The sequence below is a fragment of the Rhea americana genome, unplaced genomic scaffold (assembly GCF_003343005.1).
Source record: "Rhea americana isolate MKP2758 unplaced genomic scaffold, rheAme1 scaffold_17, whole genome shotgun sequence".
Taxonomy (NCBI): Eukaryota; Metazoa; Chordata; class Aves; order Rheiformes; family Rheidae; genus Rhea; species Rhea americana.
In genome coordinates this window covers 3410956-3555134 of record NW_028185816.1, presented here as the reverse complement: position 1 = coordinate 3555134, position 144179 = coordinate 3410956, and positions in this window count along the sequence as shown.

Sequence of the window (144179 nt, the reverse complement as noted above, 5' to 3'; positions counted from 1 at the left end):
TCACCCTCACAGTGAAGAAATTCCCCCTCACGGTCAGGCGGAACTTCCTGTGCTTCAGTTTCTGCCCATTGCCTCTTGTCCTGTCACATGGGAAAACTGAAAAGTTTATCCCTGTCCCCTTGACATCCTTCCTTCGGGTACTTGTACGCACTGATAAGATCCCCCCTCAGGCTTCTCTTCCCCAGGCTGAAGAGGCCCAGCTCTCACAGCCGTTCCTCATAGGCAGGTGCTCCAGCCCTCTGATCATCTTTGTAGCCCTACGCTGGACTCTCTGCACCAGCTCTATGTCTCTCTTGTACTGGGGAGCCCAGAACTGGACACAGTACTTGAGATGAGGCCTCCCCAGGGCTGAGTAGAGGCGCAGGATCACCTCTCTCCACCTGCTGGCAACAGTCTTCCTAAAGCACCCCAGGAGACCATTGGCCTTCTTGGCCACAAGGGCACATTGCTGACTCATGGTCCACCTGTCATCCACCAGCACTCCCAAGTCCTTCTCTGCAGAGATGCTCTCCAGAAGGTCAGCCCCCAGCCTGTACTGGTGCCTATTTGTCCCTAGGTGCAGAACTCTGAACTTGCTCTTGTTGAACCTCATGAGGTTCCTCTCCTCCGAACTCTCTAGCCTGGCCAGGTCTCTCTGAATGGCAGCACAGCCCTCAGGTGTGTCAGCCACTCCTCCCAGCTTGGTATCATCAGCAAACTTGCTGAGAGGTCACTCAGTCCCCTCATCCAGGTCTTTGATGAAAAAGTTGAACAGGATGGGACCCAATATTGAGCCCTGGGGAACTCCACTAGCCACAGGCCTCCAACTAGACTCCACACCACTGATGACAACCCTCTGAGCTCTGCCTTTCAGCCAGTTCTCAATCCACCTCACTGTCCACTCGTCTAACCCACGCTTCCTGAGCTTATCTAGGAGGATGTTATGGGAGACAGTGTCAAAAGCCTTGCTGAAGTCAAGGTACACAACGTCCACTGCTCTCCCCTCATCTCCCCAGCCAGTCATTCCATCATAGAAGGCTATCAGATTGGTTAAGCAGGATTTACCCTTGGTGAATCCATGCTGGCTACTCCTGATCACCTTCTTCTCCTCCATATGTCTGGAGATGACATCCAGAATGAGCTGTTCCATCACCTTTCCGGGGATGGAGGTGAGGCTGACTGGCCTATAGTTGCCTGGATCCTCCTCCTTGCTCTTCCTGAAGACCGGAGTGATACTGGCTTTCTTCCAGTCCTCAGGCAACTCTCCAGTTCTCCAGGACCTTTCAAAGATGATGGAGAGTGGCCTAGCAACAACATCTGCCAGCTCCCTCAGTCCCCATGGGTGCATCCCATCCGGGCCCATGGATTTGTGGATGTCTAGCCTGCCCAGAAGGTCTCTAATCCTGTCCTCCTCAACCAAAGGAAAGTCTTCCCTTCTCCAGACTCTCTCTCTCACGTCCAGGCTGCAGGATTCCTGAGGGCTGCCCTTAGCAGTGAAGACTGAAGCAAAGAAGGGCATTCAGTAACTGCCTTCTCTGTATCCCTCGTCACCAGGGCCCCCGCACCATTCAGTAGTGGGCTCACATTTTCCCTAGTCCTCCTCTTTCTGCTGATGTATTTGAAGAAGCCTTTCCTGTTGTCCTTGACATCCCTTGCCAGACTCAATTCCAGCTCGGCCTTAGCCTTGCTCGCAGCAACTCTACATACTCTGACTGCATTCCTGTAATTCTCCCAAGTAGTCTGTCCCCTCTTCCACATTCTGTGTACTTTCTTCTTCTGTCTGAATTTGGCCAGGAGCTCCTTGCTCACCCATGCAGGTCTCCTACCCCTTTTGCTGCACTTCTTACTCATAGGGATGCACTGCTCTTGAGCTTGGAGGAAGTGATGTTTGAATATTAGCCAATATTCAAATATTCAGCTAATTTCCACCCTAAACTGCAAAGCCCACTGAATTTTGTAGACGACATGTTATTTGTCAAATAAACATTATAGGTCACAAAATAATATCTTCATTCAGTAGTACTTTATTCTTGAAGAGATATATACTGCATGATTGATGGTGTCAAAGCAGTATCTGTAACTGCCATTGGTTTTATGTTTGTTTTAAACTCTTATACTTGAGAAGAAGGTGGCAGANCCCTTGACACCCTCCCTTCAGGTACTTGTACACACTGACAAGATCCCCCCTCAGTCTTCTCTTCCCCAGGCTGAAGAGGCCCAGCTCTCGCAGCCTTTCCTCATAGGGCAGGTGCTCCAGCCCTCTGATCATCTTTGTAGTCCTTTGCTGGACTCTCTCCAGTAGTTTCATGTCTCTCTTGTACTGGGGAGCCCAGAACTGGACACAGTACTCGAGATGAGACCTCCCCAGGGCTGCGTAGAGGGGCAGGATCACCTCCCTCCACCTGCTGGCAACAGTCTTCCTAAAGCACCCCAGGAGACCATTGGCCTTCTTGGCCACAAGGGCACATTGCTGACTCATGGGCAACCTGTCATCCACCAGCACTCCCAAGTCCTTCTCCGCAGAGCTGCTCTCCAGCACGTCAGCCCCCAGCTTGTACTGGTGCCTAGGGTTATTTTTCCCGAGGTGCAGAACTCTGCACTTGCCCTTGTTGAACCTCGTGAGGTTCCTCTCCGAACTCTCCTGCCTGTCCAGATCTCTCTGAATGGCAGCACAGCCCTCAGGTGTGCCAGCCTCTCCTCCCAGCTTGGTATCATCAGCAAACTTGTTAAGGATGCACTCAGTCCCCTCATCCAGGTCATTGATGAAAAAGTTGAACAGGATGGGACCCAGTATTGAGCCCTGGGGAACTCCACTAGCCACAGGCCTCCAGCTAGACTCCACGCCACTGATGACAACCCTCTGAGCTCTGCCTTTCAGCCAGTTCTCCATTCACCTCACTGTCCACTTGTCTAACCCACACTTCCAGAGCTTCTCTAGGAGGATGTTATGGAAGAACATGTCAGAAGCCTTGCTGAAGTCAAGGTACACAATGTCCACTGCTCTCTCCTCCTCTACCCAGCCAGTCATTCCATCATAGAAGGCTATCAGATTGTTTAAGCAGGATTTGCCCTTGGTGAATCCATGCTGGCTACTCCTGATCACCGTCTTATCCTGATCACGTCCTCCTCCATATGTCTGGAGATGACATCCAGAATGAGCTGTTCCATCACCCTTCCGGGGATGGAGGTGAGGCTGACTGGCCTATAGTTGCCTGGATCCTCCTTCTTGCCCTTCTTGAAGACTGGAGTGACACTGGCTTTCTTCTAGTCCTCAGGCACTTCTCCAGTTCTCCAGGACCTTTCAAAGATGATGGAGAGTGGCCTGGCGACAACATCCATCAGCTCCCTCAGTCCCCGTGGGTGCATCCCATCCGGGCCCATGGATTTGTGGATGTCTAGCCTGCCCAGAAGGTCTCTAATCCTGTCCTCCTCAACCAAAGGAAAGTCTTCCATTCTCCAGATTTTCTCCCTCACGTCCAGGCTGCAGGATTCATGAGGGCTGCCCTTAGCAGTGAAGACTGAAGCAAAGAAGGGCATTCAGTAATTCTGCCTTCTCTGTATCCCTCATCACCAGGGCCCCCGCACCATTCAGTAGTGGGCCCACATTTTCCCTAGTCCTCCTCTTTCTGCTGATGTATTTGAAGAAGCCCTTCCTGTTGTCCTTAACATCCCTTGCCAAACTCAATTCCAACAGGGCCTTAGCCTTGCTTGCAGCATCTCTACATACTCTGACAGCATTCCTATAATTCTCCCAAGTAGCCTGTCCCCCTCTTCCACATTCTGTGTACTTTCTTCTTCTGTCTGAATTTGGCCAGGAGCTCCTTGCTCACCCATGCAGGTCTCCTGCCCCTTTTGCTGCACTTCTTACTCATAGGGATGCACTGCTCTTGAGCTTGAAGAGATGTATACTGCATGATTGATGGTGTCAAAGCAGTATCTGTAACTGCCATTGGTTTTATGTTTGTTTTAAACTCTTATACTTGAGAAGAAGGTGGCAGAGCTGAGGATAGCAATTACAGATGAATAAATAAAATAAATGCAACACAGGAAATATTTCCCTTTCCATTATGAAATTTCAGCCTAATATTCTGTCACTTAAGCCACATAAATTAAAGGCCAGTGGGTACTCAGCAAGACTATGGGATCCTTAGAGGACTACATGCCCACACATTCTCTTCCAACARAACTAGACTAATTAATCTTTTTTATTAATCTCTTTCAGTACCATGCATCAGTCACTCTTTACTCTAATGAAAGGTGATAAAAGGTGTTTCTGGGAACTTCGCCGTTCCTAAACAGTATTTCTTAAATTAATGGGTATYGAAATAATCATACGCAAATTGCCATTGATACAGAACTGCTCGAATTTGGCCAATTCCCTATGAAGCTTGTGTAGAATTAGGATTTCATCAAATTAATGTAAAATGTTTAATTTCAAAAGGATGTACTTCTGCTTTAATACTAATCATAGAAACATGTAATTCAGAACTTCTCATAAGAAAGAGCCCTATAACTTTTGCTAAAMTTTCCATCGTTCGCCATCTATAAAATTTTAGAAAATGAGGCTAAAYACAAATATGCTTTGTTGTAATGTTGACTGAATTTTTTCCTTCCAGACTAGTAGTAGAGCAAGTCTGATTCTGCTCTGGTGACACATCACTTTAATTAAGACTGTCCCACTTTAAGATTTGCTCCTTAATTGCCTTTCACACCACTGTAGCTACCTTTCCAAGAGGATAATTTGCAGCACCAAATTTCCMAAATTAACCATGTTATAAGTAGCATCTTTGTTTCTAGTCTGATGTTTTCAGTCTGATGTTTCTAGTCTCCTGTTCTTTGCCTCCCTGTCTCAGACTATTACAAGGCCAAAGAATTCTTCAGTTATTTTGACTTTATTTTTCTTTCGGAGCAAGCAGTTTGGAGTATGGCCAAGTTCTCGAAGACTGATTAGGAAACTAGAGAGATGTCAAAAGTGACTGAAGGGGAGTACCTATATTTCATTTTAAAGAGATTTTCTAACAGATTCATATGGAAATTTTTATTTAAAAAATAATAAAAATTAGGAGATAAACCTAAATCATATTTAAAATAWYCTTTTTTTCTTTCTTTTTATGACCACTATTTGTAAGTTTTGTCATAAGATTGATGACAGAGAGAGATGGAAGGAGAGGCATTTGCAGGTGTTCATGGTAACTTTCCCTACGGTTTTCTTTAAGCTTTGAACTCAAGACAAGTAGTGTTAAGTTTAATTCTCAATCTCGTATTGAACTTTAAAGAGAAAGGCACTTAGATTTTGGATTCAAATTCTGAAAAATGTTCTCTTCATCAGCTTACATTAATCTCACAGCTTGAAACAGTGCATTCTTCTAGACACAGCTAAGCAACTGCCATTGCTGGAAGTGTCTGGATATTTGCCAGGAACTTAATATACAGACATGTCAGGAAAGTTGAAGAGGAGACAGCACTATGGTTGTGGTACATAATCTGTGGTGTATTGAAGAAGTGAAAATGATAAAAGGCACGTCTGTGGGGAAAAAAAGAGGAAAAAGGCTTTGTCTTCCCTTTTGGGATGGCTCAGCCTGTTAGCAGCCTCCTCTGCTTCACAATCACAACCAAGTTTCCATGCTCTGTTAATTATAATAATGGCATTGTTTAAATATCTTCAGATTGCTTCTCTGGAAAATATCATCTAGATTTTTACTTTAAAATCAATATTATATTCATTATGTATCTATTTCACCAATGTAAAAGGCACTTAATATTTCTGAAATGACTAATTTGTCTGAACTGTAATATGTTTTTGTTAGTAGTTTTTCTTTGAGGTCTAAATTGTGTCATTCCTTTGGGACAGCCATTACTCTAATCTACACAGAGAATTTCCACTGACATCAATGAAAGATATAGCTGTGGATTTACGACAGAATAAGAGCCTTAGCATGAATATTGTTCATTTGGGACAAGGTTGGTCATAGCTTTTAGTATTCTTGSGTTGTGGAAGTGGCTTCTTAATGATATAAGTAATGTCAGCCTGTTGAAGCTTTTAAGATCTAACTTCTTTCACGGTTTGGAATTCCTGAAAGAAGCACACCAAGAAAATTATATAAAACTCCCCCTTRGTTCCCCACTTACATCTCTCAACCAAATCTCAGGCTTCATCATAAGAGTTTCATTCTTAACAGTCAGATAATTTCTTAGTCATTTCACTATGCTGAGGAAGAAACAGAAAAAGAAATGTTGATTCTTTCCTCACTCCATAAATCTTTGTGCTAGTTTCCTCCAGGTAACAAACATGTAGAAGGATGAAATATTCATAGAATAGTGGATAACTTGTTAACAAACTTTCCATGATGGACTCTTATGTTTAYTGTATTGTTCAATAGCTGCAGAAATAACGGTTTTCTACCTTTTATGTGACTCTTAATGGAAAAAGAGGTTTTGCCGTTGAAGGACAGATTAGTTCTTAYTTTTACGCAGGCACACAAAATAAGACGTGAATAGCAAATAGATAAGATAACTCATCACTTGCAGTCACCGTTTGCCTCCGTGATTCTCCAAACTTGCACAGTAAACTTAGAGATGAAAGAATAGGAAGAAAATTAGAAGAGTAGAGATAAAGAATAGAGAAAAAGTCTAAGATATCCCCATTTCCCTCATATTTTACCCCTCAAGTATAAACATACAGAACAAAAAGAAGGAAGAGAAAACTCGTTACTGATTTTCTTCTGTTCTGCATCTGTATTCTAGCTTCCTGTAGAAACTATCCCAAATTGAGAACAGAGGGACTAAACATTCCTGAAAGGATTTATCCTAGCAGCCATGATTCAAAAAAAAAAAAAAAAAAAAAAAAAAAAAAAAAAAAAAAAAAAAAAAAAAAAAAANAAAAAAAAAAAAAAAAAAAAAAAAAAAAAAAAAAAAAAAAAAAAAAAAAAAAAAAAAAAAAAAAAAAAAAAAAAAAAAAAAAGAAAGAAAGAAAAAAAAAAATGCACACATTAAATGAATCTATTGACTATGTGTGTGTATAGGTCTGTCTCTATGTATGTGTGAACATATTTATAAGCTGTACCATTTGATCCCAAAACATATTGAAGAACCTAACCTCCTCGATATATTCTTATGCTTCAAAGGATTTGTTAAATTTCAAAGGATTTGTTAAATTATGATCATGGTAAACAACTAGTCCATTCATTATCTTCTACCATTTTCCTCCTTTTCAAGCTAAGAAAATAAAAAATAATATTGAGGATTATGTAATTCTGATTCAGCTTTGTCCTTCAATTTGTTATCTTAGTGAAGATTTTGAGGGAGTTCTCAAATAGTCTGTTTCTGTGATTATTTGCTGAACTGCAGTTTTCTGGGTCAAATGCCAACACCATAGAGTACATATTAAAAACTCTCAGCTAATATGAACTAGTATAATTATATAATGTGGCCAAATTCTTTAATTACTGCAAATTTGCGAAAAAAATCTTTGATAAATATTAAAAAGCAGTATAGTGCCTTATTCACCCTTGCTGACTGTCGAAATCAGAAACTACAGCTTAGAATATGAATAAATTATTTTCCCAGACTAGGTTTTTTTATATGACTTCCTAACTTTAAATTAATCCCATTTTAGAATTATCCAAGCAATCTGACAATAAGCATTCCTTTCTATCGCTTACTAGTCTTTTTAAAAAACAGATGGATTAATTGAAAATGTACTCCTCTCGCAAAAGGCTAATTAATTATTCCCAATAGYCAATTTGCCATATTTTTGTGTTTAACAGTGCTACACAAAAGCCCTAATCAAGCCAGAATATATGGACTCTTCACTATTCCTTTTATTATGAGTTCCACCAGCCAGTCTGATCTATTTTAAACATGCGGCACATTAAATGTTTGTCACTATTTTAGATAGTAAGTAGGGCAAGATATTTTCTGAAGAAATTATTATTTACTGTGCATGGGGGTGRGTTTTTCATTCCTTGATATATTCCACAGTGCAGAGACATTAGATTTTCCAACCCTGTGGGGTATGGCATAGGGATTTACATCTCTTTAGAAGTGACAGCAGCTGTCAAGAGCAGTGATCCCCAGTTGACAGTGACAGCTGGCAAAGGTCACTGAAGAGTTAAAAATGAATAAAAGGTAACAAAACATGAAAACAGAAGAAGTTTCAGGAGAGAATCATATTTCAAGAAGTAACCTTCCATTTATCAAAACTCGTCCTTAATATTGCAATCTGATGGGCAACACTCAAAGCAACTTCCTAAAATAAAACTGACTAAGGAAAATATAAAATACAAATAGAAATAATCTGGTATTGAAAGCTAAGGGAAAGAGGTTTTCATACTTGTCACAATTTGAAATTATTCAGCTTYGATATGTTGTTACCAGTACAAACAAAAAACCCAAAGTATTACCAGCAGAACACCAGTTGTTTCTGTTATTTTTCTCAGTATTTTTGCAAATTCACCAGAATGACTGACCAAGCATGATTTCCCTGAGGGATTCAGTTATGCTTGACAAATGAGAAAATATATGATTTTATATATACACTGTTGACACACAAGTTCATTTTCTTATTTTCATTTACATTCTCATTTGCTGGATTTCAAGTYGGTAATACCTCTTCAAATGTGGGGTAATAATAGATTTTATGGAATGGGAAAAAAAAATAACCAATATTTTTCTTCTGGCCAACTGCTATAGCAGAAACTTGCATAAAGATAGAACAAATACAAAAATAYGCTTTTAAATCAAATAATTTTGCCACAAAAATACCAATGTAAATAATATCAGAGAAATGAATTTTCTTCAATGTACTTTTTTAGTCTACTATTCTACCAAATGAGTGACAAAATGAACTATCACWGTTGCACCTCAAAGAAAGGTTTGAATCAGTTTACATGAATAATGCAAGATATTTATGAGAGAAATTTTTTAAATAGCCAAAATATTCTCCTCATTCTACTGAAAATTTAYCATAAATAGAAGAAAATACTTATTATAAGGATAAAAGCATGTAAAACTGGCTTGTTACATTGAAAATACTCTTAATAGTCTAACTCACAAATCACTTAAAGACTATTTAAAATGCATTAATAAGGCATAAATAGCACTGAATTGTGGCTAACTGCAGATCGGAGATTAGCTGATTTACAAGACTAAATTACAGCATACTATATTACAGTACATGCTAGGAAGTAAGTACCACAAATAATGTTGAAGTTCAAAAGTACAATCACAATAATATATATGTATATTGTCAGATTTCAAACCTTCTTAGTAGGTATAGACATATTTTGACTCAAGTCGACATATTTCATATTCTCTCCCAAATAAAGAGACTGCAAGAAGTCCAATCTATTGTGAAAAGCCCTATTTTCTACACCTTTCTTCATYTTCACAGTTCTTTTCCAAATCCCTCTAAATATTGCTCTCTCATTTTTGGTGTGTGGAATCAGAGATGAAATTCTAATAACATTCTTGTTACTATCAGGATAATTCAGGTATAATATTGCCTTCTCATTTCCAAAGGATATTCCCATGGTTGTGTAAGGATTATAGATGCTCTTTTTAGTATCACTTTGGAAAACATATTCTGATTGCTCCTGACAGATTCATTGTGGTCTTCATTTCCATGATTGTGGTCTTCATTTTCTTGTGCTACAGCTGCCTATATGAAGCATTGTTTTTCAATGTATTCACTGTTTGAATGTATTTCCCTAACTGGTATTAGCAAAATAAACAATTTTGTGCTGCCTGGAGCTCATGAAGAAAGGAAAAGGAAACAGACTCAGGTCCACAATATCTATTTCCAGAAAGGATTAGTGCCATAGCCATGCATCCTAACTAATCTCCTTCCCCACAGTGAATAAACTAAGCAATTTTGAGAAAGAATCAATTTGCCCCGAGAATTTCAAAAAAGTCCGATGTTTTTGTAATAAGTTTTTTATAAAATCATAATCAAAAACTTCCTTCCAGCTTCCCCTTTCCATCATTATTGTTTCTGCACCATTACTGCGGCATATYAAAACTTCACGGAGAAACAAATTTTCTCCAGCAAATAACTACAGGGTTTGACCAAAATTTTAAGTTTGATGAGTCTCTCTGAATTACAGGCAAAATTTCCACAAACAGCATGGATTCTTTCAAAGTGTCTCAAGGTCAAGATTAACACAGAAAATCTATTCAGAATCAAGGTACTCGAACTGGTTTCAGGAAACACCTATCAAACAGCTGAGATTCAGACTTATCCTAAAACAGGGCATTCATTTGGTGGATTTCCATAGAAATATTTCTTGGTTTGCAGATGTCCCAGCCAAGGGAAAATCTGAAGATGATGTTTTTAGGAAAGGAACCCTGGGACCCAGCTGTTGCTAGTCATAGTGTTTAGAAATCAGATAGCTGTGTCTTAGCTTTCAAACTTTTTACCATAAAAGCAGGATGTCAAAGTCCTTGGATTCTCAACACCAATTGCAGTCCTAGCTTCAGGATTCCAGGCAGCTAACAACATCAAAACTCATAATAATCCTTTTGTTCATTGCAGCAGATTTGGGAGGATATTTATTTAAAAAAAAAAATGTATTGGGGTTCCATAATAACATTTTTCCTGTATTATAGTAAACCTGAAAATAAACAAGTCAACCCTGCAAATCCCAGTGTTCTCAACCAGCCAGCTCTGTTCTCAGCCAGCTTTTTAATCAGCATTTAAAGAATAAGATGATTTCTACATRTCATATCGTAGGGTATATATTTCAGTCCTTAAATTGTGGCTCTTTTTAATTTATTCCAGTTATATCTAGCACAGATCAGACATCTCAGTTCAATACAGCAGCCTTATCTGCATCATGTTGGGGGTTTTAAAATGTCTTACAATATGTAATAATATCATTTCTTAGATTTCTCCTATTCCTGGTAAATTACCTTAAAGACCATAGATTTTATTCCAGTGATACCCTTAAGAAGATTTAGTGTAACAGTCTGGAAGTCTAATGGATGTCTAATGATTATGATTATATTTATTTTAGATTTCATCTAGGTTTATTTTTAGAAATAATAATCACATTTACTTCAAGTAGCAGAATTCCTGGTTCAGATATTTCTTACTAAGTTAAAAGTAGGCTAACAGAAGGTAGCACGCAGCTAGTGTCAGAAGAGTGACATGTTCACAAAAAAAAAAAAAAAAAAAAAGCAATGAGTTTTTCTAGTCTAGCCTTTTCTTAAAGAGAGACAAACTATTTCCTTCTCCTAGGAAGTACTGACCATGCTGCGTACACAATATATAAGACGCACAATGTGCTGTTAGATATGGTGACAGCAAGGACAGTTGGTTTAAATTTGGGTTTTCAGAAACCTGATCCAAATCCCCAAATATGCCACAGCCAGAATGGCCCCGGAACAGTGGCCGACCCCTTTTTACTTACCCAAGTCCAGAGCTGCCCCAGTGGTGAAAGGTGGAGGATGAATCCCAGATGCAAATATGTTATTACTGCTGTGTTATAATGTTTTTGTTAAGAAGAATGTAAGCAAAACCAGTGAAATGACCCTTGCTATCTTCAAGTCTCTGGTCAGAAAAATAGCACTCACAGGAACCGGTTATAACAGAGCAGTAGCACCTTGATTTAGTTCTTTTCTCCTGCCCTTTTCCAAGTGAAACTTTCACAGAGTATGTTCAGGACACGAATAAGGGCTCCTCCTAATATAACGCTCTGTGAGATCCTTATACCTCATGGATTCCACTCTCACTTCTGGAAGTGCTTATCCAAGTAAAAGCTTCAATGTCCTAAGTCCCGAGCACCCAGAACTCTCAGTGAAGGCATAAGAAGTCCTAAAGCTCAGRCTGCCTCAGCATCTCACCTGTCCCCCATGCACCCGGCCCAGCAGTTTTGATGCTCTCAGCAGGAAATACTCTCKTTGATCAGCCAAATACTTCCTTAAGCCTCACAGAAGGTTTTCCTGGGGTCTTCCCAGTCATTTAGTTTTACTGCCATGTTTTAGTACATATTTATATCATATTTAATATTTATAGTGGAAGTGGAGATACTCCAGTGGTACTTTACACAAATGCAGTGGTCCACAGTTGCAGTAACTGATACAGGCATCAAAACTTACTAAGTACTAATTCTTTACAAAAGGCTTTTACAGACTTTCCTATTTTAACAAAAAATAAATGATTAATTGATGATGCTGTAAAACAGAAAACTGGAAAAAAAACAAGTAGTGACCYGAAGTGACCAGTGAATGACGTTATCATCGTAGGGCAGTGTAGCAATCATACAGAAAGAAAACATCAAGAACAAAATTCTGCCTTTGTGTGTGTTCTATAAAGCATAAAAGCGCGTGTGCAGCCCCTGCTAGCCATAGCGGGGCGGCACACAGCCCTTCTTTCTCATGTTGTTCATGAGTGTAAACCACCTCCATTTGCTTAAGGGAAACATATGCACGATATACAATACATACTTTTGGTCACTTCAGTACAGCCTGTCTAGAAAATCTTGCCTCGCGCCCACAGTACTCGTGCGCAAACATACCTGTGTGCAAAGTAACACTAACCAGATACATTTCCTGGGGCGGCAGATTTCTTAGGGGAGACAGAACATAATACAAATATAATCCGTTTTGCATAAGCCAGGTTAAAAGTAGTACCGTTATGCATCTTAGGTTCCTGGAAAAATGGAATTTAGCTAAGGCAAGGGGGAGCAACCTCACAGCAAAACCTGTTTATTATCGTGCAGCTGTTCAGGATAAGTAGTAGTTTCCAAGATTTGGCTTTGTATGAGTAGATGTAATGCCATTTGTAAGTTATTAAAATTATCTGTACAAACAATCTCCTGTACTGTGTATTTATGGGAACTATTTTCCATTAAAAAAACACTGTATGATTTCCTAGAATGCTGTAAATATAACAAACTTCACATAGTACAGCTTTCTTTTAAGCTGTCTCCTATTTAACACCAACAGTTTGTTCTGGGAGATGTTACCCTAGGGACTACTAGTACTTTTAGGAAAACAAAGATAAATCCATACTTCAATACTTCTGCAAACAGAATGTAATGAGCCTTTCATGTTGTAATCCGTTATACATAATTGAGTCTGTTCATGCAGATGGGTGAAACATTTCCTGATAATTGTGCTATTTGGTATTCACACCAAGTAGTCATTACACCACTCAAATCAGAAACATATATTAAACTGATTATACTGGGAAGCTAGTGCTGCAATTAATTTTCTACATCATGATCTGAATCTAGAAAATAATCTTAAGGGAATTTTCAATATTTCCAAGAACATTAGGGGTCAAGACTTTAATGGGAAGCAATGCATTTTTCCTACTATCTATTTCCTATACTTCAAAACAAGTTGTGCCACACTAGAAGAGTTCAGTGAAGAGAGCAGATGGTAAATAATGAAAGATGCTCCCTTTCAACCTTTGCACGCTAGTGCAAAGTCTCAATTTTAAACACTTCAGAGAGGGCAAGGCGCTACAGCAGCTGCTACTGAGCCCAGGAGCTTTATTATACCCCTGAAAAGGAACGAGTTGAAGTCATCTGAGGATGCTTCCCTAAGCTGCGTGAGCAGAGCTCTTCCAGGAATGGTACTAACAAAATAAGTGTCTGATATTAGGTGTCTGCTATTTCTCCAGTGCAGCCAGGGTGAAATATGTTCAATATATTTTATTCCTGGTTTAAGAATTCTTYGTCTTTTACACTGTCATTAATATCGCTTAACTGAGGCTAAATAAAAATTCATTACACTGCCTATCTTTAATACATGTTCTACGTAACAGAAAATTATTTTAGAAGAACTAAGCCTTTAAACTACCACGTTTATCCTTCATACATACGAAGCATGTTATTTTTCAATAGATTTTTTCTGTAATTTAACCATTGCATATAAAACAATTAACTTTGTCTGGAATGAGAATACATATTCTTTCATAAAAGAAGTGAAATAAAAAAGACTGTAAGACACCTGTAAATTTCAGATTTCTCTATGATTCTTCCAAATATCAAAGTTGCTATGGCTACTGTCCATACACAAAGATTTAAAGCATTTCCATTTAAATAAACCTCAGCATTAGTGTATGTAGCCCTCACTCTGAAAATGAGGTTGCCAAGGGATTACAGTATGCTATTCCCAGAGAAAATCAGATAATAATTCTACATGTTATATGTTGAAAATTATAATCTACTACAAAATATGCAGGGTTAATAACAAAAAAAAATCTTTCCTTAATGAGACAGAACTGCATAAAGAAAGGGGTTTTGTTACTGATTATGAAACAGCATACGTTTTAACACTGCATTATTAAATCCATAAAGCAATACAAGTATTGCTTTTTAAGGGCATGAAGCATACTCCTTCAGTATTTTCTGTTGATAAATTACCCGAGGTAAGTTCATTTTCGCTACTGAGTGCATCAGTGTCATTCTTAGCCATCTGACCGTTGGCATCAGTCTCTCCACCGACTGCAGCACACCGTGCATCAGTCCTTGCTCCCTCRCTCCTGCTTGCTAGTGCCACCAGTTATATTCCTTTTATAACTAGTTCCTGTTCTTGCAACTGGATCTCCACAGACCTCTAGGACCAAAGAGAATCCCACTGAAGTCATTTCTACAAATAAATGCCTCTTCTACAGTTTACCTATTTTCATTCATTATTCAGAAGCTGAAATTTGGGGTATATAAGAACAATATAATCTCCTCTGTCTCTTGACTGGATTAACACAGTTTTTCAAAGAAAAAAAAGACTGAAAACAACTGCTATCTGCTGGAGTGAAAGGATTATTCTATAAATAGTCACAAAGATTTTTTTTCCTTTGTATTAAAATAGTCTCTCAATATGTAACATGAACTTATTTCTTCAAACATTCCTGAGCCAATACATCATTAAAATATCTTTAGAAAGAAAGCATACCAAAAAATAATCAATTCTAAATTGAGCAAACATTAAGAAATGTTCTGGCAGGTATCCCCTTAGGGTAATTACAGAATGATTAACATTTAATTATCCTTCTGGGTTATAAATGGAGAGCTCCTTAAAAAATGGAGAGTTCTTTAAGAAATGTAGTGTGCTTATGTATACAGACATGCATGATACTCATCAATATTACAAATCTATTTTTTCAATATATAGCTGCTGATAATATGCATTATTCACAAAATTAGAACAATGTTCACTGGAATCCCTGAGACAAAGGAGACATACGATTACCACGTAATACATTTTTCTTTTCAGAATAGAAAGCCAAATCAGATTATTTTAGATAATACTCTGAAACCAGGAAAAAACTTGTATTATATTGTATTAAAACTTGAAATTGAATAGCCTCAAAGAAAGATCTGAAATTCTCTGATACAGAAAAAAAGTAATCAGTAGTTTTCAGTTTGCTGTCTTTCCTTCCAGGGATCCAAAGACTATCGGTAGGATCTACAAAAAGTAATCAATAAAACCATACATATAATATGTATGCTTAGATCTTCCACCAGGAAAATTTTTACAGGCATTCAACAACTAGCAGAATATTGCCTTCCCTTTGAAGGAACAAAAAGTTTGTCAAAAGAATTTTAAGAAGTGGAGAAACAATTTTGAATTATGCAGATTCCTTCCTTTCCAATGCAAAACTAGGGTTTATTTCTCTGCAGAGGTTATGAACAGCGCGGAAACGATGGCTGGATACAGAAGCCTTCAATCTACAAGCTGTGTGCTAGGGAATATAAAGTGGGCCTTGGTCCAAAACTAGAAGGTGACAGATTCCTGCTATGAAACAAGGAAATCGCTGAAGGGAAGTGATTGTTAACCCGAGTTCCAACACAAATGTCTAGGCAACAGCAGCTCTGAGGAGGATGTTACATTATCCAGAGAAGGTGGAAGAAAAATGCTGCTTACATATGTGAACTTCAACTATAATTTGTCTGCTTGTCATACTTTAATCCTTGATATTGTGGATATTAGAAGTAAACAAAGCTATAAATTTATTTCTAGTAAATATACACACCTTCTACTGTTTAGACATTGCATTGAAATCTGTAAACTACGAGGGTTAAAGCTATCAGCTGGCCTCAGTTTGCAGAGATACATCCTTCTCAYATACACATTTTTCTGCTGTACAACAGGAAACATAGCATTAGATGAGCTAGTTCACATTCTGCTACRCAGTGCAAGTTTTTACCTACGGCGTGTTTTTCTATTTCTTTTCTCTAAACATAACTGAATGAATTATAGTGCTAACTCCACGTTCACTTGAATGGGAGGATCCAACCAGTGGAAGTATTGCATCCATTTCTGCACACAACCTTGACCATACATGTTTCCTGGCAGAGTCAAGATTAATGAGTCACATTTTTAGAAGAAAGCCACTTTGGCTTTTTGGCTTTCACTTTTTCATGAGGTAGCATTCTATCTTTGTACCATCATTTTCATCCTATGAATTAATCATAAAGAATTATCAATACAAATGCTTTCAATGATTTGCTACTCTGGATATCATTACAATAACCCATGATTATTTTAAGTCATAAAGAAAATACCTCTGCACTGCAGTTGTATTCAATTAAAAAAAAAAAAGAAGAAGAAGAAGAAGAAGAAGATGAAGAAAGAAAAACAAAAAAGAAACTAGGGAACAACTCCAGTGAAGACAATTTGAGAAGTTACGTATTTCATAGTAAGAAAATGTAAGAACTGTTTTGGTGCTTCAGTGTTCATAAAGCAAACTAAAATTAGAAACTGAGCTTTTTAATGACTGACTGATGTCACAAATGCATGTAATTTTGACAGGGCATACATCTTTGTCTTGCATTACTGGTATTTTTCTGCAGTATTCCAGTATCTTACCAAATTTTGGAATTCTAAGAAGAAATGGATTTCCAGTCTCTTCTGTGGGTATGCAGTTCGCAAAAATGAGAAAATATCATTGGGATGGAGATGTCTTTCTATCACAGCTCTGACTCTTTTGAGAACTGACTTGTTTAATGTTAAAAAAGCATCTATAGCAATTATTCTGACTCTAGATTGCTTTGTACATTCTTTATACAAGATTAAATATTGCGTTAAATTCTCAGCAATGAAAGGTAGTTAGTAGAGCCCAGAAGTTAGAATTCGGGAGTTATAGCAACTGCCCAATTCCCCTTGAAGGGGATAACTGAGCTCCTCACTTGCATGTCATAATGCTGCCCAAAGCAGTGTCTAAATATCTTTTTTTATTCTGTAAGAATCCTGAACAAGCACAGAGGCCGCAAGACCCTATCGACAGTGGTTTGCTGCATTCTCTCCCATTTGCATTACTTTTCAGATACTGTAAGCATCATAATTATGGTTATATTATAGCCTTAAATTACTTACTAAAACATTTATTATTTGTGTATTAAATATATTTTTTGTTGTAAGGCATTTTAGTCAATATTGACTAGAAATTGTCAGATGAAATGGACATTGAAATACTCCATTAGTTCTATGATAAAATATTCCAGGCTATTTTTATTTCATTTTCTACTCTAATAGGTTAGAAATAATTGGGCCATACTGTAACATGTGCTCTGCTCTGTTCAGTTTTTTATATATTCTAGAACCTACCCCCTGAAATCACAGCATACATAAATGCCTTCATTTTTAAAAGTACTTTGATTGTGAAGACACTAAGACCATGATGAACATAACGAAAGTAGTGAAACCCAGATATTGTAGCTCAATGGATCATCAGCTGCATTCTCAACCGCAACCGGATAACTTAGCACTGAATTTCTATTTACACGTATGTCACAAAAAGTACTTTTACTCCTTAGTTCTGTCACAAAAAGAACTACGTATTGTGGCAGTGTCCACTCTACTGGTTATAGTGTCCACTCTACTGTCTATAGAAGSAAAAGTAGAGGGTGAGTGGCTGCATGATTGGAGAATGCAGACTAATATATGGCAAGTCTGACCTGATTCTGGTAAGATCATTCATCTTAAGGAAGCAGAGATGCAGTAACAGGTGCTGAGTAGAAAGGTTATAGTGGGGAAAGTATTAAATCATTTTCTGTAGAAGCACAAACTGCTGTGGGGTTTGTCTGAAAATCTTGGCATCTTATAGTTAGATTGGTTCCAAAATGAATCATAAAGTTCAGTCAAATTACCGCTGTCCACCACCACTTCTCACTAAACATCAGCACTTCAGTGGCTGCTCTGAGTGTGACTCAAATATTGAGTGAACTTAATACCTCTTCCAAGGCAAGAAACATTGTTTTTCAGCAGTTTCTGTTGAATTTGTAGGCAGAGAAAGTCCTTTTTATACTGCAACTGAAGAATCTCCTGTGAAAAAACACAGGAGAACTAAAGGAAAAGAAAATACATTCTCTTTTCACAGATGGATATCCAATACATCTAATACATGGACAGTCTGAAGGTAAATTAAATGACAAAGAATGACATCTTTTAAGGGTAGCAATTTCTGCCTAGATGGTTAGCCAAATCAGTACACTTGACAAATGACTATAGTTAGATATCTGTATTTATATGCTGGCATTATGCATAGATTAAAGAATCTCAGAAAACTTACTTTGACAATTTGTTGCCTACAGTTTCAAATGGTTGGTCAGAAAACATTACAGTCAAAYTCAATGCACTAGAGTTTGTTCCTACACTACTATCTCATACAGCAGTGATAAGAGGTACACACTGCACCCTTTCAACACAGAGAAGCAAGCAAGCCATTTAGAAACAGTCTTGGGCAACAGTCCCATATTACAAGTTTTCAGACTATAGTGAGGGGATTGTATTAACAAGTGAACCTCTTCTGATAGATCGTACATTAAGTTTCACCAGCCAGGAAGGACAGAGTGTCTGTAATATCCCCGAAGCAGGGGGTGATACTGTAGACACAAGCATGCTTCCACAGGTGTCTAACAGAACTCCCAGGAACTTCAAGGTGAGCAGTTTGCCACGACCTCTTCATTACATCATCATATGATTATGTCTCTGAATCACAAAGCACYACTTAATGTCTTATCTATATTGATCTATATAGATAGCTAGAACTATCTATCTGTAAAGATATCTATATATCTGTGTTGACCTATGCTTACCAATATSTCAGGCAGGCAGGGTATCTTCTATACACTCACTGATTCATCAGTTGGATTTCCCTCCTTCCCTGACAGTTCAATAGATAAGGGAGGAAAATACAGTCTAATCATAAGACAAAAAAGACATAGAATGACWGAAATCTTTATCTGCATCAGGCAATGAAACTGGAGAAGACAGTTGCATCTTTTACTACAGTAATACCTAACTCACGTGGTTGCAAAAAGTCTTTGTGTTTACAAGRCACTTGTTAATCCTTGAATGACAGACATGATATAAATGTTATTCAACATCATTTGAATTATTGGTAACTCGGTATCCACCAGTCATAAAATAAAGACTTAGTTGCTCTGAGTTCTGATCAATATGCTAGAAAAAACAGTAGCTGAGGGCACAGAGAGAAAAATAGCAAAAACACACGAAGAAAAAGATTTGTTTCTAAAACTAGACAWTGCATCTTTTATTACAAAACTTTTGGATGCAAATATTATGAGACTTTTATTAACTGATACTGAAGATAAGTTTCACAGATGATCTCTATTCCTGTTGAGCATCTTTTAAAACCATAACAAGTACATTTACCACTCATACTAACCAGCCTCTTAGCAGCTTCTGCAAAGAGATCAAAGAATGAGCTGGCAGTGGAAATGGGATTGTCAAATCCGGTGCTTGGACCCGTTCTTTTCATTTTAGGAAAGATGGATGAGAAAACTGGCAATGCACGCTATATCTGAATCAGTGCCGAACAGCCCTATCCATCTAGCAAAACAGATCAGAAATTAGAGTAAGAAACAAAAACCTAAGGACAAGATTTAAGTAACAGATTTGTACATGAATGTCACACTATGTGGYATCATACACTGCTAAGTATGAGACATATTCCTTACCTTTGTAGAGCCTACCTAGTTAACAGTGTCCCATATAGATGAGGATTTCATAGTCTTTGATTTTAGGAGAGAATGATAATCACTTTATTACAGATATTTGGGGCAGAAGACAATAGAAGGATTTTGGTCTCATATTTCTTTTTCTTATGAAGYGATACCCTTCCTGTTGAAGACAGCAGAGCTGACACATCGTAAGGCTCAAGCTGACCAGAGGCAAGGAGGAAGGCAAAGAGAGAGAGAGTGAGCCTACTACATTTTTTTCTTCACTGAGCAATCAGATAAATACCAGTACTTGCAGCTAGAAAAGAAGAAATAGTTATTTCTGGAACTACTCTAAAACAGATAAAAACTTTAACCACCTATTGGTAGTGAACTTCTAGAATCTCCTGCCAGAGAAAATGACAGGAAGTTGTGGAGGCAGACAGTAACAGCAAGTGCAAAAAAAGAGAACTAGATAAATTCATGTCCAAAACACCCATAAATGGATATTAAAAGGATTAGTCAGAGATGTACCCTTAAATATGCCTAATACAACAACGTCAGATGCTGGAGAACAGAACACAGAAAGGACCCAGGTTCACATGGTCACTGTAAATAGCACCTCCTTTCACCACTGTCAGCAAGAGAATAGTGGCCTAGAAGGACCACCAATCTGACCCACTGGAACATCACTTTCATTCCTATGTTCTTCTTTATGGATCTGAAAGCAATTCAGAACTTGGCCCATAAGTCATTAAACTATCCTTGAAACAGCTATCAGGAAAAACTACACAATCAGATTCTCCCAATATCAAGCAAATATGTATTTTTCTTGCTTTAAAACAAGGATTTTTTTTGTTTTTATCAGATCCAATCCTTTCATCTGATCCAATCATTATTGGATCCATATTTGTGTGTATGTGTGTGTGTTTGTGTGTGTGTGTATGCACTCTGTTTGTTTCGATGTAAAAGGATAGAATCAGATACTAATTGATTTGATTCCATCTTGGACTCTGTAGATTTCATGAAGTATCTAAAGACAGTACCAGACATGTTTTCCATGTGAACACCTCTATTTTCCTATGCAAAAGTAGTCAAAGACAGRCTAGACCACCTGGACAGCATAACTAAGTACCAGATGTTTATTAAAGGTTATCTTTTCACAAAAGGTATTTAAAAAGAGATTGCATAGTCTATGGAAATACTAAATTACATGAAATTTCCTACTTAATAAAGTTCGACTGTTCTAGTGGTGGCTGCTGTTTCGTGCTTACCACCCAATCTGCTGTACRTTTGCCTGGCGTTATCTGGGCTTARCTACCTTACAGTTACTACTTGCACATATTTAAGCTTCTTTCCTCTATTAGAATTCAGGAGATAAATGCTAAAATAATTCAAAAAGGTACAAGAGACCATGGAGATGCTGGTGGAAGCCTTAGGTGGTGTGATGAAAAGGACTGTAAGAAGTATAAATTAATATAATTTAGTATTCATTAAGACTGGTTTATATGATATGTTAGACATCAATTACAATCAAAAAGCAGGATGAGCACTGAGAGGTTGGTCACTTATACTTTAGAAAAATTCGTGCCTAGTATCTTACATTTTAAAATTTCASAGATAAAAATGATACGTTAGGAGCTACTAATACAATATGGAAATGCAATGATGAAGCATTCTAAGTTTGAGGCAAATTTGTTCTTTCATTTAGTTTTCACTCTTAAAATCTTGGACTGATATCTGAAGACAAAATCTCGGTTTCTGTAGTGATGTCTAACTGCTAGGTGCTAACAGAATTTCTGATCCAGATCCTGTAAGTCACATCCCAAACCCATGGGAGGACAACAGCAGTCATGCACTAAAATCCCTTCCTTCCTCCTGTTCCTATAGTCTAAACGAAAGAAACCCAGGCAACAGACCAGAAAGACCACTATGACTGGGAAATTGAGATCATGGGCATGCCTCTACCACACACTATGGATGCTGCCTGCATCTATTCAGTGCTGGAAGGTTGCAAAAGGGTAGAAACAACAATTTTAGGAGCTTTACTTAAATATTATTCTCACATTTCATGTGGGCTCCCTTCCTAGAACAACCCTTCACTACTTGTTAAGTAAACCTCCCACTAAAGCACATGGAAATTAGAGTAAAAATGCAGATGCTCAAATAATTGCAGGAATTAACAGGCTCCTTATATGCTCTGCTATTATATCTGACACAGCAAGGCTACAAGCTAAGGAGTATGTTCAGAATGCCTAAAATACAGACAAAGCAAAAGGAGATAGATATGCATCCTCAATTTCTGTTTACATTAGGCTGAAGGAATGCATTTTTTTTCATTAACACTCTCCGCAGATTGCTATCACTAAATAGGTTAACACAGTCATTCATGGTTTAGAGTATTTGATTCCATAAACTGAAAGTCAGTAATTCACCCTGATTTGATTTCTGACTCCGTCTGATGAATTACCTTACTGCAGTGCCTGATCTATAAATAAACATAACATCTGTTTGAATGTCTGGTCTGAAAGTCTGGCTAAATAAATAAATYTACAGAAATTCTCAGAGTTGCTAAGGCACTTTCCATTGCTTCCGTCCTTTCCCCTCTCCTGCCATGCACATATATATTCCCCTACTCATCCAGTGGGAAGTTTTTAGCATTGTTTGCTCCATTTMGATTTCTCAAAGGTTATTTCAGAGATTTGAAGGCATGCCCTCAGCAGGGCCAGCTGAGAGGGCTATTGGTGGTGGTGGTAACTATTGCTCTGTAATATAAAGCTCAGAAAGTTAAGTTACTACTTCTTCAAAAAGACTGTTAGTACTGTTTTTCAATGTTTTTCCATGTTTGGTAAAAGCATTAATAAATTTAAAAGAAAAATAGTAGGCATATAAGAAAAAAAAATTATGCTTAGTTCTTTGGCAACAGCAAAGAAATTAAAAACATAGATTTGGCAGGCTCTCCTTGTCTTGTTAGACCCTGCCTTCTGACATTTCCTTTTTCCAGTTCTCCTCTTTGCAYTTTAAATGGGAAGAATCTCACAATTTGAAAGAGCAACTATTGGGTTTCAACATGGGTTGCTCACATTCTCCTCAATAAGATATGGTACTTAATCAGACTAAATGTCTTCATGGAGGAGAGAGTGGCAACTGAAAAGCTGCCTGATCCCAGCTGTCAACTTCTATGAGGTATTGCAGCATCACATTTTGATAGAGAAATTTCTATTTTAAGATCTTGATTTATATTCTAGGTCTCCTACACAGAGCAAAAAGCTTTTCTGAAATAATATATTGCTTTAGTATTTCAAGAAAAGATATYTGACCAGCCCTAAAATCAATATCTGGAGTCAAAGTTATGCATGGTTTTAATTTTAACCTGAGAATTTGAATGGAAAGTCATCCATACAGATATAGAGAGTATACGTAAATGAATAACTTACTCAGAAGTACACTGAAATGAACTTAAAGGAAAAAAACCTTGAACATCAGGTGGTCATTTTTATCATCTGCCATAAATCAGAGCAGATCCTTTGATGAGGAATTCATTTAGTTCAAATTTCAGGAGACAAAAATATTTATGCGCAGCAACTTAGTCTTTTGGTTGTTGATGTTTTATTGGACTAACAAGATCTCTTGAAGTGCAGCCCAGATGCCAAGGTAGTATAAATTCTTTCCTTCTTTTACTTTCTGAAAGAACTGAAAATGGAACATTTCAGTAACATCCGATCAACAGCTGATGTTTCTTAGTATCCTCTGCACRCATTTAACCTTATACTGCTTTTGATCTATGAAACAGATGAAAAAATTATCATCTTCACTGTTGAATCACATCATGTTACATTTTTCCTGATTTTTTATGTATGATTTATAATTTTCCTATTTCATCAGGCCAAATCATAGATCTTCAGGACAGAAATGAGAGACACCACTGYCTGAACTTCCTAACTTTCATAGCTGGTTGAGATGACACCAAAAGCATWTTGTTCTTCTGGTCTAGATTAATTCTGTCTATGAGTTAACACTCCAGAATTCTCAAGATCAGCAACAGTAGCTAKGTGTACACTGCAGCAAAAAAGGTGGAGGAAGAGACAGAAATTTAATTAAAAGGTTGGCAGAGAGATGCTGGTAGTGAATAATATGAGAATCCCAGTATCATAGCTTCTTGGGCTGGCTACACTCTCACAGATTAAGCTGGTAAAAGATTTCTTTTTCACATTAAAAATTTTGAGGAAGGCTAGATAAATAACTTTGAAACATACTTTGAAAACTTCCAAGTGCCACTAAATTAAAATAATTTTTGTATTTGTGTACTACACACACATTTAAAATAATGATTTTCCATGGAACACTCATTGCTCAAATCCCCAGTTWTTCATCCAGGCTATGGTGTGAGATAAAATATTTTTAATCATGTTGGTTTAGGCATTGCTAAGAAAATAGAAAACTCATGAAAATTCTTTGAAAAATTAATTAACAAAGCTTAATACTTACTCCCTGATCCTCTCTCTTTTTTTTTTTCCCCACTTTCATTAATAGGTACTGAAAGCATAGATTACAAATACCGAGGAGTGTTAGAAAGTGATAAGACTACCTAGGTTTCTCTCAAAATATAAATCAAGAACTCATTTCCTCTTTAGAAATTTTACTTTACAGATTTACAGAAAAAATTGCATGCACATTTTCCCTCCTTATTGGGAAACAGTATGTAACCTTGACATCGGCTCCACAGACCTACTCCAACTGTTAAACTTAAAAAAAGCTAATGAGGGAAGAACTATTTATAGCTTAGCCTTTGGCAGCATGAATTCTAGGCAATTTCTGAATCAAGCTTTATAACTTCAGAAGTAAAAAAAAATAAAAAAAATCCCTAAAGCCAAAAGGGATAAAAAAAGAAAGATCTCTTTTTTTCTATGAAAGCACTGGTATTTATGTTCCTATTGGTCTCCTCTGTCATTTTAACAGCAGCCTTCATAYTTTACATTGAAGGCCTTTGATGAACTTTACCAATGGTAATGAATAAGCCTTAATATTTCTGTGAAGTAGTAAGACAGTGTCCTCAAATTTAAGATGAAGAAAAGGAGATGTATACATAGAAAGGATTTATGATCCAGTTGTCAAAGGTATTGAGCCACTGAGTCAGAATGCAAGTAATTTTTAAATCACCTAAGAACAAGTGGCTGAACAGGCTCAGTGACCCTAAGACAACCCTAGGAGAAAGACCACCCCAGGAAGACATGATGCTGTCTACTCCAGAAACTACTGCCATAATCAAAGGGGATGCTGCCCCATTTTGGGAGACATTTCCACACATTTACATTCTTGGAATATCATTCTAGTTCTTGTAAACTCATTCTTTCTTAAGGAGAACTGATCCAYGGGGTAAAAAAATGAACCAGTTATTCCTGTGATGCTTATATGGCAGGACTATAGGTCAGGAAACAGATAGTAGGCAGAGTCAGAGCTATTTTTGCATTTATTTACAATTATTTTTATTTATCCATTGTACGTTTTTTCAGGCATTGTGTGATGTGACAACAAGGAGGTGCGCGATAAAGTGGATGCAGACAAGTTTTATTTCTTTTCTACCACCTGAGTGACACAAAAGGGAGCATATACTCTGATCTCTGTATTTTAAGAACTTTGGGACACACTGCTTATCCTGTTCACATGTTGAAAATTCTCTACAYATGAAAACAAATGACTTCTCTCTCCACCAATATTCACTTAAGTTTAAAGCTAAACAGAAATAAAATGTGATAAGATTCAGCTTCTGACTATGTTAAGACAGTCTATGTTATTGCAGTTTCTTTCTTATGGTTAAAAAAAAGCCTGTGTGATTCTCATTGTGGAGATTATAACGCGGTARGTGGTAATCCCCACTGGACAGTCTGGTTCTAAAATAAGAAACATCTTTCTATTTCATGCTACTTGTRTTGGACTGATTTAGCCTATTCGTGGGCTTATGCACAAAGTTTAATCCTCAGAATTTTCCAAACAAACAGTCCAAAATAATCTTGYGCACTATCGATTTTTTTCAAATGATACTGAAGGGATTATTTTAACCTTAAYACACTTCTCACAAAACACTGCAGAAGTCAGACAACATGTTCTGATAATAAAAAGGTTAGACTGGGAAGACACCAAGATGTAGTTTTAAGAGGACCATCCTGCACTTTCCTTCAAGGAGAGAGATAAGGAAAGGCAGGAAGATGAACTGAACATATGCTGCCAGCTAGCAACATCTCCAGGCGAGGGCAAAACATCACTGAGGCCAACAGGAATGGAAAGGAAGCATTATTGAAAGACCACCTTCTCTGGACAGAGTTCGTACAGGAAGTCAACAATTTCTGCACAATCCTTACAATGTCAGAAGTTCTTGTCTTACATGACGTTCTTACATCCACATAACATCTGAAATTTTCTGCCCATTAACAGATTCCATCTGTCTGGAATTTCTGATTTTTAGATATTCGGTCATGTTTGTTCAGATAATACTTACTCTGTTTATCTCTGAAACAATCAGCCCARCTTCTAGGGTCACAAACTGCTGTCCTTATAAACAAGACAAGGGTGAAGAAAACAAGAAGGGTTTGTCCACCGAAGTCTGTGTGGTTACGTGGCAGAGAACGGAGTGATTGCTACATGCTGGTAGAAGGCATTTGTTTTCTTTATATATTCAAAAAGCTGAAGTTCAAGTTAGGTCTGTGTGTATAGGCAGTAATCCATCTTATTTCTTTAGGAATAGAGAGAAACTTTAATTAAGACGATAAACATATTAAATTAGCTTCAGCTAGCTGTCAGTCTTTTCCTACTTGGCCAAATATAAGAATTTAGAGGCATAACTGGTATTCCCTCCCATTAAGTCTGTCCATGTTGCATCAGATCTTGGCTACAGGCATGTAAATATCACTAACTAGCTAGCGAGTATCAATAACAGTTCAGCATGCTGCTTGTTGCAGGCTGCACAAATGTTATTGGAAAGTGAGTAATATTTTCAGACTTTCAGCTCTTAAGTCAAACTCAGAATTGGTAATATGTGGTATGAGCATGTCTGTAGGGTACAAGACTTTTACATGAAAAATATGTAATTGAGAAAAATATTGCTTTCCTCCCAGGCATTCCAAGAAAAATCTGCAGTTCCAACAGGAAATATATTTCTGTTTATGCCATTTCATTACATCCTAGCCAACTGATCTGCTTTAGGCAGTTATTCCTCTCAATTAAAGAACAACAGTAATGACAGTCGCATATCACAGTCAGAAATCTAATTAGTCCTGCTAAAATGAAGGGTGAATTCAGACGTATTTTTGATAAAACGCTACTAAGAGCTATATTTAGATCTTTGYCTCAACATGTATCTCTTCTGCCTTCTTCACACTATTGCACAGTAGACAGTAAATAAGTCATTCACATACCCAATAATACTACCCAATAATATCCAATAATATTAACATAAGCAAAGCTTAACCACCAATTAGCCTGCAACACTTACACACTTRACATGTTCCAGTCAGTGCCAACAGCATTACCAACAGACTTTGAGTAGGTCCTGCTGAAATTGGTTTGATTACTATAGGGAAAGTGTAACAGAGACTCCTGCTACCCCTTCTCTGAGCATACTCACCTGCCACTGGAGGGAAATTTTCCTGTCTGTGTCTCTGCCTTTCTCTGCCCTTTAGTTTTCCCAAGATAACTCTGAAGTTGATGAATGCCATATGCTATCAGCTATGTGCTAATAAAGATTTGTGCCTGTCTCAACTTCCTTTGTGTGTCTTTGTCCTAACCTTTTTCATTAATACTGTCTTTCTCTTCTAAGGTTTGCAAACAAACATAATTAAACAGAATTCTTCCATTTCAAAATTGGTTCCCACGGAGTTTAACATGTCCCAAGCACATGGAACCTGGCATACCCTCCCCCCCCCACACACACACACACACACTAACTAAATGCCCTTGCACATTATGAACTGGTGGTATTTCTCTCCATGTTCAGAAGTTTCTATTTAGCATAGTATGTTTGTGATATCTTATTCAGTTTTTCAAATACTAGAGGAAAATTTCCCCTTTGTAGAATTAGGAAGTCYTTTTAGGGGAGAGATATTGTTCTTTAAGAGCTTTTAATCAACGCTTCTTAGAGATGGAAAAGCAAGAAAATTAGTTACTCGAATGTTTAAGAGGCTGATAAAAAACAGCAAGATCTAACAGTGTTTGAAACTTCTGAAGTACAGTTCCTAGCTGAAGTACTCCCCTAAGCAGCACTTTAGTCTTGTATTTCCCTGTCAGTACATTGCATCATTTATAGATGACATCAATCACTGGCTCTGACAGACTGCATTCAGTGGACGTACTTAGGAGCTACAGACTGTTTTTGGAAGAAGAAAGATGGAAATGGAACAATGGAGAGTGGGATCATCCCTGGAACATCTGAGTGAGTATGCACAGGAAGTCTATTCGCCCTGGTCTCTATGATTCCATGGTTAACTTGTCCATGGTCCATACAGTCTATATGATTCTGTGGTTAACTTCCACGGTACATTGTCACTGATAAGGTGCTATGGATGTTTTATGATATATATTGCTGAAAAATAAAGAATAKCAACTTTTATCACCATCAGAATTATCTCCCTCATGTATTTGCATTTTCTCCTCTTGTCTGTCTATCCCCGTATAAGCAAATTCCAGCTAAGCATCTGTGGTTTTTACATTTTCGGATGTGTTCCCTTTATCCTAGTCCATTATAGCAGCAGTGTTTTTAAGGACTGTAGTCTAGAAGTACAAGAAAAGCAAGTCTGGTAGAAAAAGAGATCTTTGCCACAGTTTCAGAGGAAATTAACAGGAGCAACATACTGTTGGGCACAGCCTCTGCAGATATGCAAAGGCTTTTGTGCCCCAAAACTTGCCTTTTTTCCAACTCTTACAGGTAACATAATAAAAGATATTATTTGCCTCTACAAATCTGGCTTCTCTTAATCTAGAGAAACAACACACATACTATAAGGCTTAGAAGACTGCCTGCTTCTCAGAGGTAGATTCCTGAGCATACCAAGACGTACCAATAATACTTAACAGCTGTTTCATCAGAGACAAAGCTACTAGGTTTTTTACCTAGTTTTTTCAGGTCTGGTGCTGAATAAAATTTTTCTATGTCTAGAAATACATATTAGGAGAGACTGTGAAATCTTCTATCTCAATAAATGTGATATATGACCCACGTTGATAGAATAGTTCTGTTTGCTTAACACAATTGTCTAATTTAAAAAGAGCTGCAAGACCATATGGGAAGGAGGACAAAAAAAAAGAGTTGATTCATGAAAGGTGAATTTAACTTTTTCCATCTCTTTTACAAAACTCACCATCTGAAAAACATTAATACCATAACTGAATCTGTGTTGGCTTTATCCTCCTATTAAATACCTGCTAAAAGATTTGCTGTCTAGGATTAATGCTTTTTGAGCTGAAGAAAATCTCACTGTGCTGATTGACTATGCTGGCTGAGATTTTGCTGATGATTAAGGTACTGTTTGAAATAAATGAAGACAACATCTGCAAATGAGCTCATCAATAAAATGATTTAAAATACAAACTTAGGGAAAAGTATTTTAAAATAATATATATATTAAACTTACTGAAATGTGATAACCTTTCACTATAYAGATATTTAAGAAATTTTTTTTCTTAAAGTCTAGACCTGTTACAAGCTGCAGCCGAACAATTTCTAAACACCTTCTTATATGCTACCTTGATATCTCACTTGATAAGTTTGACTCCTCTTCACAGAGATGAGCCAGAGTTCAAGCCAGCTGTGTCCACGTTGCCTGCAGGGCTAGAACCGGAGCATAAGCCAGTCTCTCTCTCCTGCAGCTCTCTCCTGCACAGTGCCTGCATTTCACTCTCCAGAAGAACAGGTAGACAATTTCAAACTCAAATCAGAGTGCCAGCCAACATGTGAACAATGAATAATCAGAAGTTGGGCTTGAATATTAGTTCAAATCCTGTGCCAATATAAGGATACCTGTTTAGACCATAATAATTACAATTTAATGGCAGTTGCAGAAATGCCTTGTGATCCAGTGTCTTTCTATTGAAAAGTCACTTCAGTAGCTCTGACTAAAATATTGGGCCACAAAGTGTAACAAAACCAAAGAGTCTTAGCCCTTCCAGGGAATAATTTTCTGATTCTTAGATTAGCACCATTTCATACTCCTCTAGGAGCTACAATCTTCCCTTTATTACAAGGAAAATGTATCTTCCTACTTGCAAAAAAAACTGCAGTCTAAGCCAGAGAGTGGTATAGTTCTGTGCCGTTCCACCTATTCTAGACCATATTTGATACCCTTTTCAGGCTCAAAACTAAATATGGATAACACTCATATGCTAATTCTTCAAGAGGTTGGGTTTTGCTTCTGTTGATACTGCTCCCCCACAGCCAGTGACCCCTGTTAGGGGGTTAAAAGCAGCTTTGAAGGGTCTTCAAGTCAAACAGCATCCCTTTGCTAGGGTGCTCTCAGAGACACAATTCAGTCGCTGAACCTCCCCCTGCATTAACCTTCTTACCYTTCCCATGCCTCGTATCACCAGCAACAGCTACAATAACAACCACCTCTGCCCTGATCAGCACCTCTTTCTCAGTCTCTAGGTACTCTTTGAGCTCTCAGACACACATCATTTTTCTCTGTCTGGCTGATAATCTACGTTTTAACATTCTTGCATTACAAAATACCTTGTATCTTACCTGCCTGGGATGTCAAGCTCCCAAAACCTTTCCTTGCAGGAATAGGAAAGATGACAGGAGAGGAATGAAAGTAAGTTCACACTTGAGGACAGTCTAACCTATGACACTGTRTAACAATATGTTAACTCATTCGCTACATCACCTTGTTTACTGATTACTCTTGTTTCCAGATGAAAGGAAACCTTATGGTACACAGCATCTGAATGTGCTGAAGAAGAAAAGTTCAGTCCTGTCAACCAGTTCCTGCTCTGGTCCCCCATACCCCCTGGTGCATCCAGCAGACATTCACAAATACTAAAATTTAGGAAGTTAATTACTTTCTTTAATGTGAGTGCCAGTACCAAACTGTGATAATGTCTGTAAAAGTAAAAAATGTGCTTCTCTCATTTGACTGGTGTGATTAAAGCATACAAAATATTCACGCCAGAATTGAATCGCATTACACTTAACTCTCTAGTTCAAGTGATCAGCATTGACTTGACACAAGTTTTGAGGTCTATGGTTCTATCTCTGAATATAGAGAACTCTGCCAGCATGTCCCACCTTACTACAGAATTTCAAGAAAATATACCACTAGCATATTTAATATTTCATATCTGTWTTTCAGATACCTAAGGACCAAAAAATAATAAAGTGCAAGGGTCACAWGCTTGGCCACGGCTAACTAGCAAATCTCTATTGATTTATTTTGAGCTGTGCCAATTCATACATGCTAAGAATCTAGTTTCAGGTCATTATTAAAAATAATATTGATGACAGAGGAAACAACAGTCAACTGATGTTCTRTAATAGCCAGCCCACAAGCAGGCTGAAAAACAGCATTTGTTCGGTAACAGCTTACAGTGGGTTTATGATAAAAGTTTCTCCTATTCAACACGCTGGAGTTTTCCACATCGTTGCAGTATACAAGCAACATGCAGTCAACATTGTCCATAGTACTTAGCTATCTGAACATGTTGTGGGAAAATCCTTCATCAGAAGATTCAGTAGAGTAAGAAGTCCGYGATGATAAGCAAACAAACTTAAGAGAAGGAACATAGTCCTACTTTCGTTTGTAAATATTAGTTTACTAGATAAAAACATACTATCCCAAGGATTAATTTTGCTAATTCTTCTACAATATCCAGAAAAATGATTTCACTGATTATATGAAGTAGGAAGCAGAGAGGACCATATAGCAGTATTTTTCCAAACTCTTTGCTTAACTTTGACTGTGCCCATCTACGTCCCTTTGATCATATCACCAGAAGATACCTTAGGGTCTGAACTGCAGATTTCTCTTACACAGTCAAGCACAAGAAGGCGGCTTCATTCACACTTTGCTTGTCTAATTTTAGATCTCACATAGACCCTAGTTTCCGGATACTGTAATCCATGAACTGCTTAAGGACCTCAGCTATTCTGGTATAAATTCGCCTGCTCAAAAGCTATAGAAACATAGACTCAGTGGAGCAGCAGTTAAAACTGGACCGGTAATTCAGTATCACAGTGACTCTATAACTTCTCTTCTTTGTAAACACACATCAACACTTGCCTCAGTGCTGCATTCTAAGACAATATCAATTAAAAGAGCAAATATAAAGGAGGAAAGAAAATGATTGTGTGTAAAAAGTTGGGACATGAATAAAGCATGTTTATTTTACAACAAAACCAAATACGTGCTCCCTCAAATTGCATTTTTGCAATATATTCTAATCATATTGACATAATTCTGCACAAATATATTTGTCTCATGAAAACCATAAAAACTGCAAAAAAATCCCACCTACAGATAATTATCTCTCATTCACAACATTATTATGAGAGGCTACCTAGTTTATCAATATTTTTTCTGAAAAATCAGTCCCCTGAAATTTCAATATCTGCATGTTTTAAATTACTAATTAACTCCATTCAGGCATTTTGGAGACATATACTAATAAGCATTCTGATTACTCACAGTAATAAAAGTAGAAAGAATATACCTCACAGGAAAGTAGCACAGATTTGATATTTTATTTTTCTCCTACTGTTTCAATATTTTAAAAGTACTGTAGTAAGTTGCTATGGCCAGCCTTCGATTTTTAGATTTTGCTATCCAAATGTTTTCTTAACATTGGCTTAATACACTTGTATAAAAGAAAAACCCTCGTAGTTATTTAAATGTGAGAGCAGGAAAGTGCTTGCATACTTCAGACCTGAGTACTAGACTTGTCACTGTTTCAGTTTCTCAGATTGTAACGGGTACCATCTTCACCTCGGCCCTCTCCAGTGTTATATATCCAGCTCAAATCTGATCATTTCTTTCCACATAACATCTCTAAGATCAGCCTTTCCTCTCAGTTCATATTGCTGAATCTGAAAAACAGACCACCATTTTTCATCTTGATCTCTACTGCATCTTACTCTCTCACCTTGATGCATGCCACTTTGACCATTTTCAGTATATGCACTTTTATACTACTAAATTGATTTTCTTGGCTGTGCAGCCAYGTTATGACTATTCTCTCTTTCAGTCTATCATCAACTCTGGCTCCAAACTGGAGTTTTATTTTTAACGTGCTTAGTGGCTTCTAGAATAGTATAGCCTGTGGTATGAGTATGTGCTGTTCAGTGATTTCCATCTCTATTCAAGATAGCTGCCATAATCTGTTAGTCCAATTTTTTTTCATACCCGTCACACTTTCTTCCATCTTTCTCTCTAAATATGTGRTGAAGTCAACTACAAAAATAGCAAAATAATTTTGCCTCTTCAAATTCATCATTGAGTGTCATATTTGCCATGATGCCTATCAATCTTGAGAAATACCATCTTCAGACATGGGCCTCTGGGACCCAGGTTTTTTCCCCCAAGGCTGAATGGRCTTTCATATCCAGTACTGAAAGTCTGCAGGTACGATGTAAGACACCTGTAATGGGCATTATATGCACTYTTCATGCGTGCCTGTAAGACTTTATCACAGGAGCATTAGGTTCAATTGCACACATGCAATTCACGCAGTGTACAGATTTTCTGTGTACCTACATACATCCGGCACATATGACTCACGAAGCTTTGCTGAGAAGGTGCAGAAGCAACACCCAAGTCCTCTGTCTCGTTTAGAGTAGTTCTCAGCAGCTGTTGTGTTACTACTGCTGTTTACTGTACAGAAGATGAGCACTTCACTGTTAACGTGCTCTCCAATGCTCTGTTCCACTTCTTTGTTGCACCCACCCACCAACATAAACGTTCATCATAGGCTTTCCATGGCAGGAAATGCATTGTGATTTTCAAACTTCAAACCTCCCATTTGCCATYATATATTACAAACTACTGAAATGTAGAATCTGAAGGTTTTCTCACAGTATAGTAAATTAACAGATTAGAATGGGTTTAAAATTATATTACCAAATTACTTAATGTTTTTCTCACTTTTTAAACAAATACAAAAGTTTTGCTCTGTGGGTTAGATACTTAATGCTTTGCAAGCTGGATTTCAGAAATCTGAATAAAAAAAGAGCAAAAAGGTATATATCCATGTATCCTAGCACCTGAGTGCTAACACCTTGCACTTTACGGTCATTTCAAAATGTTAGGAAGAGCTTGTTAGCTTTATGCCAGCTTAAGCAGTTGGCATTAAATCTTGTTGATGGTGGGTAGATCTTTAGTTTTTGAAGTGTTTGTTCAGTACTGACATTGGATTATATTAATAGCAGAAATAAGAACAAAATACAAATTATTCCATTCCCCCCTGCTTCACATAATCAGGCTGACAATTTTGAAAGTTTCCTTTATGATTGCCAATCAGATGAATATTAAACATGAATTGAACTACTTGATAGGTGGAACTGTATTTATCTCCTATCAAATACTTCACTAGAAAAATAAAAGAGTAGAAAAGAAATTCTGAGGACRAAGCAAATAGCTTGAATTAACTAAAAATAAACAGAATGGTATGTTGGTACAGAGAAAATATCTGTAAAATACTAATGGTGATTTCCAGTACAAATAGATTGACAGTATACAGTCACGTTACATGAATGCCATCGGCACATTTAGCAAGATTTCCCTATGTTTCTCCTAGATTTTCTTCTTTCTGAAGTAAATGAGTGTGCAGTCCTGTATTGATAAGGGGAGGGAAGTAAAGGGCACTTGTGACCTAGCTCCTTTTGCTCTCTTAGAACAAAAAGGCTGGTAGTCTAAAGACCACAGATAGCAACCATATGRCCTGTGCTCAGTCCTCAGTAGCTAAAAGTCAGATTCTGTGATTCAAATATTGTGTATAGATTGGCAAATGGTAACATGTCCTTAATCCAAAGGTTTTAACCACACTATTTTGTGGCTTTCTCTTACTATCTCAGAGAATAATAGCCCCCAAACCCTATCCATCTACATATACATTAAATATATCTATTGGATATATTTCTGTGGAAAGGAGGGGAGAAATTGTCTGAGGTGGAAGCCACAAATATTTCAACACATAAGATAAACAAGATTAACCTTTTCTTAACAATTTAGGACAACGGCTATATCCAAGCCATATGAGTAGCAAAATACTTTATCATAAAATCAAGTAAGTCTAGGAAGTGCCTGCAGACTGAAGAACCATTTTTGGAACTTGACTTTGTAGCCATTGTAATAGTAAACAGTATTTCCAGAAAAGAGGGCTGAGTTCCACTTCACAAACATTCAAGGGTATGTGGTTTAAATCTGTGTTACTGTGATTTCATCTAATGCTGGCCTGCAACTATGTGATTTATTAAAAGTTGCCGCAAATGCAGAAACAACCATTTTTCTTTGTTTGACAGTAAGAATCTGTTTTGTCACCACGGACCTGAAATGCAGATCTGTTAACTGTACCTGTCCAGGTTATCTCTAATTTCCATAGTTGCTTGCTGTTTTCTAAGAGGACTATGCAGAAAATTAACTTACAGCATCTCTCTGTGTTGGGTGGGAACATGGCTTTAAAATGACTTTACACTAAGATTCTGTATTCGTGCAAAAACAATAGCTTTCATATACTAGAATATGAAAGATTGGGGTAGGGTTAAAAGTCCTTAATCAAGATTGTGGAACCATTCTGCTATGAAGGAAAAGTTCAACTTTGCTATTTTTTTTTCCCTCCCCAAAAACCTTTTAATCTAAATTAAATTATGCAAATAATTATATAAGACAGATGGAAAGGTTAATGCATGTATCATTAGGTCTTTATAAATTATTTCTAATACGCCTACATACTCTGGCTCTTTAAAAAATTTAACTTGTCTAGTTTTATTTACAGCCTGTACTAATTTTTTTGTGGTATAKTCTATGATTTACAAACTTTTACTTCAATAAAATACAATGTTTGTAATCCTAGACTTTCTATATGTTGTCTTCATAATTTTGACTTTTTACTTTCYGTACTAAAATATTTTGTCTACCTTTAGACAATTTTTTATTCCAGATACATTTATTCATTTAATATTTTTCTCTTCCTATTGGTATCACATACTCTATTATTATGTATCTTACTTATGTTGTTCTACTCCTGTCTTTAAAGTAGTGTATAATATTCCAAACTTCTTCCTGARGGACATAGAGCAGATGAATGACGTGGAGTCAATGGAAAGCTTTTTCTAGTAGTTATTTGAAGATCTGACCCAGGCCTCAAACTGATTTCAGTGAGAGTTAGGTACTTGATATCTTGCTAGATGCACGTGATAGCTGGTAACATACCACTGCTATGATAGGACATCTTCAATGACTTGAGTCTTACAGCAAACAGATTAGCTTCTCTCTTCACTTACTAGGCCAGAGGCCAAATCTCCATTATCTCCATTTTGACCTAGTGGTCTGGTTCAGAATTTCCTTATCTGAAGCTTGCATTTTGGACAAAAAAAGAGGATGCGTATGAGACAAATCAGTACAAACTGACTGCACAATTAAGACTTTCATCATACAAATAGTTACACTCTAGAGACTTCTGAGTAATACCAAATGATTTCAGAGGGATTACTAGCACACATACGGCTGAACTCAAGGATAATGTAATGTTTGTAGAATCAGTGACTAATTCACACTAATTAAAATTTGACCCAGATCTACAGTATCTAGGTCAAATGAAATAACTGCTATCTGAAGGCTATTCCTTGACATGTAGTGTCATGGTAATGATTTGTGATGCGGATGTCTCTGTACTAAGAAATACAGTCTGACTGAACGTCCTGCAGGACAAGTCAACATGGACTACTAAATCCACACATTCTCTAACATGCTTTGCATTTAAAAGCAAAAAAAAGGAGAAACCTCCAGTTCATATTTAACTTGAAATTCAAGGGCCAAAGCTATTGTCTACTTAGGGGATCTGGTCAGAGCTCTAGACACAAACTTTGCATACCATTGCACGCTAGATATAGCCATGATTCAAKTCATGTCATAGACAAAGCTCTGGACTGGGAATCACTGCCTACTACAGAGGCAAGGCAGCTCATCGAAAGCATTTCCTGGCAGTCTCTGCTCACAGCTCCTCCTGAGCTCCAAATTCAGCAAAAGCCCTGCTTTTCACAGAAACARAATCCTCCCCCCTATGATAGAATGATGAGACATGTAAGTACTGAGATATTTTAAGGATATACATAGCCTCACTGATTTCAACTGGCATACCAACAAAGAAACCTTTACTTGTCAATTATGAACCTAATTTCTAAGGGTGATTTACATTCCTTAGGAAGTTACATATATATACACATCAGTACGTATATCCCTAGAGATACAGGTCCAGTGGAAAAGATGGACATCATCAACTCAACAAAGTTGCAAGATCACAAAGTTGAGAATTTTCTTGTTTGTAAGTAAACATTTCAGACTAATTGGAGAACAAAGAAAAAGGGGCAATGAACATTTTGGCATTAGTATGATGTATGTAAGATGATATTTCCTATAAGCATACCAAGCAAATAAACGTTGCAATCAATATAGGTATGTCTTTGGAAACTGCTCTATTGAAAAGCATAGAGAAAACTACAGTCAATAAAGCTGCATCACTGGGTCCCATTCTGTCCTATCAGGAAACACACRTTCTGAGCCATCCTATTTACTGGGATGCATATGGCTGAGAACATCTGGTACGCACCACGAGAACTGCACTTCCTACACACTTAACTTAGGAGAGGCTTTTTATTCTTAATTAAAGGGATTCAACAGAAATGTAGGAATAAAAATTCTTTCTAAGCACTTGCAGGCAACAGTGTATAATCTGTTTATCATCATAAAAATATACTGTTAACACAGTATCCAAACAGCAATGAATTTACTTAGGAATCCTGTGTAATGGTTTTCATTAACTATATGTTTGTCCTTATATCCCAGTACTGACTTTGTCTCTAAGGGATCGTATTCCTAAGAAACACATCTCAGAAATAGCAAATAYGGAAGTTTTTATCAATTTTGTGATAACTTAATCCACAGTACATGTAYTTTATATGTAGTCAAATTCAAATGATTACAATCGTTTTTAAAAGGCACATGCCAAAATTTTCCATACCTAAACAATTCTTGTGGGTTTTTTATTCCTGTCTTTCTTGCTTCTAATTTGTACTTCTTGTATGCACTTTTAAAACTGCTTTAGKGTTTATTTTCTTTTTTAAAAAGGAAGGAGTTGTAGTAAGATAAGTAGGTCCTAAAAAGCCAAAAAGATCACCTCTGAAGCCTATTCTAAGGAAAAGGCCAATGTGCCTTTATCACCACTGGCTGTTACGTGACTCTSAGGCCAAATCCCTCTTCCTAGGTCAACTTGTATGAAGTAACAGCTTCTAAGGGAAGTTGGATACAATCTACCAACTTTATGTCAGCCTTTATCTCATCTTTATTTTTCTTCTGCCAAGAATTCTTAGGGGTTAAATCTTGAGATTATTTTTCATTTTGACATTAAAGCATTGAAAGTTCACAATGGAAAACCCTGTTCTTATTCTCATCTGTTAAAAACAGAATACTGTATGTACCAGAACATAAAATACAATCAGTTGGAATCATGTTTGCCTTTAATACTTATGATCAGTTCAACCTTTTTTTTTTTTTTCCATTTAAAAATGATTGTTAGAGGCTCACAATTTCTCCAGATATATGCATTACTAAATATGAGGTCAGAAATGATTTCAAGCAACTCTCTGAATATTTCCTACACTATGTCATACATCATCGAAGTTGCACAAAATTGTGCCGTTTCATGACAACAACTTAAAATAGAAAAAAGCCAAAATTAATAGAAAAAATATTCTTGGTATTCCTGATAGAAACTAATATTTGGATTAATAACTGCTCATTAAAAAATGTATGTAACTTCTGTGATCCATRTAGGTATGCAATTTATGTAATCTGCCAAGGAGTTACAGTTAATTGACACTTTGTCACTGGTTCCCTTTCTGTAYAGACTGTTACTCCCTCTGGGCCTCATCATTTGGGGTTTGGTTAAAATCTGCATATAATATCATAGTTATATTGGGCCAACCATAAATAGCATCTTGGGAGCTAGCACTCTTGATCCTTTCAGTTTGGAATGCCTGCAGATCTGCTATGCTCTTTTTGTGTACAATCATTTCTAGAAAACAGAGAGAGAAAAAAAAGAAACTAGTACTAATGTTTGGAAAAAGCACTCATGTTTATCCTTTAGACCGTAAGCAACTACTGCAGACAAGGCAATACGGTTCTTACAATACACATGTATGCTACCACAAGGCGGGCAAGAGAGGATCGGATACCAGTGGAGAAGRACACTCAGAATTCATGAAGGACTAGAGAGGATAGATTTAATAGAGGGACTTACGCTCCAAACTGCACGCAGAGCCCAGGGTCCACGTGGAGGGGTCGCTGATGGGAGCTGCTGGATGCACAGATCAGACACCCAGGTAGGACTCAACTCRTTGTATCCTAAGGGTCCCTTAAACATACTCRAACAATTTCCTTACCTGAGCCATGCTAAGCATGAGAAACTACTGCCTGAGAAGCAGCTAGGTAACGTTGACAGAACGGAATACGCGTGTCTAGCCCTGACAGGCATTCAGTCAGTGTGCAGAGAGCACGCTCTGGGGCCGCTGGCACGTACTCTGCCAGTCACTGACTCCTCATTAGATCTTCTGCAGGTGTTCTCACTACAACATATGTGCAATATGTATAAGAAAAAAGGTCTATTCCAAATATTTTATATGTCCATGGCTTTACATTACCAATTAACAAGTAAAGGTAACATTTCTTTTACTCTTGCATGATGACAAGGGCAAAGTTTAGATGCTCATCTAAAAAATAAAACCAAAGAAATCCGCATTATTTTATCTAGGAGACTTCATTGTACATTTGTCCTGTACWCAGGGAATTATTTTATAAGGGACTTGCATAATTACAGAATGAACTCAGAAAGCTACTGTTCTCTTATAGTAACCTTCATGTCTAGCAGAAACATTTGAGAGTTCTTTTGGGGCAGAATATTATGTGCCACTTGTAAAAGAAAAAAAATTATTTTGTTTGGTCTGGCTGGCAAATAGCCAGATGGTCATCTATTATGAGTGAAATACAAGATATTTTGTACTTCCTTGTTCTTTCATGGAAACTTAACATTTTGAAAATACACATCACTGATACAGGAGCCCAACCATGCATACTATCATCTAATTTCACATCACATAAATTGACTTGTGATTCCTGAACACTCAGTGTAGACTGTGAAAAATCAGTTTCATCTCTATAAATCATGCTACAGATTTTCAATCAATTTTGACTCATAAATATGACTTTAACTCATTTTTATCCCATAACACAATAATACTAAAACTGTATTCGTGTCACTTTTTTCCATTCTTTTTATCTGGAATCATATCTTTTCTCCTCATGCTTCCTTTACTTTTCCAAAACTGAGTATCTTTTCTCGAGTGCTGAAAACATTGCAATAATGACACAGTTCAGAAATTTTTATGATACAGAGCAAGTAATACTCACTGACAACAAATGACCACTATTCCCTACTGTGGAATTCTTTCAATGGGAAACTGGGTATTAAGCTGTACCACAAAAATTCAAGCAACTAAAAGGTTATTAAAGATCACAATTCCAGTTTCTGTTCTGCCAGCTTTGCAGGTGGTMTGATTACAGGCTACAGAGTCAGTCTCCATCTGTCCCACTAAATTTATGTGAAAACAGAGACCATTTCTAATACAAGAGCCTGTGAAAAAGGTACAGGATGTAGGGTTTTTTTCTAACAAGTTAGTTAAGGAACTCCAGCGTGATTTGTTAATTGGCTTAAGTCCTCATTCTGACTCAGAGAAGTAATGCATCATTAGTTTTTACTCAACCAGAAAAAAAAAAAAACACCAAAAACTTGCATAAGTTCTGCTTTCATCTTTTGCACGATCTACAATTTCTTTCTATCTCCAAGTGTTCTAAAARAGTAGATAGCTGATCTGTAAGATCCTCTCTAAATATACGCTTGAGATACAATTGTAACTCTAGTAAGCAGATTCAGAGTTTGACCTAATATTCATATTTTGGTCAGTGGAAAGAACAGCTATCTCTTTTATCATCAGTGCATAATAAGGGGAAAATAATGCTTTTTGGAATCACAGGTGAAAAACTTTTGCTGCACTCATCTATTTTCAGCTCCATTAGCAGTATGTCTTACACTATTTTATTATTTGCCAGTTGTTCATTACATTGATACAATTTCCAGAAGTTCCACAGGAACTGAAAATTAGATTTTAGAGTCTGACGTTGAATAATGTGTCTAATGAGTGAACAGAAGCTCTGGAATGAATAGTGATTTTCTTAGGCAAGTTTTGCAGRTGGAAGTAACTTCTGTAATAAACATTGTCCTGCTTGTGTACTTAGGCCATCGCAGCTATAGTAATAGTGTATGGTGATTGGAAGATTTTTATTTTATTTTTACATTGGTTATCTGAAATGATTCAGAGGTCTTTGCATCCCAGGTGTCTCCTTCAGATGGACAGAGATACTTCCATAAAACCATTTACTGATGCTAGAAGGATTAAGATCTCCATGGGTTGCAAGCTAGATCTGGCTGACCTGTGTTTGGTGGTGGGGTCCACAGGAAGGGCAAGAGTGGTGATTCTTGCCCATTCTCCTGCTTCCATGATTCTGAGGCYAAGTAAGAGAGAGATTTGGAGAGGCTCGTGCACCTAGCAGTGTGCTCCACTGGGCACGTACTTGCATAGGTAGTGGGAATGGCACTCCAGTTCATAATCTTGTGTAACAGTCTAATGTGTCTCTCATTCARTTCACAGTCATGTAGTGGGCTGTGAATGATACTGAGTGCAGAGTGTACCTGTTCCTGTTCTCCTGTTTCTGCTACGGGTTTAGAACATCAGACAATAAGCGCAATCTTCCAGTGCGTTGCCTGAAATCATAAGCACTCGACTCTGACTCCAAAGTACAATTTTAACCCCTGAAGGTCAGCTGGATACACAGTCTTTCCCCACATCATACCCTTTAATGAGAGCAGGAGGTGTGACTGTGGTAGAAGCTTGATGGTGTATCTGCCCTGCAAGGTGATTCTCCAGTCAGGAATAACTTTTTGTGAAGTCTGTCACAAGCAGACTGTCAGAGAGCAAGATTATCTTGTCTATCAGTTAGTTGTTATGACTCACATGCACAGAATTAGGTTTGAGTGAGAGCTATACTTCCGTTCTCCAAGGCAGAGAAAGCACTGGCTTTCACTATATTGCATTATATTGCACTATATTGCACAATATTCTTTTCCCTCAGCCGGTGTGGGGATAGTTTCTACTACCTTATCATTTTTTCATGTAAATAGGTGACATAAATTCCCAGGTCTGCCATTTAGTATGCATCCTGAGCATATAGTTAAGAAAAAATAACAAATCATATTTTAAATTATATAGAATTTATACTTTTTCATATGCAATTCATAGAAGGATCTGCAGTTCCTACTGAGGAAAAAGAAACCTACTGTTGAAAACTATATTATAGATTTCAAAAGGCTGTAGATGGCATCTGAGAACTGGAGAGCAAATCAAACCACTGGGCTATAATGCAGGTAGAATACAAATGGTAAGAGTACATGTTTTTAAATCATCTCTTACTAAATGATGATTATTTCTTGTGAGCAAGTAAAATGATTACAGCAGCAGCATGCTGACATCCAACTAACAGCAGAAACTGGCACTGAAATGCATTTATTGCTGTCAAAGTGATAATAAGTACTGTACCTCTTTGTCAGTTCTTCAGCAATTCCTGAGGTGAGCGAATGGCTGCAGGCAGGGTCAGAAATCTCCTGCAAAAAGCAAGTTGTAGTCAGCACCTCATCAGGAATCTGGCCAGCTCATTCATTCAAACTGCGTTGATACTGTATGCTGTTGAAAGACTTATTTCAAACTTTGGTTTCCTTAGTTACATTTTTCAGAAGCAAATGGACAAAAGTCTATATATTTTATTGAATATGGTAACCTTTCACATTTTTCAARCTGCAAGTTAGTAGGTATTATTTCCTGCCATATCTTTAAGAATAATACTGTAATAAGAAGCTTTTACAAAAGTAGGAAAAATTTTGTTGAAAKAGTTCATGTTTTGAATATCTTTGGGAGAAGTGTTTTCTTTAATTAAAGAAAAAGTTACTTACCTGTCTTTTTGAAAATTTTTAGAAGTGCYAAGAGGTTATCTTGGCTAGGTAAACAAGAATGGGAAAAAGAATATTTTAGTGGAGTAATTCACAGCATTGAATCYCTCTAGCTTATCTATTTCCACTTTTAATAATTTACATTGCAAGGAAAGTGAAGTTTGTTACATAACATTTGTAAAAGTTATCAGCAATATCCAGGTGCAAAATGATGCAAAAATTCAGCCTAGTGGCAACACTATAATGTCACTGAACAATACTGAACAGGTTTAAAAAAGTGTTGTCCTTTTATTCAAAATGCTGCATCACTGCACAGAAAGCAAAATGTGAACAAGAGAAAGAGTCACTAGTTATTAAGGTATTCTAATAGAAGTGAGGGACTCTGCATATTAATCTCAGCTTCTCTGAGAAAAACACTGTGTGGCCTCAGGCAAAGTAACTTCTGCAGTTCAGTTTTCCCGTTACAAAAGCTAGGAGAGAGATGTGGGAAAACTACTTTATTTTTCAAGTCACTCAGATACTGAGAAGATCTGTGTCACATATATGTAAAGAACATCTAGTTGCTCAACACTGTGGAAATGAAGGGTTCAGAATGACAGACTGAACCAACTCACCTGCTGAGGGAACGTAACAAAAATATATATTTTAGGTATCTACAAGAAAGAGCTTGGACAAAGGGAAAGAGCAASAGAGCGAGAACTGGAGAGGTAAAGCACTGAATCCCACAAAGGCATAGATTCATTGAAAAATTTCTATTCCAATTCACAAAACAAAATGAAATTAAGAAGAATGAAAGATACTATTTGTGTTATTAATGCATTCCTGTACCTACTGCTGTCATTAAGACATTTGATTGAAGAAACAGGTAAGTTAGAAAAGAAAGAACTGTGTCATGGAACTGGCACCCAGTTTTAAAATTCCCAGTTTTCTCTGTGTGCGTGCACATGCATTCAGATGGAGTAGTGTAACTCTGCTGGAACTACATTCCTTTTCCCCAGAGCTGTGAAAATTATGAATAAAATGTGGGAAATTATTTTCTCCCGCATACACTCATTTTGCATTAACGTATAAGGCTATATATACACACAAGAATTCTGCTGAAATCCTTTTGGCACACACGAAGATAGATGTCAGAGCAAGACACAAGCTGTTCTGAGGTATTGGAAGTTGTCTGATAGGCCTGCAGATATAACAGGGTAAGAATCAAAAACAAAAAATATACTGTGGGAAAAAAAGGTATGTTTACTATCATATTTTTCCTTCACTTTCTGTTGTACAACATAAGCCTAGCTATTTATCACTTCAGTTCTCCTGTATAACATAATGCAGGATATAAATAGGATATAAATCTATTCACTGTCATCACCTGACATTATTTTAACCCTTACCAAACTTCCGCAGAATCAGCGGTAATGTTCCATATTGCATAGTGTACCTTGCTATATCTAAAGGTGGCCTCSCTCAGTACAGCACTAGGCTTAACCTGCTTGCTATTTGAAACTTATGTTTTCACAGCTCCTAAACATCTTTTCACACTCCTGTTTTTTCAGTCTTAACCAATRTAATGTAACTTGCTACTGTTAAAAGACCAAAAACTGGTCTCATTAAGCACTTCTGTTTTTCTTTTTTCCCCAAGACAGACATGCTCTAATTAACTACTTGTCTTAGCTATTCTCAAGACATTAGGCTAGTCCAGACAGTCTGAGTGGAAATTAAATAGGGTGAGATCTGAGCAAAATGGCAACATCAGTCATGCCTGCCACCCTATGCCAGCTGCATACAGAACAAGTGGAAAGATTTTCTGGTCCTATCAGACAAAACTTTAGCATGGTGTACAAACTGCCATATATTTATGTCCTGTGATGCACCTTCTGCTTTTCATTCTGGTCAAAAGTACAAAAGAATCTTACTGTTGCTGTGAGAAGGTTTATGAGGATTATTTCTTTTCCATAGGGGAATCCTGAAGGAAATAACAGCTTGTTCCATGCTAACTCTTTCTGGTCTTTCAGCACAGGGAGCACGGAAGTGAGGGCAGGTGTCCGGTAGGAGGTCCTAACTATAAATAAAGTCACATAGATTTCTTTAATCCATCCTTCAGGCCCATTTCAGGATTAGAATAGGAGATAAACAGCTTTGCATCAAATGAAGTGAGGCTGAAGCCCTCTCTTATCCGACAGTTTTCACTGAATGCATGTATTGCCAGAGGTTAACGATTCTATCTACGGTATAGTAGTTTTGACGAATTAATCAATATTGTATGATTTGAAGGATGGGCCAATTCATACATACATTTTGACAGTTTTGAAACAAATTATTCTTTCCTCCTGAAAGTTATGCTACGCTTGAATTCAGAATACTCGTGCCATTGAATATCTGGAAATACCTGGAAGTAGTCACCTTAGGGGATTTTTCCTCAATCAGAAAGGAAGATGCTAAATTTGACAAGGACACATTTGCCATCCACAGAGAACATGTTTGCCTCAAATGAAGCTAAAATCCTAAAGGAATACAGCAGCAAGCATCAGGGGTGTTGACTCAGTTACTACTGTTTTGTACAGTTTAGGACGAGAGCTCTCTGGCACTGACCTRTGTCCCCTGGGTTTGCCGTACATGACAGCAGTGAGCATGCTGGTGAGCATGCAAAGTGGGGAAAGGAGTGACTCCAGGAGGAGGAGGAAAAGGAAGAGGAGGAGAAAGAAAAAAAAAAAGAGGCTGATCTGTGTCTTAATTTTCTTCATTATCATAGTAAAACACTGGCACTTGCCTGCCAGAAGAAAGATGCTTTAATGTTTCAGCCTCAAGCTTCCAAGAGTGTCATATAAATTGCAGAAGAAAAGTAAAATAATTCCATCTACACCTACCACAGGTTTGTTGTATCTTTTCCTAAAATAGCTGAGGAATATTGCACCACAACGTGTTTTAATCTGCTAATGTCAGGTACTCTTACAAGCATTTTCAAGCTTATAAAACAATTCTAAGATTAGCACATAGAGTGAAAAGTATTAAACAGTTTCTCATTCTTCTTTAAAAAAAAGGAACCAGTAAGAGAAAAAGAAAAAAATCTGTCAAGAACTATCTAAAAATGACAGCAATATTTATTTAGTCCACCCTAGCAGGAGTCTTTCTGCCAGCCATGAATTCATTTCTTATTTCTTTCATTCTTATTTCATAAATATGTAATGATTACTTACTTCTAAGCTTGTAAAACTTGCCAAGAGCCATATTTACAATAATAGGGTTTCTCATCTTTCTCTGTATAGGTGTCAAGATGCACAGAATTTCTCACTTTGTAGAGACAAGCAATTTATTGCAATTTATACTCAAAATCAACACATGTATTTCTTGTCCTGGTGCTTAGACAACCTTATCAAACATATAGCATACCTTTGCGCTCATGCTAGTACAGTCTCAAAAACACCTCTCACCTTTTTCTCTTCTTCATTCAGTGACTGCAAAGACCTGTTAGAATTAGCCTAGTTCTGACAAGTTCAATTGGAAAGTGATTCTAGCAAACTTTACTTTTTGCATTTTCCTACATTATTTGCCCCATTGACTGGGTTCCARAATAAATCATCTGCTGATTAGAAAGTCTTTGAAGCCCTTTAAATTCACTACTGAACATTACCCATACAGATAATAGTGAAATGCTAGTTTCAAGAACCAGTAGGTTATGCATCCACATTCTCTTGTAGAAAGACAGCTATTTTGATATTGATATTAGCCCATACATTAATCATAAGATCAATTTTCATTATTGCCCTGTCTTACATGGCAGAGAAGAATCAGCAGGATTGAAGATATCACCAAATAAATATTTTCAGAATAGAAACAGGARATAGAAAATTTTGACAGAAGCTGTTGTGGGATACCAAAGACCAAAACCCAAAGGAACCTGCATTTGTTTTTTCACTTTCCTTAAAATCGTTGCTTTAGCCATAAAGGAACATAACAAGAGAATGTGAATTATTGGACTTTTTCTCTATGTCTTCCATTATAATGGTTCTTTGATGCCAGTTTGWCTGCAAATCTACAGTGGCATGCAACTTTGAAGCGATAGTCAGTGTCCAAAACCTATTATACAGATTCATACAATAAATTAGTTATATGGAGAAGTTTCATTGGCACCATGCAGACTAAGTAATCTAACAGCTATCCATCTCTTTCCAAAATGACTGTTTACTTCAGAATCACAATGTAATAAGGTGACTTCCTTTGAATGTTGATATACCTCATTAACATCTGCTGATCGCTCAATGTATATAATTGCACAAGTCATTCAGTACTATAAGCAGCCCTTTAACTTTTGGTTGAGTAATAAAATATAGTGCTTTGTTTCTTAATTCATCTCCTAAAAAGAGACTATTTTAATATCATATTTGTTTATGTACAAAGGCAAAGAGATATGCAACACAGATATTTTAAAGACCTCCAATCAACCAAAATAGTCCATTTGAATAACTTCTTTTTATAACTTTTGTCCTAGATAACCTTGCCAGAAGTTCTGTTTAATGTTTGCATGAATTACAGTAAAATTGCCATTCATTCTAGTGGAGTTTTCATGTACTGATGTGTCCCAGTTACTGTAAAACAGCAYATGTAATTCTGCAGAGATCTCCCTTGTTATATGTTTTTTTATTACACTCAATAACTCTTTTCGCCCTCTGGGAGATATTTCTCTCCCTGCTTCACAGCAAATGTTCATAGTGGCTGGTTGTACATCAATCAGACAGCCTTAGTAGCTTTCATTATATGAAAGTGCAGGTTTTTATTTATTTAATAGGTATTGCTTAGATATTTCTAGTCATTAAAATGTCTTGAACAAAAGATTCCCAAAGAGCCTTTATGAAGACACTTCTTTTTACTATCATTTCCAGAGGTTCCTAGGCAGAGACATCCAGTGCCTCTGTGTACGCCAGAGCAAGGAGARTTGGCACATTCCCCCAGTTGCTGCAGCACCCTACAAGGGTACTTTTTCCCCAAGCTGCAAAAGCTCTGAAACAACATGACAGTACGGCCCTCAGAAGTTGGCARAAATTGCCATAATTAACCTCTTATTTGCATTTGAAAATGTTCTTTTGAATGTCACCCCCATAAGGCTTAATGAAGACTGGGTATTATATACAGTATTCAGAAACAGTWAGTCTCCTTTCACTGGCACAAAGGCCTGAGTCACTGTTCCTCACAAGAGTCCAAACCCACCACGATCTACTCATGTCATAGACTTTGCTTTCTGAATACCACACATTTCTCACTCTTCTGTTCATCACGCCTTTGAGCAAGAGCTCATAGAACACAACTAGAATCCTTCCATTAGAGAAAGGCTTTTCTTAGTGAGCAGTGTATTTTACAATGGGATCTCCTACCGAGGTAAGATGCTAAACCAACCTTTTCTTTTGTCAGCATCAAATTCTTTTTGGAAAGGCAGAACAAAAAAATATTTTAAGAGGAGACTTCCCCTGCCCACTCCCCTTTGCATTAGCAACAGTGTAATAATGCCAAGATTAAAGCCCTGAGGGAAGACCAGTGGAACTGACTGGGAACCAGGGCTGGCAAGAATAGCTATACTGAGGCGAGTATCTTTAAAGTGAAAGTCAGAGGCAGCAAAACATTCCTAGAGGGAGCCTGATCAGTCCTTGCTTCTATCTTGTGKTTTTTCCTGTAAAATATTAGACATAACTTTGTTTTTTTAAATTCCTACTTGCTCCCAGCTATTGCTTACCCCACTCATTCATTTTATCTTGCTTTTACAATAATTGTAAGAGTCAAAAATCAGGATCATGCCTATTTAAGAATTTGTACAACATCTAGCATAACTGGTACTGCTGCTGTGCTAATGCTAAAATTTTACATTAACGACAATACCACGTGCTTTAGATGTCCAGCCATAGCATAAACTCCCAACAGAAATTACACAAAGAAAAACATGTATCACACAATTTGCCGAAGCTTAGGTACTTAAGTTCAAAAAAGAAAATACCCAAGCTTGCTGATGTTGTAAGACAGAGAATAAATTCACCATACATTACTGTCTGTTCTTACTCATTCTTAGCTCTGTAAACACAGGAAACCTCCCTTGCTTATCCACAGGTGAACTTCTTACTACAGGTTAGCATTCCCTGCTACAGTATCATAGTCATTTCCTAGAAGTTCCTATGGAATCATTCCTTAAAGCAGAAATACCTTGTATTAACAAGGTAAGAGACRCTTTAGGAGGAAAGAGCTGTACCACATGAGAAGAGCTGTAGATAAAGATCACTGCAGAAAGTGTATTCTTTTTTTCTGCCCTAATATTCTCAAACAAGTCTGCCAGAGTGCTTGCGCGTGCTTGTTATTTATTTTGCTTCATGGTAACCACACTGGTATTACTACGGCCARTTCAAGGAAATTGTTTCAGTGATGGGTGGGACCCACTGTGATGGGACCATAATTCAGCACACTATCAAGCAAAACAGGGGGCTCATTTTCTAAGAAATTTACCTACATAATTTGTGGAGATGACAGATTACTGAAATGCTAGTGGAGCACTTTGGTTTTTTAGATGGTGGGGAGGGGAGATAAGCAAGAAAGAAATTTTAATGATCAATACCCAAATAAAATTAACTGTAAACTAGGTTACCTAGTCTTGACTAAAGACATTCCATGCTGCTCATTGCTTATTCAAGTTGTATTCTCTCACAGTTAAGAGGTACACTTATCTCCAGTGTGTGTATTCTCTACACATGTAAATTTATCTACAGACATACACAGACATACACAAAAGCTCCCTTGAAGTGGCCCATTTCTAAACTTCCCTCCAAAGGCAAAATCCAGTCCAAATAATAATAATTGAGATATGGACAGTTTAGAGGGGAGAGCTGAAAAAAATCCAATTAAATATACCTCTAATAAGAATGCAGTTCCACAGAAAAATCCCCAAAGAAAATAGCCACTCAATCTATTAACAGGATTTTCATGTTGTTGTCTCTCCATGCTCTCTTAGGGGKATGGGAGAGGGAAGAAGCAACAAAAGGAATGGGAGTGTTCAACTAAAATAAAAATATAACAGAAAATTTTACTAAATTTGTACATTCTATCTTCTAAATTATGTATTTTACTTTWTAACAATTACTATTTTTAGTTGAAATGTGTATGTATCAAACAAAGGATGTTATCTTTTATAGCCCAACTTAACAAAGTAAACCATATTATGAGTTTGYATTTAAATCTAAAGCTAACAGAGATAACAGAGTAATATAGTTATCCCCATATACACTGCAATAGCAACAAACAGAAAGTGAYGGGTAAGAGTTTCAAGTTGGCCATTTCATTCATTCATTGTTCTTCACTGGACAAGACTAGGCAGCTCAGAAGCCAGTATTTTCCATCAAAAGTATTTCAAGACTAACTGATTTCACCCTCACCAGTTTTATTCTTTACTGCTTCCCTTTGCAATTTCTTATTAATTTATCAAATGTGTGGGACACAAAYGGTTCTATCTATTAATATTATTTAAAAATTTATGAAATGGACTGTTTTCTATTTAAGCACCAGAAGTAAGACGGAAAGGCTTCATAGCCAACATCTTGGCTATCAGTTTGCTTTCTAAAAGCTTAGTCTCTGGTACAAGGGGGAAAATGCTAGCACACAAAGTGGAAGGTCAGAGTCAAATCTCTCAATGAGCTGAACCTCAAGAGCAGGCTATAGACAGAGTTTATGAACACAAATCTAAAATATCGATCCTATCTCTTGCTTCTAAGAAGGATATRAACTCTGAAAGCACCACAATTTTTGACATTCTTTTTTTTCTAAAAGCATCTAAAGTTTTGCTTCTTGATTTGCTCAGAACTTAGTCTCAACAAGGCTGGTAAGCTTGGGCTATATCTCATACTCAAATTTCACTGGTGTCCAGACACYGCAGATAGCTGGTCAGAAGCAGTCAGACTCGTATCCACCTCTCCCTATGCTACCACTAGACCTGCTCAGCAAGTCCTGCAGCCATACTGGCACAACACTGCACCTACACGAATCACACTTTCTCTCACGGTTCACTGCTGCGGTCACCTTCCAAACCACAGCTGGCTTCTGTCTGACTGGGTCAGAGCCCCTGGTCCTCGGCTTCTWCTGAAAAAACTGAGCGCACGCACGYRTGCCGTTGGCAAACGCAGCACTGCACCACCTTCTCTTAAGGCACAAAGGGGGAAGCGGTTCTCCTTCCCAGCGAGCCAGGCCGTCATGGCTGCTGGATCCAGAAGACCTGGGTTCATTCCTTTCTGTGCCTGATAGGGGTGAAAAACAGGCCTTCTCCCTCCCTGGGCAATGCCTGACTATCACGCTGAAGGTATCACTCAACACCCTTCCTAGCTCAGCTACCCTATGCGGCAGAGAAACACAAAAGAGTCACTGGGCAGGGACCACAGTTTGTTAAGCTAGTTAGGGAMCTAGGCTGTGGAGAGGGAGTCCCGAGTGCACGTGCCAGTGTAAACCCCTGCCCATGCCTGGGTAAAACACCTGAGGCCAAGAAAGATCGTTGTTCTGCTTTGCTTTGTTACTTTCCACAGAGCTTTGAAACACCTCCTACATTTCTCGCTTCCCAGATGGTTATGATTTCACTAAGTTTCAATAAAAACAGTGATTTTACACCACTGTACTTCCTTCAAAGAGTATATGACTATACATATATGTATACCTCTATATGTGTATACATACACACACATGCACTTACCTTTTATATATATATATATATATATAATTCCTGAACGATGTGTACATATTTGTAAACGTATTTGTCTCTAAAGAACCTCAGACCAACTTTAATAAATCTTTCTTTCCCTACTTTTAAACTTTTCTTTCTGGTCAAAATAACTAATGTTTATTGTTACTTACCTGCTAGTACCGAGTTTGTTCAGTCACATGGACTAGACCTTGAAATAGTCTAAACTGGACTAACTGCATGGGATTCTAGAGAACTGGACCAGTATTTTGTCTGTCTTAAGTGGATTGCTCTTACTATTGTTAAAATATATTTATGTCTTGCAAAGATCACGCACATACACTTTAAATATTTGTTTCTGCAGAGGCTTTCTGGTTCCAAACCAATGACTTCCTAATCTTCAGAGTAGCAGGTGTGCCAGTTGTGTTACGTACTGTATCCTGTAACCACCTCCACTTAATCCATTCATTTAATGAAACTACATTTTGGAGGCCATGTAACTAAAAGGTTGCTTTTTTTCTTAATTTAAAAAACAGTTAGCATAGGCTAGTCAAAGATGGGTTGAGCAGCTGTCTGTGTTTTAGAGAACTGTTTGTTTCTGACTTGCCAATAGTATAACATCTAGATGCACGGTTTGCTATGATCTACACTRGTTAAGATGATGATCACATTTCTTTTCATGTTTGATTTGATTTAAAACTAATTATGGAAGTTCACTTTTGGGCATCACTTTATACATATATTAAATTAACATTCACATATTAAATAAACTAATATTAAAATAAGCATTATTTACCCAGAGGATACTTCTAAATACTTTGTGGAACTACTAGAACATAGAGAGAGAACTTATAGGTAATTCTTTTAAATCATTGGGAAAAATCAAGCCCTTCATAGTGCCTTAAAGAAAGGTAAATGTTATTTTATATAAACAAAGTAGGACAAGATTTTTTGCTTCAATAGAGTTGTGCCTTCCTACTGAAAGAAAGGAGAGAAGGATGAATGGATATTCTAATCCATTTTCTCCTGCTCTAAATTTCAAAATTCCTCGAGTTTTACTTCGCTCTGCTTGGCGCAGGGATTTCCTTGCACAGCAGCTCTCTCTAGTCTCCATCCCTCCCATTACAGTAACCTGCTCCGTYAAGAAGGCATCCTGGCTGTGTGCCAGGCAATACGCCGCAGACAGAGGAAGCAGACGCGAATCACACACAGAGATTTGGAGTAAGGATGCAGGCAGATGATTCCAAGCGAGGCAGTCAGCAGGTCTGAAAGCATCCCTGTCCCAAAGATGCAATCAGCACCGCAGAGCCACCCTCTCGCTCATTGTARTGTCTATCAAGAACACCTTTAAAGCTCTCTCCAAATCGTTTGGAGTTTTCTACCACCCCCTTAGCTGACCAGGGCTAACACTATAAAAAGAAGGAAAAGGCAGCTTCCTATTTCAAAGTCTGAAGCAAYGGGTCAGCCAGAAGAGGTGAGAACAGCTTTCTACAAGGGGTTTCTGATAGGGATGGCACGGTTCAGGCGGCTGCATTCCACCCCCTGCTCCTCTGACTCTGGTGCTCCTCACAGGACATAGGACAGACGCTCTGAGTCCCCGGCTTTATAACCTGCCATAGCTTGAGGCCCTGAGAAGTGCTGAGCTACAGCAAAATATTCTGGCACACGAAGCTTCCCAAAATGCCAGAGCAAAACACATTATAAAGAAGTATCTCACTACACTTGTTCAAGTCCACAGAAAATCATTTTACAATACATTGTACAATTATTTGAATAAGTTACAAGAAAGCTTAACTAGTAATTGAACAACAGCTAATTTTTCTAAATATTCAATTGATCAAAACATTAGCGAAAGTATTCAAGGCAAGCACAAAAGCAAACTCAATAAATACACACTGTGAAAACCTAGTGGTCAATATCCATAACTGTTTCATCAATCTTTTAATCATCTTGGATGTCACATGAAAAGTTACTTGGGTTTATCTTGTATATTAGTAACAGTTAATTGCCTAAAGCTACAAATAAGAAAATGGCCTAAACTAATTTGCTCTTAGAGAGTGGCATTCACTCAGAAATTCAGTTTAAACAAAACTACCATTCCCTTTCTCCTATACCCTTTTCAGAAAAAAAATACTTTATCAAGTAGGTTTCTGTGAATTGTTTGGACTTCACAAGGAAGAGACTTAAGTTTTTGATTGCTCTGAAATCTTGCATACTTTTCTGTCAAGGTTTTGCTTCGCACCTAGATGTCTTGTAAAAGCAGCTGATACTGGACTTAGATTTCTTGACACTTTGCTAAGAAATAAACTTCCAGAGGAGAATTTTAATAAGGCCATTTATAATTATTAATTTTTGCAAATTAAACTCAATTGAAGACTCAAAAATTAACACAATTTTGAAATATAAAGAAATTCAGCATAATTCGGAAATGGGGAAATCAAAAATGATAGAAATGTGTAATTGTGCAGTTCTAGAAAAAATCTAATTTCATTGGCAATTTGAAAGAATTAGGAAAACCACTAAGAAAGAGATTCTATCAACAAAACTTCTAGCACAAAGATTTTGGAAGTTTGGATCATTGAAAACAAGGATCCAGTTCCTAAATGAAAGTAAATTACTGACGTCTACTGAAGACTAATCTGTTGACCGCTGGGACTATATTCTATATTACCATGTTAATAAGGATAGATTAGAGATTTACTAAAAATACATTCGTTTTGAGAGACATCCTTACTTTAAATGAGCAAACCACTAATTTTTTTTTTTTACATAAAACAGGAGAAACTATTGCACCTACAAACATACAGGAAAGATGAGGGCAAAACTCATTGTCCTATATTGTAAAAGAAAGAGGAGGAGCTTTTAAATAGATTCATTTCAGTAAACTTTGGAATCTGGAGGATGAAGAGTTTGAAATACTAAGTTAAATCAAACTAAAATTAAAATGTTATATGTAGAGTAGAAAAAACACAGTAGTTTAGAGTGAAGTTGATTTTAGAAGTAAATATCCTGTCAAATAGGTATCTGGATTCAACACATGTATGACCAACTGAAATACCTGTCAATCTTAAAAATTCACCAAGAAAAATAAAAAGAGCTGACTAGATGTTATGACAGAGTTGAGCATCAATTTACACCAGGATTTCAAAAAATGGATGATCTAAAGCACAATTTCAAGTAATACATACACAAACATGTTCCAGAGTACAAGAGCAAACGTATTTACTCAAAGATTTTTAGATATTTAGTACTGGCATCAATTGACATCTATAAGTTGCTTTGTTATCAATCAGCTGCTGAATTACCTCATTTTACAATAGTTTAGATACTAAGAGAGCAGACACAGGGTCAAGAGATAAGCACTTTGGCAACCAGCCCAAGCTGAACTTTATGTTTAGGGAAAAAAAAAAAAAAAAAAAAATCAAAGCTTATTTTGAGTAACTGTTCACATTTCTGTCTTTACTAAATATCTTATCCTTTCCAAAATGAAAATAAATCTGAAGGATATTTTTATTCTTCTCGGATGAATAATTTTCTTTTYCACCAAAAAGATAGAAGCTTCACCACATGGCAACAGATTTGCGGGAATTATGTGTAAGCTTCCTTCTTCTGTTACTTCCCATTCCACATCCTGCCTTGCTCTCTCAGGGGCTTGCAAACCCCAAGTTCTGACTGTCTCTGGATATCCTCAGTGGAAAAGTGGTAGGTGTAAAAATATGTTTTCCTTCGGTTGCTTTCCTCTAAGCTCGCTCACCTTCTCTCTAAGGAAGTTTCACCCAGYAATTGCAACATGAGTTTTCAGTCACTACTGGCTATATGGCTCAAAAAAGTCACCCTTGGGCCCAGTAGCTATTGTCTTCTGCATGTCTGCTCCACAGTGTATTCATATAGTGAGCAGAACACAAACCGTGTGTTTGTAATGGTTTTGGAGATCTTCTGGTAGATGCTTGTAGAACACAGCAGTAGTGTGATCTGGATTTAAAGTGAAGTGTCAGAAAGCTAAGGAGGCTTTCCTAAGCACGGGGATTCAGACCTTAATGCACATGGGAAAACATGCAATGTCTCACTTGAGCAGCAGAGGGAAACAGAGAGACAGTTCTAAGTACAGTATTAAACACTAATAATTGACAGTGATAAAGAAATTTGGTGGGTTATGTGAACAGATAAGTTTAAATTCATCACATTTAAACTATAAATAATGGAAAGCTTCAGTGCATAGACTGACAGGTAGACAGSAAAGTATGCAAATGAGAACTATAATTTATTATACGAAAAAAATCCTTTAGCTTACGATATGCCTTTGCATGATTTTTCTTCATGACTCAACTTGAAAGTTCTAAGAATATGAGTGTGTGACTTTTCCTTGCACTATCAGATGCTGAAGTGTGGAAAAAAACCCTGTCTCCTAGAATTCTTAGCTTTCTGGAGCTCATAAATCAACTTTTAAAAGCAAATTTCAAAGCCAAGTGATTCACTTGAGCTCTCAAGAATAGGCAAAATACAGCAAGTATTTCCTTATAGGTTTGCTAGAGCTAGTTAGTTAAAGTTTATTTTGACTTCAGTTTCACCGTAAATATCTGTTCCAAGAGAGCACTATCCATCTAAATAAGGGAAGTCCTTTCTTTCATGGTCACATACATGAGAGTTCACTGAGCATATATGATAAGGCAAGAGACCTTCTTTGCTAAAGCCGGCTATAGGAAGAAGGATAATTTGGCATTCAAAATTTGAAAGAAACTTTTCCCACTACTATTTTGCACTGACCTAAGATTAGTTCATTTAATGTTATTTAGGGAGTACACAYTCAGAATAGCTTCTTTTTTACTGAAACATGTTTAGGAAATATCTTGCTCTTTCTTCACTCCTTTTACAATAAAAGATGACTGGCATTTCTTTCCAAAAGCCAAATGTCTTTTCTAAGCAATGCTCATGTCAAAATCTTTCATTTACAGAATTTGACATTTTTACGACTGACATGATGGGCTTTGCAGGTCACAATATGTTATAGGGGCATAATGAAATATTCCCCTCACACTAAAAAAAAGTGCAGATCTAAAGAGTACATGCCTGGGTATGTCTGTGTATACGTATATACACACACATATATGTATTTATAGAAGATAACATACGTTCTTTGTAATACAGGGAGTATTCTGACAAGCCTAAATGAARTGGTAATAATACACATGCATGAAATCAGAGAAAAAATCAATATTTCCAATTAACTATTCTGAACTAAACATAAATACAGTAATAGTTACTGCTGGGTTTATGAAAATGTTGAATATCTCTTCTAAATTAAAAGAGGAAACCTTCTTTCTGGTGCAGATTTTATAGCTCACATAGACTGCAGGTAGTGAAGCCATATAAATTACTTGAGAAAAGGCTAAGATCTTAGGAGATCTTACCAATCAGATTTCACCTAACAGTTCCTGACCTCTGCATTTCACTTACCACTGTCCATTCAGTGTGGATTTCAATACTGTTATGATTCTCTATTCTGTTTGTTCTACTGCAGTCTATTTCATGTAAGCATCTATATAACCACTAAACTGTGCTTGATTCTGTGGTGAGCTACTACCTATTGAAGACAAACCTTACACATTGTGCGGATTCTCATCTCAGTTTCGTTTTTTCATYTGGCAGTTGTTTTGCTGAGTTTTGCATTCATAACCTAGAACAAAAATCAGGACCAAGATCATCAGATATAACTTTATTCATGTATGAATTAGAAGATATTCAAGAATATTCAATTAAGATTTAAAATTAAAGTCAATATAAACATTGTAACTTTTTTCTTCCTATTCTTGTGGTTTTCACATTAAGTAACTCAGAAACATTTTATCTGGTTGCAATGCACAGTAAAATGCGTAACAACTACTATCCAAAACAGTATCTRCTCCATTCACATGACATTATCATCTCAATAAAAGCAAGACAGAAAGGCCTTCTGCAGCAGTATAAAAATASCACAAAGTGGCTACTTAATTCTGGATGAACAACTGTAACAATGCAACATCAACTGTAGTTCCAAAACTTCAGTTTAACAAAATAAAATTATCCAGCATTTTCTGTCCCTTCACCAGGGACTCTCCAACACACTATTGTTAAAAACACCCAGCCTTTGAGAATGTGTTAAGTACAGGCTGCATGTATGCACACGCATATGTGCACATGCATATGTAAAACAGTCCAGGAAGAATGAAGAATCCATTATAATTATATCTGAAGTATGCTATAGCATTTCCATTTCAAATTTTATCCATATAAATTCATGCATGGCATATTAATTGTACATATTCTTCTTTCTTAGTATTTGAAACATTTCTATAGACTTCATGACCTAAAACTGTCTTCCTAAATTTAGCTGGAAGAACTGCAAAAGTAAATGATAATGTATGTGTCACAATATTAAACACAAGCATCCTTTTAAGTGCAAATTTTTGGTTGATGTGCATTCAAACATTAAAAATACAAAAATAACAACCATGCTGAGACAGGTTCTATCTTTGTATCAATCAGAATATGGTACATAGATCTTGTACAATCTGCAGTTAGGGGAGATTAGATGGCTCAAGAAGATTGCAAGCAGAACTGACAACTTCTGCTGACTTCTAAGAATTRCACTATTGTTGAACAGCCAAGCAGTGGTAGCTTCCAAAATGCTCACATCACTTTATGCTTTACTATAGATGTGGTAAATCTCATTCACAGGAAGAGAKAGAGAGAGAGAAGGAGGGAGAGAGCAGAGGGAGAAGAGCTGGATCAACTCATAAAATCCATCTTTTCTTGGGGTGTACCAGAAATGGGAAGGTGGTGTGTTGAGGGCCAAACGATTGTTCTGCTGAACCTTCTCTGGTCTGTGAGCTGTGAGTCATTTAACTTCTCTCCTAATCTTAAAYAAGCTTTGCAGTAAAGACATGAACTTGTTATGCTGAAGTAATTACAGTTTTTGTAAAGGTTCCTTAAATTCACCATTTAGGTGTCACTTACATTCTCAAGRAAACTACTTAAAAGCTACTTTAACTTCATTTTCTGACACTTTGAAAAGTCGTTATGTCCTGGTGCTACCTCTCAACAAATAAGATACTCATAGGCCCAGCACAGAAGTTCTCAAAGTGAGGACATTCACTGCAGGAGCTTTGTCCTATAGATGAGGTTCAAACATGCACCTGACTTATGCAGATTATACAACAAAGTATAATCTAGATAGAGTGTATTCTGGCAGTCTTGTTCAACATAATCTAAATCTTAAATTTATATGTTTGGGCATGGGCATTCCTTGTATGCTCAAGTTTGACAGGACCAAACAGCACTGAACTTACCTCACATGAAAAGGTCCTTTAGGATTCATAAATTAAAGTAGTCGTTCATCTATCACATCTGGAAGGTTCACTACAACTGATTTTCTCAGAAAGTATCTACAAAATCAGACTTCACAAAAAAGAAACCCCTCAACTGTATTGATAATCCTTCTTGCAAAGCATGAGCTGTCAGTGTGTTCACTGGGAAGAGTACCTAGAAYACAAATCTGATTTCTTGCGTGAACTGTTTTGGAAAATCATACCAGTGCCTGGAATGCATTGATCATAATTAAATAAAACTGATCCAATCACTAAAATAAATTTTCACTGAAAATCCTACTGCCCACATTCCTTGCTATATGGGTAGATAAAACACATTATTTTTGCTCAAATATGCTGTAAGATACCTATGAAGATATTGTCAGATTTTGTTTTCCTTTTCTTGTCTATCTCAAAGTAACACTGTTAACATTTTTTATTATTGTATTGTATTTTTATTCAGGTGCACTTTGAAGGCCAATGTTGTTCTTTATAAGTAGCCTCAACATTTTGATTGTAGAAAAAGTGATGTTGTTTTAAAATACCAAAATAAAAAAGCCACTGTCAGCATCTTGAATTTATATCTGCTCACATGAGTATATCTGTCCTTATCACAGCACTCTGCAGTGATTCTAATAATGCTAATATATGAATCTGCCTGTTCAAATTCATTTGTAACGCATGTCTCTACATAGAGAAATGAAGAACCATTGCAAAATAAGCCCATCTGGTCTAATAGCTTCCAGCAACAGTGACTAGTAACAGATGCTTCAGAGACACACTGACAATCCAGAATTAGTAYGCTACCAGGTGTAGGTTTTCAAACCTAGGCACCTACTGGTTTCATTCTGTGTAAAAATATGAAGAACTTAAACTATTTTAGTCAGATTTCCAATATACTTCATTTGTTCCTCATTCCTGTGTTAGAAGAAATGACACAAATCTCACATACAAAAAAATAAATGAAATAATGGTGACTACAAGAAAAGCCATCTCTGATTTATTTCCTCCTTGAAACAGAAGCATTTTCCTGGCTCTAAACTCTTCCTAGACCTCYTCTTTATCTACCACACTTCGTTATTGAGGTAAGGTACTCCAACATGAACACTGCAGTCACATGAGAAATCACTGAATATCAAATAAGGAACACTGTTCTGAAAAGATATGGGGGGGTTAGTTTTTTTTTTTTCTTCAATAAATATAAATATGGATTCAGTCAGTATTTTCAATGAAAACAAATGTAATAATGTCATTCATTTCAAGCAGCTGATAAGAAGACAAGTAGAATGAACTCATATAATAGCTTGATGGTAATTAACAGTTTGATTTTGTCCCACCTCAATGCATTTGAAGGTGACTTCTCTGACATATATACAGTGACCCTCTCCTTGAAAAGTTTTAGTAAAGTTTAACCTACCAAAAAGAACAAATATAATYTCTAAGAATTAAATATTTTTAAAAATAACATTAAAATGAATGCAGTCTTCAGACTGCAGAGCTGTTTTAGCAGTACTAATCCCCTTTGGCTTGTAAACTTACTAAACTAAATGAATTCCCATACAAGATTTAGCATTTGCACTACATCAATAAGGCTATTTTTCAAAGTACCTAGGAGAAAATACTAGGCTGCACAACTTTGGTGTAACAGGTTGAAGATAATGTTGAGGAAAATATGACCTAAAAGGAGAAAATGATTAAAATTTATGATCTGGATGAGGGGACTGAGTGCCTCCTCAGCAAGTTTGCTGAGGATACCAAGCTGGGAGGAGTGGCTGACACACCTGAGGGCTGTGCTGCCATTCAGAGAGACCTGGAAAGGCTGGAGAGTTGGGCAGAGAGGAACCTCATGAGATTCAACAAGGGCAAGTGCAGAGTCCTGCACCTAGGGAGGAATAACCTCATGCACCACCACAAGCTGGGGGCTGACCTTCTGGAGAGCAGCTCTGCAGAGAAGGACCTGGGAGTGCTGGTGGATGACAGGTTGACCATGAGCCAGCAATGTGCCCTTGTGGCCAAGAAGGCCAATGGTCTCCTGGGGTGCATTAGGAAGAGTGTTGCCAGCAGGTGGAGGGAGGTGATCCTGTCCCTCTACTCAGCCCTGGGGAGGCCTCATCTCGAGTACTGCATCCAGTTCTGGGCTCCCCAGTACGAGAGAGACATGGAGCTACTGGAGAGAGTCCAGCGTAGGGCTACAAAGATGATCAGAGGGCTGGAGCACCTGCCCTATGAGGAACGTCTGCGAGAGCTGGGCCTCTTCAGCCTGGGGAAGAGAAGACTGAGGGGGGATCTTATCAGTGTGTATAAGTACCTGAAGGAAGGGTGTCAAGGGGATGGGGACAAACTCTTTTCAGTTGTCCCGTGTGACAGGACAAGAGGCAATGGGCACCAACTGAACCACAGAAGTTCCCAGCTGAACGTGAGGGGGAATTTCTTCCCTGTCAGAGTGACGGAGCACTGGACCAGGTTGCCCAGAGAGGTTGTGGAGTCTCCTTCTCTGGAGATCTTCAAGGCCCGCCTGGATGCAACCCTGTCTAACATGCTCTAGGCGACCCTGCTTGAGCAGGGAGGTTGGACTAGATGATCTCCAGAGGTCCCTTCCAACCTTACTGATTCTATGATTCTATGAAATGCAAAGACTATATAACTGTGTTGTGTAGTGCACAGATTTTTAGTGGAAATTTTAGTCTATCATGTCAGAATAGGTTTTAAAAAGATAGCAAATAAGCTTTGTGATCTATTCATAATTGGATTAGAGAGCACAATATTTTAAGCCTTTGATTAAGAAAAGGGGGAATTTAATCAGATGTCACAACAAACAGTTGGCAAATCTAGTGTGCATGAAGCTGGTTACATATTACAGATCTACAATTTTGATTTGAACACACGTAATACAATATATACAACTAAACCTGCACAAAAAACTGTCAGAGAAGTTTCTGTATTACAGTTGACACATTAAGTAGCTGTAGAAAGAAATCTGATGAAAAGATATCAAAAAATATCCTCAGAATTTCAGCTGGAGACGTTCAAGAATTCTTTCACAGGGAGAAGAGAGGCAGAGTTAAAGTGTTTCAAAAGGTAACATGTTAACAATTTTGTAAGAGCTTAAAATAGCTAAGAAGATAAGAAATCAAGACTGATGTTGTACAAGGTCAAAATGAGTCTCCAAGCCTAATCAGCTCCATTTACTCCTGAAGATTCAGAGAGAGGAATCCCAGGAAACGTTCAGAAGATCTCCCATCCTGCATGTAACTRTGAGGCTCACACAGAGCTCTTAACAGATCACTGTGGTAGTAGGTGGTTTTAGGAAGAGCTCTCCAGGACTCGCGCTTGCTGCCTCTTTCGTTAYGGGCAGAAGTCTTATGGCAGTGCATTTGTGCAAGGATGGATTGTGACCAACTTTGACTACCTCCATGAGACCAATGGACTGCAACTAGSCAGAGAACAGGAATGAAATATTAAGATGAATGGGGCAAGTTTGGGGGGGGGGGGGGGGAACTATTTCTAGAGGTTTATTAGTCCATCCTCAGCATTAACTAATATCTCTTGTTTTTTAACTGTAGCATACATAAAATGGCAGAATTCCATAAGCAAAAGTGTCTAGTTCAGCACTTTGACTAAGTGGACTAAMTGTAACATGTCATTACTTAGATTTTCTAACAGTCTAGCAAGGTTCTCATGGCTTCAAAAAAAGTGAGAGCCATTAAGTGTTTTACAGGCTACCCTGCTCTTACATATATTCCAGAAGGCAGATTAGATATCAGTGTCTTTAAGAGTCACATTATTGAAGAAGGAAATACAATCAATGAAGCAATGAGTACAAAGAGTATCTCAATATAAAATTAAAATCATAGGAAAATCATTTTTTGCAAAAAATACAGTATGTGCAAATATAAAAGAAGAAGCTGTTTCCAACCCATGAATCATATGTTAGTAGCATTAAAACTGGGCCATCTAGAGTTGAGTGCTGCGCTRTCTTCCCAGCCACTTGCTTGAGGCTTATAAACATCATAATCATAAAACCATGCTTCTAGAGGGAATAGAAACTGCTCCAGGTAACTGCGCCTCTGTTAAACCAAAACGATTCAGACCTCAAAAGTAAATAGGCCACAGCTCTCATAAGCTAAAGAAATTAGGATAGGATGAGGCAACACCGCAAAGGTAACAGCTTCAGCAGTACGAAAACGAAGGGCAGTGCATGCACTCATGAGGAGATTTTCCAAGGCCACAGAAGGAAATTCGCAATCTGTAAAAAAAAAAAAAAAAAAAAAAAATTGCTTCTGTCCCCCTTGTAGCAAGTACCATACCGCAGAACTGCCAGCACTATGCTGTTTCTCCTTCCTTAGCCATGCAGTAAGCCTCCAYGCWGYGGTTTCTTACTGCAAACAGTAAAAACAATCTTAGAGAATCTTAAGGATGGCAAACCAGCAGGAGAGAGATTCCAGTTTCAGCCAGACAGGAGGGGAACTTGGATTTCCCTAAGGAGTAGCACCTTCTGACAGCTTCTCTGGAAAACTCATGCTGAGTCTGCCCTGCTGCTCACCAGTTATCTGTCCCTGTTGCTCAACCCTATGCGTTCCCTTTCTCAAAATCTCAGTTTACCACTTCCCTTTTTCACTATTTCAAAATAATCTTTCTCTGCGTTCAGAGTGAGCAGGTTAAGAAAGCTTTCACTGTAAGAAAGAAAGCAAGATTCAGGTAAGATATTAGAAAAAAACAGCAGTAAAAATAGAAGCACTGATATTTTAAAAGCAAAGAAAGCAGAGTCTCCTTAAAAGTGTCAGAGATATGGCTARCCCCTAAGCCACAATCAGCTACAGTTGGAAATCAAGCCTAATTTTACTGAAGTCAGTAAATCAACAGCTAGTTTAGAAGCRGTTGCTAAGGATAATTCAGCCCTAATTTGGGTAAAAATTAAAATGTTATTTTAATAYGCTTTTAGTATACCAGGAGACTATTATCAATATCACAACTTTTCAAGCCATCAGCACTAAAAGGAAAGCCACCGTTCCATTCCAGGTAACGGATGCAAAACAGGCGTCCCCAGAGACRCACTTGCTACCAACACATTAGCTGGATTTTGAGATTCCAGACAAAATCACACTTAAAGGTGACCAATCTAGCCAAAGTACAACTGACCCTCTGGTGTTTATTTTCATGGCTTTACTTATAAAACCTTTACAGAATATAACACATTTAAAAATACAGTCAAGATATATTATGTCCTGTTATTAGAAACACTGATATAATCAGCATTGGTTTTTTACATGCCCTCTACCACCTCAAGACTTTCAAACTACTGAATACAGTTACTAAGACAAAGGCCAAGAAGAGCTGAATTATCCTCTACTTGTCTCTGCCGAGGCTGGTACAACAGGAGAACCTGAATTACTTACTCCACCAGGAGAGCTTTGTCCTAAGCCACCTCACTAAGCCATATCAGCGCGTGCTAGATGATCAGAAGAGGCCTATACTCCATCAAAGCCTGAGATCTGTTTGCAACTGTAACACTAACTTCTAAAACAATGACTTGATCTCTCTGCTTTAATGTCTGTGTTTGGTTCGGTTTTCTTTTTTGAGGGCAGAGGAGAAGGGTACTTCTTAGAGTTAGTTGACCTTTATAAACTACTGGATTCTGATCTACAGACTGAGCTCGTAGATACTGCCAACGAATCCAAAGGGAAACGTTAAATATCATTACAGAAAATGGCTACAACTAGGGAAGACAGAAGGAGATAAAGGAGCAAAGCTCCTTTTCCCCTTCAGTGCTTACTGTGTTATTCACTCTGCTTGTGGAAGTACATAGGATGCTACTGACTCATTGCCAAAGAATAGACAGGCAAAATCAGAACCTTAAAAAAAGGTCAGCCTGAGTCCTCAGTTGGGTATATTAGCCCAGGTAGAGTGCTACACTCAGACCACGCTGCTTTCAGGAACTGAACTAACTCTGATATTTCAGATAATTCTTTGTCCTGCTACATTATGGCATAACATTTAATCCCATAACTGAATATTCAGAGTAATAAAATCACTCATGTGCCTGATCTCAGACACACTTGCTGAATTGTGTCCTTAATAATAAGCCTCACAATTAATCATTATCAGTAGGATGTTTAATAGAATACTTGCTACAATTAAAAACAAATAAGCATGCATTATTGCCTCTTTCTGTGCTTGCATGCTCCCTGCATCAGTGTACACCTGGCACACAAAATGAAAAATATAAATGCCTAGGAATAAAATCTATTTTTAGGGATGAGCTCTGGGTTCTGAAGGGAGCTGCCTCGTTTTTTTCCTTCAATCTTATGGCTTCAATTTCCTCACATATAATTGTAAATCAAAAATAAAATGCACAGAAGGCAATGGAACAATATTAGAGTAGAAATGAAGGAAGTGAAAGGAGAATTCAGGATCCTCAGTCTGACCTTTACAACACCATAAGCACTTCTTTTTATATCTCAGGGAAAAAATAGCAGAGGGCGTTAGGGATTCAGCCCTGTTCTAATACAAACTGAACTGTGGCACATAAATACAGTGAGACAAAAAAAGTAGGAGAGACTGAGCTGAGAATTCTTTTTCATTTGCTTCTTGGAAAATATTTAAGGAAATGCAGTTTCTATTGCATATACTAAMGCAATATATTATCTAATAAATATTGTATTATCCAATACTAATATACTATTGCATATACATGTGCACAATGGGCACATAATAGAAAAACTTAAACTTTAAATGTATTTGATGAAAATTTTCAAAATGTGAAGTTCTTCTCCTTATTAATTTCATAACATCTACTATTTCTTTTCTATCACAGTCAAAAGAAATAAGAGCTTATGTTCACACATTCAGAAATCACAAACTATATGAAACTGATGAAATTGTAGGAAATGTCTTCCCAGRCAGAATTCCTTATTTGTGTATCGTGCCATTTCTTCCAAAATTGGTTCACAGAAGAGAGTTAACTATCCATCAACTGTTGCTGTTKATGTAAGTGGCAAGCAGGCAATGTTTTAGCTTGAAGTGGGTAGAAAAAAAAAATCTCATGATAGAGATCAGAGAAATCTAAAATGGCCCTGCCTCTTTTCAACCAAATAGATTTTATATATATATAATATATATATATATWGACATCTAGGTAGAAACTCAGCCTTCCATCCTAACATAAAGTACCTAGACAAATAATCATACTATTTCCTGTCATATTTCTCTTACTGTTTTGTAAAAAACAAGCATAATTTTCTAAAGACATGTGCAGAAGTTCATCTAGCACTATTTCACTGTGATATGAGTGACTGACCATGTTGTTCAACTGATCCCACTATAATTGGCTGCATACTGCATTCTTTTAACAGTAAGGTTTGTTTCTTCCTCAGTCTTTTGTTAAATGAATTTGTCTCCACTATATGTTTTATTTGCGTCTAACCTTACTTAGCTCTGCAGCTTTACATTAATGTTTCCAATTCTTACTTTCTCTTCCTGTATATCTTCACTTCACTAATTACYAAGAATCTAGTTTAAAAATCATAAATTTGGGCCCTAACTGCAGATTCCAGAATAGTAGCCTAAAAATAACCTGGATTTGTAGAAAAACGTTTAAAAGAAAAAGGTGCTACAGCATTAAATCATGATGACTGAAATTTTAAAAGCATAGATATGAGAAAAGCATCACTTTAAAATGTAGGTGGTTAAAGCATGCCTAATCTTATTGGTTTACCAACTTTTTGGGGTGATTAATACACACAGAGTACATACATATATACTAAATATGGAGAATAGTCTTCCTTCATGCACAGTATGAGATGGGTATGAACTCCAGATGCAAATTTATATCTATGTTTCAGAAGAAAAACAAATCTCTATGCACTTCATTATGAAATATTAGTATGCACAGCATGAACTGGCTGGCACTCTATCRCTCACCTAGAGAATGCTATTCCTTATACAACTGTTTGGAGAATGTGTTTGTACAGAACTATAGTTGAGGGTGGTAGTGGTGTGTACAGTTAAAATATACAGTAGTTTTCTCTTGCTTAGAATTTTGCTAAGTTTTTGCTTTATCATTTCCCAGATTCTCATCTCCCAGGCTTGATCTCTCTTTCTGGGGAAATTTTAAGAAAATCCTAGGAAAAAAAAAAAAAMTRWWMYRWYYYMWYYWSKWMWGRWRYKAYGYWAMRWMARRWMASKKMMMWKYMRAWWARAAAAWAWAMRMAYAYAYACACACACACACACTATGTATGATCTTTAAGAGATCCCAGACTTTGGAAAAAACATTTAACACTTGCTCCTTGCTGCCCAGTGAAACTCCACCAAGATTTGATTTGATCCAAACTGAAGCCTCCAAAAATCACCAGTAAAGCTTTTTGTCTGACATACATAGTCCTGCCTCTGAYGCAGAGAGTTTCCATATATTAACAGTGATTCCAGTTAAAGCTGATCAGGAATTTACTAATCACTTTATTAGAAAACTTACAGTGAAAACCTAAGATTGACAGTAACGCCAGTTTCAGTGCAGTCAATACATAAACTCTTATAGACCCAGCATGAAATAGCTGATTAAGATGTAAGAGAAACCACAGCCACCCTCCATGTTCATCTTACAGAGCAGTCAGCATCTTAACAACTAAAAAAATAGTCATACTAAAAAGACTCTTGTATAAGTACATGGCTGCACTTCAAGGCTTGTCTTATCAATATTTAATAAATAAACAGAAAACCTGCAACATGAGATTCTGTAAGCTATGCTATGGTTCCAGATGGATGCACTCAGTTTATCTCCCTAGCACCCACAGATGCCAGCGCTCCAGTAACCACGCAGTAGCTTGCTCAGCAGACTGATGCTGGCACTGGGGGAGGCATACCATCTCCCCCACCACCTAGGACACAAGTAGCTTTCACTGTTTGGTTTTCAGCTGGATCTGCTTCCGGACCAAGTTGGCTGCACAGTTGTCTGTCAAGGATGAGAGTGGGAACACACAGCCTTGACCTCTGTGGTCTAGAGTTAGGGGCTTACTTTCTGTTTTTTAAAGAAGGTACACAGCTGAGAAATTGGACAAARTTACTTTCATCAGAACTAGAAACACAACCCAGATTTCAGGTATTACATCCTCCGTTCATATTTACCCAATGTCTTTCACRGTCGGTTTACCACAGTTGAGTTCTAGACTGAGAACACTTGTGTCACTAGAAAGCGAGACACCTTGCAACTCCATCTCTATGCCTAAAATCTGAAGTACAACTTTTGAATGTCCATGCGATAACTCCCATGAAGCACATAGTACTACTGTGGAGAATATTACAGAGAGGTTAACCTTTCTTTTAAGTTGGCAGAAATCAGGACGTTGTCTAAAATCCCAGGATATTCACAGACTATAAAATATGAGTGACAATATTATACAGCGTGGCCAAATAGGAAGAAGAGGATCTCAAGAGAGTACTCAATTTTATACTGGAGGGTTTGAAGTATTTGACCTTCACACGCTGACTGGTAGTGTCTGTTGCAAGAACRTACAGTTATAAAAATTGATGAAACCCAGTACAGCTTCACTGGCCTACTCTATATGTAGAAGAGTCATAAAAATATCATTAAAAATGTATTGCTTAATATCCCAAGAAACTTTTTCAATATAGTATCATTTGATTGACTGATATAGCAGAAAAGCACACAGACAGCCTGAGGAGAACAGGCTGGGAATGGCATATGCATGATTACAGCAACCATTTCTTCCAGTTATTTCTGTGTGTATTGCAGTTGTTTCTCATTTRTAAATGAATGGCAATACATTCCATCATTTTAAATTAAGTTTGGTGAATTTTAGTAGACATGAAWCTCAAAGACAAATTGCAGCAGCTGGAGCCACAGACTAAGAGAWATAATGTCAACAGGCTTAAATTATCCTGTAAAAAAGAACAGTGATGTCATTCTGAGACCTGCTCTTGTGAAAACTGTCATAAAGAAAAGAGGAAGAAGAATGAAACACTATCACTAGTGCTTTTATTTCAACAAATTGAAACTGAGTCTTAGCAATTCCTCACCAAAGCTGAAAGTGAGGATTTCAACATCTATTATCACACTGAATATCTAAACAATAGATTAACCTAACTTTATGGCTTCTTCACCCCTTAGTACATTCCTCATTATTTCACTAGAGAGGATTAAGAGCAGTATTAGCTTTACTTTTAAACCAAAAAGTAATTATTGTGTACAGATGACAGCCAATAAAGTCATTTCTTTCCTCTTTTCTTCCGCTGTTACATAGCAGTTTTCCTTTAGGTGCTACATGTGGCCAAATGTTAGGTTTTTTACCTTACAAAGTACTAAAATAACTAAGAAGAATAYAGATACTATATTAATTGCAATAATGACTATATTTTTTCTAGAACTCTAAATTTGTGTTGCAATAGCCTAGGCCAGTGAAAATTCTTTTATTTTCTTATTTGCCAATAGAATGAAATAACTATTTTAATAAATGATATCTAAACTTCACCTAAATCTTAACACCGTGGGGACAAAAACCTTGCTACTAGAAAGGTGTCTTTCTGCAAGCTAAAAGGTCTGGAATTTTTATTTACAGCTTTACTAGAAGCTTTGCTTCTGGCAAAGATTTTCCAGGTAGTGCTGTTCTGATAGACAAATCAAACTGACTTTTGAAAAACGGATTCAGAAACTCTAATGTCAGCGGACTGCTTGGAGAGGGGAGGCCCCAACAACTACAGGAGAAGGATGGTTTTGTACTCCGTACCTAGTCCCTGCCGGGTTGACATGAGCCAAAGGCCCTCACAAGGGCTTTGTTCCTTGGGGAAGTTCATAACTTGCACTGGCCTAACCATTCTGCACTAATTCCTTCTGTGGACAATTGTATATTAACCTGTGATCTTAACAGCTGTCCAGCTTGAGTAACCTTAAGTCTTTTCCCAGTTACCTTGTTCTGTGCTACCATCACCATCTCTCACCCCCTCCTTATAGAGGGGTCATCTTTATAGAAAGAGTCTTTAAAATACAGGCATACTCAGCCTTACATCAGCCTGGAGCCACTCTTAAGTAAAGGACTCCTTGAAATGAAGAAAGGTTTGTATTTGCAAAAACAGCTCCCATCTTGTTTATAACATATGAGAAGTAACAATATACAACTAGAGATAACAGAAAACTGTTGTTTTTCTTCTAATGCCACATAAATAAAATATGTAACAGCAAAACTCCTTGGAATATTTCACTTTTACATTTAAATAGAGTTCAGGTACTGTAGGCACTTGAGATAGATTATAAAAGTCAATCTTTCTGTGCCCTGATATGTCACAATTTTGAAAAGCATTATAATTGTCAGATATTTATAAAATCATTCCTTTCTCTCTAGAACACAGAGAACTATCGTAGAGCCCTTAAATGGAGCTCCACATCCAACACAAAAATAAAATCAAAATACAAACATTCACTGATAGGCTATATTCTTTTTTTTCCCCTCTAAAAATACATCTATTTATATAAAATGTAAATGTCAGCAAATTTAGTTCAAATAGTTCAGAGGTTTGACGGAAGTCTACAATGTTGGTATTAGCATCAAATTTCACAATCGATACTGCGGTTTTTGCTACTGCCACTCTTCCTTCAGTTGCTTCTACCAATGACATGACTCTCTTTGGAAAGTTTACCATTCTTTTGGAAGCACACTGTATTTAAATTTACATCCTTCTGCCTGAATTTTTGACAGAAGGTTCTGCAGATTAAGAGTTACATGATTGTGGAAACATTCATTTTTATTTTAGTAAATTTAATATTATTTAATTTGAGCAAACATTGAGACAAGTCTCCCTTGTCTTCATCTACATCATTCATCTCAGTTCAACATACATGCCAAGCATGTAGACAATACAAAAGGATAAGCTCCTTAGCCAATATTAAAAGGCTTCCTTCTCTCGTAGTGGCAAAATTAAATTGACTTTAATGGAATAGAATCAGATGCTTTGCTGAACAAGATCTTAAATTTAAATTTCTTGAATGTTTCTATTATCTTTATTTTTGTATAAACTATAGATGTGATGTATGTATGTGTATATATATATATATATATGTATAAAGCTAAGTAGAAAGTTGCATTATATGTGTGCATTTATCTTTTCAGATCAGTTATTTGAATTCCAGTAGCTCATAATAAAGAAATATTTCTTCTTTCAGATAAGCTGAATTCATTATTTATACTTTCAAGCCACAGTCATTACTTCTCAGGGCTAACGAAGCATGGTTTGGGGCAACAAATATTCAGCATGTTACATGCACTATTTTTTCCCCTAAAATGAAGCAGACCTACATTTCTGTAATTTCTCATCTGCTCTTATGTACCTTCAGCTCTGCCATCTGTGGGGAAATAAGCTGCTTGATCAACAAACATTAAGTTATATTTTCAGAAAAACCTCAATGAAAGGTTTTATGAATAGACTGTCTGAATTAACCATGATGCAAGTATTTTCTTTTGCCTGGATAAACACACAAAAAGAATGCTTGCCTACAGTTGCAGTAAGTCAAGTAATGTTGCAGTTCTCTCCCTCCAAAATTTGATTTTAAAAGATGAAACATGTTTGTTTACTGTCCATATTTGACAATACATGCCTACTCAACAACATGTGCTCTAGCTCTCGTATGCACATCTTCAGAAAATTAACTTCACAGAACAGTAACAATTCCCCCTCAATTTTTTTTTCAGCTGCTTTTGTTTATTTTTTTAGCTTTTCATGAAAGGTTATAATGATATTTTAATTATTATAAAAAGTAAAGATTTTAGGAGAACTTGGGGTTTAGTTCCATGTATCTGAAGAAATTGATCAAGCTTGCACTATGAGTGAAAAACCTTCAAAAATATTGAAGTCAAAAAACATTCCCCACAGCACTTTCCAAAGAAATAGATGTTTTTATTTAAAGCTAATAGCAAAAATTTCAGCCCTGAAGAAGAAAACTGAGAATTTCTCACACACAAAGTTTGGAAAGGAGACCGAGTTCAAATGACAACAGAATGAAGGGTTATTCTCGACAGTCTTAACACAGGGGGGAAATATTGACTCAGTCATTGCATTATTTAGAGTCACTTCTATTGCCTTATTATAACAACGCAAACGTTTCACTATGAACTTAGCTTTACTCAGATGCCAGTTCCATAAATATTAACAGGAAGTTTTTTGAGCTTAAGGTGAAGCACGTATATTAAAGAGGATATCACGTTAATACAGCTTATTTTACTCACTGGATTTTGTGGGGCAAAAGAAAGTGCTGAAAATCAGATTGCTTCATAGGAAATCCTTGTAACGATAGGAAAGATGATGAATGTACCAATAACTACTTAAGAAGCTCATCAGGAAAAAGCAAAAGGACTTGTGTTTCTCTCAAAGTAAAACAAAAAAGGAAAGGAAGATACCTACCTCAGAATTATTCATTAGCGTGGGCCAGTCTAAGAAACAGCCCCTAAGTTCACACATGCATTTATGGATGCCTTTAACTGTAACAGTGAATAAGAACTCATTTCAGCCAGTTACACCTTCTTACACAGACATTTCCCGCACCTGCTGAACCGTTCCACAGAACTTGTCATGTAAAGCAGTGGAAGAGCAGACATACTACAAGGCCTTTTTTTAAAAAAAGAAATAATAATTATTATATTTAGAAAGTGAAAGCCGGGAGTTATCAGAAAAAAAATGGTGACAAGTTCTACAGAAGAAGCAGGAGGAGGAGAATATTAACCAAGACACTAATAGAAGCTACACAGCAGATCTGTTATATTTCTGCTCATTTTCATGATTGCCTTTATTATTCAACAGTAGTGATTTTAATTTGACTCTGTGTATCCAAAAACTGTTTCTTCAACAGGTGGGTATCACTAAGAACTTCACAAATGTAAGTGACAAAAAGCAAGTCTTGCATGTTATGTCTGAAGCAAATACCAACTGACATCAGCTTTTAGAAATAAGAGAGTGCAAAACTCCTGGTAGAAAATCAAAGGCATTTCTGCTGAGACTTCAGCTTGTTTAAGGCAAATCCATGGGAAGCTGCCATGAGTGGAAAGGTACCCAGTAGACATTTTTTAAAGAAAACTTACCAAGAGCAGAGAAACAAACCATTCCAGTGTAGAGGAAAATTGAAGGGTATGGAAGGAGGCCAACTTGGTTAAGTAAGATGCTTTTCACTGAAACATTGGAACATGAAAAGAAAGAGCTAGAAACAAGTGCAGACATTCAACAGTGAGAGTTTAACAGTTTACAGACTGCTTAGAAAAGTTGACTGTATTCAAATCCATGGGGCTGGATGGGATTCACATGAGGGTGCTGAAAGAATTGGCTGGGGTGGGGGGTGGAGGGGAAGAATCAGTCTTTGTTTACCAAGGATCACATTCCTCTGTCAGCTACATTCTTAGAAAACAGAATCATCTAATGAAGTCCACAGGTATTAAGAGCATGGACAGAAAATGAACCTGGGACCAAGATCCAGAGTATGATTTTCAGGAATTATCAGAAAAGATGGGTTCAGAAAGAGATGAAATACATCCCTTCTTAAAAAGGGAAGGAGACAAGATAGAAGTAGGATAGCTAGTGTAGCAACAAAAATAGTGATGCACAGATCAGATTAGGTGCAGATGATTTATTTCTTTCACCTTCTATGGGATCTGACATACACGGTTAAGTCGTTTTCCAATATCTGCAAAACATTACAAATGTGGCCTTTAGTGTGCCATTCAGGAAGAGAGACTATTTAGGACAACTTTTATCAACTTCAGTGGGTTCAAGGCAAGAAAATGCTATTTTTTGATGTTGGACAGGAGGGGAAATAGCTTTTACATGAGTAATGAAAGCAAGAAGTTTAGAGTCAAGATGTCATTTTCTACCCAGTAAACCTGGGCACCACGTACAGATCACTCACCTACCACACTAATCCACTCTTCTTTTAATAAACATAAAGCAGACATGTCTAAAAACCCATTTAACATCTAAAAACCTATTTAACTGTAATTACTCTCACCTTCCTTTATAAAGGACAGCTTGATTTTGAACAGGTGTTTATAGAAGTTTTCCGCTAGTTAAGCGATTTATGAGCAATCACATGCACTTGACTGTACATCACTGTGCAATACAAAACATGTTATGTTTGTTTTAACAAAAGCTTTTGCGAATCACTCACTGGACTTCTTTTTATGCATTTGTTCTCTAAAACAAACCGTAACTAAGTGCAGCAATGTGAACACAAGAGCTAGTGTTGACACAGCCAGATTCAGCTGCCTTTAGGGCATATTGCATCTGGATCCTGTAGGAAGAGCAGCAGTTGACCAACAAGAGTAAGCTTACTAGCCTAAAAATAGAAATACCTTCTGTTCTGTTTCAGGAGCTATCATTATGCTATAACAGACTTTGGTTATGTCTGCATAACACTGGCAAGCCAGCACTGACCTCCCCCCACAAGACCTATTAAGAGCAAGAACTTCAGCTGCAGTGAATTGTTCCATTTAGCAAGCAGAGATGAGCAGGACATGCACTAGCTCTCAGGCTGCTCTTTGCTGTGGGAATAAAATGAATGTAGAGACAATAAGTGGCAAAATGGAGAAAAGGAGTTGATGACACTTATCTCAAAGAGAATGGGAAATTTAAGCATCATCCAAGCACAGGATGACAGTGAACCAAGATATGCATCTTCGAGATCGGTAAGATTTAGAGCAAATATCGCCCACCCTAAATGATAGTTCTTATCCCAAGGCAGGCAAAAAGCAAAATTTTGAAGGTTTCAAATGGGGGGGGGGGAATAGGGTCAAGCATATGAACAATCTCAAGAGAAGGCCCATATACCTAAAATACTCCAGCCAAAATAGGTTCTTTTAAGGCCATGCGCAAAGTCATCTTTTCCCAGTGAAGAAGCCCCCCTGAACATGCATCATTTAAGTGTTAGTTCCAGCAAGGTCATTGTTATTTTTAAGTTCTGTCAAACTTCTTACCCACCTTAATCACTGACCAATAAATTTAAAAGTCTTGTCCTCAAACTAATTCAATGTACCTCAAGAGATGGGGAAGCAGTGGGATCTTTCTACAACATTGATAAAAGAAAGAAAAAAAAAGATCAGGAGAACAACAGTGTTCTATCAGCTGTGCTGGAAGTGCAGATCATCTGAATACATACAGACATATCTAAAACAATTTATTCTATCAAAGTTCTTCAGTGCCTCCACAGAGTTACTTCTCAGACTACTGGAAGACAATTTACATATTCAAGGCTAGCTATTGGCACTGAATGTACAATAGGACAATATGAAAAAATTAAATCATATTGCTATGCTGTTAAGGTGGCAAAAATTGAACACAGTTTATTAACATATTTTATTCTAAGAAGAGGTTTAGCCTACAAAGGCAAAAAAGAAACCAACAGCCACTATTTCAGTGTAATCTGTGCTTGCGCTCTATCTAGGGGGATGCTACAAAAGCTTTTTTTGTTCTGTTAGCAGCAAGCCTTCCAAATTCAGACAAGTTTTTAACTTGTCAGTGAAAAAGTCCATCTGTTACCTGTAGTTACAGCAAAAATCACCCAAGCGTGTAGCTAGACATTATCAAGGAGAGAGAACCCTATGGCAAAATATTCATTTTGAAAACTCCAGAATTTAACACCGTCTAGTGATCTCAGAGTGCCTTAGGAAAGGGACTTTCCCTCTTTTCCTCATTTGATGATTAAACTAAAGAACTACTCCCCATGTAATGTAAAATGGAATAGGAAGCATAGGCAGAAGTCACATTTTTGTCAACGAACACAAGTTCGTATTACATTTAACTGCATAGTTCTACTACTGATCATTGAATTTCAAAATACACATATAAACAGCATATAATTCAGATACAAAGCTAGCTTTATATAGGATGGTTCCTTGAAATGAAGCCACTTGATAATTATCTTTCAAATTTATTTTCTTTCCTATCTTAATAAAAATAATGTTAACTTAAAAAATAAAAGTGTTAGCAAACTGTGCTTGCTCCTCCTGGGAATTCAACTACTGTGAAGGAAGAACAAGAATGGAGTTCAACCACACAGAAACACACCTGACAGCACCAAACAGCTCCACAGCAGCAGAATATCACGCTTCCTTAGAGAGTTCATCCTACCATTACCAGCACCTCATTATTCGGAAAAATGCATGCAAGTGAGACTATTTAAAGCTTTGTCACTACGGTGGATTAAGACAGTACTATCAACAAGAGACCTGTATCTGAATCCTCCTTGGAGCAAATTTAATGTCAGAATAAGTACAATAAAATAGGTGTTTTCTTTTCAAGAGTCTCATTTAAACCTTCTGACGTTCATAAGCCCAGTGTCAAATAAATCAAGAATAAGTTTTTCTGAAGATCTCTTAAAAGCATTTACATTTAATATATAGGTATATGCATGCTTTTCTTTTAATATTAAACAATATCATTTATGCTGCTTGGATATATCACCTCTTGTTCTACTTTAATCATATTTTGGGTGGATTGTTGCAGACACCAAGAATGTCATGAATAACACGGATGTCCGGCCTGATAGCAATTGTAAGTTGCAGGTTTCAGGTATGCATTTTTCCTGCATAGAGTAAACATTTCTGTATAAATCATCTCAACCTCTTTCAATCATGCTTCCCCTGGGGAAAAAAAAAAAAAGTTTTAAACTGACAGTGCAGTTGACACTTTCTTAAAAAGTGTTCTGGAAGCAATTTCCATGATTCTATGATGTCTTGTATCTCAAAAAGTTAATGAAATGGAGGATAAGACTGACCATTTGCTATTTCCCAAATGAAATGGCAAAAGTAATGGAGCGTCCTTGAGTACTCCAAGACATGGAGAGGTATGACAGCTACAAGAGATGTTAGGAAAAACAGATAGCAACAGGCAATCTGTAATTACAGGCAAAGAAAATCTAACCAAAACCATATAACTGGTTAGATTAAAAAAATCAGCTTTTGGCCGACGTTAGAAAAAACGTCAAGGAGAGGTAATACAGAGGAAACTGTGTGCAACCTCTTCCTCCCTAGCAATCCCCATATGTCCCCCAAAACTGTATATCTGTGGTCACAAACAGTTAAAAGAATGATCTTGGGAGCCACCTGCTATTTATTCTTACATCTTTAAAAAGACTTTAGAGAGATGCATTCAAGAGAACACCATTAACACTTATCCAAGAGTCAGAAAAGTTATGGCTGCAGACGCACTCCAAAAGTGAGACCCACAGAGTATCTTCAATAAATATGGGATGACAGTATAGCTGTGCACCCAGAGTATTAATCCCCAGCTCTTGTGCCAGCCCAGCACAATTCAGATTTCTATGGGAGAACGCACAGTGACAGAGGTAGGTGATGCTGTAAGAGAAGAAAAGGGTGATTGGAGTAGAAACTGGCGTGAAGGACAAGGTATTAAAGAGGAAATACTAAATCATAACACTGGCAACATAAGTTCATACTGTATTTTTATTGCAAGAGTCCCTTGACACCAACTGCCTTCATTATTATCTTAGCTTTACTGGTCTGTCCTTGAATTGACTTGTAACCATCTGCTTCAAAAGATCACAGAGAGATGAGATAGTACAACCCTGAGTGCTAACTTTCGTAAATAATAAATGGTCCTGTATTTCCAGTATTTTAAGAACATGACATTGATCGGCATCTAGCCCACATTCTATACCATAAGCTTTGACTTAAGACTTTTAATCTCTACCTATTTCAATCTATACTTTTCTTTTTCCCCCCGCTCCGTAGACAACATTCTTACACTGTTCAAATACATTCTTTTAACTTATTCACACTTTGCTTTTCCAATGATGTCAGTACATAGAACACTGCTATGAGAGGCACCATAAAAACACAGCTATTATTGTTTTATTATGCAACATGGAAAAAAAGAAAAACAAAAGGTAATGTTTCTACTGTGCCTGCTCTTAGCACCTATCCCACTCCCCAGTTGTTACAATATTTAACTAGCAGTGCTGTAATACATGGAACTAGACAGTGCAGCCACTGGTTCTCCAGGTTCTGGGACAAGCCCACCACACCTCATTCCTCATAGAGAACGCGCCTCTCACTCCTACTGCAGGTTGCTCAGAGCGCCTGTTTTAGTCTAGCGTTACCACAACACTAGTAATTCAGATCACTGAAATATCAATACCTCTTTTTGTTCTCAAGCGGCCAATATATGTTGCTTTAAATTAAAATCATTTAAATTTAAATCATTTTAACTAAAGGATAGAACTAATTGATTACAATCCATTTACTGTTTTTTTTCAGAAAGCACAATTTTTAAAAAAAATGTTACACAGAATGCATTGTGGTAAGCTGCCTATCACAACTTGGATATGTTACTTTTCAAAGCTATGCAGAAACATCTGTTTTAAATGCATTATTGTTTCAGTGTTGTTCATAACTTGGTAGGAATTTTGTTGTACACAGATGGGTGCAATTCATGGGGAAAAAGAAAAAAGTTTTAAAAACATAATTCCTTGTTACACCAGCTAATATGAAATACAGAGCATCAGTGGTACTGCAAAATATACTAACAGCTTCCTTAATGTGTCCAAAAGGGCTCACAAAAGGAAAGTGTTGCTGCATTCTCACAGACGCTTTTATAGTATGTCTTATCCTTCCTGCAAAGATCATACTACTCTAGGCTGATACTTCAAATTCAGTTTAGATCTGCTTGGATGTACAAGAAATGATGGATTTACAGAGCCTTTGTTTAATCCTTCCCCAGGCATCGCACCTATACCTCCAGCCAGAAGACTAGTCTACCTTCATTACCAAGATAGGTCACAATTCTCTTGCACTCTGATCCCTGAGACGTAGGGTATCCAGCTAGAAATTATTGATTAAAAGGATGCTTCTGCTGATGTAACACACAGCAATAAGCACATAATACAATTGTCCTACTTTCTTCTGTAATAAGCAGTTCACTTAGAGAAGCAACATATGGTATTTGTTATCATCTTCAAAGTCACGAGTAACTTGATAGCTGTATATTTTACAGCTAAGCTTCTTGCCTCTGTGCAGTAAGAGCAGCAAGATAATGTTGGTTCTCTTTTCCTGGAGACTCATGAAGTAACACTGAATCTGATGGCTAACACTAAGCAGAGAGTCACCTCCTTATCTCAGCCAGATTGTGAGTCCAGTCCATTTGGCTTGGCTATGCAGTGATGGAACAAAAAACCACAAGTGATAGAGCTGCAGATAACAGGCCCTTCTAGCTTGATTTTTAGCTGCTCAAAAGCCATGGCAAGAGTTCAAAATCATCTTGACTAAGTGTTCTGAAGAAGGACAAAGTATCATGTACAGAATAAAATACCTGTATAAATATATGACAAACAACATTAGTGAGGCCTATAAAGATCTCAGAAAAGAATCTGGAGTTAAATTGAACATATATGCAGTTAAATAGAACATGTAGCAAAAAATAAGCTGTCATAAGCAAAATACATTGGGATAGAACAATAGAAGCAGTCTGCATAAGATTCAGAAAGCAATTTGCTACTTATGATCAGCTCTGGAAAGGTATTAGCTGAAATTCTGTATCTGGCTTTGGACAATGGCTTGGTGGGGTAGGGGCGGGGGGAAAGGCAGAAGGCTTTTATATTATAAGCAGGAGAAAAGGGGCCTCTAGGGAAAAAAAAAAATCTTAAGACTGTAGACCAAGAATTATTTTTATTTTTTCCTAAAACATAAGAGTATTACTCAGTGTCTATAATGGTAAATTTTCTGCTTGAATTAGTTTTCATGACAATGTGAAATCCTGTAGAATACAATAGTCCTGTTGAGGGTGTATTATAAAACAGTCAAAAAGGGGGCTGGAGGAGGGGGACGCGAAAGGACATTGGTGGCAGTTATCTATGATTCATTCCCTAAAGAGGCTGTTGTGGAAGAATATGACTTGCTCTTCAGAGACCTACTTGAACATAAGTAGAACATGCAACAATCTCTTTTCATTCTTGATTTCATTTTTTCGTTGTTCAGGAATGAATTTGTAGATTTTAATCAGGGGAAATATCAGGTCAGATTGATCTCAGTGAAGTTCTATAAACCTCATTCTTTGAATTTCACAAGATTATGAACTTGTGTGCATAGACATATTAAATAGGATTAACAGCGAGAATACTAATGCAACAAAAGAAGCATTTGCATTATTTCAAGAAATGATTGGTGAATGTTAAAACTTGTGATTTCCAGTTCAATACAGTGAAGTACCACAAAGAGGAGGAGACTCATTGGCAAGATGTACATCTGAAATGCTGAACTTTACAGGAAAACAATAGCAATGAACAATCCAAAAGTCTCATGAGATCCAGGAAGTATAGTGCATCTTGGTATGAAACCCTGTTCTTTTCCATCAGGTATACATGAAAACAGTTTTGAAATAGAATACCTCAATAGGGTATAAAACTGAAAGTACTGGATAAAAAACAGCAGAAATCAAACTAAAAGAAAAAAAAAACACCCTTGAATACATTTCCAAAGCTGAAAAGCATTTCAGCAAGGTATACATTTGCTCACAAGTATTTGTATTTCCTCAGCTACCGACAGTCACAAAATAACAGGTGATACATGTGAAAAGTACTGTCTTGTTCTATGTAAAGTTAAAAATCTGCACAAGTCTCTGCAGATTCTTACGCTCTGTGAGTCACTTTCAAACTTTAAATCACTTTTATGCTTGGCTTGACAGTCAAGAATCAGTTTAAGCATATTCTCCTAATACAGAAAGAGAATTCTATTATCTCGCAAAGGTCTGATGAATGCACTAAATAGGACTAGCATGGGATTTGCCTAGCTAGACAGGCGCAGTCCATACGCACATGCAGACATATGTGCATCCTGCCCAAGTTCAGATGTGCCAGGACATGAGCCAACTTCAGCATGGAAACAATACAGCCATATTATCATGAGTCTGAGATGGAGTAAATATAGTTAGCTATCAATCAGGCTTACGGTTGAAAGAATCTTTCTACGTATTTGACTTCTAAATATGTTTTTTAATTGGGAAACGCGAAGTGGAAAAAATACGTTGCAGCAATTTTATTTCGTTAAATGGTGAAAGTAAGAAAAAGTCAACCATAAATCTTTAGAAAATGTGAACTGGCAGCTACTATGTTTTTTCTAAACTAAAAATAAAAAGCTAAAGCTCTAGACCTAAGGTTCTGCACCAGCAAACATTCCCCTAACTGTGATCATGTAGCATCAGCACTGGTCCAGTGAGGCGTATAAAGCATCGTGAGTCATATGGCTATCTCTTGTAAGCTGTTTAAGGCAATGTAGATGTAGGGTGAGCTAACAGAATTAAGTTAAAGCTTCTGCTACCTGAAGTTGGCTTCTCAGGATGCAAGGTCAGTAGAACCCATGAGAATTTGGCAACCAAGTCAGTTTCAAGGATGTCAAGCTCCTAAACTCCTCAACCTTCTCTCTAAATCTAAAATGGCAAACCCACATGAAAAGGGGCTGATTTTAGGAACTGTGCATTACTGTATCTCATTAATTTCAACAGACATGGAGGGTATACAAGAAGCCGTGCTATCTTCGCTCCTCCATTTGCTATAGGACTTGAAAACCTCCTTTATTACACATGATATCAAGAATTCTAGTTTTATGTTAAAAACTCTTAGTCAGTTTCTGTTCAGCTTTACTCTGATACATGTATTTGATCCATCTTCCAGAGGGATGCAGAGACTCTCAACTGCTGGTAGTGGCTTCAAATATGATGAATGTAAGCCTCAAGTCTTCCTCAAAAATAAAGAAATCAATTCTTAATTCTACTACGTGATTCAGAAAAATTCAGAAGAACAAAAAAGGAAAAGATAATTGACTCTAATGGACAGCCTGAGGAACCCTTATTTTGGCACACAGAAATCAACCTTTCAACAGTGAACAAGCAGACAATTGTGGGGAAAAAAAAAAAAACTAAAAAAGACTAAGAGAACTAAACAGAAAAAAAATACTTGGTATTGAACCATAGTGTCATCATTGCATTAAATGCCCCCAATTTACTGTTTGGCAGGTGATTAATTCAGAATTACCATTAGTTCCTCCCTAACATACTAATTATTGGTAGATTATTTTACTTTTTCTTTTAATGTTGTTCTTGCACAATACCTCTGGACAATGCTTACAGTCTATACAGCTCTGTGCAACAAAGAATAGGAAGAAGCTAGTCCTTGATTCAGAGAGCTAACAACATCAAGAAGTCAGACCCAAGGGCAGGGAAAGTAAATATAACATCAAGCAGAATTAATACTGTAAAGACAGTATGATCATATCATATTTCTTAGTATCATCTTACTTCTTCCAATAGGGTGGAAGATGTTAATCTGGGTGGAATTAAGGAAGCCAAGGCTAAGAGACATTTAAAGAAATGAAATAAGGGAGAAGACAAGAAGGAAAAAAGGAGAAAAAAAAAGACAACTGTAAAATAAAGTAAAAGTGAAGAATTTGAGGTAAGATCGGGTCAAGTATGATTTTGATTGACTCCAAGACTTCTACACAAATAGGAACAATCATTCAGATGTTTTCTTACGTTTTGTGAACTGGACTGCAGTCGTGAGAATACAGTTATTGTTAAGAGATTGGCAAAAGCTCACAGACAGCTCAAGAATACCTTTTATTCAAGAAAAGTGCTCAAGAAGAGTGCTCAAGTGATATGCCTTCCCTTTAATGTTTGCTCAAGGTAAAAAGTCACTCAGCCTACAAGTGAGCAAAGGTATGAAAGACTTAGCTTGTCAACCACATGCTGAAGGAAAGGTAAATGTAATCAGTAAGGTAATCCTCTAGGAAAGACTTCATTTTCCAGTATGCTGTATTTTGCTTAGACTATTTTTCCAGCACTGTGACTCAACTGTCTGCAAACATTCAATTATACCCGGCAGCTATTTCCAGAGAAATAAACAAGGTCAGCCCTCATTGGCAGAAACTTGAATTCATACAAAATGCTTTTGGCATTAGTTACTCGCAATCAGCAGTTTGAATACAAACAAAACCTCAGCCCAGCACGAACAGCAAGAATATGAGGATCCTTATCTTGTTCAAACTGGACAGCAGATGCAATATTCTAGAAGTGTAAAGGGTTAAAAGTAATAGCAATGCTCTCTCTACACAATGTAACATACAGAGGAGGTTTCCTAAAAGGTTAGGCTGTTTAGACAGAATATAATCCATTCCTATCAGCCTTATATTATAAACAATACATCGCCTCAACTGTAAGCATGAAATGTGAAACTGGACACAATGTTCCCTCTTCATATGTAACAGATACTGAATACCAGAACTATGTTAAGCATGCTATCTCTTAGGGACAGTTGACCAGATTATACAGCAAATTACAATGAACTTTATCTCTGCTTAAAATTTGTCCCCAGAACAACCACAATTTTCTCTAATTTATAGTCTTTTTTAGAATTATTCATAGAGTAAAGGTTGTCTGTAATTCTTAGTTAGTAACTTGCCTATAAGATAACAAAATTTTAAATACCTGAAGTTCTTCAGAACTCTAATGCGCTATTAGCAAATTTACAGTACAACTGTTTAAAAGTACAAATATACAAATACTAAACACTCTTAAACCAACAACCAGGTATGTGGGACATTAACAAACCACACAATGGTCGTCCTCATATGTGATATACGATATAATCTGTAGTTTACTAGTAGACAAAACTAGTACATGTTTACTATTAAATTAGTCCCGGGGAAAAAAAAAGGTAGTATGCAAATAGGTCAGGTAAGTTTCCCATTTCTCCCCTCACTCTTCACCCACCTGTCCTGGGTCAATTAAGACTGAGAACTTCTGTGATACATAAGTGATACTGCTGAGATGTTTCTCCTCATCCAGAATCTATACTTTGAGGCCTCAGAGAGGTCAAACAGACCATGATACTCCACTCACATGACTTTGGGTTGGAACAACCTCATTGAAGATGTAAGTAGTTTCTTGTCTTTAATCACCTCAGCTAACAGGTAGGTTTCTCCTAGAGTGCCCACAATCAGAGATTATTTCGTTTGTATATGACACTGCACAAATACACATTTAGTCACCTCAGGACACCCTCACAGACCAAGAGGTTGCAAATCTACTCTTCAGAAACACTGATTCATCCATACATCACCATCCCATCCATGAATAAGATGCAAACCAAGTGCCTTCTTCCCCAAATCATTTTTTTTTTCTAAATAGAAAATGCTATTGACTTGCTTTCTAGCTTTTAGCCTACACTGGCTCTGTTTTACATTTTCCCTGAAAGCCTAAGAAACATGAATTTATTTTAAAAATCATGGCAGAATCTTATGAATCACAACAGGACCTGAAATTTTCCAAAAAAATTTCAACATGGCAAGACTTCATAAATTTTAAGTGGCAATCCAGACTCTATGCAATAGAATATATCTATTCTTCTCTTTTCAGGCTATGCAATCCAGAATGGTATTCAGAGAAGGCATTCAGAGAAGGTACAGTTACCATCAGCAACTCTACCTCAGAAGTGCCTAAGTCTTATAAACAAGGACTTACATAAGCTACAGGAAGCGGTCAGTGATTAGAAGAACACATCACTGGAATTTGCTGGATATGGCCCTATGTTTCTGTCTTCTAGAAGAGATAAAAGAATGCTGGAATAAGATGTTTCAACAATTATCAAATTTAAAGTTCATGAAAAAAAAACATTTCTGGCATCAGTAAGGACAGCTTTGTATTTCATTGCACATACATTCTTCTCTGATGCATTTAATTTGTATGCAGGCACTGTGAAGTCTCGCTCTCCCTAATATATGTCTAAACGCATGAACTCTTTTACATTACATCAGGTAGAGTTGACCAGATTTCACCCTAAATATACGTATCAGTAACAAGGCTGATATAACCAACAGCCAAACTGGAGTAAAACAGAAGGAATTTTTCTATAATGCCCTGGCAAGACAGAGTGGTCTTATACTCAGGGGAAAAAAAAAAAAAAAAAAAAAAAAAAAACCAGCCTGACTGACAGCTTCAAAAATTCATATTGGAAGTTTATCGCTGTTCCTTTGCTTATTTTGTCAAACCTTCAAAAATAATTTGTTCAAAGAGCAACAAAGAGGATGGTTAAGGATTTGTTACTATTGTTTCTTCTACTTAATTAGACTTCCTTTCCTGTGATTATGATCAGGTTACAATATCTATACCTATTTTATTTAAGGGATTTTGACATGTATTCATTTTAACTCAAAATGAATTGGGGAAAAAAAAAAACAAGAAACAATGTGAGAAAATAATTCAAATATAGCTCCATTTGATGTGGATTAAAACATTGTTTTATCACCTAACTTTACATTATTATTATTAACAATACAAGACTGCATATGTTTTGAAACAAAAGTAATTCAGATAAATTTAATAAAATTTTTTTCTGAAAATGTTCATTTGGATATTTTGACAAACCTAAGATCTTTCAGAGTTTCTCTCTTAAACTAATACGTTGGTACAACTATCACATTTTATAAAGCACTATTACATTAATGTAGTTCTGTCATTGGACACTTTAGGGGAGTTCAAAATATCTAGAAATAAAAGTGTTAATGCTATAAAAGTAGCATTCTTGAAATTATAAAACCTCATGCTTCAGAATTTAAATTAAATTCATTAGGATTAAGATGAGACTTTTATTGGAGACAAAAAGCTTTTCCTTCATCCTTTGAAGCATCCGATGTTGGACACTGACGTAGAACATGCACAAGACTTACTAAACATAGCAAGACATTTGACCCAGTGCAGACGACCATGGGATCCCCACATAACTCAGGTCGCAATGTGTTTCAGAGGTGAAGAGATTGTAACTCCTCTAGCTACAACCCTTCTCAATGCACCAGGGCAAGGGGAAGAAGTGCTGGTCACCCATTCTCCCTCATGCTGACTACAGGGGGTTTTGCTGTTTTCATTTATAGCAGTATAAAGGTATAAACTGCTTTTCTTATGAGAGCTCAGCAAATTCAAACTAAAATAAAATAAAATAATAAAATAAAGAGTTTGATGACAAGTAAAGAATAGCATCTGTGGTGGGGCCAGAAAAAAAAAAAGTCATTTAAATAAGCCTCTACCTCATTAATTCAGAAATAATAGAATATTTCTTCAAGACGACACTCTGAAGAGCTACATCCTGTAGGTGTCAGTCTCACTGTGCACAGAAACCTTGTACTCCTATAATATTCCACAGACAAGAAATAAAAGTTTAAGGTATATTTCAGACAAGCTCTGCAAACTCCTAAAAATGTTATCCTCTCTTGATCAATTTTATGAATGGTAAATTATCTTCTTCACATTCTCTGTCAGCTTTTCTTGTTGCAGTCATATAACAGCTTGTCAGATTCATCACAAACAGATGAAAATGTGTTGAATCCAAAGTACTTGCCACCTATGGAGACAGACAGAATGCAAGGAGCAGGCACTTGACCTATTTTTTCCTGAAGTTGTGTTGCAGAACACTTAAAAATACCAAACCATACCCATTCTCTCTTCTGTTCCCACTCCTTTGAAGAAATTGCATTTATCTTATGCATTAAAAAAAGAAAATGATTTTTTTGTCAACATCTTTCCAAAACTTTACAGTAAGTAGTGGCATTTAAACTAGCTCTACTCATGGCACTATGCACCACATTTAATTAGCAGGAAACCTAAGAAAGATCACATAGAACTCATTAGCTCAAAATTGCTTTCAGGGGTAATTAGAAAGTGTGGCAGCTCCCTTCTCAATATTTTAAAAGAGCATTTTAATCAATTTCTGCAAACGAACAATAACAAAACCAATGAATGAACAAACTGCTGGTAAAATCTTTAAAATATGTATAAGAAAACTCCAAACCATAAAACTAAAATGCTTTAGGCCCTGTAAGGTTTCCCTACAATTCTGTAACTATATCTGTTCACAGCACCCAGGAATTATTTTCCGTTGTCATTTTATGTTAGTTTACAGTGATCTGCAAAATCATAGGACAAGGATTGCCATGAAAACTGATCATCTAGATAAGGAGTGTGAAGCTACTTTCAGTTGCTTCAGCATACTCAATGGATAGGTGAGGAGTCCAGTTTGCCTTTTTGTTTGCTACAAATGCATATACTCAATCAGCAGCAAATTCTTTCCAAGAGATAAATGAGATTTTTTTAAACATGGAACTATCACCTATCATGATCTCTGATCTGTATTTCCTTAAATAAGGAAGATTTTGTACTCAGAACAACTTTAAAAGCATTAACGTCAGCAATATTAAACAGGCACTGACCTAGCTGATCAATAAATTCTTATCTCTGAAAGTTAGCATACAGAACACTATGACTAAGAGTACTTCTAAAAGCAACTTTATTCTCCTGTGAAATCTCAACAGATAAGTCATCGTACTTGCTGTCTATTGGTGTTTCCTCAGCTTACAGTAAAAAAAACGTGGCTTTTCTGAAGGAACCAGTCTCCTAAATACCACGTGGCACAGTGTGGTTAACAGTAGAAGTACCTTACTTCACTCTCTTATCCTGTAAAACGATGCCCCCCTACAACTGAGGAGTGCACCATATCTACATTTGTAAAATGCTTGTAGATCACCACATGGAAGCAGTTGTCCAGCTGCAGAACATTATCAATATCGCTTTCCACTCTTTTCCCTAAATATAGCCACTTTAATTAAAAATAGTTAGAAAGCAGTAGAAATTGTTTATAATGAGACTTCAGTTTCTCAGATGAAAAATATTTCTCTTCCTTAGAGATCATTGATTGTATTAGCAATATGCAAAGTGCCACAGTGCAACAAGCTTTAGGTAGGTGTGTAGAACTTCTGTAACTGAAGTTACAGCAGTTCTGGGAAACACGAGTTTCCTGTTTTTATGAATGCTATATTTAGGTTCTGAAGAGAGGTGGAGAATTTTGAAGGTTTAAGGTGTAAAGATGAAAGGCTAAGCAGTAAGCTAGGCAATAACATTAATGCCAGCTTTCTAGAAGTAATTTGAGAAATAGGTTATTCTGTCAATCTAGTTGACCCAGAAGAACTTGCTGTTGTCTTTTTCATGCTGCTAGAGACAGTCTAAGGGAGTTCACAGGACTTTTGCTTAGAAGTACAGTATATGTTTACTAAAAATTATGTCTGGAACAAATTCAAGCTTTTGCTTGAATGAGCCACAAGCACCATATGTATTTTTGTTACAGCCAGCCTCCACTTCTACTGAGTCATTCACAAGAGAGGGGAGGAAAAAAATCACTATAGCTATGAAAGCTGACTACTTTTCTATGTGCTGAAATGACCACTTGCCCATCACTGACAGGTTACTGAAACACTTAACCACTGGTGAGGCAGGAAGACCTTCATGCAAGTGAAAAGACCAACCTGATGAGAAAAGGACAGCTACACAATGTTGCTGAAGACTTATTATGTAAACGTTGAATTATTTCCCCCCCCAGTGTCTCAGATTTAGAATTAGCTGTTCAGTATTTCTTTATATCAGCATTTTATTATTATTTACAAGAAACAAGGTTTTCTAAAAAGTATTCCATAGCCTGTTCTTGTAGAGTTGATGCAATTGGTTTGTGTAGAAAACAGTCTATTTCTGTAGATTTATGTCTTAAACTAACCAAATGCGCATCATAGATCTTGTTCTCTTGGAAAACTGATTTACAAAAAAAGGTCAAATGACCAATCAACTTGCAACATAGTCAAAGATAACTGACAATACAACAAAAACCTTTTTCAGATAAACACGAAGATATTTAATGTTGGCCTATTTAAACATTCCTTCTCTTTTTTGTCATACAGGATCTCTTAGTCATCAAGTTTTCTAGCACCAAGGTTTCAGAATAGCATGCCCGTGTTGGAAAAAACATGTCTGGATTAACTGCTAGATAAATTCAGAAGAATTGCATACAGAAGCTAGTCACTTGTATTTCTCTGTGAAAAAAAGAAAGCCTATAAATTAATATTTAACACTTAGTGAAGGATAATGACATCAGACTTGTTCAGCAAACACTGGTTAAATATTCTGTTTAGTTTTACTTTTTTTAAAAAAAAAAAAAAAAAAGGTAAATCATAAAGTTCTGGCTCCAGCTGAAACTCAAAGGAATAGAGCAATATATGGTTTTATTTTTTCCCCCTACTCATGAGCATCTAGTACTTTAAATACAGATGAATAAGAAGAATTCTACTTTTAAATCACATTGCAAAGTCCCATTATGACTGTCAAAAGGTATATTTTCCATTTTAAGAAGAAGAAAACAAAAACCTCCAGATGAAACACAGCTGAAGTGTCAGCTCTTTGCATATATAAGAGTGAATCCCTGACAATTCAGGCTCAGCTGAACACATGGCTCTTCCTTTTTGATAAATCTAGAAAGAACTTCAATACCTGGTACAAAACTTGAGACTCTAAAGATTAATAAAGACTCATAGAATCTTTGCATACTTCCTTCCATTCCTGACATCAAAAACACGAACATACAATCCCTTTCAAATATCTCCCCTATTTAATATTCTAGATTCACACGCATGCTCTCCCACGGATTCCAGCCAGAAGGCAATCAACAATTCAAAGTCCTTGAGATGGGGGAGAATGTGAATTCTGTACTCTGCCAGTTGCTAACACATAGCAAAGATTGCAGTGGAAAAGTTTTCTATGACATGATAACCTTGCTTCAGGAGGAACCAAACAGGACATTGGCAGCTGTTGTTTACCAAGGCAGTCACCAGAAATACAGGAGGCCTTAACTAAAAGCACCATAGATTCCTAAAGCCCAGCTTTAGAATCTTTAGGAGCTTTTTGCAGGATCACAAATAACCATATAAACTTCCTTTTTTTTTTTTTTTGGGGGGGGGGGGGGGGGGGAGGAGGAGCCGGCATGGGAAGGGAAAGAGAAGGAGACAACACTGAAAGATTTTCAGTCACAATGCCTGAAATCACAAAGCAATATAGAAAGAACTAAAAAATTGCTACTAGTAATAGTCCACATTCTGATCTTCTCTTGACCACGACGAAAACATATGCAAGAGAACAGTGAAACCCTTTCTTGAAGCCCTCACTGCAAACAGATCTGAAAATATCTACTTCCTAGTTTTAACAGTCCTTAGCAAGCTGATAGTACAAAACTTTTTTTAATTGATTCATATCTTCATCCAGTTCCAGGACAAGTGCACTCCAATACTTTAATACTGTTTATTCTCATTTTCACAGAACTTCCAAATACAGTTTTTATTTATCATAAAATTCAAATCTTTAAAGTAATTTAGCACTGTTCATATTATTTCCTTTGAAGTAATTCTATTCTATAACTCGACTTTGGTGTTCATATGCAAACATGCCATAGATTTTCTTGGAGGGGAGTTAAAAGCTCAAAACTGTTAGTTGCAATTATTGTATGTGTGTGTGGAATATTCCACAGGCTGTTTTCCACTGAAGATAAGAACATTGTTACTAAAAGTCCTGGGACCACTGACTTCTGGTGCTGTACTAACCTCTGCTGTTAAAAGTTATCCTGTACCATTCTTCACATTGACATTAAATAGATGTGAGAAAATACTGCAGCTCTGCAGAAGAAATTCTGTCTCGTCCTGAACTAGACAATATTTCATTTGCAGCTTGGGTGGCTGACAGCCAATTTATAAAACAAATAAGGAATGAACATGAATAACTTAGACTGGAAAGTATGGCATACTAGGCATAACAATTATCTTCGGGGAAACGCAGTAAAGATCTGCATTGATTACCAGGAATCTGGTAATCAAATAAAGTTAACTAGAGTGGCTAAATATAATATTTTTCTCAGGCAAGTTTTAGACTTCAAAATTGTATTTTGGGCTCCTTGGTTTATCTTCTGACCTGTGCAACCAATAGTTGTTCCCAGCTCTGTCTCATTTTAACAGTCTACTTCGTTACATACTGCATAACCCAAGCAAAAAACAGAAACAGAAAAAACAGAAAACTCTTAGGTCTTGTCATATTTTTAATGCCTATGTATTGATTTTTCAAGAATATTATGCCAGTTCTACTTAAGAATGTAATAAGAATCTAATAATTCGGTTTTAAAAATGCTGCAAACCTGCATTTCTCTTTGTAAGAATTTACCTGTGCATGTCCAGGACTCAAATTCAAAACTGGGGAGTTTAATGGAAAGCACTTGGTTTGTTAAGTCAACAAATAACAAAACCTACTGGAGTTTCACTGGAAGTGGTTTTTCAAAAGAGCAAAGTAATTCTGAAGGTTATTCTTTTTACCAATCGTACAGCTACTTCTGAAAATGCAATTCCTTGCATCTTAAGTCTTAGACGATCTCTACATAAACTAACATGGATTTAGGTGTCCATCACTAGGCATGCTCAGCTGAACATGGAAAAAATGCAGAAACAAACACATAAGATAATCAGCTCAACACTTGCAGTGTAGATGCCATTACGCATTGTGCCTCTCCCATAAAAACAAATGGATAAGAAACTTAAAACCAACAACCTGTGAACAGTAATTAAAATTTAACTGATGAGTAGTGACTAACGCTTGCTTACAAATCAGTCTGAATAGAACTTCAATAACTCACAACCAGAGATTCCCATAGTATTATCCACTGCTACTCTAATTAAAAAAAAGGGGGGGGGGATATTTGAATTAACTATATACCAAACTACTAAAATGCTATACTGTAACCCAAAAAGCAGCAGTTCTCTATTGATTTCACAGGATCTCAGACCATATACTATATTTAAATAGTATAAATGGGGCAAGATGACAATAAAAATAAAGATTAGCTACTTATATTTTCCTAGATCCTTCAGATTTAGGATTTGATTCTGCCCTCATTTATAAGAGATTCTTTTTCAATTGAAGAATCCAACTTCATATAAAGAACAGTAAATGTAAAAGCAGATCTAGTTTCTACAAGAATTTAACCTGTGCAGCACCCATCTGTCCCAGAAATATAGATTATTTCTTTCAAAGTATTTACTGTTTCTCATCCAGTTGAGGATTAGTTCCTAAGTTTAATACAGATCTTCTTTTGATCTTCCACATATGTTCTGCATTTCAATTGCTACTTTTGAGTGTGCAGTGGTTGTATCTACATAAGCAAGTAATGAGGACCAATAAAAACAGATCTGCAGAAGGAAGCAGTTGGTCTTGAGGGCCCACTATTTTAACCACATGTTTTAAAGGGGTTTACTTCAATCAGCTTTGGTCTGGTTACCCAGATGAATGATCATTTGCAGCTGGGAAGCTTAACGGTGTTCCTGAGTGCTTTCTACAGTTTAGTTCTATTTGAGAGCTGAAACCACTCCACAATACGAACCAAAGCATTGGAAGTGGGGAAAAATAATAAGATTTAATTCAGAAAGCACACTCTTGATCTAAAACCCTAATATAAGCATATCTTACAGGCAAGTATCCATGTTGTAAGTTGTTGGGAATTGAAGTACACTCGTTTGATGGTTGTACAGGTGAAGCTGATGGGGGACACATTTCAAAGAGGATGGATAGAGAATAGCAGTTGTATCACAGCATCATCAACATCATCTGTAATGATTCACCTTGTCCTGATTCAAACTATAATGTGGCAAACTCACTCTGTGAGAATGACAATTGTTCTATCATCTGCTGTGCCTGAGATACACTGGATGACGTTAATAAGATATTGCCAGCGCTGAAGTCATTGACACTGCACTTAGTGAAAGGTTTCTGGAAAGGACAAAAAGCTGTTCACTAATACACTGGCAAAGACAAGATAAACATAGCATTCATCTTTTCTCATGGAAAACTCTTCACAACTTGCTTGCTATTTTCCAACCACAGAAGATTATCATAAAAGCTCTAAAGGGAAAAGCAAACTCTAAGCAAGAAGGACGATATTTTAATACTTCCTTGGAGCAAATTAGATCCTGTTGAATATAAAACCAGAAGAACTGCTATATCAGGACAAGGCAATAGTCCACCCAATCTGTTATTCTGCTTCCAAAAAAGGCCAAAAGCAGCTTTGGAGGACAGCATAAGCTACTCATAATCAAGCAGTTCTATGCAAGTCTGAAGGAGGATTTTTTTTTTCTCACTACAGCTCGTACCACAAAGTCCAAATGTAGCAATTACATGTGCTAAGTACAGGAAAGTTCTGTTCTTTATTTCATTTACCATAAATGCCAATACTATTATTATCCTGCAATACGATCATGTCCCACAAACCTAAGGAGAAGAAATGAGTCAATGTTTGCAACACATACCTCCTGAAGAATAAGAAACACTGCAAGTTGTCCACCTATTCAGGATTTTGTTCTCTTCATGCTCCACAAATCTGCTTGACTGCAGAACTGTGAAATTTCCTTTATTTTTCTCAACTTCCTAACCTTCTTCCTCAGTTTCCATTTAGAGTCATATTCATTTACTCCCAGGAGTAAGTCCTGTTTCCTGTGGGTAATGCCATTACCTTAATTGCAATCACTCATTTAAGTGCTATCAAATGTGATGAGTAATTACAACACAAATGAATGCATGAAGTTTTCTATAGGAGTGTAGATATTTTGTTTAAAAAATTGTGACTTTTAAATCCTTGGAAATAGCAATCATGTTGCAAAATCCCTTTAATTTTTTTTCTATCATTTATGACTGCATTTGATTCTTTTTACTAATGACAACAAAAAATTTTGTTGATACTTTTTATATGTGAACATGCATGTACACATGTGGTTGCAAGTGAATAAATAAACCTACTAAATGTAGCAGGTAATCTGACAGTCAGGTTCTTTATGTGGTTTATTCTTCCTCTGATGTGCAATAGCTCTGTCTAACAGCACCTTTTCAGTGCCAATATTTATCTAATATTGGCATTTCTGCTGGGACTGCTCACTCTTGTTATTCACTAGTGCCATGCCTCTTGGTGGTTCTTGTAGAGTGCACAGAGTCCCCTTAGAAACTGGACCAAGTCCACCAGCTAGTTTCATGGGCATTGTATTGCAGTCAGATGGCTGTTTGCAACCTAGACTAGTCTTACGTTGTGTGAAAGGCTCCTGGTTACATTTCCAGTCCTGTCACCTTACAGTCTTTCCACTGCTTCACTCTACAACATGGAAGCCGTTTTTGACAATTTTGTGTAAGAAAGCTTTGGATTTACATCATGACTGCATACAGAACGAATATGTGGAATCTCTTGAGTGCTCTCCTGGGTCTACTGTTCTCAATAGGTGAAATGTTAGGAGGTTTTAGCTTTCAAACAAAAGCATTAATTACTTTTACATACACTTCTTTAACCTTAGAAAAAAAGAATATTTTTTCCTGATAAATATCAGCACAATTCTTTACCTGTTTTTATCCACCTAGTTGTCAATGTATAAGTACAGTGTTACTGTTTCACAGCCCTATTGCTTTTGTTAGGATTTTTTGTCCCACTTAATTTTCCTTTATGTTCTTTTCTCTGCTCCTTTTCCTATGCTCTGCATCTTCGCCTCTTTCTCCTGTTCTCTTCCATTTTCAGTGCTCCTCCTTCCTTTCATTCATTCATGCACTGAAACCCTGAGTTTCAGTGCATGAATAAATTTTCCCAATGGATTCCAAGAGCTTTTAGATCTTTTCCTCTCTCCTCTAGTGCCCTCATCTATTTTTCTTGCAGGATTTCACATCACTGCTATTCAAAGATTATAACACCTTTTAGCATTTGAATATGATGGTCAACAATCATGTCGCTGGACTGAATAAAGTTAAGCAGTCTCTGTAGATCAAAATAAACCATATACAGCAATGTATATTAGTGACTAGTGTAAGTCCACAAGAAGTGAGAAACATTCAGTAATATGGACCAAACCTTCATTAACACTGTCACATTCTTTCTTCTTCCTAACCTTAACACCCACATGAGTTTGCATGTTATACTGGCACCCTCAGTCTGTTTTCTCCAATATTTTTTAGCATCTGCCCAACATTTTGAGCAACTGATGTAAAAGGTTTAGGCAGCCATCTCAATAGTATGCTGAGATTTTGGAACAAAGCTTACAACTTTCCTGCAATATGCCAATACTTAACTCAGTGAGCACAAAACTGTGAAACACAGTTAAAAGCAACTTCTTCAGCATTCACTGAAATCTAGTAGGAAACAAAGTCTATAGTCACCCTACACGTATGGTATTTTGCCTGAATTAGAATGCAAAATAGATGCATCTATTGTCTACAAATTAAGGAGTATAATGCTTTCTTCTGAGGGCCTACAGGGATTAGTCCAATATTGCCCGCTTTTAATTTTGTCTAAAAATACATATTTGCTTACTAAGCCAGCTTCTACATTTGTTTCCCTACTTGTATAAAATGGCTGTAGTGCTGCAGTACAACACTGTGTGACCATGCTGTGTCTCTGGGTGAATTCGTCAAATTACAAAGGCACTGCAATCAGACAGAGACTAAGCTAAGTCCCTCCAGGCAGAGAAGTTTCAGGGGAAAGTAGCCTGACAGAAGATACATTTTAATAGGCTGTATTTAACAAACAAGACTGTATTTCATTTGTATTTTCAGGATTTAGAATCTGTTTCTGTTAGGAATTTGGGCTGCATACAGTCATTCTATTTTTTTAGCACCTGATCCAGAGAGGAATACACAGATTTTTCTGCCACCAGACATCTAAAACTCTCTTAAAAGAGAAAGCAATTTTTATACCTCCATAATAGCTTCTACTCCTCATATCTTTCAACCTATGACAGTATGAGGTGCAGAAAAATGTAGGTCAGCAGAAGAATTCCTTGTGCAAAAGTTTTCTCATGAAGCAAAAAGTTTCTCTTTCTAGCATTAGTAAGTATATCTAACCCAAATATCATGCATCTATGTCTTCTATGTCTCTAGTGCAAATTAACAGTCTATGTAAACTAGTAAGAAATATTGTGATGAAAACAAAATCTCAGTATAAAATGAAGGGGCAGTCACTGCTTAGGAGAGACAGAAGAGAGCAGATCTGCACTCCAGCAGTAGCTCCTAATCTACCACCACTAGGTTAAGTGCTGAGCATAACAGTTACCCATTTACTGCATTCTGCTGCAGTACTGAAAAATAAAATATTTTACTAAAATTAAAATATACTGTACTCTGAGATCTTTTTTTCACATCTTGTCAGCTAAAAAAAGCCACCATACCCATAGCACATTTCTGTGCCCTAACTAGTCACTAGGTAAGCAAGTAAATCTTCCCTTTTTCTTTTAAAATTACTTTCACTCTTTTTCCAAATTGCTACTACCCTAAAGTCTACATATATATACACATATATATACATATATATATGTTAAAGACATTTATTTTTAGACTGTTAAGTATATTGCCTCAGTCCTGTTACCTATCCTGTATTTGCATAAATATATATTTTCTAAATTACATCTAGCTGGATCTGCTGTGTATTTTGTTGTTTTGAGGGGAGTGATGCAGACCTGATTTTTTTTGTTACTATTAAACCAAGTAGTTACCTAAATCATCTTAAGATAGGCTTAAAAAATTCACCATGCAATTTAACTGCATGGTGCCATTACTTAAAGCTTTGCTGCCATGCAACTGGCCGCATTTCCATGGAGTAAGACAGTTGTGTGGCAGTCGTTTAAATTAGCAGTAGACAAGTATTACAATTGTGTTCAAGTGACAATGAACCAGCTAAAAGAACAAACAAAAGGCAGGTACACAGGAAATGCATTAAAGAATATCAAAAAGACTCTATTAAGGCTTACAGAACTTGCATTATGCGCTCCACAGTATTACCTGGAAGTCTCCTTCCAGTTTCTGTCAACCTGTATTCTTTTGGAAGAGATTCACATAAACTCAATAAGCCACCTCTCTTCTTTCAGCAGGCAGATGTAGGACCCAGAAAGTTAGCTGCTATAGATTAGCATAAGTGCACCAATTTCAAAGGAGTAGCGCCGATTTACACCAGATGAGCATTTGGCTCTTAATAGCATTGTTTGATTTTTTAATGTTTTATTTATGTCAGTTAATTTTGACCCTAGGCTTCATGAAAAATAATATTTTAGGCATGAGATTTTGCAAAGGAGCCCAAGAAAGAAAAAGTAACATGTCCTGTTGTATATAATGATGTTACTTTCAAGTACTAGCAAGTACTAAACTAGGTCAGATGCATGAGACTGTTATGCTATCCCCCAAGTCTGAGTGGAGATTAACATCAATGGTCCAAAAGTATGACTGCTATAAGATTTGAGGTCAGTAAAATAGTGAGTAGGCATGAATGATGGAGGACAGTACTGCCAGGAATCAAATTTCTACAGCATGATGAGGATTATTAAAGTAACTCTGTACAAAGACTTGAAATCTGGTAATTCTGTTGACTTATTTGCAAATGCTTCTGCAACTTGCAAAGGGACATAACTCAAATCTTGAATGAAAAGGACAAATCCTGATTCCACTGAAGTCAGAGAATCATGTTCCAGGAAAAAGAAACAGTGGTATCAGAGAAAAAAAAAGATGTATTAGCTATCTAAATCTATCTCATGGTGCGTGAAGTTTCTTGTGTACTAAGTACTACAGTTTTAAGCAGGTTTTGCCTAGGTCTGTTTTTAATGAAATCTTTTTATGTGAGCTATCCCTTTATTCAGCAAGGAATTACAGTGGCATGCAGTATCCTGTGTACCTCAGTATATAACTGTAATGTATCACACATGTCCACAACATAGTGTTATTCCATAGCTCTGTTCCCCTCTTTCTTTCCTTTACCTAGTGCAAAAGCACCCTCATTTCACAGAGCCATAGACCACTGCAAGGGCGTTCCTTCACCATACCGAACTCTGCGTCACCACCAGCTACCGTGGTAAGGATACAACGTGGACGCTGTGATGAAATGGAATTCGTGTTTATGAGAATTTATCTGCAGAGCTCCCACATCAATGACTCATTATTTGCAAAATTATCACTCCAACCATTCACAGACAAGATTGGATTACCGTGAAACAAAGGCTTTTCACAACCTCTTTTAAAAATGTATAGCCCAAATGTTTTGGGGAATACTTAAGAAGTAAGACAAATTATAACTAGATCATATTACACTTTCTAAAATTAGAAGCTTTCCTTCACAGATACTTGTTCTTTTCCCAAACAACCTTGATATATAGTAATAGCTATTACTATCATTTCAGATGTGCTGGGCTGGGGAGAGGAGGAAACTTGTTTCCATAGGTTTGCAGGAGACACAGCTCAGGATACCACATTTGAATGAGATCCAGCTTTAGTTCTCTAGTATGAGTGAAAAGGATCATCTAATTCATTCTCCTGTCCTGTAACATAATCAGCTGTTCCAACATATCAGCAACCAGAGGTTTGTTTATTCCATTCCCAGAACTCTAATGAAAGAGAACCACAATTTTTTCTGTGCTTTCAGTATCTCTACTATCAGCCAAGTTTTCTAACTTTTAATCTGGATGTTTCCTCCTGAAGTTTAACTTATTACTTCTAGTCCTATCCAATATGCATGTAGAGAATGGACATTTTTATGTTCATCTGAAGTTCTACACATTAGAAGACCATTACAATTCCCATTCATACTCTTTCAGACTTAGCAATCCCTTCATTAAATCTTTCTTTGTAGCTGACGTTTTCTAGATCTCTGATCATACTCAATGCTTTAGAAAAGCAGTTCAGAATTCTGAAGCAAGAATTTTCTGATTGGGATTGTAGATTTCCTGTGTTATAAATAAACAGAAGTAAAATCATGTAAAACTATGGGGGTAAAAAACAGTTAACTTTCAAACTTAGGAGTACTATGGTGACAGCTTTGCATCTAAAAACAGTAATTAAAAAGCAAATATTCAAAAGCTAAAATATCCTGAAATATATAATGATAGAACTAGCAGAGCTAACAAGCCAGTACAAAGCTGCTTAAAGTAAGGTCAGAAATAATTATTAGGTTATGAAAAGTCTTGTTGACAGCATTTAATGCTCATCCCTTGAATTACGAGACAAGCATGCCCTGAAGGTAAAATGCATGTACTGTTTGAAAGTCAGGAGTATACTTCCAGTTGGCAGTTTTATTAGCACATTTCCACACTGTGTTCATTTTTAGATTGTTAGTAAGCAACTTCTGGAGGAAATCACATTGCAGTCAATGTGCTTGTGTAGGAATTTGTTCTCTTCTTTCACATAAACTGGCAGGGTAGCAAGTATGCTAGAGGTGACCATGTAATTCAGTGCAATGCCAGTGACAGAGATGGCCTTCCTGGTTTTATCTATACATTTGGAAGGATTTCAGATATAAATCCCAAAGCATACTTGATTTGAATGTATCAGCAACTTAGACCTAGCCAAGATTTGCAATGGTAGCTGAGAAACAGACATTTTAGAACACGGCATATAAATGGAAGGTAGCAAGTTTAGGTTGAATAGTTCCCAGGAGAGATTCATTAATCTGTTCACGATAGACAAAGTCCATGACACTGTCTAGCAAGATGATGGAAACTAAAATATACAAAGAATTTTACAAAAAGTACTAATCCTGAATGATGTAGCTGAGAAGTGATGAAACTCAGTCTTTGTCAGTCTTTGTCCCTTTCCAAGTTTAGTGTAGGCTTTGGAAGATGTTGAACCATTATTTGCAATTGTTACCATTCCTTTCTCTTTGCACCTGTTTAACTTTTTGAAGATAGAAGAGATACAAATTTTGTCCTTGAACAACTCTGTAGAAAACACTACACAAAATTAAATGTCATAAGTAACTGTAAGTAAAGTTCTATTTAAAATATGTTTGTACCATACAGTTACACATTAAAGCAACCACATGCACAAGTTGTAAATGTAAACAGTACAGTCTGATAACACTTTCAAACAAAAATTGTTAGGCAGTAAATCCACAGGTGTTTTTCATGCAGGTATCTTTAACTGGTTGACATTAATATCATTTGAATAGAAAGAGTCAGCACATTGATACAACATCACCTTAGTACACAAGAATGCATGTAAATGCAGTCTTCTCAGGTATTCATTTAAAGCGAGTATCTCTCTTTCAACAGTATGCCCACAGTACAGGATACAGGGATTTTCAAGGTTTTCAAAGAATGTTAGCATCTCAATCCTTTATAAACAAGCACGAGCAAGAGAAAGAGCCTCACAGAGGGGTACAAGACCATAGTTCAGGTGCTTTCAGGATGCATCCATCCATCATAAGCAGCTTTCTGCCTCTTAAATGATAGCCTCATGGAGCACGCAAATGAAATCATGTTACTTTAAGGAAATATTTCTTTAATGCATCTTTTACCTATGCAAGGAGTGTGCCTAAGTTTCATAGACTGTAAGCAGTAATTGTGTGGCTTACTTTGGACCAACTGGACCATTTTTGCTGGACTATATTTCACAGCAAGGTTTCGTGAGCAGTACTTTCAGCTCACATAGTCCCAGGCTAAAAGTTATGCCTTCTTATAAATCTGATTTTATTTTGTCACATGAATGTGGACAGTGTTTTCACAATGTAAGACAGGGGGAAAGAACAATAAAAGTCAGTTTATGGATATTCCTGGGTCTTTCTAGCAGAGGTGTCCTATCCCGCACTTAGCAGGTATGCAAATGACACTAAAATCTGTATCTTCTCCCCACAGCTCAGCCACAGTGCCATAAAGGCTTTGCATGTTGTATTACAGTTGACTAACAAAATGCTGTCTTGTTTTTTGAGAGGCTGCCTGCAGCACTGCAATTACTTCTGGTTGCATTATCCTTTTTTAGGCAAATTTGCCTTCAGGAATTTGAACTAACTATTGGATCCAACGGGGCAAAAAGCCTTCTCTCAGAATTGGGGGGAAAAAAAGGGGGGGAATCACATTTATAACAATATATACTCAGTGCTGGTATTCAAGGTTTCTGTTCTTTAGGCATCGCTTTGCCCTCACCAAGATGTTTCTCTTGCCATAAGGCAAGAGCCATACGTAAATATGGAGCCATACAAACAGGAGAATTAAGCAGTATATATGGCCTTTATTGTATTGTCTACACCTACGGATGCAAGAACTTGAAGCAGCCAAAATATTGGTCAATTTGAAGGAATTCTCCTTTCCTGAACATCCTTTATTCTGGAAGAATTTTCTTATTCAAATGTTTATTCCTCCACAGAGGTTTCTCTCATCTTCTTTTTAGTGTTTCCAATGAAAGTTAATTACTTCAAACTTCCAAGAAGTTAATTACTGATAAAAAAAAAATAAGTATAATCGCTATTGGTTTGATAAGAAGCATTTCTCTTAAAGGATGTTCTTCATTTTCGGTTGACTTTCAAAGTCTGTGGATTTCATTTTTTGTTTTTTTTTTGTGTAAATTAGAGTGTAAGTATTTTGTTAAATAAATTTTGAGAGAAGGAGAGGTACTCAGAAATCAGTCTAATGGGACTCAGCTAAATGATAAGCTACATACATTTTATTCAAACAAAAATGTTGAGCTTCAGAAGATAACTAGTTCAGTATTGAGAAGACAGTATAACAATATAAAAGGAGGTAAGTACTGAATTTTGTTTTGCATTATTGTTGTTATTATTGTGACATAGCTCTATCAAGAAGGCACAGCACTTTAGAGCCAGGACAAGAAGGGGAGATTCTTTCCACATTCTGTTCCTGAGAAATTCTATACAATAAAACTTGAATAAAAACATGACAAATGCTGTGATGAGTCAAAGCTTGTTAAGTTACACCAGACGGTTGTGCTGCTGTTCAGAAGGGCTTCAACAGGCTAGAGAAATGGGCAGAGAGGAACCTCATGAAGTTCAACAATGGGAAGTGCAAAGTCCTGGGGAAGACTGACCCCATGCACCAGTATATGTCACATGAGGAAAGGCTGAGAGAGCTGGGATTGCTCATCCTGCAGAAGAAAAGACTGAAGGGGGATCTTATCAATGCATATAAATATCTGCAGGGAGAGTGTGGGGCCAGACTTGTGTCAGTAGTGCCCAGTGACAGGATGAGAAGCAATGGACACAAAACGAAACAAAGGAAATTCCGTCTGAACATGAGGAAAAACCTCTTCACCGTGAGGGTGACTGAGTACTGAAACAGATTACTCAGAGAGGCTGTGGAGTCTCCATCCTTGGAGACAGTCGAAAGCTATTTGGACACAGTCCTGGGCAACCTCCTCTAGCTGACCCTGCCTGAGCAGTGGGGTTGGATTAGACAGTCTCCACAGGTGTTTTTCAACCTCAGCCATTCTGTGAGTCTGTGAGCTGGAGAAATGGGAGGAAGTTTAAGGATACCAGTCTTGTCCTACAGATTTTGAGAGCAGTGATATACTCATTTTAAGGCATACATAATTTTCCACTATGGGATTGCTATTTTTTTAAGATGATGAGTAGGATGAGATTATAGTTGGGCTGAAGATTGCTTGATGAATTGGATAAATATAATGTACAGTCATAGTCCGTCTTTACTTGCCTTGCAGTATAATTTGTTTGTCTTTAGGATTAGGTTCATATTCCTCCTCTACCAGCTCCCAGTTATACTCTATTTTTTCAGCAAGTGCATAAATACAGCTGTTTTCACAACAAATAAAAAGAATATACTTTATCTAGTCCCAAAGCACTCTTATTTTTAAGCGTTCTATTCAACTTACAAAAACAAGATGTCAAGACTATTTTCATCAAACAACATATCTTATTCACCTGATTTTACCTCATTTGTTTTTTGTTAACATTCTCAGGCTTGAATAAAATTGGAGGAAGTCTGTTTCATATATATTTTAAAAGTAAGACTCAGGTGCAAAATACATGTAACTAAAACACATACAGTAAAGCAACACATATTTGTTTGAATTAATGGGACACAGCTTTAATGTATTGTTAGAAGTTTATTCAAAAACATCTTTGTTTAAGCATGTGCTAAACAAGTTCTGATGGGCAGAATAATTTCCATACTCATGTGGAGTAACCTCTAACAAATTAGAAGAAAAATAGACTGAAACATAAAACACTGCCATCCTTCCTAATAGTAGTCTTATAATGAGATAAAATTTTCTTTTAATATTGAATCAGGTTTTTTTCTGCTTATTATCCACTCTGCTTCCAGTAGCTACAACTGTACTTAAATACTCAATACTGCCACCTACGTCTGCTGTTTAATGTCTCTATAACTATATATTCCTGTGTATTTTTTTAAAAAAAAGGAAAAAAAACTACTGAAGTCTTGTTGCTTCTCTCAATGAAGTCCATGCTAAAGGGTTTGCTGAATTCAAAGGCACTCAGGACAGATTACCATCTGACTGTAAAATAATCAGTTCTCATAACTGTATGCACTACATTTTGTTAATATGATGCTAAGGGTGTGTGAAGCTACTTAGGTAGTGAAAATCACCCTTTCTGGAATGATAAAGGACCATCTTTGTTAGTAAATCATTGCTCCTTTTCATTAGGACAAAACCAATTCTAGCACTAGGAAAATACATTAGTAGGAGTGTACTCAGAAAAGCTCTCTCTGTTTCAGTAGAGCCAGCAGCATCATAAAACAGTGTCTGGTCACTGCCTCCCCTAAACGAACTACATTCAGTTATATAGCTTCATTGCTAGAGGAAACTTCCAACAAATACCTGTAATTTATGTCCTTTTCTCTCAGCTCCTGAGAGAAAATCTGTCAGGACAGTTTTGCAACAGGAATAGCTAGCAAGTTCCACTGGGAAGGTAAATTAGCATCTACCTTCAAGCATGAAACGAGTGAATCCCCAAGGTGAAAAATACACCTTTTTATATTAACAACTTCCCTAATATTGGCCAGGCTTTGTAACCACAGACTTCAGAACAAAGACACTGAGGTTAGATCCCTCCCAACTGTAATGCTGGCAACAGTCCATGGAGACTAGACATTTTATCTAGGACTTTTGTGTCATATTACCTACCTTTAATCACTAAACTGTGCAGTAGTAACACCATCCTTAATGAAGAATTTCCATATACTATTTATTGCTTCCTCACATAGGCAGGGAAATAAAATTAAAATAACTTTTAAAAGGAAATACAAAATCTATACAGAGGTCTAATTGAATTTCAGGGCATTACTACAATATGGCTTTGCACTGCAACCACCTGCATGCACACTTTGATGACCTCTGAGTTATTAAAATTTAAGAGACTTATTTAGAAGAAGGCATCTCTTACCTACCTGTGTTGTAACTGTGGAGTCTTTCACAATATAGGTGTTTATAAAGGAGAAATGCATACCTGAGAGAGATAATTATTATCTGTACTACCATATACCCACTTTTTATCCATTAATTATTTAGCATATCCACATCAAGGATAAACATTTAGACTTGCTGAGTATCTCTGCATGTATGAGAAGTATAATAGTAGCTTGTCAGCTGCATACCTTACTCTGGAAAATTATCTGCATTGTAAAATATTTATTCCCCTGAATAGACATAAAGTAATAGAAATAATGATGCCTACAAAATGATCCAGCTGGAACAAGCATGGTCAAAATACTAAAACATAATGCCACAGAGCAAACAACAAAATCTATATAAAAGCTGCCAATCTACAACACTGACTTAAGTTAAAAAATATTTGTGCAACAGGAAATAAAACATATGACTTAGGCCAAGCTCTTGATTTCATAATTTCCATGTAGACATCTTACACCTGTCATTTTGCTGCTTTGGTTGGCAAACTAATAAGATGCCCTGAATCCACATGGGATACTGTTGTGAGCTATATAGCCTCATCGGCAATAAAAACAGCATGGTTGAAGTGAAACAGGAGCTGAGACATTGTCTGAAGGTAGTCTTAAATTACAATTATAAGAAATAAAAACTATTCATGGAGACAACATTAGAGGTAAGTCAAGTAGGCTGATACAAAAAAGTGCATTCTACAGTTTCACAGCAGATAAAAGATAGGCTTTGTAAACACTGTAAGTGCATTTATCATTTACTAACCCCTTTGCATTGGTTAATTACGCTCTGTATTTTCCAAAGTAAATAGCTTTTTCCTAATGAATCATGATTCAAGTGAACTAAAATTGTATCTAAAATTAAACTGACAAAATAGCTATTTTTAGGCCTTCTGCTGCTCTTGATTTGAATTACAAGCTGTGTGCACCTTTTAAGAATGCTTAACTTCAGACACCAACAAACTTTTCTCGTGTGAATACAGCAGAGCATCTTTCCATACCAGTGATAGCTCCTGAAAAGCATGAACAACTTGAAGAATACAACTTAGGTATATTTTGTCTGACAAATCTGTAGAGATTTTCTATATTAATCCCTATAGAAAGATACATATTAGTTCCCAGCACTAAAACTCCTGAGAGATTACTCTGCTGTTTCAAAAAGGACCTTTCATTTATTTAAAGTATACACTACAAAATATTCAGTACTTCTGATCAAATGGAGTAGAAAACCACCTCCAAGTTTGTCTTTGCAAAAGCAAAGCTCTCAGAGCTCAATTATATTGATACGGAAATATGTATGAATTTGGCTTCCATTTCCTGTCATTTGGAGTAATAACAGAAAAAGACAGGGCAAAAAAGTTCATCAGTATCTCTCATGCATCTATCTTCACCTCTTTCCCAGGACTCTGTAGCTCTTGTATTTGCTCAAGCAAAATCTGTGAAGTGTAACTTGTAATAATGAATCCTATAGGGTTTATGGTCTGTAACAGGTATTCCCATTGGAGAAAGACCCCCATTCGTAGGTATGAAAAAAAGAAATAAAGTATGGAACAACTATCTGTTACGAGGCTGTGTTCATATTCTGAGAAAAGATCCCCTTTGCAGCTAGTGGAATATGGTTATAAATACTTTTTGTTTGTTCCTAGCAATTTGGAGCCTTCATCAGTCGTGTTCATATACTCTCACTGTATGAGAAAACAGAAACAAATTATAGCTGGTTCCTTCCCCAAGGAACTTACAACACACGTACAAGACATGAGTCAAATCATTACTTGTAGGGAAAGTACAAAAAAAGAGATCATAAGGGTCATTATTTGTTGTTATTGCTTATTAAAAACAGACCTTGTGCTGAAGGAACTGAATATATTCCTAAGTCATGCTATGCCTTTAGTGCAAGCGGACAGATGACAGAAAACACTGKTATATACATTTTATGTGAGTGTTTACACTTATATCATGTGGAAAGATGAATGCTTAAGGGGAATTTGACTGAAAGGAAAGCTATAGCCTACAATCCAGGGTATGTAAGCTTACATGTTGGATTTCCCTTCTAAAGACAGGAATTTCCCCTACAGGTTCACCCTAAAGAAAGGAAAAAAACAGTGGCAGAAACTGAAGCCACTGTGGGGCTGCACAGCCTTGCGACTCCTACTTCACATTTTGACTGTTAGAACTCCTCTGGTCAAAATGAAGCCATGGTCCCGTCGAAGCAGTGGGAAGTACCTGTTGATTTGCACACGTCATGATTTTACTCAGGGTATTGAGAGGCCAGTGCACATTGGGACATGAATACATTATGGGAGGAAATGAAATGTAGTAAAGTGCTACAAAGCAAATATCAAATCTAATGCTTTTTTCCACCTATATTTCAGTCTTATACCATATCACAGAGAAGAAGTACAAAAAGCCATTGCAACGACCATAGCTTGGCCACAGAATATGGAATGTATAAAGAGAAAGGTATATATTTCAGATTGTTACTCCTGTTATTATCTTATTTTACGGTTTTAGTACCATGAATTACAATATTCTGCAGAGCTGCAAAGAATTTTTTGCAATAGGGGTAGGTATGTAATTCTTATGAACCGCTTAATTCATGAAAAGACAACATAGAGGCCTGGACACGAAAAACAGAAAAATATAACACCTTACAAATAGATGCTAACACTCCATATATCTTTTAATATGAGTTGTGAGGGAAGGAAGTAGAAAGGTTTTCTGAGTAATAATTAATTAATTGCTAATTACAAAAATTCAAAATTGATTCATAACAAGATATTCTTTGCCCATAGCATGATATGCATAACGGTTATATATAAGTCAAATTTTGTAAATACGACAATTATTCTGGATGTTTATTGTTTTGGTTATTTATATTTTTTAAATCTACTTCTATAATTATGATCCATGAGTCTTTGAGGTATCAGTGAAGTTATTACTCAGTAGCAGGTAGCCCCATGCATCCACCATGACAATTTGAGACTTAAAATGCAGAACTAGTCCTGCGATTAGAAAACTAGATTATGCCTGATACAGAATAACTCACTATTTCATTAGAGAACTAATAGAGAACCTCGCACAACAAAAACTGTAATATCAAAGAAAATTTATGTGTGGGAAGAAAGAGCTTCTAATCCACTCTGCTTTGTTTTGGATCAAGATTTTGAACACCCCAAAGTTTGAAAGTGTTCTCAGAATCATTAATAACAAAATCTTGCTCTCTATAACTTTCTAATTAGTGCCAGTCTGGCGTATTTGAATGGGCCATAGAGCTGTCTTTTTCCTCTTCCACTTTCTTAGTGTCATGGTAGACTGCCCTGATTTCATGTGCAGAGAGAATCTGTCTTTGTAAGAGCTTATTCTCTCCTGTCAGCCCATCATATTTGCTTTATTAATGAGCCAAGAATGGCAATGGATCTAAAGTGGTTGTAGTAGCTTATTATTAGCTTTACTGAGTGATTTGGCAAAAAAGCAACTATCACTTTTGCTCTGAACAGTATCAATCAGAGGTTCACGAATAATACCTAGAGGAACTTGCACTATAGAATATAAAGGAGTGCAGAAGGAACTGATTTGGGGCCTAAAGCTAGATTTACTTATTCTGATTTGATTCACAAAATTACTTGCTTTTCATGCTATTGTGCAGTAATCAGTCAGTTCAAAGGCCAAAATAAGGCCTGTCATGAAAGGCTACTAGCCTGAGCAACTCCTGACAGTCTGTATCAGCCAAATCATAAGGATATAAACTACGCTCAGCTCAGGCAGATCCAACGGATGAGTTCTGAGGAATTGGGCAATAGAGCATAATTTCATGTACAAATTCCAGAGATCTAAGACAAAAGATCTTACAATATCTCTTCAAATAAAAAATATATTCTTAGTACCCAGAAAATATGGTGTCATTAATCTAACAGTCATGCTGTATTCATTTCTGAAAGTGCAGTATTTTAGGGCATTTATTAGAATCACTATGAAATAAGGAATTGTAACATTGCCTCTTGCCTATTTCGCTCCTACCCTCTTCCTCCTTCCTCTATTGGCAGTCACATAAAAGTGGTAACAAAGCAAAGCTACAGTAAATGCCTTTAGTAAAGCAACTCATCCTCACTTTCCTGAGTGTTTAGACACAGCCACCCTCCCTTTTTAAATACAAAACCAGTTATTATAAAAAGGGATCCCATCTTCTCTGCTTGTAAAGCACCAATACAGTGAAACTCAAATCCTGAATGGTGTCTGTGGGTGATATGGTAATACAAATATTGACTTTTAAAACTGTCGCTGATTTCTATGTGATTAATAAGTGGCAGATATTCCCTCATAATGTTATGTGGAACTGCTGAAACATAAAGCTAACAAAAGATAACTGCCTGAAAACAACAAAGCTTGAGAAAGAGACCAACAGGATGTACGTGGGAATGATTTGTGATGCATTTCTCCCGCACTACCTACAGACGGAGTCAGGTTTGGGATTGGAGATGGAGGAAGTTCTGAATTATGCTAAGGAGATATGAAACTACATCCTAAAAACATACATCCAGTCTTCATCTGCAAGTGATTAATGCTTGTGCTTGAAAACAGATTCATTAACACTTACAGAAGAGGAACAATAATTTTGACTCGTTTTGAATTTGCTTAAAGATATGATTACTGGATTTTCATTCTGTTGCACAGGGATGCTATGAAAATTCAACACCAGTAACAAAATGAAATAATTGCACCATAAGATAACACAGAACCTTTGCAAAAGAGAAAGAAAAAAAAAGAAACAGAGAGAGAATCTAAAGCAGATTCGTGCCTCTGCAGACCTGGGGGTGTTTTGTCACTAATGCGCCTGCAAGTTTCTCATTTGCTAAGTTTTGATCTGACCCAGTCATGCTTCTACTGTGTCTTCATGATTGGAAGAACATAAAATTTGTGAATTCAATGACTTTTGCAGTTCAAATGAGAGTTGAAATATTCATGAAATTCTAATTCCAAGAGGCTTATGCACCCCTGAGTAGAAACCCACTGGGGAGTTAAAAGGCAGCAAAGATTATGTGGCCTTTCACTCAGTGATATGCTCCACATTAGCCATTTAAAGTGTCTTCTGATTCCAAGCCAAGTTCTACTGTTGCATATGTTGCATTACAGGAAGACTCTAATCAGCTCTGTCTTTTTTGTGATCTGGGAAAGGACATGTATGTTTATGTCTATGTATCTGTTATTAATAACAGTGTCAAACATTTCAAATGTCTATTTTTTAGATGTCACTAACTGTCCAAGGCACCCTATATGTACTCTGTATCTGACATAAACTTTATAACCACAGCAGACTACTTCATTTCTTGTTAAGGAATTCTCATAGGCTGCATCAAAATACTGAACACGCAGTATCAAGATCATCTCAAGAGTTTTTCTTTTGAGTGGGCATGTGGGCTATATGCTTTTAAAGTAGTCTCAATGAAGCTAACAGTGTCCTGTGATAAGACAATAAATTGAATTGTGGGTTTGGGGCATAGTATGACCTGAAAAGGATGAATTAATTGTTTAACAATTAGGAACTGGTTTCAAATGAGACTGCAAAGGGTCAATAAGAATTGTAGAAAAAAAGTATATGAAAGGTAAGTAAGGATTTCACATTCCATCACTTAGAATATGAATGCATATTCTGCTCAGATTGGACAGCAGTAAAAGTAGGTTAACAAGATTCACAATAAAAGGAGAGTTTAAACTGAACTGGATGTACATCTACTCTAATTCAGAAGAGCGGTTAGTTGTAAAGGACAATATTTATTAGTCAGATATTGCTACAACAGAGTCACAATAGGCTAGAAATTTGAAATCAGGAGGTTCTGTTTCCAGCTTTGCCATCGAAATGTGATCCGCAGCAAGCCTTTCTACACCTCTTACCTTGTATTTACTTGCTCATTGACTTACACTGTCTACGATACAGGGCCTACAATAAATTGTACATTTATTCAGCACACACGGCCCTTAGCTTGACTGAGGTGTCCTCATGTTAATAATAAAATAGAGTATCTATTAATCAATACCAATGTCACTAGTGATTTCAAAAGTCCTTGATCATGAAAAGCAAGTGAACGTACTAATTTCACATAACAGATCTCATTCGTGGCTCTTTCTTGATTTGATCTATATGAGTTTTAGATATGGTGTTTAGATTTTTCTTACAAAATTTCCAAATAAGATTCTCACAAGCTCTGTGGAAAAGAAAATGTTCATTATACCCACTGTTTTACAGGTGCTATAATTTTAAGATCCTTGTAATGATTTTGCCTAAAATTTTTGGACTAGAAAAGATTTGCTAGCAGTGTGTATTCCATGGTCAATCAGTTTATCTGGCAGCTGATTGCAACAGTTAGAATTACAGGAAGAAATGCAGTTCAGAGTAAGCTATTGATCTGGAGAGAAATATGTGAGGGAACATAGGCGAAGACTCAACATGTCATTCACTGCTGACAAAATGGTGGTGCTTGAAGATATCAAACAAAGACTGATTCAGTATAAGAGCCACAGAACAGAAAGAGTTACATATTTTGTGTGATAAGCTGATCCTCGATAGACAAAACAAATCTGAGTTAAACATACAAGAAACTGAAAAAAGCCAGAAGTAAAACACCAGTGTGCATGGATATGAAGAGAAGTTGGCAGACAAAGGACAGAAAGCAGCCAAGGACTCCAAGTGGAAGCAGAGGTAAGAGTAAAGCAATATGCTGGACAGGGAGGAGTTAAACGAAAGTCAGTGAGCTGCCGTAGGTCTGCAAAGACCACGAGACACACTTACATTCTCAAGATATGGTGTGAAAAAACACACGTCATTTATCTTCTTTAGACACTGTTCCTCACCTTATTATATGTTTAAATAATTAAGAAAGGTATCTAGAGTGAAACTGGCACCTTTTGTCACTCTAGCATTCTAAATAAAGAACAAAATGATTCAAGAATCTGCAGCTAAACTTCCAGATTTAAAGTATCAGTAGCAATCTCCAAGCTGTAATTACACTGCTGCTTGCTAACAAAATCAAAACCTCTTAAGCTATTGTAAGTAGATCAGGTTTGGAAAGGTAATCTTTTTAACACTGCTGAAAGTTACTGATAAAAAGACATGATTATTTTTCTAGCTGTTATTTTATTTAATGTTCTGTTTACTGCATTTGCATTAGTAAATGTACGTGTCTTTTATATGCATATATGATCCATATACATTGTATGCCTAATATTACAATATAGACTGGAGTGTTAGGGTAGGTGAACATGGAATGCTATGCAGATTTGCCTGAAATCTCTCCAAGGGTTCTAAGGTCTGACCTTCAGCTGCTGTAAATAAACTACTTTATTTCCTCTGTCATATATGGTCCTGGATCTGGCTAGCAGATGGTAAGAATTTTTCAATGTATCCCAGAGAGGTAGAATATTAAACTCATCTACCCTTAGCAGATGGCATCTCCATTTTCTGCAAAAGCCATCCCAAAATGTAGACAATGATTGATGTTCTGCAAAAGCTGGCCAGTCTCTCAGTACAACGTAACAAAGTCAAGGCAATGGAGACTAGGAAAAGAAAGAAACACAGCTGAGAAAGAGAGGATATTGAATTACATACTCCACTAAAGCAAACGAATCATAGTTTGAATGTGAGAGCTGAAGGGAGAGTCATGCAAGAAGAAGAACACAAGCAACTCCTTATTACAGCAGGTGACAATCTCTATTACAAGAATCAGCCCTTATGAAGGAAATGGATGTGTCCAAGGTGGGAAGATTTGATCAATATCAGGATTTGAATCCAAAAAAAGCTCTCCACCAATATTCGGTGGTATTTTGGCATTGAGTCAAGAGCACCTACCTATTTTTCCTGTGAAAAACAGCCAGATCACTGTGTTAAAGTTGACTGACTTGGTACATTTGCATTTTTGCTTTCAGATATGTCACTAGAAATGCATAGTGAGACTGCAAGCACAGACTCAAAGTTAAAGAGCAAGAGAGACAAGAATAAAAAAAAGGGGGGGGAGTTATAATGAGACAAAGCAAGAAAGCTACAGGCTTTCATATTCTGTATGATATTAATGCCTTTAAAAAATAAACACTGGCATCGGAAAAGGTAGACTAGGACAAAGCTGAAGAGCTCAAGTGATGCTGTGTGAGGAACAATACACATTACGAGAACATGTTCATGTATTCTTAGGCTGACACAGCTAACCATGTCAAAGCCCATCTGATAGAGACTGCAATTTCTGGGCTCATCTGTTTTGTCTTTCTTCTTTCAGCCCATGGCACTTGCAAAGATCTACCCAAAGCCTAGAAACAATTGCTGAGACTATCATCTGTAAGGTAGGACTGCATTTTTTTCCTGTGGTCACACTATCAAGGGAACATCCCAGTGCACAAAGAGCAGAAACACAAGCCTTGCAGTAGAGTTTTCCACACACTCCAAATCATTTCCTGAAACTTTTATGAAATGGCAACAATTCTTTATTTAGTAGTAAAAAACAGTCCTGCAGATGACTGCACAATGGAAAAGAAAGCAAGGCAATAATCTCTACATACAAATTTAAACATTTATCAAGTTATTTTCATGAGATCTGAATTACTTTTGATGTAAGTAAAACATAGGCATTTATTCTCTCTTTTCTGTTAAGAATGTATATGTGTACGGTTTCTATTTTCTAATTAACACATATCTGCATAATACAAGGTATATTAGCTGAAGGGTATCAATCAGAGATGGGTATGCATTTGACCCAGTTGGACCCTTAATTATGAAAGCCTCCAAATTATTTCAGATGGCTTTGTCAAGCACCTAAGTGGCAACTGGCCTTCCCATTTCAAACTCAGTTCTGTGTTATACTAGGAAATTCTAGCCACTGGCCCTGTTCACCATGCCTTCACTCTACCAATTAAAGCTGAGTTCTGACTTTAAGAAGTCCTCTGTTGACATGGCCAGATAGCTTGAAATCAAAATAGAAAAAAATAGTTTCAGAAAATACGACTATATGTAAGAAATATTGCAAACACACAAGAAAGGATAGCTATGAAGCATTATAGAGTATGAGCTGAATTACTTTACCCATAAAGCCTATAGCATTATAACAGGGATTTTTTTTTCCTTTCACAAGAGGTTATTCTAAAATGTGCTTAGAGAAAGTTTCTCATTATTTTTGGCTGGCTGCTATTGACTAACCTCAAGCTTTTCAGTCATCTACTGGTAGGTATTTTAGTGAGAGTTTATTTTATAACATGTTTAAAACAAAAAAGTAAGCCTTTCTTAGACAGTGGTTATGCCTTTGACAAAGAAACTCATCTCTCCAGGAACATTCTGCAATCTGGGCAAAAGAACAACTTCTAAGGAGACCCATACCTGAATCTGGGGACCAGGTTGATGTCAGCGTGCAAAAGGCTCCTTGAACAATCTAGTGACACCTATCTCAGCAGCCTTTGTTGGGCCTTTTCCTCACACAACTGCATTTTCAGCTTATTTAACAGACCTGTGGCCACCAGAGATCCTTGAAATGTCATGGAAGCCACAGCTGCCTGAAGAGCTGCAGACATCTCCGATTAAGCCTACTTGCTCACTACTGAAGCACTAAATAAGGAAGATATAGATAGGTAAATGAATAGAAAAAGGAGTAACAAAATCATTACTGCCATAATTAATTCACATTTTTCAAGTAACCTCATCTATAAGAAGAGAAAGGAATTCTCTGGAGAAAGGAAGACTTTTGTTTGGTTGAGGAGGATAGGATTAGAGATCTTCTAGGCAAACCTGACATCCGCAAATCCATGGGCCCCGATGGGATGCACCCACAGGTACTGAGGGAGCTGGCGGATGTTGTTGCCAGGTCACGCTCTATCATCTTTGAAAGGTCCTGGAGAACTGGAGAGGTGCCTGAGGACTGGAAGAAAGCCACCGTCACTCCAGTCTTCAAAAAGGGCAAGAAGGAGGACTCAGGCAACTATAGGCCAGTCAGCCTCACCTCCATCCCTGGAAAGGTGATGGAACAGCTCATCCTGGATGTCATCTCCAAGCCTGTGGAGGAAAGGAAGGTGATCAGGAGTAGCCAGCATGGATTCACCAAGGGTAAATCCTGCTTAACCAATCTGATAGCCTTCTATGATGGAATGACTGGCTGGGGAGATGAGGGGAGAGCAGTGGACGTTGTGTACCTTGACTTCAGCAAGGCTTTTGACACTGTCTCCCATAACATCCTCCTAGATAAGCTCAGGAAGCGTGGGTTAGACAAGTGGACAGTGAGGTGGATGGAGAACTGGCTGAAAGGCAGGGCTCAGAGGATCATCTTCAGTGGCGTGGAGTCTAGCTGGAGGCCTGTGGCTAGTGGAGTTTCCCAGGGCTCAGCACTGGGTCCCATCCTGTTCAACCTTTTCATCAATGACCTAGATGAAGAGACAGAGTACCTTCTATGATTCAATTCTATGATTCTGTTATAAGAAAATGCTAATGAAAGAGATAAGCATATTCTAGTTTAAGAAAAAAAGAGGGGAAAAATGTTTTCTTAGATTGCCAATTTCTTTTTTATCTTCTTTTAACAGCATTCAAAGATCTCTACACATTTTATAAACTGTAAGATTAATGCTATAAGAAACAGCATTAACTCTTCTTGCACGCTCTGTGATTTTTTCTCTTCCTCAGTAGGGTCAGAAAACACAATGACAGACTATGCAGTAATTATGGTGTAGCTGCTACCTCAGCTGTGCTGTTATGACTGGTGGCAGAACCACAGGGGAGAACTGAGGAAGAGGTCCTTTTCAAGGACAGCTAAAAGTCAATGGTTTCAGAGCCCCACTGTGGCAAACCTCAGGACTCGGCTTCATTTCTGTTTTCTATTTTGTGGCTCATGCACACCCTAGAGAATGAGGATCTCTAAGATTTAGAGTCAATTTATTCCACTATATACTTTTGTGCTGGCAGCTGCATACCAAGCTTAGTACCAAGGGCCATTTCCAGAATCATTGTCAGTAGTGTGTGCATTTGTAGTTGCTTGGGCAAAAATCCAATAAGGCATAATAATAGTCTGACACAGCATGTTAGTATGTACCAGCTGCACAAAGAAAAGAAAAAAATTCCTTCTATTTCTATTAAATTAAAATGTATAATTCTAATGGAAAGACTGTACTCATCATATTACAATTTAACTGGTTACTGAATTCATGCTTTGTTACAAAAACAGCCTTTCAAGACTTAAAGATACACATTCATGAATCACAGCCACATTTACATCAACAACGATTATTCAGTTGCTTCTCAAACTCAGCTTTTCAAACAGAAATTTATACAATTCTTAGTAAAACCTTCATGCCATTTTTTCCCACAAACACTCTTAAAATTTAACATCAAAAAAGTTAATATCTACATGCAAATATAATTTTATTTATGTTTATTAAGTGTTAAACCAAATTCTTCTTGGAAATGTTATGCTGCAAAGCTGTGTATCACCAGTCACACATATGACTGTAGGAACACATGGTGAACCCACCCACTACCTTTTTCTTCTGTTACTTTCAACAAAAGATCATCTAACAGCAGTGGAAGTTAATATGATGAAATGTAACAGAAAATCACATCAATTTAAAGTGTCTTATATAATAGCAGATGTTCACGTCTCAAGCAGTGGGTTGGAGTAAATTGACTCTCTGAACATTATCATGGGGGTGGAAAGACAAGGAGACAGAGCATATGAAGACTGTATTTTTTAGACTGAGAAACTGAATGTAGGAATGCCTTTTAAGACACCTTGATATAGTTTGTACATTCTGTGTATTAAATGCTTAAAATTTTATATAACTGACCAATTAGTGGATCTGAACATATAAATTTGTGAAGAATTGGTGTGTAAGACCATCTTCATGAAGCTCCATAGCTAAACAAGAGTGTATATAAACTGGAGATAAAATATTGTAATTTTGCCTTCTTCTGTTCATTAAACAAGGATGCTAGCCTTATTTTATTATTTACAAGTCAACTTAGGTCACAAATCCAAAACATCACTTTTGATCATATTTTCCATTCCTAGGATGTGGTCCGTTAACACCTTTCTTAATAATAAGGCTTTGCTGAATACCTAAGAATACAAAGGTATATGCTAAGTCATTAAATATTTTAAACAGTCAAAATCTCAATTGGAACTAAAGTGTTTTCATCATCTCCCTTCAGAAAACTGGAATTTGCCACACTATAGCTAATGGTGGGCAGGCTCCTGGCAACAAAAAATTAGATATATGATACGAGCCCCTTGTTTCAGCTCCCAGATAAGCCATTGCTTCTTACAAGCAGTGGATAGGACTAAAATAAGGCTCAACAATATCACAATGCTGGAAAAATACAGGGAAAGCAGCATACACAGACTGGATTGTATATGCTAAAAATAAGAAATGGAATATGTGAATTCTTTCTACAGCTCCATTGATTTTACACATTCTGTGGCTAATGAGTTTATTTTAATAAATGCCTAAGTAGTTCATATTTATTAACATATTTTCATAGACAATTTCAACTATTGGCCATTTTAAAAATTGTAGTGTCTCTCTTTAGAGATTACTTTTAGCATAATCATAGGATCAGGGGATAATTCAGGTTGGAAGGGACCTCGAGACTGCTTAAAGCAGGGTCGGCTATCAGACCGGACCAGGTTATGCAGAGCTTGATTCACTCTGGTCTTGTAAACCTCTAAGGACAACATCTAAGAATGCACAGCCTAGAAGCATATGTCTAGTTATTACACAGTATTCTCTTTCCTAACTGCTTAACTCCTAAGCTGACAGAGAAAGTAAACATCTCAGCAGAAATATGTGTATACATATAAGCACGTACATACACACATAAAGAGAAACATTCTTTTCATAAACACATTCATAAACACATTCAAAATGCTTTCTCCTCCCATAACATTTTTTCAAGTAAAAATATAAATTTTTGAGTATTGTAGGAAAATAATAAATTGAAGAATTTATTGATTTATTGAATTGAAGAATTGAGCGGGGAGGTTGGACTAGATGATCTCCAGAGGTCCCTTCCAACCTTACTGATTCTATGATTCTATGAAGAAAGAAATGTGATGCCTATATGAACAAAAATTAACTGATGTTTTGCCAGTTACCACCAGGAAAGATCACCAAGTGATGTTAGTACAAATGTTAGTCCTAAGTCAATACAAGAGGAAAAAACTTATTTCCACTGAAAGGCTTAGAAAAAAAATGATTTGTGTTTCTGCACCTCAAAAGTTATTTACATTTTGTTTTTAACAGCTAACCTGCTCTTCTTATCCTATTGACATAGTTCAAGCTACACTCTGGTAAGCATTAACACCTGCTGGCCAGTACTGATAGATTCATCTTACATTTCATGTTGGAAATCTGAGCATCTTATACTATAATAAGTGTAATATAAAGCACTGTAAAACTGGTTCACAGTAACTCTCAAGAGAAACATTCTAGCTAATTGAGAATGTGTTTAGGTCAAATGTATTTGCACCCAAAATGGTACAGAAGCTTTAAAAAATGACTGCTTAAGTAGATTTGCTTATTGTAAATAGTCCTTAGCACAGCTTTCATATTAATAATCATTTCTGCTCAGCTTCTCACATTGTATATACTTAAGTATTTCAAATCTCCATTAGAAGACCTAGCTATCCATATATAGTTTCTCTTCTCTCTATTCCTCTCTCCAAGAAGACTACCACGCGTACAGCCTGGCCAAAGAGAATGGGAAGAAAAAGGGAAATCTAAATGTAGGTGATGTGGCCCACTTCTGTTAGAGATGAAGCATACCTCATTATTGGAGCAAAAAGGTAAAGTAGGCTGTTATGATCCCTAGCCCCTGTGGGAGTCTGCTGCACAGACACTGAGCCACTGTAAATTGTAATGGCTTTAATCTTTCCAATATTGCTTTAATTCTGCAATTATATTATAATTTTCATTGCTTGCCAAAGCACTGTGCACAGTTTCCTAAATTATGCAGACCATTTCATTTCATTAAGTGAAAGTTACCTTAATATCTTTCATGGAGATTGCTATTTAAGCTTACAGAACACAATATTCCATTTATATTTTTGTGGTCACTTATGGTTAATTTTCTAATCATCTTTGTTTGTATTACATTGCCATTATGATGAAAGGTTAAGCATAGGCCACGAGTGAGAGTAACAGCCATTTATATACTATTAAAACTTACATGAGATTATACTGAGATTTTAAGATGCCCATAGTTTTTTTTAACAAATATTCTCATCTATGACATTAAATTTGACCTCCTGTATCTTTTCTCAAGAGCTTAATTAACAAATRTAATTTTGTTCAATTGACAGTCCTTCCAAATGCTAAAAAATAATTACCACGTCTCTTAAAAACACTTTCAAAACAGTTTGCCAAAGTGATAAAGACAGGTGAACTTACAAAGTACTCATGGTGGAGCAACACACCAAATGATACAATTCTGACAGTAATGAAAAAAATGAGACCTACCTGAAGGAAAAACAAAAGCTACCTGATTCCATAAAAATTATATTCTACATTTCTAAGCTTCCAAGTAGCAAGGGCAGTAAGTTTCAAGTATATATATATATGTATATATAAAATACTACCTTCAAAAGCACTAACTAGAACTGGGATTCTGCAAACTCTACTTCTACTGAATAGTACTTTTACAGATAGTTATAGAGTTTTATGACATTTCCATGTTATTACAGTGTAAAAAGTACTTAAAGTCTTCCCTCTTCCCAAATAATTCCCTGATTTTTCCAGCTTAGTTCTACAAAAGAGGCCTCATTATCTGTTCTAAGCTTACTTGGGGAAAATTCTTATATGAAGACAAACTGCTTGAAAACATTTCATTTTTCTCTTAACTAAGCAATAATAGTTCTCAACAAAGGAATTTTTTAAGAGCAACTATTTCCATAAAAAATCTACCATGTGACTCCTATTATATTTTCCAAAATAAAGTAGGGTAGTATAAAAAAAAAAAAATCTTTGAAAAGGAAAACTAGCAATTAATTCTTCCGTAAGGAAAAATAATTTGGGGCAAGGTATTTCTGTCTCATGTGAAAAACAGTATGAAACTAAGTCTGCCTTTTAAGAGCATGCATAAAGTATTTCTCAGAATGATAGCTAGTAAAACCCGAGCTAAAGGCTCCATTGTGGCTGAGGTTTGAATATATGACTAAAAGCAAGAACACCTACTAGTACAGCCAAAGGAATAATGTTATCAGTTAAAAGAAACTTGTAGGCCATTTTGGCAAGTGTAGATTTTTTTTCCTCTATCTCTGTTCATCCTGAATTCCAAGGTTTATATGCATTAAGTGAATTTGTAGATATATCCTTTACAAGACAACTGCTTGTGTGATTAAGGTGCATGGTCTGAACCATGGTCCTTCAATGCTATAAGTGTCATCTATCAAGTCAAAATAAAATGTTACTATCTCTTATTACAGATTCTTCTCCTTTAAGTAGACTGATCATTACCTCAAAGACAAAGCTATCACCAGATACACTATAAACTACATATGTAGGTTATACATGTATCATTTGATAACTTTCAAGAACAGAAGACAGGGCCAAACCTTACAAAAGCTTTGCTTCGAAAACCCAAGAATAAGAATAAAATTCCCATTTACTGCTGTGATTGACAGATCAAGACCTTAACCATAAAAATAAACTTCATTAGGAAGTGTCTGAACAAAACAGAACTTATTTTACTGTGTTATTCTGGAAGATGAAGGACTATCAGAAATCTTACAGGAGCCCCTCAGATCCCAGCTGTGCCTTCAGCGGTAGCGATACCAGGCCTGGTCACACTAGCTGTGCTTGCACTGGGCAGCACTGAAGGATTATCTGCATAGTCTGAGATGTTTTCTGATCAGAAACACAGAGCACCATACAAGTCACAGGATGTTAACAGTGTGCTTCCCAGCAAAGGCAGAAATTCAGAAGTTTTTGGTGTGACTGAGCGATGAAGCAAAGATGGACTTCCTGAATACAGAGCATGTTCAGCTGATACGCTGCAAGCTTTCATGGCAAGGGAACTGCCAAATGGTTTGCTTCTGTCATGTTAAGTGAAGCAAACTCTCTGCAGTCTTCTGGGAATTAACTACAAGTATAGCTGAATAATTTAATCCATGTAAACCGCAAGAAGAATGTGTATCATCAAACTTTGGCCATTTGAATGTTGTGGGGAAACATTACGGTCTCTACAGATTATTAGAGAAAGAAGGTAGAAGAGTTGCTTATAGTCATGTATCACATTCATTAGTATATTTACATATACTGATCCCTCATTTACTAAAGTAAATACCAAATGGTGTTGAACATCTCAATGAAAAGCTCAGTAAGGAATCCAAGTAATGACAGATAACAGGAATAATCAGACAATAGGGATAGCTAATACACATTACTTTTTATTTATTTCAGGCTAATAAATAATTTTATTGTATATGAGACACAATACTCTAAGAAAAAGGAAATTAAGCTCATATTTCAGTATTAGCCAGTTATAGACCTAGAAGTTGTGAAGAAGCCAAATAATCCAAACAAAGATATACTAACTCAACTTTGAGAATCCAGCCCTAGCCTTCACTGTTCTAACAGGTACCTGATATAAAATAGGGAAGAGTAAAATTATAACTGAGATTGGGGACAGCTACTCTCAGATGATTTCTGCACATTTTGCTATTGGAAAATATCAGGGCCAAAATTAACCGCTAATGATTTCATAATGGCAATCAGCAGCTCTATTAGCTTAATGGTCCATAGTAGCAAAATACAACTGCAGTGCATCTGGAATTTCAGACACGGAGGACAGGCTCCATTTGAGTTCATAAGTAAACTGCTGCCACCTGTCCTGCATGCTTGTGTCTGCCCATAAAAACTAGAGGGCTCTTTTATGCTTGCAGTGAAAAACCAAGCAAGAAATCTAAGTTGTGGAAGCCTATCAGGCACTCTCAGACCCAGACATGTATGAATAATTATTTCTCTAGTTAATTGTCCAAAATATGATGCTGAAAAGAAGCTTAACTCTCTCCAGACATTTTTTAAACATTGTTTGCTGATAAAACTAAAAAGCAGGACGAAAATTTGTTTTGAAGTGTAGGACACTCCCATTTTATACAAAGTGGAAAGATATATTTAGGAGATTTTGGAGCAATGAGGGCTAAATTTTATTTAAATTAAGCTCAACAACAAAACTTTCTATTTTTAGTAAATGTACAAAGATATTTGACTTTCAACTATATATCTATAGTTTCAAGAAGGGAAGCTTGCACACAGAACTTTTAGATGATGAAAATATGTAATTTTTTATGAAAAACAACTACATCAAAAATTTTTGCTCATACCTACTCAAATACCTTCCACTGCACTTTCCCATTTTTGCAAGGATCAAACGTTAAGTACTGTCTTTGTCCTGTAAACTTGTGTGACCTGTTTCTCAGATCTTTGTTCTCACTGTTTTCCACTACCCTTTCTACCTCCTGATTACCGCCAATCTCAAAAGTCCCTTGCCTTTTTCTTCTGCTCTGTATTTTCCACATGGAAGGGAATAGCCTTCTAATATTATTAAGCCAAATCCAAGTATTTTCTTTCTAAATATTTTCTTCTGTAAGATCACAAACCACTGACAATCCTCGATCCTCCATCCTGAACTTTGATAAAAGAAAGCAATAGAAAGCAGCTCCATTAATGCCAGAGAAACTACGCTGCATTTTCATCATGTAAAATCAGGGAGAATTAAGTCCATAATTGTTACGATCCTGTATGTCTCACAGCTATGAAAGCAAATGGGCCTTTTCACTGAAAGAGTGTCATTCCGGGGTGTTAAGACTACAAAGAAATAAGCTCAGCTAAGAAGAAGAATGGAACAACATCATAATCACTGCAGAAAGAAAACTGCAAGTGTGTCAAATGGGTGAAGCAATTCTTCAGAGGTACAGTGTTGGAGGTTGCCATGGCAACTTTTCTCACTCCTTCCCACTGATTTTTGGCAAGCATTTCTAATATTTTTCTTAAGTATTTCTACTGCTTCCCTCCTAGCCCTTCACACAATATGAATGGTATCAAGAAAAGCAAAGAGTGTGCAAAAACATCAGCGTGCAGTCACTTCAGGCAGAAGAGTGAAGATACACCTAACCTATACATGCTCTGAGGTTTATGCTATCACAAGTGTAGAAGACAAACTAGTAGTAAAAGTTTTTATTTTTCTATAAATGATAATATATGCTGTTGAGCTCTCCATAATAATTGAGAGACCTAGAAAAGAATCAGCTTAAAAGGTTGGGGATCCTGAGAGCTTAAAATTTCCATTAAGTCTGCAGGCATGTTTTGTGCCAATAGTTTCCTCACACTTGTCTTCTAAAGAACTACCTTGTTGCTTATGCATCCTTCTGCAATCAAAGTGTGTACATTTTTTGATTAATGACAGAAACAAAGGATTTTTAAGCCTTATGCTCCCAGAATACCTCTAGAAAAGAGACCTAGAGAAAAGGCAATCTTCTCCATCTGCACTGCAGTAAAAATTTCTTCCATCCACAGTATTTGCTGTTTTCCTCACAGAGTGGCATAACTCCTGCCCTAGGTATTCCAGAGTGCTACACAGCCTAAAGCTCCTTTAACTCAACTGCCTCTCAGAGACGGCTCTGTACAATGGGCAATGATGCATTGAATATATGATGCAACATGGTGATATACCAGTCAGCTACCGGTATTTTTGGCTATAATTTCAATATACTTGTAGTTTTGCTGCACAAGAACAATGATCTTAAACTTCTGACCAAGTGATAACAGGCAGCGATCATGCACTCAAGCTCAAGAAGAGTATATTGACTAGCTCTCCTCTCCTTACAGGATCAGAGCTGTCTCTGGCTATTTTGTGAAACTCAGGGATGCTCACCTGCTTCTTGCTATAGACGAGTGGCGCAGCCACATGCGGTCCTTTCACAGCCAGCTTCCACAGAAAGGAAACCCAGCTGTGCAGTCGGAAAGAACCACGGCTTACTCTAGCAAGTACCCTACGCACAGCTGCGGGACCAGCCTGCAGGACAGGCCCAGGACACTGACACCTGGCACTCTAAACACATCACTGGAATTGCCGCACGAACTAGTTGGTAGCTGTTCGCAAATTTTTAATTTTAAAGGCAGCTATTGAAGATGTGTGATTTCTATGAAATTTCTTTCTCCATGAACAGTGTCTACAATATGTCAAGGGTTTAATGTTCTTTGAACACAATGGCTTCACATTAAATTGATAACATTTCTGCTTGAAAACATTTTTATGGCTTGATCTTTCAAGAACAATAATTTAAACACGCTAACATTTAGTCTTCTGCAGTGGGTGGGCATGGGTGTGTGGGGGTCTGTGTTCTATCTTATTAGAATACAAGTAAAATGATTTTGGCAAAGACAAGAAGTCCTTCTAGTCCAGTGCCCTGTCTCTGGTAGCAACAAGAGTACTCAGAGGGACTCCAGCGATTGTGGAGAATAGTCCTATTCCTCTTCCTGTCAACCTTCTGGGGAAAACACAATTATATACTGACCATAAGCTCTATGGGCTCCTCAAGAGGAAGTGGGATGCTCTCAGGAGGTTATACCCTGAGTCCCTTTTTGGTGCCCTATTTTGAGGTACAAGGTTACCCTTTAAAGCTCACTCTTCTCCCTTTTCCATTTGTTGTCCTCTGAATTAATTTGTTTTTCCCTGGTTGATTCTGATAACCTCCCTGCCCCTAGTCAGGCAGGGATCTGCGGATTTATTAGGGATGGACTGCATAAGAGGAAACCGTAAGGACAGTGGCCACTATTGGATGGTTATAGCAAGCATACAGCAACATTTACGTCAGCATTTCTCAAGGCTTATGGAATCTGCAATTTAGAGACTTCCAGAACCAGAATTTACATATATATCCTTGATAAACTTTTCCTATTTGCAAAATCATTCTTACCTATGGCAGAGTGTAACTACAAGCTGTGTAAAAATACTTCCTTTAGTATGTTCTGAACTTGTCTCTTAATAATTATTTTCTTTTAATCCCCATTTTCTGTATTGTGAGAGACTGGGAATCATTTTTCTCTGCTCACTTTTCTCATTATGTTTTATATGTGAAATCTATACACTTCCTTCCTATTCTTCTCCTGCTACCTTCTTTCCAAGCTAAAGACTCCTAGTTTATTTAATTTCTCCTCATATGGAATGACTAGTTCATAATCAGTTAATCAGCTGAGTAATAAAGTAACAAAGCAACCCCTGCCGAATGGATTTAATGCACAGTTAGCAATAATAAATATTTATAAGTTGCTTGTTTAGCAGATGAATCAAAACAAATATTACTTTATGCAAAATATATCACTCTGTAACATTGTCCTTGATTTTGAGCAGAAGTATAAATACTAAAAGCCTGTTCTCCCTTTTCTGCACACGCATAAGAATCGACTCCAAAATCCAAAATCTGTGCATACAGTTGAGGAAAGATCTCAGTATTTAACCAATGGCTGATATATGTCCTGTATGTATGTTACAGGTTTTTCTATAGGAAAGAGACAAAAAATCTCTTTTGAGATTAATGGCATCCAAAAAGTCCTTCACATGCGCTCAAGTCTCCTGAGGATACTCTTCAAGACCATACAAATTCATGCTGTCAACCTGTCGAAGGCTGACACTATATCCACACCATTCGCATCTAGTCACAAGCAAAGAACTTGTGTTTTTAACCCAGTTTCCAGACCATAATCATCCCTTTATAATAGCACAGATGTAGTTACACACTTTTAGCAAAAGAATAGCCAGGCATGAGAGATGTTTCAAAGAACTCCCTGAATAATATATACATCCTGATATGACAGTTTCACCAGGCCTCCAGAGGAATGTCATATACACAGCTACTATGTCACCCTCTACAATTACGAATAGTTGTTTCTCTTCCATTTAATGAACATGAATATACACTAAGTATAGGCTCTCAGCAAAGATACCATGTAATAAATATCAGTTATTTTTGCTAAGATGTAAACAAAATAATTGTAGGTTTGTCTTAAAAATTGTAAGACTCATTGTATTGGAATAAAGCTCTTTTGAAATAGTCTCAGTCCTTGTTCAGTCTTTGTACGGCTAATCCAGATTGTAGCATTTGAAATAGAACATAGCACTTTATTATATTGTTTGGTAGCATTACACATTTTTTAGTAATATAAATTATATTCTATCTAAAATTTGGTCAGTATATGCTGTTTAGCATAAAAGTCCAATCTAGAAGAAATTACCAATGAAAAAAGTTCAACAAAGTAATTTTCCTTCCGGGTTTCCCTCACTGTTTCCCCTTCCTTCAGCCATAACACAGGTCAGAAAAATGCAATTTAGTGGATCTGAATAGCTACTCCCTGTAAGAGGGTACGACTTGTTGCTAGCAACAGAGCTGCTCCTTTTGATCATGTGGCAAAGATTCATACACTAAGAACTACAATTCTCAGACTCAAGCCCTCTGAACGACTGAATCATCTAGCTGTTGCTTTTGAGTAAGGAGTCAGCGCTCAGTCTCTTCCTCCTATTAGTCTTCCATTTTTTCCACAGGAAATAGAAGTAGCTTCTCAGATAAGTAGGACATGAACCATTTCAGGCTATAGCGATCAGAAATGATACCTCATACCTGAAGCAGAATACAGTTCCCAAAGCACCACTGCAATGTGCTGTGTGAAGCATATCTTCATAGCACAATGTGCAGCTGCCATTCCAGGCATTTCTTAAGTGTATCTTCATGTAAAAAAGATCATAGAAATCTAATCACAAATCAATGAAAGGACTAGATAATTATAGTGAAGTCTATGTCTAAAACAGAAGTTTTAATGCTTTTGCACACTTCTGTTGAATAGAAGAGCCTGTGTAAGGAGGCAGGACTGCAACGTATATTACCTTGGAGCTGGGGAACATAACGTGACATTCCTCAGTTAGCTGAAGAGTGACAGCACTGAATGGAGTGAATGTCAAATCAGTAGAGTTCAAAAACATGGAGGCTTCACAGGTTCATTAGTACAGGTTTATAAGCACATTTGTTGACGTACACATCACATTGCCTCTGGTGGCTATTCTTCCTAGTCTGTTACTGCTGTGAATTAACAGCACCGCTCTGTTCTTCAAAGACACATGCATGCTTGGAGCAGAGGGGAATGATGCAAGAGGGATCAGTAAATATTTAACATGAACAGTGCACACTCATATTTGCAGGGAGAAATCTGGTTCCTGTTGTTGGGAATCAGGTTAGCAAAAGTCACAGAGAAAATTTAGAAACTGCGCTGCTTCTATTATAGCAAACTATTAACTGTACAAAAATGATAGAACTGGAAGTGCTTGTGTGCTGTACACACATGGAAAACAAAAGAAAATAAAAGGACTAGACAAGTACACTTATTTCTGTATCTACAGCAAAAAATAGCACAGCAACACAAAGTGGCAGAAAAAGGGGGGGGGGATATATTTACTCAGGAGCAGTGTTCTTTAAATGGCCTGCATGGGACCCAAAAGCCATGTAAAATGGGTGGAAATCCTAAGATTTATGGGCTTAACTGATCTAAATAATGAACAAACTTGTGTCACTACTCTGCTTGTTTTATCCAAAAGGAGGTGACTGGGCTTGATAACATTAAAATCCAAAGTAGACAATACAGAATGGCAACTGAAAACTGTTCTGCTATCAATCAGTTACTGAAAAGGCTACAAAAAGCAGTGGTCCCAGCCTCCCTGTGCCAGACACAGCCAACAGAAAAGAAGATGAGATTATTGCACTGGAATAAACACCTTGCAGTCATAAATAGAGAACTGTTACAAGTACATAAATAAATTCAGGTTTTTTTTCTTTCTTTCATTTACAATAAATTTAGACATGCTGTTGTTCTGGACAGTTAAGAAGCTGTCATGCTTCATTGCCTCACATTTTCACGGGCTATTTAACACAGCACACAACTTTGCATTATCATGTGCAACATGAATATGCAGCATAACTCTTCTGCATGCTCAGCATATTTGGCCAGTTTGACATCTATATCATGTACAAGACAGATTTTCAGTTGCACTTACAGCCTTCTGTATATTCACTATCTGGCCAAGGGGAAACTGAGAATGCATAATCAATGCTAGCACGATAAAAAATTTGCAAGGTCTATATTATGTATTTGCAGTAACCAAATTTTCTTCCATTCTCTTTCTGATCTACTTCTGAAATGCCTTCACATCATCATTAAAAATAGTCTTTCCAAGCACAAAAGTACAGTAGAGTACTCACAATTAGCTCTGAATTCATGAGTCTTCCCAGGTCTCTGACATTATCTGAGGGTAACCATGGAATTTTATTAAAACACAAGTGAACAGTTTTGATAAGATTTGCCAACAAGTTAATAAGCTCATGACAAAAATCTGTTAAAATATACTCCTTTAGACATTTTCTACAGTCAATAAAATCAGTGCTATTGATTCTTCACCTGTTGAAGTCAACTGAATTGATTTCAGTGGGTTTTCCATTGGGCCCTACTTACTTATGTTTTCTTAGTCTATTTATAAGAAGGACATGAGTTTGTTTCATCACACTTCAGCATCTGAATAAGCCTGGTAGGTTTTGAGCTATACCTTTTTTCTGTTTACCTTGAGAAGCACAAGATTATACAAGCCATTTTCTTACTTACACCAACCATTTAACCCATTAAGGAAAACAAGAGTCCAATTTGTTATGACATGAAGACAGTGTATTATTGAAGGAAAAAGATATTATATTTGTTTATGTGAAGGAGGCTTGATTTCAAGGCAGACAGAAGGGGGAAAGATACAATGGTTAAAAAAACTTCACAGCTACTTGCTGATCTCAGTGTGAACAAGTGATATCATTGAACCAAAAACATGAAAAACATAACAAGAGTACAGGTAACATGACTTAGTTTGTACATATGAATTACCTACCTCTGCAAAATTACAGTTCTCCACCTGTTTTATGTTAAGCACCAAAGCACTGCAAACAGTTGTGTATAAGTAGTGGTTGCTTAAAGTGACTGCTCAAAAGCAGTGCTTTACAGTGTCTGAATGTCTCTCATTTTATGGAAACTGCTGTAAACCAAAACTGACTTGGAGTATCAGTTTAAAAATGAAAACAAAGAACCTCACTTTAACATTGAGCTGTGCTAAAATCTTCTGAAAGAGTAATGTGCAAAAAACTTACATTTATATCTATGCTGTATGTACATCTTAAGATGTATATACTTTCCATAGCCCTGCTTTAATAATTTCGTGTAATGTTATACAAAAATTTCCTGGTATAAATGAGCCCTGATTAAAGTCACTCACCTCTAAATACCCAACCATCATAATTTTTCCTTTGGATATGAAGCTGCAGTATAGTAGGAGCTCTATAATCAACTCTCTTCACAGAATTGCTTCTAACCACCTCAGTAATCATTTACTCATATAGCTCTATATTGAATATATATGCCTACTTCTCATTTCATGGTAAAATTTCAAAACAACAAACAGTAAGTCGGATAGAACTGCATCTTTAAGAAAAAGGGAAAAATGTTCTGCAAGGAGGGCGAACGGTTCTTTTGAGAGCATGAAGCTGTCACGACAGGTGACTCACGTTGGGCTGCATTAGTCATGTCATGGCACATTATGTAACCTGAGGCAATTGACAAAACATAAACTGACACATCACAGCGTAGCTTGTCAGCAGTGATAGGTATGAAGCCAGGCTTTTTAAAGAAAACACAGGGAGGAAAGTATTGTGGGTTTTATAAACACCATTTAGAAAAAAAAATGGTGTGAAACATTCTGCTGTGAGTTATATTTTTACAAGGACACATTCTGCTACACTTAGGTTTTTTTTGAAGAACTTGCGTTTGAGTAGACCCATTGATCTCAAAGGACTGAATTCAGCTGAAATCCCAGAGAGTTCCATACTTTTCCATGACAGCAAATTTAGTCATATATACTGAGCAATTTTGTAGTTTTCCCTTCAGCTCGTCCATCCTTACCTGCTCTTCGACTGACACCATGTCTGTTTTGGCTACCATATAACTACAGGTCAACTCTAGCTGATGATTTGGAAGAGTCCTTGCCAGCTATGCCATGTCGGGTCAACCCATCCTGTTATAAATCACATATCTGATAATCTCCAGATAGGCGCAATACTGTGCAGATCCAGCCTGCTGGGATTTGGTACCAGCAGTCCTCTCAGGGGGGGCAGTTTTGAATCTGCAAATACTTTCACCGCTTCACTTTCCTGCACAAGTCTGACTGATTAAAGCTTGTATGTACACACTTGCAGAAACGGTTCATCCAGTCTATTCAAGAGCAGTTTCATCCATAAACAAGAAGCTGAGGTTAATATAAGAGCGAGAAGTTTCTAGAGCTTCTCACCACACCCCAGCAAGGTCTCAATGCAGTATGACCACACACTGACCACAAGATCTCGCCAGAAACCCTCTACCTCTCACCACCTTAGCCAGAGCAAGCTACCTGCCCCAGGGCAGCCAGCCACTGCCACCGGGCAGGAGAGGACGAGCACGCACCCACTGCGGGCAAGATGCACGCTGTGCTGAAGCCACCTGCTCCCCAGGGCCTCCAGGGGAGGCAGGGCCCACCCTGCGTCCGGCCCCGTTGGCTGGACAGCAGGGACCAGTTGCCCCTTTGGCACCACATGGTTTGTGCAGAGCTGGGAACAGCAGGGATACTCGCTGGGCAGGTTTCTGCTGGCTGTTACAGGGAGCCCCGGCTCCCATGGGAATAAAATGGCAGGGAAGTGACTCAACATCAGCTGTAGGGACACCTCACCAYGGAGCTTTCGGTTACACTGGAGCAGTTCCCACATTTGTGCTGAACCAGGTGTTGGTTCTGCCAACCCGCATGCACTGACGCACAAATGACAGACACTGTGCAGGTCTGATGGAAAGGTAGAGCCTCACATCTGCTGCCTGTGGCAGCTGTAGATGTAGCTCCACAGCCAAAATCCAAAGGGATCTTGAAGACGCATAAATAGCATATTTATCAGATGAATCAAATACTAAATCCCAGCCAGGCCAATAGGAGTTGTGCTAAACTAATTTTGGAGGAAATAACCACTATTATATCCTACAGCTCAGGAGTACCTAATTCAGCTTTCCTGTTAGCTACAGAACGAAATTTCCGTACAAGACTGCAATCCACAAGACACAGACAACCCATGCCAGATTAGGAGTGCTGCACTGGTGAATAGAAAATAGTGCATCTACCAGTTTTCTCCGGGCCATAGAGGAGAGCACTTCCTGGGATGTGCGCTGGAAGGCATTTTGTGCACGTCGTAAGATCAGAACTGCACGTGCCAGAGCAGGAGTAGTGGACAAGCCAGCAGGACTCGGGGCTGGGTACAGACCAAGCCTGAGAGCAGCCAGGTGACATCAGGTCTGGCGTCCGATTTGGATGCACTGCCACTGCCAGCCACGGATCTGTGGCCTTCAGTGGCTCCTGCTGCTGGTCGTGTACATCACACGGTCAGGCCACGAGCCACTTGCAGCTCTGAGCTGACCGGCCACACCTGCCTCAGCAGTTCCACCCAGCGCCTAAGCTGGAGCCTGCAGGTCTGCAAAAACCTCTTTGATGGATTCTGAAGGGAATGACCACATTTCAGCTATGTCAGTTCCTCAGATCCTCCCACATGGCTCAGGTGGCTAATAGGGCTAGTTAATCAAAAATGTACTTTGACAGCCCCAGAATTCCTGCTGTTAGGATGATGAACTTGAAATAGTTTATCATTATTTCTATTTCAGGCATCATCACTGAGTTTTATGAACACAAAGAAACGAACATGATTAAAAGATGGCCTCACAGCATAAGGGTTTGTATCTATGTATATGTTCACATAGAAATGGCTTTTGTATACAAGCTTTTTTATCTGTAAATTAAAAATACAGCTTCCTTCCTCCTGAGGACATAGTTAGATGCTAAAATATGATTACAGGAGAAAGTATGTACATGCAGATCTTACCCCTGTTCAACCTCAAATCTGAGCATACATATATCTATAAACATTAAACATACATCTGGTTCCATTTTCCAAAGATGGAAAAATACAAGACTATGCAGTAACACATGAAACTACTTCTGAAAGTACACTTCACATAACAAGTGAGGCACAGGGCTTGGGAAAACGTATTGTTTACATGATCCACTCTTAACATGCGCAGAGCTCCAGTACTCAGTCATGGAGTTCTGCAGAAATGCCTGGGATCAGTGAAGGGACGGTGCAGGGGAGTAGTCCGTGATATTTAATGCTGAGCCTTCAGTGTACTCTTCCATTTCCCATACAACAATGCACTTACCCTGTGAGAATACAAATGTTTAACCAAAATCCCAATCCAATGAAAGTTTGGGGAGAACCTGAAATTGCTATTTCCAGTGAGAAGTCATGGCACAATCATTTCAGATTATAAAGACCAGACCATAACTGGTCTGATCAGGCAGAGGTTTATTCATTGTAATAAGCATGAGATGTGGGCAACCAGTATCGTAACTGCCCAGTGATACCCTGTGTCTCAGACCATTCCCTCAGACAGCCTCAGGCCACCTTATTTCACACATCAGCTCACAAAAGCAGCACTTGATGCTTCTGCAAGTAATGTTTTTCAGGGAACTTCCAGTGAGCTAGGCAGTTAGGCCAGTGAGTCCAAGGTTTGCACCTCCAGCCTCTATGCTGCTCTGGGCTTACCGGACATACTGCCTTCAAGCCACACTTCACAGGTCGGAAACTAGCATCCCAAACTACAACTGGACAGACAGGGACCCTAGCTGGCATCCTTCTCCAAAGAGGCAAGCTTTTGAAAGGGAGGAAAGTTTTCAGCCGTTGTAGGTTACTTAGAATATGGTACACAGCTGTTAACATGGTAAGTGATAGTAATTCACTGAGGTAAATTAGTAACTGGCTCGCTCATTTGCGGTGCTTATCACAGATCTACCTGTGGCTGGATCTGTATGCTGCAGCTTTTTCATTTTATGAAGTGAAATTTTTTAAAGTGGACATCGTAAGTCTGGTGGCACATTTTAATATAGACTTAATCAATTCTTAATGCCTATGTTTACAAGTTGCATGACATCTCTTCTGTATTGTTTCCACTTAAAAGTATAAAGAATAGTAAATTTTAGAATTATAGTTTGTTACATGAAGAACTGTAGAGTTCTGTTTTCTAAACACATTTTTCTTGTTTGCTGTTACGAATTTTTTTTCTTTTCAAATCAATAGTACCAATGTACTTTGTCCTGAAAATTCTCCAACACCCACAGCATTTTGAATGCTGTTCATTTTATCCAGAAGAAATGAATACAGTTAGAAAATCTTATCTGTAAAACATGACTTTAAAAACTATACATTTGAGATCCATGCTGCATATACCTAATATACATGCATCCATTGTGCATTTTCCTCATCCCTCCATCATGCACTTGAACACAATAAATCTGTACACTTGATCATCTAATAGCACACTTTTCATTTCCAGTCATGCTAACTGATGCAAAATTTCAGCAAAAATAATCTGAAATGAAACTATGTCACCCTCACACAAGTCTTTCTCATTCTTTACAACAAGACAAATCTCTGAGAGAAATATTTTTTGTTGTTTTATTTTTGGTATTTGAACTTATAATAGAGTAGAAGAAAAAAAGCAGTGGAAATGTGATCAGACCAAACTAAGGACAATGTCTTTTTGCTCATCAGGCTATATTTAAAGCTGTCGCTTGTTAAGAACAGTCAGCTAAAATGAATTTACTGAAGAGGCCTTGCATTACACACGCAGCCTGAAGCTCTGATACTGTAACATCACAAGCAATCAAAATAAAAGGAACATGTGATTGTACAGTCTCATATTTGCTAATTCATAACAGTTTCATACAAATTCTAACAGTTAGCATTAATATGCTTGTTGCTAAGGAGCTCCCCTTCCATTTCTTTCTTGAACTATGTGTCTGCTCTTGCTTAAAGTAGTATCTGTATTAAAATATCATACTCTTTTTCACTCAGAATATTTATTTCAAGATGTCAACAACCCAAATCAAGAATTTCTACAATAAAAACAGTACTTAAGCACAGAAACACAGGGCTTATTAAGTTCTTTTTWAAAAAAAAAACACAGTAGAACTTAAGAATGCTGAAATTTAAAAATTAAAGATATATATTTTATCTCATCTTCATACATCACTGTCACATAAACACAGGTAGCAGACTTTGTTTGCCAGTACACCGTTCTCTCTCCTGTCCCAGAATCATCTCTTTTCCTTTTTGAAACCTATGCATCCAAAATTTGCTCAGATGGCAGGGGACAACACTGTACTACATGGCTAACTCCAGGGGGCTCTGGGTGGGTTAGCTCCCACCTAAAGTGAAAGGCAAAGAGAATACTTCTCCGGTAATGGGGAGAATGAAGCAAAACGTGTGCCTCCAAATTTTCCAACGTATGCTGAACATTTGTGAGACCTTATGGAAAAGCCAGTCTCAGAGTGACCAAAAATAAGGTTCTCCCCAACCAAGCTACCCACAAGTTTCTATGTTAAGTGAATATTCCTAAATGTTACCCTGTTGGGTTCCTGGTGTTTACTGTAGATGAGGCTTTTGAGGATGCTTTCAGAGAACTAGGAAATAATTAGAAGATTTCACAGAATGTAAAAAAAAAGAAAAATAATTTCCAGAAAATAATTAAAATTATTTTATCCTACTAAGGATAAATTCTCTGCACACAAATCTAGTTGCTTTCAATTAACAAGTTGGGTGGCACCTTTAAAATCCAGGAGGATCAATGACATTCAGTAACTACAATCTACTACCTTATAGTAATGACGGAAGTTTAAGACCCATCTAGAGATGAAAAATGCACTCCTAGTAGAACTTTACTGATAACAAAATGAATTTGACCATATACTTCCGTCCAGGATCCTTCTCTGTAAATAAGTGGATAGGATGTATCCTTTAATTGTAACAGAAATTAAAAATTGAAATCATTGCCAAACACACTACAGGTTTCAACACTGTGAATGCTTGGAATGTATGCCAGAAATGCACGCTGCTTGTTTGAATTGCTGAAGGCCTTTGACGGGCCATAAAACAAAAATAGAAGAGTCTTTCATATATTTGAATTAGGAACAGAAGATTATCTACATGGACAAAGTCATCCCTTGCAACACAAACTCATAATAACAAGAGAAATTACATCTTCCAAAATCATAGTTTAAACTCTGTGTGTTTCCATTCCTTTCTCAAAGTAGGGGAAGCTCATCTCACCAGTGTACAAGGTTCATGGATTTTCAATGGAATAAAAGGAACTGGACACGTACCAATGTTCCCGTTGACAAGGACAGAGTAATTCAATGTAGCCTTGCTTGTTTGTCAGTCACAAGATGTGGCCTGAGAATCTCACCCTTGCTAAATAGAAAGCTGATGAACTACTAGGCTCATTGATGATTTGAAACCAGTGTATTTGTCCCAATCCATGTGCCAAAATCCTTATTATGTGCTTGTTTTCTGGAAAGGGTGTTTATGCAATACTTGACTTCCAAAAAGAAATAAATAACTCCCTTGAAATATTGTTCTTCAAGAAAAGATTATCTTACACTGAGCCCATTTCTATGTATTTTCAAAACCTCATGGAATAAACTCAAGAGTTTCACTAAGCCTGTTTCCTGACATGAAGTTTAATAGAGGCCAGAATATGAAATGATAGCACTTAGTCATGCTCTGAAACATGCCATTATTTCTTAAAGTGACTTAGTAAATTGACTTCAATAAACACATTCCTACATTTCCTATCCAGGAAATAGAGCATATCACTGAAATAGCTAAATTTGGGGAGAATTAAACTAAAGATGTAAGGATCCCTAGTTTGAGTCTAGACTTTTCAATACTTTCAAAGACATTCAAATTGATAAGGATACTCCCCTAATTTCTGTGTGATTTGGATTACAGAAGAATTGCCCTGGGGCTAAGAACTAGTCATCAATGCAGAAGACAGCAAAAGCTTAATAGCAGAAGTTCAGTGTCATACAGAAATATCCCAACTAACTCAGAATGAGCCACCTTGACTACTGCAGCTGACAGTTGTAGAGTTCCTACAGTTTGTATGAGCATGGTAACACAGCTATAACACCTTTAGTACCAAATTTAGCTCTTTTAGATCTATCTTAGATAATTCAGCATATTATTACATGGGCAGACATCTCAAACTTGATAGTCTATCTACTGAAGATATACATACCTACTAAAAACAGCCTGGATGAGTTGTGAAAATCTCTTGCATTCTCCATCCAACAGAAACCAATAGAGAGGGAAAATTGTATCTGGTAGGAAGCTGAACAAATCAAGTGTAAAGGAGTGACTGAACAGAGGAAATCTTATTCCAGAAAATTAGTAATGGTGACTAGGAACTAAGGTATGTATTGCAGTGCCTGTCTGCACTTTCCTTGGGTACCTGCAGTGCAATTAAGACACCAGAAAATGCAATGTGTATACTATTCATGTATTCTTCTTCATCATTGTTCCCTAATGGTAGTTCAATTGCTTAATGTCATCTGGATGTTAAAATGGAGCTTCTATTTTTAGAGACATCTATTCACCTACAAACTTGCAAAAAAGATAATACAGCAAATGTCTATACAAGGTATTATTAGATTGTTGAACATTGTACGTTCATCCCAAAGAAGTCAGACTAACTACTACTGCGTTTTGTATTTTTACATCAAAGTATCTTATCCAAACATTTCATCTTTTATGTGCCCTTGCCACTTTAGTCATATTTTTTTTAATTTAATATAAATATTACTTTAAGATAAACTGTGCATAGAAAGACATGCTATTTATAAATAAAACATTAACCTTGTCCCAAAACTCACATTCTTTTGTGTTAGCCACATCAAATATCTTCCAGATTTTCCCCAGCTGTGTCCTACAACATTTCAGAGAACAGAATGATGGACTCATTCTCAGAATGAGTACATCACAGAGCAAGGCACAGGTAGAGACTTTTGTCACCAATAATATCTTTTACGTAACCCAACAGGAATATTTGCCTCTTATTTACAGAGAAAATGTTTAATGAAAGAGCATAAGACAGATAAAAGGCTAGGATCAGTAAGAGATTAACTGGTGTTTTATAAAAAATGCTGTATCTCCAATATTTAGTACATCTATGCCACTCACACGTTCCCTACTGTTTTTAAAACGGATTAGGAAGCATAGGAGTCAGCCTGCTTCTGGACCCAATATTTTCCATTGTGTAGATCAGTTTTATTCCTTGTGTCATAGTTTCAGCCATGCTGCAAAAACCCTGAAAAATAAATATCTTAGGGATTTTATGACCTTATATGGACTGCTAAAATGAGGCTTCTTCCCTCTGTTTCAGCGAAGTCCCCTTATCATGTTCATAGCACAGTAAGTCACAAGCCTAATTTAGAACAACCCTCTCAGGATTTTAGTGGGGAAGCTACAAAATCTTCAGCTTGTTCCAGCAAACACTTTTTCTAGTCCAAAATAAATCAAGATAGAGTGCTCTTCAAACTGTTAGGTTTTTTTCCCCTAGAATTTTCTATCTGGGTCATACAGTCATCTAACATCCTTGGGTGTGATCACAGCTATTGATTTCAGTGCTGGAAGTGACAGAGTGAATGGTATATAATAACAGCAATGCATGAAACAGCAAGAAGGGTAGACCAGGTCAGCTTTAATTGGTAAGCACATGCTTGCTGAGAGTAACAGTAAGAATATCATTCTAAGAATGGTGAAGACATGTTCATGGTGAAGAAGTTTACACCCAAAAAAAGAGATTTCCTGACTGAAAAAGAAATCAGTTATTAATAAATATTTGGTGAGCTGTTGCTTGCATTCATGGCCACACTCAAGAAGGTTAATCTAAATTAATTTCTAAAATTGATTATTTAAACACAATTAAATCCCTGTGTATACTCTGTCATTCAGAATTAAGGGAAAGATTTATTTAAATGATTTCAAAGGAGCAAAACTAATGCTCTAGCAGACGGCACGGCAGTCTCAGGTCTTCTCCCTTTCCAAGAACCAGAATTCTTCTGAGGTAGAAATTTCTAGGTTTGAGTTTTCAGCTTTGCTTTTAAGAGAGGAAAATAATTCTTAACTGTTTCATCATAAAAGAGGTGTTTGATTTGTGCTACTAATGGTGGAAATTGTACCGTTTCTGGTTCCCGTACATTTTGTCCTAGGCTTTCTCCCAGAAGTTCATAGATGCTTCACAAACTGTTGCATCTGGTATTTGATCTACTGCTTACTCTAAAAATTAGGATTCAGTTTCTAAAATGATCTTATGAGCTAAGTGAGATCAGCAGAGGGACTTGTGGAAAGGCCTGATATGCTCAGTGGACCACATCACAAGGTCAGTTCTGCACTAGCTGTACTTGGCACCCGCTATTCAACTTCAGTGTAGTAGCTTATAGCAATGGGAACTGAAAGTAACAGATTACAGATTACAGTGATCTCACCTAGATGATCTCTGCATCAGCTCACCTGATGCTTTATCAGAGTTCATTGGTCAGTTGGAAAGATTTAGTCTTATATTTATATTACCACTTTTATTTTAGCTATGATATATTGTACTGATGTCACCAACCCTCAGATGAATAAACTTTGCTGTTTACAAATTCTTTTATTTATGCATAATACATTGAAATAGAACTGATCTGAGAAACTATTTTCTTTGATCCCTTCAGAGTTTCATTACCTAAAACGTAACTTCTGTCTACATTTTACTATGGAGAGATGTACAGAATGTCTTACAAACTAAACTGTATCCTGTTTTAAGGTTCATTTATTTTATTTTATAATAAAATAATCACAGTTAATAATTACAGTGGGACTTTAAAAAGTAAAATAGTAAAAGGCTTTCATTATGCTCCTGTAGTTAAACTAGCCTTGCTTACAGAAAATGAAGGAAAATGGGGAAAAAAAAAAAAAAAAGGAGAAAAGGAAAAAAAGCTCAGGCACCCAGTGAAATTGGTTTGTTCAGGACAGTGTGCACATTTCTGTTAATTATGCTGTATAAACACAAGTAGCATTGATCAGATACATTCTGCTGAACATATTGTAACAATGGCATCTAAATGCTTTGTTTTATCTTTATTACCTCAGGGTAATGAATTGTAATGTAAAGAGCTGATGAGTAATTAAACTCATCAACTGTGGATTTGGAGATATATTTAGTATCATATAATGGAAAATGCTCTCAGGAGTAGCAAGAATGTATTTTCACAGCATATATTATATTCCTTAATAGCTCTCATGAGGGAGCACTTCATATTCTGTTTCTAAATGCCAAAATTATGAAAGAACACATCTATCTTCATTTATTTTTTCCCTGCCCAAGATCAGGAACTTTAGATATGACTTCTTTCTGAGCTAAAGCTATTTTCTCCTCGCTGAGTACCAGTAGAATACAATAGGTTTTTTCTTCACTGCTACCACATACATATCATCACTTAGTGTTCTTAAAATTGATAAGGTACACCCTAAAACTAGTCATAGTTTTCAAGTCCACTATCTTTATTTCTCCAAAGTATCTCTTCCAATTTCTAGTCTACATTCATCCATGATTAATTTAGACCTCTTTGTTCTTACATCAACCTTTAATTTAAATAGTTATTTTCCTTCCTTCCTCTGAACTCCATTGTAATAGCACAGCACAATCACATGCCCTTTTGCTTCCAATATTGCAATTAACTGACCAAACTCCCTTAAACTATACTTAGATGAAATGCACTATTGAGGATAGCGGGTCTTTTCAAAACATATTCCACTTACCTATCTAATAGTTCATCTATATAGCAGTGTTCCAAGTGTGATCTGGCTAGTGCTTTTTACAACCACAATTAAATCTCCCTCACCTCAGATAGAAATATCTGCATTTTGCGCTGCTTTTGTTGTGTTTGTTTTTAAGCTATGGAAGATTGATTGCTCATGGTAATTCAACGATCACTTAATACACTTAGGTCCTTTTCTTACTGAGGAACTTAAAACTTATGAAAGGAAGTGTTTATGTTTGACTATGCTCGACTATGCACCATCTGTTATATTTTGCTCTACCAGCTCTACCAGTGGAATTCCTAAGATCATTCAAATTTGATATCCTCATCTTCCTTTGTACTGGCAATGCATTCCACATGAGAATATTCTGGATACTAACCTGGATGTTGGATGCAGCTTGATTAGGGTCCTAGAATGAGTGCACCATAGAACGAGCCATAATCATAAGGAATGGAAACAGTAAACTGTAAGCAGACAATAGGAAACGGTGGAAAGTAGACTGACATTGCAGGCTGCAAAAAATGAACTGCAGCTACCACAAGCTGTAAACAGTGATTTATCATAACAGCAAACAGAAACCGACAATGATAATCTGCCCCTTTGGGCACCCTCACAGCACACAGCAATAAAAAATAATGTAGAAACAACTTCCTAGTCTCTTAAGCAAGAATGTCAATGAATGCTCAGTTCTATATCCTGACCCTCCTACTGAATGGGCATGAGGCCCAGCTCCACCTCCACTGGGAGCAGGCTCACACCTGCTGAGCGGTACTGGCACGGAGGCTGGCTAGCAGCTCCAGCCCCTCAGCCCCGCGCCTGCACACTCTGTACCCCTCACTCCATACCTGCACCTCAGCACCACGCTGGGCAACGTGGAGGAGGCTGAACTTTTCTGAGTGACAAGCATGGGGCTTCAAAGGGGGGACTCAAGAGGCAAATCATCACCCATACGGGTGCTGGTAGTTCCTTTCACTGCCTCTTGAACCTGATCATCATGTACTTCAGCCTCTTCATCCAGCCTGATGCTGCCTGCATATTGCTTTGGGGCCTTTTCCTTCTCTCAGTTGTAGCCAGCCACATGTCTGCTGCTCTCTACTTTCAGTACTTGAAATGAATGATTAACTGCTTCAGACATTACCTACCTCAGGCTTAAAAATCCACCTCAAGTTCCAAGCAACCAACTAAGCATTCACTCCTCATATTATGTCTGTGTTCCAGCTTCCATCTCAGAGAAAAAATACGATCGATTGATGATTCAGCAGTTCCATTCCAATCTTTACACTTTCCAAGCAATCTCATTGTCCTACACCGTTTCAGTCTATCTTCTACACTTTGGCAATCATCCAGGCAAAAGCGCCCCCACATCAGTGGGGTGCTCACGCTGCCCCACAGCCAGCGGCACACACTGCTGAGGGGTAAGACTAGCACACTGCTTTGCGTTTTCTTGCAGAGTCATAGTGTGTCCTGGGAGGGCAGCGGGCGGGTTGCCTTCACTTTCAACAAAGATAAAATCAATACATAACCACACCTAGCCATCCCTTGTAAGAAGCTTTAAAATCTACATACAAAGAGCTCTATATTAGTGCTAACAACATTTAATCCACAAAGTGTGTTCTGCACATACATCTCTATTCTGATATAAGGAGATGTATCTTACTGTATTTTCCATCTTTCTTTACACCTTTCTCATTACTTGTGTACCACTCTCTCACAGATGTTCAAACTATTTTTCAATTCTTCCATTTATCTTTATTGTTTTTTAATTCCTTTTCCAGCTCAGTTTGGAACTGAATAATGGAATAAAGCACAGATCATTCCACAGAAAGCTACTACAAATGTTCTACTACTGCCTGATCCTGGCCAGCACAATCAGCCTGTGTTTTGAAATCACCTTACCTGGGAACAGATCCAATTCATTTCCTAGTGTAATAGATGAGTCCTTTAGTGTGTGACAATATCAATATTTACAGTTTGCGTATGATTATTTATTCTTGACATATTTTTTGATGTCCCACTTAAAGAACCCTGCTTAGGGTTCTAATCAATGAAATGTACAGGTATTTTTATTTCTGATAAACTCATCATGTAGGTGGAAAAATAAAGTTAGACTTCCCAGCAGTAATTCCTTCTAAATCAAAACACTATTTTTTCCTAAAGAAAACATGTGTTTGCTAATTCCTCAAGCAGGCAGTACTTCATGTTATATCTTACATAAGGCTGAAGTAATAACCCACACTGAAGCTTCGCTGGTGTTGAAAGATTTTTTTTTTTTTGCTTAAAATGAAAACAAAAGTACTTTCTAGCACAATTACCACGAACTATTTTGTGACTTTTCTCCTACTCCAGATAAGAAAAATGTAAAAGTAAATGCACATGGGTCAATGCATATGCGTACAGTAGACGAAGCATGAGAATGGGAACTATGTTCCTCTGCATTCAAATCCTAGCTCTGACAATCATTTCCTTGCCTTAGGAAAATCATTTAAAACTCCTTGGCTGCACTTCTGTATTTATGAAATAAGAATAAAAACACTTAATTGCCTAAAGCTTTTGCCATAGATTAAAAGCCATGAGAAGTATTGTGTGTGAATTAAAAGGAGCTGAAAATAACAACAACTTTTAACTACATGATTCTGAGCCAAATGCAGTTCAATGACAACTAGACATAAACCAGATAAAAATCATTGGGATTTCACTAATAGCATCACAGAATGTTTTTTCAACTGTATAAACTGACACAGTATCACCAGAAGCTAGCACATAGGGCTCAGCTAATTAAGCAAGTTAGCTTAATTAAAGTAAGATTATAAATTGATGTGCTGGGTTATAGACATACAGCCGAAAAAAAGCACATGTGCATGCCTGTGAGATAAAAGAGTTAAAACATCTCTGACATTTTATCACAATATCTGTCTTCCCATTCTATCACCTATTTTTTCCCTTCTCTGCAACATCTCTGCAGTGTCTCGCACATTCCCAGACTCCTAATGTCCCTTTTCAAGAGGCGGCATTATGCATTCATGGCTCAGGCTGAAGCGCAGATATGCCGAGGGGCCAGCTGGTCGGACAGGATAGTCACTGCATCTCAGTCAAAGGAAGGACCAAACAGCACATTGACTCAGCAATGGCTTGCAGACCACATAAGCCTGGGCTCGATTCTGCAGGGCTAGGAGGGCAATCATCACAGTACCACTGAATTTTGCTCCATTTTATTTTAAAGAGCCTTGTTAATTCCAGCCAGCATAAGGTCTATTTACCTACTTTGCTTTTTAGAAGGTCACCTTACCCTGTGAAAAAAATTGAAGTCCCATTTTACTATAAAAGCTTTGAGATGGAAAAATGAAAGTAATAGACTTCTGCTCTTTTTTTTTTTTTTTTTTTTTTTTCCTATTTACAGCTTAAAAACACCTGGCCAAAAATTCTAAGAATTAATATGTAAAATATATTTTTAGTATTCACACTGTATATACAGTAAAAGACAATGAAATCAAGGGGCAAAAACAATAACAAATGGTTTCCCTTAAGAATCATAATGTGTGAAATTCAGAGAGACTTCACCTCCTCTGAGACATCTTAAATTAAAAAAAAAAAAATGGAAGTGTATTACATAAAACTAAGAGATATCTGCGTGTAAAGATCTTTTAACTGCAACTGCAACCCACAACTATCCAAACCTCTCTGAAAAACATGTTTTACATAATAGTAACTGGCATTATGTTAGTGTGCAATGAAATCTCAGTATAAGTCATACTTAATTATACATTCAGGGAAAAAAGTGAGTATTTTAACCCACATCTCAGATTAACTCTAAAGAACAAAGAAGAAAAAAAATCATCAACCCATTGTAACCCTACAGTGTATTTCTACATAACCATAATAGGAATAAGCAGCAAAAAAGCCTTGTTCTTTACTAAATAAAGGATATATCAAAACTCTAATTAAAATGTTCTGAACTTGGATGATCTACTCACAAGTGACATAGTATGCTTTAATACTTTGAAGCCCAGCTAAGATGTCACCCTGAATTTAAGTTAGTGCTTCAGAAGCAGGACAGCATGGAAAACAGAAACTTCTGTACCAGTTGGCAAACCTTCCTCTGTATTGCAACCAGGGATAGTAGAACTATCCTACCGACCCATGCTGCACCCCATTGCATTCACTTAGATTKTTTAAGTATCTCAGTATCTTAGTGATCCTGTATCTTTTTTAAAAGCACACCCTCCGATTACAGACCATTCGTTAACGGAGCCTACACATCAGTTGCCTGTTTTGGTCAATGGCAGAATGTGATCCTAATGTCACTGACTTCTAAGCTATTTCTACAAAGAAGTTCGTATTCTATTTTATTTTGTTTTATTAACAAGCTCCTCATTATTTATGTGATTATAAGTTAGAAGATTTCACTGTTCTTTTGTTTATATATAGCACAGTGACTAATTGCTTTTTGTTGCCCTGAGGAGATGAGAAAAGTCAGCTCATTACCTACATTTACTATGATTTGTTCAACTCGCACATAGAAAATAAAAACCTTACTTTAAACTCTTGTGGAATATGGGCTATTAAAGTAGAATTTGCTTCCAATTAATTGAAAATTAAAGTATTATTTTCCAAAGTCTAGAAACTAGAAGACATAGCCCTGGTTCAGAGAAAACTGTAGGCCTTTGCTGCACAGGAGATCCAACTAAACAGCCCTAATAAGTCTCTCTGGCACAAAAATCTATTATTTTCTTAATTTAATTATACAATTATAGTATTGCATTTTGCATTTGAGAGTTGGCTTGTATTTACAGCTTTTAATCTGACCTAAGAGAACAGAAGTCATCCTTTCTCCTCCAAAATTCACTCATGCTCTCTGAGTCACTCTTACTCACTAATCTGTACTTGTGCTCATCTGACCTATTTAGAAAGGTTTGAGGTTATCTCCTAATCTTTTGGAACCTGCAGGAGTGGCTGCAATGTACATCATTGATAATATGATTGAATTATGCTCATAAAGAGAAGGATTCACATGAATGCAACAGACATTGCACTGAGTGTCAACACTGGAGATAGCATCCAGAGTGATACAGGATGATGAACGACCATAGGGCTTGCTTGTTTCT